General features: G+C 46.5%; 2 protein-coding genes and 2 long non-coding RNA genes across 15 annotated transcripts; 3 read left to right on the forward strand and 1 right to left on the reverse strand.

Moving 5' to 3' along the window:
• Nucleotides 1-17,747: 17,747 nt before the first annotated feature.
• On the forward strand, nucleotides 17,748-36,958 carry LOC117801891. 2 transcript variants are annotated; one of them, XR_004624682.1, is made up of 3 exons: nucleotides 17,748-17,868; nucleotides 31,946-31,995; nucleotides 35,434-36,958. It is a non-coding gene; the product is annotated as an uncharacterized LOC117801891 (long non-coding RNA). The 2 variants fall into 2 exon arrangements; XR_004624683.1 differs by lacking the exon at nucleotides 17,748-17,868 and adding an exon at nucleotides 29,909-29,972 and having other exon boundaries at nucleotides 31,311-31,995.
• On the reverse strand, nucleotides 17,863-67,095 carry KIF9 (kinesin family member 9). Of its 9 annotated transcripts, XM_002912769.4 has the most exons (22): nucleotides 66,503-67,095; nucleotides 65,730-65,970; nucleotides 61,751-61,848; nucleotides 59,938-60,103; nucleotides 57,859-57,965; nucleotides 55,851-56,075; nucleotides 49,446-49,529; nucleotides 49,244-49,336; nucleotides 48,041-48,188; nucleotides 46,935-46,999; nucleotides 44,637-44,714; nucleotides 38,634-38,702; nucleotides 37,783-37,887; nucleotides 36,383-36,438; nucleotides 35,531-35,621; nucleotides 34,908-35,041; nucleotides 33,392-33,583; nucleotides 31,386-31,600; nucleotides 27,778-27,954; nucleotides 27,365-27,480; nucleotides 26,930-27,034; nucleotides 17,863-19,039 (listed from the first exon to the last, which is right to left on the reverse strand). In XM_002912769.4, the coding sequence occupies exons 2-22, from the start codon at nucleotides 65,764-65,766 to the stop codon at nucleotides 18,989-18,991; spliced, it is 2,412 nt and encodes an 803-aa protein (XP_002912815.2). In that variant the 5' UTR covers nucleotides 65,767-65,970; nucleotides 66,503-67,095; the 3' UTR covers nucleotides 17,863-18,988. The 9 variants fall into 9 exon arrangements, with proteins under 9 accessions (XP_002912815.2, XP_034514105.1, XP_034514104.1 ...); XM_034658214.1 differs by lacking the exon at nucleotides 65,730-65,970 and having other exon boundaries at nucleotides 61,751-61,844; XM_034658213.1 differs by lacking the exon at nucleotides 65,730-65,970.
• On the forward strand, nucleotides 27,367-29,751 carry LOC117801892. The gene is made up of 3 exons (XR_004624684.1): nucleotides 27,367-27,506; nucleotides 27,595-27,971; nucleotides 29,708-29,751. It is a non-coding gene; the product is annotated as an uncharacterized LOC117801892 (long non-coding RNA).
• Nucleotides 67,096-67,351: 256 nt separating the features above from the next.
• Nucleotides 67,352-120,233, forward strand: KLHL18 (kelch like family member 18). Of its 3 annotated transcripts, XM_019797988.2 has the most exons (11): nucleotides 67,405-67,543; nucleotides 73,776-73,880; nucleotides 99,022-99,152; nucleotides 101,499-101,639; nucleotides 105,481-105,679; nucleotides 108,088-108,248; nucleotides 109,470-109,606; nucleotides 110,902-111,139; nucleotides 114,533-114,637; nucleotides 116,127-116,238; nucleotides 117,135-120,233. In XM_019797988.2, exons 3-11 carry the CDS (start codon nucleotides 99,088-99,090, stop codon nucleotides 117,519-117,521), a joined length of 1,545 nt encoding a protein of 514 aa, XP_019653547.1. In that variant the 5' UTR covers nucleotides 67,405-67,543; nucleotides 73,776-73,880; nucleotides 99,022-99,087; the 3' UTR covers nucleotides 117,522-120,233. The 3 variants fall into 3 exon arrangements, with proteins under 3 accessions (XP_002912817.1, XP_019653547.1, XP_011221291.1); XM_002912771.4 differs by lacking the exon at nucleotides 73,776-73,880 and having other exon boundaries at nucleotides 67,352-67,543; XM_011222989.3 differs by lacking the exon at nucleotides 73,776-73,880 and having other exon boundaries at nucleotides 67,415-67,543; nucleotides 110,917-111,139; nucleotides 117,135-117,521.
• The last annotated feature ends 13,773 nt before the right edge of the window (nucleotides 120,234-134,006 follow it).

Raw genomic sequence — 134,006 nt, forward strand, 5'->3', positions numbered from 1 at the left:
AAGATGAAAACTTAGAATATCAGGAAGATTTAAAGCACAATAGCAATAGTGAAAATGTTGGCAAATACCTTCCTTCTCTCAAGTTTTTAAAATTATGTTTGATAGTTGAAGCAAAAAATATAACATTGTCTGATGTGGTTCTCAGTGTATGTGTGAGAAACATTTAAGACAATTATAAATAGGGGAGGGTAAAAGGACTTAAAGGGAGGTAAGGTTTTTATACTAAACTTGAACTAGTAAAATATTAAAACCAGTAGACTGTGGTAAGTAATGTATGTATAATGTAATATCTAGAGCGACTACCAAAAAAATTTATACAAAGAGACACACTCGAAAACACTATAGTTAAATCAAAATGGAAATTTTTTTTAAGTAGGCTGCATGCCCAGCATGGAGCCCAATGCAGGGCTCAAACTCAGAACCCTGAGATCAAGTCCTGAGCTGAGATCAAGAGTTGAATGTTTTTTTAAAAAATTTTTAAAAGATGTTATTTATTCATTTGTCAAAAGACAGAGAGAGCACAAGTAAGGGGAGCAGCAGGTAGAGGGGAAGCAGGCTCCCTGCTGAGCAAGGAGCCCAAAGTGGGACTGGATCCCAGGACCCTGGGATCATGACCTGAGCCAAAGGCAGACCTTAACCGACTGAGCCACCACAGTGTCCCAAGAGTCAAATGCTTAACCAACTGAGCCACCCAGGTGCTCCACCAAAATGGAATTCTTAAAATCAATTAACTCACAGAAAGGCAAGAAAAAGAAAAAGAGAAATGGAAAAGAGGAGGAATAAACAAAAAAGAAAATGGCAGATTTAAGCGCCAACATATTGGTGATTACATTAAATATAAATTCTCTAAATATAGTAATTAAAAGACAGAGATTAGGAGAGTAAATTAATACTCAAAAGATCAATAACATAAATAATTCAACCAAGTGCCCCATACGGTAGAGACAATTTTGTGTCATTTTATCCCTCTGATACTCTAATTTCTGCCTCCCTAGACAGTACTCACAACTATTTGTATCTCAGAAAGAAAAATGATATGTATACTCTAAGGAAGTACAGTAATGTCTGATGCTTTTTTTAAATTGAGAAATTGATTTGTCTGATAAATGGTGCTCAGATCTTACTGAAAATGTCTAATTTTTATTGAGTTACACAAAGGTTACCTTTTTCTAAAATTATCTAACCCAAGCTATTTCGCCCTTACCATGAGAAACCCAAGCAAATTAAAATTAATCCCAAACTTGGAGCAATAAATTAGTAGATTTCTGCTTCTCTCTGTGAACATCTTTTATTTTTATTTTTTGGTTTCCCAGGTATAGTACCTGCTAGTAGAACTTTTCTAAAATAGTGTTCTCTCACAGCAATTTATTGAATGCTTTCTATATGCCAACTCCTGTGGGTAGAAATAGAGGATATGGAGATAAATGAGATCATCTCTGCCTTTGGGAAGCTCTCAGACTAACTGGGAAACACTTCTAAACAGTTAACATTTCCAGGCAGTGAACATTAGCCCCAGTGAGTTTGTGAATAACTTTAGACCATAGTTGAAGCCAAGAAGGTTGTTCTCGCATTTTCTACAGGGAACCAAAGCAATAGTCAGCTTTATATGCTGAGTTAGGAGCATCTGAATGTCTTAACATGGACTTTCAACAATGGAGCAGCCGGTAGCCCAGGCAGGGGCTGAGATGCAATATTGCCTAAAATCATTCTTAAACACATGCTCGTGTGAGCATGTCTGGCTTACCTGGCATATCTGGCCCCCTAGGGTTTGTACTATGATGTAATATTACAGCCATCAGGAAAGAGCCTCCCACTCCCTTGGAATACATTTTTCACGGCTTTTTCATTTAATTCTTTACAAATCCATGAAGAATGAGGACTCCAGTGGCAGTTTAGAGTTGAGCCCCTTATTGCAGTGAGGGCTGATTTTTTTCCTCAAAGGACACTTAACAACTCTTGGTCAGTGGATTATCACAGCTGAATCCTGGCAAAGTATAATTTTCAAAAAATTGAAAACATCGGGACACCTGGGTGGCTCAGTCAGTTAAGTGGCTGCCTTGGGCTCAGGTCATGATCTCAGGGTCCTGGGATCAAGCCCCGCTTTGGGCTCCCTGCTCAGTGGGGAGCCTTCTTCTCCCTCTGCCACTCCCCCTGCTTGTGTGCTCTCTCTCTCTCTCTCTCTCTCTCTGACAAATAAATAAATAAAAATCTTTTTAAAAAGTAAATATTAAAAAAAAATTGAAAACATGACTTGTACAAATATAAGGGAACTAACAAGATGTTAAATCTGGTTCAAAGAGCATGTTGAGGCACTGGGTATTCACAGACATTTATAAAGGAATATTGGGAGAGAAAAAAGGAATGTTAGAATTAAAATGTTGGATAAGATATAAAACTGGTTCATGCTGAGCAGAGCAATCAAACCATAAGCTTTGGGGTTATCTTTTCCACTGGATAATATTTAGCATATAACTTCAGAGTAATTGATAGTAAATAACAAAGGCACATTCCTTTAAGATAGGTAATTAAATAACTCTTGGGTGAAACCACCATCCCTCTTAATTCTCTAATTCCCAGTCTGACATTGAAAGTACATGTCAACTACCTTTGTGCCTTTTTTCCAAGTAATTTTTCTTAACATCTTCATATATCTTCAGCCAGGTATCCGAACCCTCTCTCAGCCACCCGTCCATCCCAGCATGCCTTTATAAGTCCATCTTCCCTCTACACCTTTCCCATACTCACCTTCATCAGAACTACTGCCCACCCTCCTACTAAAGACCCTGTGGTTCATTGTCAGAGGTCAAGGTACCATTTATCCTTCAAGGGCAATGCAGCTGGCACCACTCCCCACACCGCCTCAGAATCAGTGCAGGAATGAATTGACTCCTCCTTGACACTATTCTAAATTACTTAGTACCAATCTTTCTTGGCTGGTATAAAATAAAGAAAAAAGGTTTCATGGGATTTCACTATTTTATTTGTTTGGAACCTCTCTAGAGACAGCCTGATTAAAAAAAAAAACTAAGTCTTCAACTATTAGGCATTTGGTCCTATTAAATTGGCTTTGACAGCTTAGGCACACCTGCACAAAAGCTTTCAAATGAAATGTGCATTTTGTTGCATGAGCCTAATTTAGAGCTGACCCAAGGGGATATTTTGTACATTGGTGGGAAATTTATAATATCATGTTGAAAGTTAACATGACTAAATTTAGCTTTAACAAATTTGATGAAAAAAAAATCACACAAAAAAAATCACAAAACCTTGGAAACTGGACCACAAAAAAAAGGATATAGACTGTTAACTCTGGCAGTCGATAATGGGACAATCGCATATCCACATGCAACATAATGAATCTGGACTACCTCACAAAATCAACTCAAAAGAACAAAAACTGTAAAACTCTTAGAAGAAAACATAGGGGTAAATCTTCATGACTGTGGATGTGGCATTGGTTTCTTAGATATGATACCAAAAGCACAAGTAACAAAAGAAAAAGCAGGTGAATTGGACTTCATCCAAATCAAAAACTTTGGTGCTTTAAAGGACACCATGAAGAAAGGGAGCCCACATATGGGAGAAAATATTTGCAAATTATATATCTGACAAGGAACGTGTATCAGACTAAAGAACTCTTACAACTCAATAATAAAAAGTTAAATAAATGGACAAAGGATGAGGTAGCTATTTCTCCAAAGACATACAAATGGCCAATAAGCACATGAAAAGATGCTCAACGTCATTAGTCATTGAGATGCAAATCAAAACCGCAATGAGATAGCACTTCACACCCACTAGGATGGCTATAATAAAAAAGACAGATAATAACAAGTGTTTAACATGGAGAAATTGGAACCCTTAAACACTGCTGGGGGAAGATAAAATGGTATAGCCAACTTTGAAAAACAGTCTGGCAACTACTCAAAAGGTTAAACACAGAGCTACAATAAGACCCAGCAATTCCACTCCTAGGAATATACCCAAAAGAAATGAAAACATATGTCTACACAAAAACTTGTACTTGGTTCATAACAGCACTATTCTTAATAGCCCCCAAATGTAAACAGTCCAGATATCCATCAGCTGATGAGTGGATTAACAATTGTGGTGCATCCATACAATGGACTATAATTCAACTATAAGAAGAAATGAAATACTGGCACATGGTACAACATAGATTAACCTTGAAGACATAATGCTAAGTGAAAGAATCATATATTATGTGATTCCATTTATTTGAAATGTCCCAAACAGGTAAATCTATAGGCAGAATATAGATTGGTGGTTGTCTATGGCTGGGAAGGTGGCATGAAGAAATGAGGAGTGACTGCTAAAGGGTACAAGGTTTTTTAAGGGGTGACAGAGTGTTCTAAAATTAGATTGTGGGAATGATTGTACAACGCTTAATATACTAAAAATGGAGTTGATAGTTGTGACAGAGAGTTACAGTCCCCAAAGCCTAACATACTTACTGTCTAGCCCTTTACAGAAAAAAAAATCTCTCCCTTACAGTAAGTTTTAGATTGGAGAGCTTGGGTCCTCCAACTTTGTTCTTCTTTTTGCAGTTATTTTGGCTATCCTGAGTTCTTTGCATTTCCATTATAAATTTTAGGATCGGCTTGTCAATTTTTGCAAAAAAAAACAAAAGCAAAATCCTGCTGGATTTTTATAGTAGTTGTGTTAAATTTGCAGATCAAATTAGGAGATCATTTTTAAAAATTAATCTCAAGTTATCTCAGATTTAACTAGTGAGAGACTCTTTTACTGTCTTCTATGTCCTTTTGACAAAAACTATCATTCTTTGAGCACTTCCTTGTTGTCCAGCATAAATTATTTCAAGCTCATCTCATAATTTTTCTTGTCACAGCCAAGGAATTCTGGTTCTTTCGTGGAGGATGGTATTTAGAAGCCAATATCTTGGTACTTGGTATTAGATCTGGTACATTGCTGTTGGAGGTGTTACTGCTCCAAGACCCTCTCAGTGCCCAGACCTAGGGAATATTTGCATGTGAATACATACATACATACATACATACTATATTAGTCTATATTATGTAGATGTGTGTATGGTAGGATTGGATTTTCCACCACCTCCATGACTAGCAGAGCCAGCCTGTCTTCTTTCCTCATATACTCATTGGAAACCCAAGAGGTCAAGGAACACTCGCAAGATCACGCTATTTAGTGATGGACACAGGCCTGGCTGAACACAGACCTCTCTACCCTCTGACGGGTTTACTTGTTTCCTGTGATTCTGCAGCAAGCACAGGCCTGACTCCCAATAGGAGGATATCTTAGCTTGGGTTCCCTTGAAACAGACTCTGAGCTGCAGAGGATTTGTTCAGCAAACTTGTACAGCCAGTTAGTTAGAGAATGTACTCAGTAGACGTAACTGTAAGGGGATAAGGGAGGTAGACTTGAGCAAAGGGAGAAGCTGACCCCCAGTGAAGTTGTAGATGGGGTCTCGGATAATCCTGCAAGCAGATCTGGAGCTGGGGAAGTCTCTCAGAGTTGACTCAAATTGTGAGATGAGGGGTAGGCTTTTAAATTCTCCACATGCACCAGCCGTTGGCTATGAGCCTGGAAGGCGGCACAGACCACACGGGCAGGTCCCTATAGCTGAGGGTGGTTTCTGGTGAGGAGTGTAGCTATGAACCATCAGCCACTATTATTTCCAGCCGTGGAGGAGTGGGTACATCAGCTCTGAAGAGGGAATGGAATAGAACCACCCCCCCCACCCCAGAATCCACTAGAGAGACTGTGGCAGTGGGTCAGACAAGCACTCAGCATTGCACAGAGGATAGAGCTCAGAGCAGAACTGGAAGAGGCCAGAGCAGCTGGCATTTTACCTCTGGAGACAGACTGGGCACAAAGAGTCCCCACGGTGTGAGGAGGCTCTAAGCTAGAACTTTTACCTCTGGCCTGTGTGTTCAGGGACTGGATGGTCTAAGTAAAAAAAAAAAAAAAAAAAAAAAAATTCACAGGGTCTCTGAGTAGCTTCTTTCTAGTCCATCAACTGCAAGTGGCAGTTGTGATTTAGTATTCAGTGTTGCCTTTTCCCCTTTCATAATTGAACAGAAGACAATTCATACACTGGCCTCATAAAAAAAAAAGCATAAAAATCATCAGAAAAATTATGATTCTTACAATGCGAGTCTTAGTCTGAGACTGTTACGACCCTTGGATCCTACCAGCCATGTCATGATAGCCTAAAATTGTCCTGATGCTGCCCTGTGGTCAGCTCAGCCCACAGGGAAAGCCTAGGAGGAGGTACTTTTCTGCTCCAGTCCAGAGACTTTGATGTCTGGGCCTGTGGGATTTGTGCCTGTTCTCCCCATCCTACTGTTAGCCCCCCCCCGCCTGCAAAGCCCAGTCACCACCACGCTTCCAGCATGATTCCTGAGTGCTGCTCAGGCTTTCTAAATGGGTGCTCTAGAGAACCCAGGACTAGCTGCCCACTCTGGGATTTCTCACCCAAACCCAGAACTCTTGGGTCCTTAATGCACCTTGTCCTCTCAAGCTCAACCCTGAGAAAAGTGTAGAAGTAGAGTCTCACCTCAGACTTATTTTCTTCCTTTTCCTCTCTTCCAAAAACTCATAAGAAAGTAAAAGTCACCCATTACCCCACCCCACAGAAGTAGCTACTAATGATACTTGCATAATGTTTTTATTTGTATGTGCATGTCTATTTGAAATGGAACACATTATATATGTTTTTAATATTTTCATTCAATAGCATATTTGTTTATCTTATTTTTAATGGCTGTGCACTCGTCCACAGTATAAATGTACAACTCATTTAATCAATTCGCTCTTCATTTTGGGTGCTAACAATCGTTCACTCTTAAACAAAGGTACATATCTTTGCAGGTAAATCTCTGTTCATCGCCATGATGTTTTCCTTAGTAAATTCCTAGATTAGAATTTCTGAGTCAAGGGATAAATGAAAGTGATGCATGCTCATCATAAAAATCTAGACTAAACAGTACTTTATATTGCTAATAGGTGTATATCCTTCCAGGCCTTTTTCCCTGCATGTTCACTCACATTTGTGCACATACAGACACACATTTATAAAAGGTAAAATGGTTTCATACTATGCCTTTTATTCCACAGCTTGCTCTTTCAAAAAAACTACAACACATCGTGAACATCCTCTTAGTTGGTAACTGTAATTTTACCTCATTTTATGTAAGCTGCAAAGTATTCCAGAATAAAAGTGTACTATTTTTCATGAACCTTTCCCATATGGACAGGCACTTAGTTGTCCATAGTTTCTCTCTCATGGGAATCATGTGGCAGTAAATATTCTTGTCTGTATAAATTTGGACAGTTGTATGAGTCATTTGGTAGGATAAATTTCTAGAAGTGGATTGCTGGGTCAAAGGGTGTTAGGAATGTACTGAAGTTCAGTCTCAGCCTTGGCATTCTACCAAAATCTGATATTTGAGTTTGGCTTTACCCAAATAGCAAAATGCTTACCTCATAATCACTTCTGACCTCCCTGACCTTGTCACCAGTGAATACATGAAAGCCCTGGACATCAGCAAGTCCATCTAGTCAGCCAAGCTCCTTCTTCATGTGATAACTGTGGTAGGTAGAATAATGCTCCTCTCCCCAAAGATGTCCATGTCCTAAATCCTAATCCCTGGAACCTGTGAAGATGTTAGATTACATGGCAAAGGTGAATTAAGGTTGCAGATAGAACCAAGTTTGCTAATCAGTTGGTTTTAAAATAAAGAAATTATCCTAGATTATCCAGATAGGGACATTGTAATAAGAACATCCTTGAAAGTGGAAGAAGAAAAGGATAGTCAGAAAGAGACATGACTGTGGAAGAATTGTCAGAGAGATGGCTTTGGAGATGGAAGGAGGGGGAGCTGTGAAAATGAATGAAGTGTAAACTTCTTTTAGAATGGAGTCTGGAGGCCAGTAGGGGGAGCCTTCATGAGGAGTCACTGCTCAGTTGCAGACCCAACAGGAAGAGATGCACCTACTACTTTACTACCCCAGCAGGAGGAAGAAAGGCTTTCCTCCTCTCCTGGCAACAGCCCAGCCAATGAGAAGCCACTTTACTTTGGACTCCTAGTTTAGTCCAGTGGATTTTCTGTTTCTAACAGCTTTCCCAACTTTTCCCTTTCCTCTATCTATAAAAGAGGGTTCCCCTCCTTTGTTCTGCAGGGCTGGCCTAGGGTTTTGCCCGCTGCCTGCCTGTGCCAGATTGAAATTTTCTGCTCTTCTTAAACTCATTTTTACCGGTAAAATAACTGGCAGTTTTATTTTTAAGGTTAACAGGGCCATGAGCCAAGGAATGTAGGCTCCCTGTAGAATCTGGAAAAGGCAAGGAAATGGATTCTTCCCTACTATCACCTTGATTTTAGCCCCCTGTCAGACTTCAAATGTAAAATAATCAATTTGTATTGTTTCAAGCTACTAAATTTGTGGTAATTTATAACAGCAGCAATAGAAAACTAATACAGTCACAAGAGATTTCCGAGTCTAACAACAGAGTGAATCTGGCTAAGTAAGTATTTATGGGATGGACAATCATGGTAAAGACCATGAGTGTTTTTGGAGTCGTGCAGTGTTTTGTTCCCACCCTTTAGATATTTATTGACAGTCCCTTCAGTGCATCAGGCTGTTGACGGAATTACTGGTCAAAGGCAGAGAGTGGGCTGGTTTCACCGTTTTTTCTTCAGGCAAAGACATTACCCGACCTGTGAGAGATTTGGCAACTGCCTTGTCATGCTTATACAAGTTGCTCAAACAAGACGAAATGGTGGCCATTAGGTGCTAAGTACAACAAGAAGACTTGTCGCTATTTTTTAATAATAATACCAGCATAAGACTTATAGCAACCAATGGCTGCTTACAACAAAAGTAGTTTGCAGGAACCTGATAAAGAGAACTAAAACCAACTTAATTTCCTGTCTCTGGGTTAAAAAATACCAGGCATACTTTCCTGTCCTTGTATTAAATAATATTGGGGACAAGCAAAAATAGCTTAGCTCTTTGCTCCAAGAAATATTTAATCAGGAAACTAGGAGTAACAAAAAGAGCTTACTTACTGAAACTAGCATTTTACTCAGTAAGACTTACTGAAAGATTGTTGCCTCACCGGGTATTGTATGGAAGTGTTGAATCACTAAATTCTACACCTAAAACTTATATATTACACTGTATGTTAATTAACTGGAATTTAAATTTAAAAAAAAATAAGATTGTTGCCCCAACATGCCTACCAATGCAAAGTTGTTGTTATAAACTCTGCCTAATCCGCAATCAGTTTCCTGCTTTGCAAGACCCTCCTTAAAATCACCCAGTTTAGGCCCTAACACCCTATAAATATCCTCTTCTGAATTTCCCCTTCTGAGAAATTATTAGGACTTTCTCAAGCTGGCATCCTTAATGCAGCAAGTTTAATAAATTTAGCTCTACTTGATAAATAGCTTTTCAGGCAGTCTTTTGGAGAGTCTGCACTCAATAGAAGTTAACCTTGAGAGTGCTAGGATGTCTCCTGTGAAATCTGCTGTAGAGATTCTCCAAATTCCCACTCCAGAGAAGATGCTAAAATTGTTGTGTATGCAATGGAAGCTGAGTACACATGGATGCTCAAGGACAATTTTTTTACCTTAAAAACGACTTACACTGCTCCACAGCCACAGTTCAAGGTCCAAGGTCAAAGGATGGTATAATTAGAAATTAAAAAAACGTAAGTGGAAGTACCAGTGTTGCACCTAATACTCAGTACATGACCTCTCCAAGTAAAGCACAGCTCGGCAGTTGCGTGTTTGCTTCAAAGAAATTGGATCCTCACCCTAACCTCAAGTTCCAGGAATTATAGAGGAGATAAATCTTTATCCAAATACTACCAGAGAGGAGGAAACTTTGTTAACTTGAGGACATCACCATCAGCTGAACCCTTTACTGCAGAACCTATGGAAACAAATCTGGCTTTTCCACTCACCTTTGCTGAAAGCTGTGAAAAAAACAAAATTCGGCTGAGTAAATTTGAGTATCTCATTGGCTTTATTCATTGATTCATGAATCAGGCAGCAGCATTCAGCAAGTAGAAAGGAACTCCAAGGAGCTATGCAAAATGGAAGGCTTTTGTTGACAGAGGGGCTGGAAAAGAAGTTTATAACAAAGAGTGGATTGTCTCTGACAAGGTTTCTTTTGGTGGGGGGGCCGTCTCTCATGCAGATGACCTCACTGGTGCTGACCAGGTAATCCCAGATGGACTGGTTAAAGGTCGCATTCTGGGAGCGGCTGAAACTGCAATTCGGTCTGGGTTTGCTGTTGGAGGCCAGTGACTCCGTTTGGGTATCTGTTGTTCCTTTTTGAACAACGTGAATATCTTTTTAGTATCTTGGAAGTACACGTAGCAATTGAGCAGCCAAAGGTGCTTGGAAATTATGGTGCCCATAAGTATTAAAAATGTTAAATTTTTAAAACTTGGCTACTAAAATAAAAGTTATAATTATCATATATTATAATTAAAGTAATTATACAATTAAATTATATAATATATAATCACATGTCATGTATTATAATCATATCTTATATAGTATATGCATTATTATAATAAATATATGTAATTATAATAAATTATATAATTACTTTAAAATAAAATAATAATTGACATTTGTATTTGAGAAAAATGTGTTTGTACTATAACTCTGGTAGACACAATTAAGTTTTAAGTTTGTCAAATTTTTATCTAAAATGTAGGTACTAATGTATACATATATTGGTACATACTGTACCAATATGTATATTTTAAGGCTCTGGAGATACACTGCCTGATAGTCCTCCGGAAAACATGAGCCAATTGATTCTCCAACACTGATGAAGAATGCCCATTTATCTGTTGTTAGAGGAGAATTTTTCAAAGAAGTTGTAATCATGATTATCATACAGCTATAAAATGAACATGTGCCAAAGATTTTTTTAATTCATTAATTAATGAGGACACCACTCACATTACAGCTAGTTCAAAGGAGAATATAATCCATCCTCCTATCCAACCATTTGTCCATACTTCCATCTATCCACCCATCCTTCCATTCTACCCATCCATTAATCTACCCCAGTGGCTCTTAACCCAGGGTGATTCTTTCGCTAGAGAACAGGTGGAAATGTCTGCAGACACTTTTGACTGTATAACTGGGGGGATGCTTCTGGCGACTTGTGAGTAAAGGCCAGAGATGCTGCTAAACACCCTATGACACACAGGATCATTCCCAATAATAATCATCTGACCTGAAATGTCAGTAGTGCCGAGGTCGAGAATCCCTGATCTATCCCCCATCCACCCACCCACCCCTTCACACGCCTGTCCATTCAACCACACCCATCTGTTTAAATGTTTATGGAGCACCTGCAACGACGTCTCTCAGTCTTGACTGCAAATCAGAATCACCTGTGCAGCATATGAAACATACAAGTGCCAAGGCATTACCTTTGAGTATTCGGATTTTTATAATCGGAAACTATGGAAGTTTGTGAATTGAAAGTTAATCAGCAGAGAAGCTTCTGTGCTTGTTTCTAAGACAATATATGATATTAAATAATAGCTAATTAAGGTTAATCAACAATTTATCACCATATTAGGTAAACAAGAACGTACCAGAGGTGAAAAATAAAGGTCCAGGTCTCCTACCAGGGTGGTCTCAACTCAATCTACACATTAGAATCACTGGGGAGGTTTTAAAGAATACTGATGCCCCGATCCCAGAAGCTCTGATTTAATGGGTCTAGGATGCGGCCTAGGCCTCAGTATTTGATAGGAGCATCCTAGGTGATTATAATATGCAGCCAGGGATAAGAACAGTTGTGTCAGAACTCAAAAAAATGCACTTCTCTTTTTCTTTATTGGCTAATTTTTGTTTTTGCACGTACATAACACTTTTTTTTTTCTTTTTCAGTTTAGAGTCCAATCTTAAAATAATGTTTAAGGTAATAATCTGCATCTTTTTTGCCCTTGGATTCTTGGTTTGTTTTATTGGGGGGGGTTGACCTAGAATCACAGGCCCCCAGGATCACAGGATTGCCAACCATCAAGGGAAGGGCTCATAATCCATCTTCTGCCTATGGAGCTTTTCATGACAGTGGCACTGGCAGAAGACCAAGAGGCTTGTTACAGGAGCTAATTATACATCTTGACTAATATTAGCATATTCAAACAGATGGTAACAAAATTTAGAAGAAAAGACTTAAAGGAATGGAAACACCTAAATACCATTAGATGGTCCTCTCACTAACATCCAGTCATCCATCCATGCTTCACGAGATCCTGGGTTCTTGTCCGGTTTGAATAAACTCACGTTTCAGGTCCAAAAGCTTTCTTAGACTTGAACACTGCTGCCACCGCTGCCACCACCACCACCCCCACCCACGTTTTCCTATACCTCTGGGACTTCTTAATGCTCTTACTAGGTGTCAAAACTCCCACTCTTTTCTGAGGCTCTAACCCCAACAGAAGGGATTCTTACCTAATATAGCTTCCTGCCATTCTGAGGGAACAGGAATAACAACAGATATTAATGGAAGGCTTTAGACATTGTAACGTCTTCATAGACATCATCTCCTGTGATCCTTTTAGCATCCCTGAACCGGAGAGGGTAGTGATAGCTGCTGCGTCCATTTTACAGATGCGGAGATTGAGACTCAGAGAAGGAAGATCACCCAAGGTCCTGGACCCTGAGTTGCGGCATCTGGACTTAGGAGTTCTCAGATCCTGTGTTCCTTTCTCGTATACCTGGCCCCATATGTGGCTGTGTTCTCTATCCTTTCAGCCTCTCTGGGAGCCTTCCAGGTCCCTCCTTCAGCTTTCCCATCTTCTGCAGAAGACCAGGGCACAGCCCCGTAGCGAATCATCCCCAAGTTTAAGAATAGCACTTGTCTGCTCCACACACGCAAAACCCCAGCCTCATTAATGCCTTTTACAGCTTTTCAGGACAGAGAAGATTCTCCTTCAAGGGACTTGTAACAGGAAAATCCCACCTGCATTCAGAAATCCATTTCTTTCTTTCTTTTCTTTTTTTTTTTTTTTAGAAATCCATTTCTTAACAAGCCACTTGGTCATCAAATCACACAATCATGGCCAGCCTCCAGGTAAACCTGTTCCCTACATTTAAGACATGTATCCATTTGCGGATATATTCCTGCAAATGGAGTGACTTTCCCTTTATTGTTGTTAAAGCTGAGCTGCTCATTAGAAAAACTGTTTTTCTTATTAAAATATTTTCTAAATTTGATATTTTTGTTAATAAAAGCAATATTTAATAAATTAAAAATTCAAAAGGGGAAAAAAATCTAGTTTCATCCAGAAACAACCATTGACCTTTTGACATTTTAGTCTTTTTTATTCAAATATAAATGTGTCTATGTATATGATATGCTTTTCAATTGATACTTTAAATAACTTTCCACAGCTGCTTTTATAGAATCACAGAATTTAGATTTAGAAGGAACCTAGAGGCCTCCAAGTCCTCATTTCCTGGTTTGAGGATTTCTTTCACACGGACCTTGACTGGGGCTGCCCAGACACTGCCTGCATCCTCCAGGGACTGGGGGCCCAATTTGCACCAAGACCATCCATTCCAGGTTTAGAAAACTCGTCCTGTTTTTTTCCTCCTGAAAGGACAGAAAATCTGTCCCCCCCCTCTCCCCACTTTGGACTTCACTTTTCAGATTAAATGTCTCTAATTTCTGTGACTATTCCTTGCTTAACAGTTTTTTCAGCCTCTCGTGATGCTGGTCGCCCTCCCCTGGGGAGTCTGTCCAGCAAAAACGCTACCTCCAGCCCCCACCCTGAATTTCCAAAGCAGCCTGGCAGCTGTGGTCTACAGTGGGACTACTGCTTCCCTGACCCGAGACACTTGACCTCCAGTAACACCGTCCAGGATGACACTGGGTTTATTTTTAGCAGCTACTTCTCTGTACTTGAGCTTTTGGTCTTTAAAAGCCATCACAGTCAGGATTAATTAGAAAAAGATAATGCCAATCTGAGTGCTGCCTTTTCAAATTCAAAATCCATTTTGGGGAGTGGAAAGGGAGCCTAACATTGGGGTTGTATGTATGTTTACCATCTATCATATATAATGCTGGGCACTTTATTATTGTTAATGTCGTGGTAGTTTCAGTTGGTTGAGGCCCTGCTGTGCACTGGACATACACTGTCCCAGGGTTATTAATCATTGTTTTACACATGAAAAAAGGCTGGGAAATTGGACAACTTGCCCAAGGTCCCACGCCAGAACGATATGGAGTCCCAATTTAAACTCATATGTCTTGGCCCAAAGCCTGTGCTCTACCACTATAATGTATTGCCTCTGGAAAATGCAGCTGGCTAGCAAGAGTCAAGTCCAAAGTGAGACTTCCCAGGCCCAGCTGGGGGGGGGGGGCAGGTGGCAAGTGGATTGGAATCTCCATATGATGCCAGAGAAAACAGCAATGGAGGTATCTGAACCCTCCATATTAAAGATCACGGAGGACGGGGAGGACTACCCAGAGTTCTATTTTGAATCTCTAGACTTCAGAAAGAATGCTTGGGTGCTATATTGATCCCATCTTACCTTTTCATTATACTGTTATATATGATTAAAAGTTATATCATTAACTCCTTTAAATATTTTGTGATATTTCACTGATAATTCCACTAAATGTAGCAACCATCTTTTTTTCCCTTTGGTTCCATTCATCTGTGTGTGAATTTGTACTTTTATTGGGAAGTCCCAGGAAATAGTGGAGAACATGCCTCAGAGATGTTGCATCCAAGTGAGAGGTTAGGGTACTGTTCCACCAACTCATCGGTTGAGGGCTGCTCCTCAGTGTGTTAATCCCTGGCATTTGGGCCCCCTTTGCAGGAAATAGGTCCCACGGTTGAGAAAGCGTTTTTGTAGAAAGTCACAGATGCTTTTAGTAGGAACCCACTAGCAGGAATGGCAAGTGCAAGGGTCTAGGATGCAGGCATGACAGTATCTGCTACAGGTGACATTTAAGCAGACTTGAAGGAAGTCAGACTGAGCCGTGTGGACATCTCGGAGAAGATTTCAGGCAGAAGAAACAGCCGGTACGAGGGTCCTGAGGCAGGAGCTGCCTGGCATGTCTGAGGAACAGGGAGGAGGCCCACATGGCTGGGGCAGTGAGCAAGGGGGCAGAAGAGAAAAGAGAGTAAAGTCACAGGAGGCAAGATTATGAAGGGCCTTCGAGTTGTTTTAAGGAATTGGGTTTCACTCTGAGAGAAACAGGAACCATTTGAAGTCTGCAAAGATGTGTGATGTGGTCAAACTTATATTTCAAAAGGATCAACCAGGCACCTGTTTTGGAAATGGACTATAGAAGAGCAGGGGAGGAAGCGAGGACACAGGAAGTTGCTGCAATATCCAGGCAAGACAGGACAGTGGCTTAGATCAGAGTTGGGGCAATGGAAGTGGGGAGGAATGGTCAGATTTTTAATGCAGTAGGAAGGTAAAGTCCATTGAACTTCTTGACAGATTTGATGTGGGGTGAGAGAGGAAAAGAGGAGTTTAGTATAAAACTAAGGATTTAGCCTGAGTGATTGGGCTGAGATAAGGGAAATTGTGGGTGGGGCATATTTGGTGGACAATTAGGCATTTAGTTTTAAACATGCTGATTTGTAGATGTCTTTTTTTAAGATTTTATTTATTTGAGACACGAGACAGAGAATGAGAGAGAGCACAAGCAGGGAGGAGGGTCAGGGAGAGGGAGAAGCAGACTCCCGGATGAGCAGGAAGCCCAGTATGGGACTCAATCCCAGGACCTTGAGATCAAGACCAGAGCCAAAGGCAGACACTTAACCTACTGAGTTACCCAGGCACCCCTGATTTGTAGATGTCTTAATAGACATTCAAATGGAGATGCCAAGTTAGCTATGGCTATACAGGTTTGGAGTTCAGAAGAGCAATCTAGGCTACATGTGTAAGACTGAGAATTGGCATATGAATAGACGCTTAAAGCCAGGAGACTGGATGAGTGCACAAGACAGTGATCTCCCTGGGATCACCTGTGGATCTGTGATTACATGTATATTGGCGCTTCTCATTCTACCATGTCTCTTAGCCACACTTTCAATTTTCTCTCTCGCCATCCCTCTATGCTCTATTCCAGGCAGCTTCAGATCCAACATCCACGTCATGGATTCTCTCTTTTGCTGTTTCTAGTCTGTCATTTCAACTTTTAGAACATTTTTTCATTCCTAGAAGTTCTGCTTTTAAAAAAATCTCTGATCGGGGTGCCTGGGTGGCTCAGTCCGTTAAGCGTCTGCCTTCTGCTCAGGTCATGGGTCCTGGTACTGAGCCCTGCATCGGGCTCTCTGCTCAGCAGGGAGTCCACTTCTCCCTCTCCCTCTGTGATCTCCTTGTTCTTGCTCTCTTGAATAAAATCTTTTAAAAAAAATTCTTTTTGAAATCTGATTTATTTGGATAGCCTTTATCATATTGATTCCTAATTTCATCTTTATTTAAAACATAATCTTTATTCAATAATTTATCTGATCATGCTCTCATTGTGCCTCCACTATGATAGGGTGTTTCCACATGGGCACGCACATGCGTTTAATCTTTGGAGCTCATGTTTGCTGGGGTTTTGTGGGATGCTGTGTGGCTTGGTGAAGGGCAGGTGCAGATTTTTTTTTATTTGATTCTACTAGGTATTTCACCTAGGGCTAATTCCTCAGCCTAGTGGTTCCTGGACCACACAGTATAAATCTGAATCCCAAACCTGTGCCTGGTTGCAGATTCTCACAGGACGTGTTCCCCGTCATCCCTGGGAACTTTTTCCCCAAAAGTGGGATAACTTTTTTTAGCTTACCTCTTCCTCAAGGATGAAGCCTTCCAGGTGCCAGCTTTATGCTGAGGGTCCCACTTCCAACTTCCCACGGGGCATGGGCACAAGTCGTATTTCTCTGTGTGGACATTAACACCCATGTGCAACAATCCACTCACACACCTTCCCCAGCAGCCACAGCCAGTTCACATGCTGACCACTCTGGGTTTTCAGTTCTGCAGCGCCTGGCAGTTCCCTTTCCTGCAAATTTAGCTTTGTATTTAAAGAATTTCTAGGGGCGCCTGGGTGGCTCAGTCAGTGAAGTGGCTGCTTTCGGCTCAGGTCATGATTCCAGGATCCTGGGATCCAGCCCCACATCGGGCTTCTTGCTCAGCGGGGCACCTGGTCCTCCCTCTCCCTCTTCCTCTGCTGCTCCCTGTGCTTGTGCTGTGTCAAATAAATAAAATCTTTTAAAAATAATAAAACATAAAGGAACTTCTACTTGAGCCAGCATTTCTGATTGTAGCAGGAGTGTTGTCAGGTTATCTGTCACAGGATGGAATTGGAAGTCCCCTCAGGGGTGATTTTGGTGGTCAGATTAGCTCAGCAGGAACTATTCTCTAGAACAACAGACCCATTTGAGTGGACATGATGCCCCCTCGCTCCCTGTCACGTTGGAAGCATCTGCTCCTGTGAGGAGTTTGTGTGAGGGGTGATCTACCGAGCACCGTCCTGGTTTATTCCTGTGGCTCTGCCCACGCTGATGACTACTTGTTTCATGTTGCAGCAAAGAGGCCTACGTGGTAATGAAAGAGCTAAAGACGAATATGCCCAACTGCATGACAGAGGTCCAGCTCACCCTGGCCGGCAGGCCCCAAGACTGGCTGTCTAGGAATCCTATGCTGCGATGTCCAGCATAGTCATGCCATTCCGGCCTGTGGCAGGGAACGAAGGGAAGGGGATTGGTACTGCCACAAACAGTCGCTTCCTGTGGTCCCAACAAGATGCTGTAACCTGTGCTATGTCCTATTTCCTGAGATGCCCCAAAGACCTGGGAACCCCAAACAAGTCCTGGTAAGAGGAGATGCAGCCAAGAAAAAATCAGAACTCTCTGCTTAAGGCCTCCACTAGCTGGGAGGGTAGGTAGAGCCTGGGCAGACTTGTCTATTTGGCCAAATCAGAGGAAACGTGAGGACCGACCAAGAGGGCTGGGTGCACACCATTAGGGTTGGTCAGTGACAGTCCCCTTGTGTGTCATCCAGGGGGATGAAGTCGGGCACTTCAAAGCTGCTCTGCAAAGCCTTGGGGTAGTAGGAGTCTCTGAAAGCTCTTTTAGGATCGCTGTGTGTCCATTATGAAAGAGAAAGGGGTGAATAGGAAGAGGGCAGAGACCTCAAGGTTGCCTTTCTACTTTCTCTCTTCCACAAACCCCCATCCATCTGCTCACTGGTGGGCTGAAGTCAGAATCACGGGGTCTTTGGACCAATGCCATCCAGTTCAACCTTCTATCCGATGCATGTTCTGTAACCTTCTTGCCAGAGAGCCCCCTACTGTGGGGCCCTTGCTGCTACCTTCCCCCTAAGACTGCTCTCATTTTAAGCCTCTTATTGTGAGATAAAAATCTGCCCTTCAGCCATTTCCACCTAGACCCATTCTTCTTCTGGTTGCTGAGGAAGGAGGGCCTCCTGCCGTCACTGGCTCAGGAACACAGAGAGGATGCCCTGAGAGGACCTACAGCTTGAAGCAGCTGTGAGAATCAGGGCTGCTCAGGCCCAGTTCACCCCCAGGATGTCCATCCAGGGAAGGAAAGGGGCCGGCCAGTGGGACAAAGGCACACCACAAGGAGTGTGGCTGAGCTACTTTTTCACCTTCTTACTGGAGACTCAGTTCTGACCCCACCTGTACACAGGGAAGACATCCTCCTGGACGGGAAATAAAAAAGCAAGTTCTTGAGTGAGCATCAAAAGTCCAGACTAGAAGGTTATTTTATCCTGTCCCCGCACATAAGATAGTGAATTGAAACCAAAAGTGTTCTGGGAAGACGAGCGAAGGATGTTGCTGTCGTGAGTTCTCTGCGCTGGGCCCCAGCCTCGGAGCAGAGCGTTTGGAGCTCTGGGCAGGTGGTTTAGCGGCCCCACTAGAGCAGGCGGGAGTTCCTGGGAGTCTTGTCCTTTAAGGCACTGGCGATGAGTCCCTACTTCCTGTGTCCCTGCCGAAGGCCCATCATGGTTTTCAAGTAATTGTGCTGGACACAGAAAAGAGGAGAAAACAGGAATTGATTAGGAGGTACAGACTCAGAAGCGATGCCACTTGCATCCACCCCATCATTCTTCCTGCAAACATCACAGTTTGGGAGCAAGGATGCCCTCTGACCAGCCCCAATCCTATGAGAAATATTGTTCCATTCATCCCCTTTCATTCTTTTGTCCTAAAGAAAGTGTGTAAAACTGTTTTAAAATGGTGTGGCAAGCATGTGTTTTAAATTTTTTTAAAGATACTATTTGAGAGAGAGAGAGAAGAGAGAGAATGAGTGGGGGCGGGGGCAGGGGCAGAGGGAGAAGCAGGCTCCCCCCTGAGCAGGGAGCCTGACATGGGGCTCAATCCCTGGCATCATGACCTGATCCAAAGGCAGACGCTTAACCGACTGAGCCACTCAGGTGCCCCCCAAAATGGAGTGGCAGGCAGGTGTAAAGGAACATATATGTTTCAAGGGCCCACTAGAAAATTTCTGGCAAGAATTAGGTTCAAAAAGAAAAGAAGAGGTTTCTATCTCCAGAGGCGTGGGCACACATGTACTCTGGGGGGCCCTCCTTCCACAAACCAACTAAATGTTCACAAATGCTTCCCTATCAATGCACTGCTGGGCTCTCAGAAAGCAGGTGGGGAAAGCACGCAGAAATAGAAACACTGGGCAGTAAGTAAGCGAATGCAAAACCCAACCGGAAATGTGGGTATGAATCCAGCCCCTCCACGGTGTGGGGAACTGAATGTTTTTATTGTGGTAAAATACACACTACATAAAACTTACCATCCTAACTATTTTAAGTGTACAGCTCAGTGGTATTAAATACATTCCTAATATGCAACCGTCACCACCATCCATCTCCCTGACTCTTTTTATCTTGCAACGCTGAAATTCCATACCCATTAAGCACTAAGTCCCCATTCCCTCCCTCCCCAAGCCCTTGGAAACCACCATTCTCTTTCCTGTCTCTGATTTTGGCGACTCCAAGTACCTCACGTGAGTGGAATCCTACAGTGTTTGCCTTTTGGTGACTGGCGTGTTTCGCTTAATGGCTGTACCATTTTACATTCCCACCCATAGCACGCATACTAGGGCTCCAATGTCTCCACATCCTCACCAACACTTGTTATTCTCTGGCTTTTAGATAATAGTTGCCATCCTAATGGGTACGAGGTGGTTATCTTTTAGTTTTGATGTCCTTTCCCAATGATTTGTGACCTTGAGCATCTTTTCATGTGCGTACTGTCCACATGAAATATATACATACATTTTTTCGAGAAATGCCTATTCTTGGCCCATATTTGAGTTTTAAAAGTTCTCTATCTATTCTGGATATTAATCTTTTATCACGTTGTAATTTTTTTTTTAAGTAAACTCTACACCACACATGGGGCTCGAACTCACGACCCCAAGATCGAGAGTTGTGTGCTCTACCGACTGAGCCAGCCAGGCCCCACTCACATTGGAATTTTTGAAGGAGGTTAAAATGGTGCTGCGTTGGCAGTGCCCCATGGCTAACTGCAGAAGCAAGTGCAAACACTGTCAGGAGGAGAGAACGTACTGGTGCATTCGGGACTTCTACAGCTTCAGGTCAAATATGAACTTATGATTTAAACACACACACACACACACACACACACACGAATAAAAGCCACCATGAAAGAAAGTCAGCAAAATGGAAAACGTTTCGACCTTGAAAAATCTGATCCTATCTATTTAATGTGTAAAAATGTATGTGAAAGGTTTAAACAGATGAAAGATGGAATGACTCCAGTGCAACTTCTGCACATAGAGCATGGGCATGTCTTCAACAAAAGAAATGTCCAATGCAGAGAGTTCTCCTAGAGATTTGGGGAGGGTGGGAGAACATAACTGACTATAGAAATGCAGGATTCCTCTGTTGAACGATTTAGAATTTAAATGCTTATCTGAGACTTTGGAAGTAGTTAAAGAAAACACAAGGTTTGTCTGTAATATCAAGAGAGAAATTCATGGTGGCAACCACACAAATCGCTTTGGTTCACCTTTTCTGTGATCTTGAAATAATTATGCCAGTCGAAACAAGTTTACAACAATTCACAATAAGGAATACAATTCTGGAAGTTCTTTCTCCAAAGCCAAAGACCTTTTTGGTCCTCTTCTTCAACATACACAGTGACTTTAACCAACTGATCAAAAGTAACCTCGCCAATAATGGGACAAAGCAACATCTTGTGCCCCCTGTTACGGACTGAATGTTTATATTCCCTCAGAATACATTTGTTGGAGCTTTAATCCCCACTGTAATGGTATTAAGAAGTGGGAAACTTTGGGAGGTAATCAGATGTAGACTAAGTCATGAGGGTGGAGCTCCTCATGATGGTTTAGTGTCCTTATAAAAAGAGGAAGAGAGAGAGTGTGCTCTCTCCACAAACACATGCCCAGGAAAGCCATGTGAGCACACAGCAAAAAGATGGCTGTTGACAAGCCAGGAGGCCTTCACCAAGAAGCAAATCTGCCAGCACCTTGATCTTGGACTTCCCAGCCTCTAGAACCAAGAGAAAGAGATGTCTGTTGTTTAAGACCCTAGCCTATGGTGTTTTGTTGTAGCACCCCAAGCTGACTAAGGCACCTCCTGATATGATGTACCATGAAGAACATGACATCATTTCTGTGGCCTGGACTCTTCAAAAATATCAAAATCACTAAACAAAGGAAAGACAGCAATTGTTCTGGATTAAAGGAGACATGGCAACTAAATGTAATGTATGATCCTAGACTACATCCTGGACCAAGGTGGGAAGGGAGAATAATTATAAAGGACATCATTAGGACAACTGTCAAAAGCTGAATATGAACTTTGAATTAAATAATATTGTTGCATCATTGTTAATTTTCCTGATTTCAGTGACTACATCATGATTATGTAAGAGAATGTACTTGTTCTTTTTTTTTTTTTAAAGATGTATTTATTTATTTGACACAGAGAGAGAGACAGCCAGCGAGAGAGGGAACACAAGCAGGGGGAGTGGGAGAGGAAGAAGCAGGCTCCCAGGGGAGGATCCTGATATGGGGCTCGATCCCAGGACTCTGGGATCATGCCCTGAGCCAAAGGCAGACACTTAATGACTGAGCCACCCAGGTGCCCAGAATGTACTTGTTCTTAAAAAATAAACACTGAAATATTTAGGAGTAAAATAACAGAGAAAAAAGTGTTCTAAAATTCACTGTGGTTATGGTTGCATTTAACTGTGGATATATGAAAAACCACTGAGTTGTACACTCTAAATGGGTGAATTTTACGGTATATAAATTATATCTCAGTTATTTTTTTTAAAAGCATGAGATAAGAATTTATAAAAAATGACCAAGTAAATCTGAAGAAGAACCAAAGAGAATTTTTAGACATGGCTGATTAGACATAGCTGAAGAGGGCATTAATAAACTGAAACAGGAATGTAAAGAAATTACCCAAATTACAGTATAAAGACGAGGAGCTGGAAGAAATGACTGATTTTAGGAGATACAGAGGACATAGTGAGAAAGTCTAATATGCATCTAATCAGAACCCTAAAAAAGACAGCGTTCAAAAAGATAAGGCTCCAATATCCCTTCCTGATGAAAATACTAATGAACTAGGTACAGAAGAGAACTTTTTCACCCTGATAAAAGATTCTAAGAAGGAACTTCCATTTTTTAAAAGTTTTTTATTTAAGTAATCTCTACACCCGATATAGGGCTCAAACTCACAACCCTGAGATCAAGAGCTGCATGCTCTTTTGAGCCAGCCAGGCACTCCAAAACAATGAACTTCAAATTGTGCTACTTAAAGGATGTTCCCGGGACTAGCCACATAGGGATCAGCTGGGAGCTTATCAGAAATGCAGACTCAGGCTCCACCCCAGGACCGCTGCGTCAGACTCTGTATTCTCACAGTCTGGCGGTTCATGTGCACAGCACAGAGAAGTGCTGCTCTAAGGCTTTTTTTCCCAGGAAAACCCCACAGCTAATATCATACTTGAGAGTGAAAAAATGAATACCTTCCCCCTAAGGTCAGGAATAAGACAAAGATGGCGACTTTCACCTCTTATTTCAACCTTGTACTAGAGGTTTTAGCCAGGCAAATGAGGCAAGAAAAAGATATAAAAGGCATCAGATTGGAAAGGAAGAAGTACATCTATTTGTAGCTGTAGATGACATGATCTGGTATGTATAAAGTTCTAAGGAATCCACTACGAAACTATTAGAATTAATAAATGGGTTTAGCAAGGTGAAGGAATACCACATCATTATACAAAAATCAATTGTATTGTTAGACACATACAATGAACCATCCAAGAATGAAATTTAAAATACAATTCCATTCATAATAGCATCAAAAAGAATAAAATACTTAGGAATAAACTTTTTTTTTTAAGTACAAAACTTACACTCTGGAAAGTATAAAACTCCACTGAAAGAAATTAAAGACCCAAATAAATAGAAAGATAGCCTATGTTCATAAATTCGAGGACTTAATATTGTTAATATGGCAGTATTCCCCAAAGCAATCTACAGATTTACACAACCCCCATCCCAGCTGGCTTCTCTGCATAAACTGACAAGCTGGTCTGAAAATCTGTATGGAAATACAGGGAACCCAGAATAGTCAAAACAGTCTTGAAAAAGAAGAACAAAGATGGAGAATTCATACTTTGTAATTTCAAAACTAACTACAATGTCTACAGTAACCAAGACATTATAGTACTGGCATAAGGACAGACCTATAGATCAATGGAATAGAACTGAGAGTCCAAAAATTAAACCCTCACATTTATGGTTAATTGAATTTCCACAAGGGCAACAAGATAATTCAATGAAGAATTTTTTTCCACAATAATTGGTACTGGGAAAACTGGATATCTATCTGCAAAAGAATAAAGTTGGACCTGTACCTCATACCATGTGCCCCTTCCACTGAGCCCAGCAGGGGCAGGCCTCTTTGTAGCCAGAGAAGGAAGCCCCTACATGGTAGTCACAGTCAAATGATTTCTAAGGCTGGGCTATCTAGGCCTACTTGCCCCTACTCCATTCTTTCCCAGATGCTCTGGGAGAACCCTGTCTTCCCACAGAGAGATTTTCATGAACAACCCTGAGTAAGTTCTCTCGAGTCAGCCAGTAGGGTCCATGAGAGCAGCTGGGCCAGGGTCGCCTTCCCCAGACAAAGTGATTGGTTCCCAGCAAACCTTTCCAGAGAGACAGGGCCCTGTCCACTGATATGGGCCTCCCTCCAGCCTTAGGGGTTATTAAGGCTTGATGCTCACAGCATAAGGCTAAATGGCTGCCTGGTAAAGCCATCCTCTTCTCTGCTGAAGGAGTGGGGCCAGGCAGCTGGGGCGGGCAGGTGCCCCTACTCCACGCCACTGCTAACTGGACAAGGAATGTACACTTAACCCAAGAAGAGTCAACTAGGCTTTCCTTCCGGAGACACCCAGAGCAAGCAGTCAGGTGATACTGGGCATTGGAGCTGGAAAGTCTTGGAAAACAGGAGCATGCCAGGGCTAAGACTGGGGCAAGAGAATGAGAAGTGAGGTGGGTAGAACAGATAGGGGAAGGAATAGACCTCAGGGAGAAGCGAAGGCCAGGTCTGGAGAGAGAGAGGCCTGGAGGGAGAGGAGCTCTGCGGCCTGCTACTCAAAGCGTGGTCCTGGATGAACACTGTGAGCATCATCTGAGCCTAATCAGGAAGGCAGAATCTTGGAGCGCCTGGGTGGCTCAGCAGATTAAGTGTCCCAGTGGTGATTTCGACTCAGGTCAGGATCTCAGGGTCATGGGATCAAGCCCCGAGTCGGGCTCCCTGGTAGGTGTGGAGCCTGCTTAAGATTCCCTCTGTCCCTCTCCCTTGGTCCCTCTTGTGCGCACTCTCTCTCAAATAAAGTAATAAATAAGAAATGCAGAATTCCAGGCTCCACCCTAGACCTGCTACACCCGAATCTGCAATCTAACAAGAAAGTTACAAATTGAACAAGTCAGTAAAGATGTCAGCTTAACTATAAATGTACAAAGAATGAATTCAGTCAGAAGAAGGGCTTTCTAATTACGATACACAATCCAGAAGTCAAGAGAGAAAAGAGTAATACACTTGATTTCATAAAAATCAACAGAATGGGGCGCCTAGGTGGCTTAGTCAGTTAAGCGACTGCCTTCTGCTTGGGTCATGATCCCAGGGTCCTGGGATCGAGCCCCGTGTTGGGCTCCCAGCTTAGTGGGGAGTCTGCTTCTCCCTCTCTCTCTGCCCCTCCCCCTGCTCATGTGTGCACTCTCTCTCTCTCAAATAAAATCTTTTAAAAAACTAAACAGAATAACTACAAAAAACCAGAGGTAAACACAAAAGACAAATGACAAACAGGGAAAAATATTTGCAACTCATATCATAAAGAGCCAATCTTCCTAGTATATCAAGACTTCCTATAAATTAATAAGAATAAAGACCAAAAAACAATAGAAAAGTAGGCACAAATACAAATAGGCTATTTACAGGAAAAGAAATTAAAATGGCACGTAAACATATGAGAAGCTCAACTTCGTTCATAATAACAGAAATGCAAATTAAAGCTCCCTTGAGAGACCATTTTTCACCTTTCAGATTGGAAAAAAACAAAAAGCATGATAATACATCTCATGGCGAGGGCTGCAGCTGGTGGGATCCAGCTCTAAGAAGGCTATTTAGCACCGTCCATTAAAAGTACACATGACCTTGAGACCAAGAAATTCACTTCTACAAAACATAACTTTCACATATATTCACTCATGTGAATTTGCCATTTGTACAAAGTTAATTATCACAGTATTTGTATTGTAAACAAATGGAAGCGCCCAAATGTTCCTCAATATGAGATGGGTTAAATACATTTTGATATATCCTCGTGATGGAGTACTAGCACACAGGTTTAAGAAAAAAATGAAAGGAAAACAGAGGCAGCTATGGGTTGACATGGAATGATCTTCAGATACACTGTTTAGTGGGAAAGGCCAGATACAGCATAATACGCAATGGGAACACAAGAAAAAAGTGACAGGGGTTCCCTGTCAGAGAGGGTGGGGGACTGGATATTTGTATTTATATTTATATTTGTATTTTTTAAATGATGTGCCCTCTTGGGCAGTCTCCCTGAGTGCGCCTGCTACCTGCTGTATAAGAACGGCCTGTGGGGGGCGCCTGGGTGGCTCAGTTGGTTAAGCGTCAAGGCCTTAAGTTCTGGTCATGATCTCAGGGTCCTGGGATAGAAGGGCTCCCTGCTCAGCAGGGAGTCTGCTTCTCCCTCTCTCTCTGCTCCTTCCCCCACCCCCACCCATGCTCTCTCACACTCTCTCTCTCAAATAAATAAAACCTTAAAAAAAAAAAAAAAAAAGAACAGCCTATGGGCACAGATAAGTTCCCACCACAGGCCCTCTGTGTTCTGGCTCCAGACTGAGCCTCAGCAGAGCGAGCCTCTCTGCTCCAGCCCAACCTGCTCAGCGAGGAGAGCGCAGGCCCAGCCTGTGGCCAACACCCTGTCTAGCTTTGCCTCAGTGGCATGTGGTCCTCTGTCCCCTGCCTCCTGTTCATGGTCGCCCCCACTGGAGAGGTTGTCCCCAACAGGCAATGGTCTCAGGAGATTCCCAGACCCTGCCCTGGGCTGTGAACCACATGGGGACCGGCCAGTAACCATCTCCAAGCCCGGCCACGGTCTGTGGGGCCCTGTTGGACTAACCCAATCTAGGACTCGAGAGCAGGCAGCAGATACCCACTGATTCTGGGCGACACGGTATTTCCCTTGGCTGGCATATTCTTTCTTTCTCTCTCCAAAGTGGGAAGTGTGATCTTGGGTGTCCTAATAATGTGGTCCCTGAGGCTTGACCTTCCTGGAGACATGAACCCCCCCAAGTTACCTTCTGTTCTGTCTTGACTTTGGCATTGTAGAAGGAGATGGAGTCAGGGCCCTCAGGCAGCATCATCTGCTGTAGCTGGCTGAACTTGTCCTGGTCATCTTCTCCCTAGGGGTGGCTCAATTCAGCAGTCCCTTCAGCCTGCCATCGGTAGGATCTACCCTGACAGGGCTTGTGGGGGGCATCAGGTATTCGCCAGATACCCTGTAGCAGGATGAGCCACCCCAGAAACGTGGCAGCAGCAAGTGATGTTCTCTGTGTCCCCATCCTCCATAACTGGGGAGAGACCTGGACCCGTCCATTTGCCTGGGCCAGCTGTGGGAGAGGCTGGGAGCAGCCCATACACTGGCATGTTTGCGGAGAAAACAGAGGACAAAGGGTACTGCCCCCCACCCTGTTCTCATCCACTGTTCCCACTGTGGCCCTGGTGCCACTCACCAGAGACACGAGCCTGCTGACAGGCACCATGCCTGGCCGGATGCTGCTACCTGGCTTCAGTGACACCTGCATGTCCTCGGGGATGAAGAAGGACTCATTGTACCAGATATCGAATTCTGCGAGGAGGCAGGAAGACAGCATGGTGAGGTGTTGGGGAGGCCCTGAGGACGCGGGTAAAGCGTCTATGTGGGCCTGTCACAGGCTCACCCCCTGTTCGCTTCTTGCTCTAGGGTCTCACCCTTTCCCATCTCCCCCTCCGGCTCTCAGAGTCCTGGAAACGCTTTGGAAGCCCCTGTCCAGCCCCAGCCTCTGTCAGAGAGCAGCTCTGAAGCCGCTTCTAGAACCCAGGTGGTGGCCTTGCCCTCTGCCTCCCGGGACCTCAGGTGGTCAGCCAACCTTCCCAAATGGCACACCTGTGAGCAGGCGGTGACGACACTGATCCACCAGGTGCTGGCAGTACTGGATCTCGGCCTTGAGGTCACGCAGGTCCTGGTACTCAGCACGGTACTGCTTCTTGAGGTCTTTGAGCTTCAGAATCAGCAGGAATTCCTCCTCATCGATGATCATCAGCCCCTTGTTCTCATACTCACCTGCAGGGACACAGGAGGTCAGAGAATGAGGTGCTCGCTTGGGGCGTGGGGAGGAAGGCATTCTGGAAAGTGGGAACAAGGTGCTGGCAGAGCACGAAGACCAGAGACCAGAGGAAGGGCTGGGGTGTGGGGGCAGGGGTGGGCAAAGCACGAGGAGGGGCCAGGCCACCAGGACACGTCTCACCGGAAGGAGCTCAGCTCAGAGGGGGCCACACTGGCAACTTTACAGGACAGGTGGGCAGGGGAGAGGGTAAAGATGGCCGATGCTTCACACTTAACTTTGATCTTAAACCTCCCTGGCCAAAGATAGTTCGGTAGTCACCTCAATGAGATGGATGTTTACCTTTTTTGTGAGTTACATACATGAACTGCCACCACTGGCTAGTACCACAAGGCACTCAGGTGAGGTTCCTTATTAATAACAGCGTGTAAATCTGCATCATGTCAAGAGGCTGTCAGAGGCTCCAGGAGGAGAGGGGTCAGTTGTGCTATTTGTCATCTCACTTACAGTCTCTGCATGAGCTTTTAAGGTCTGTCAGATGAGGGTTGCTGAGTTAAGACAAAATCACACGGTCTGTGGAGCCATTCACTCATTGGGCTGCTGCCCACGGGACCTTGAAAGCTCAGCATAGGCATCATGTCAACTGCCCCAGGACTGTAGGGTTTCTACCCCCAGGAACCCTGGAGAGTGAGGTCTCCATGTGACTGAGGTGTGTGGCAGGGGTGCACGAGCCAGTCTCCAGGTGTCCTTCCACTGATATTTACTGGGAAAAATTTAGGGTACATTGTCACCATTGATGGAGAGGCAATTAGGAATCTCAAATTGGTCTCAATTCAGGAAGTCTAGAGTGGGGGGGTACAGAGTGGCCCCACCACCCCGGTCTTTCCCCTTCAGTGCAGAGCGGCAGGGTCTGTGTGCTATGGGCAGTCTCCACTGTGGTCACTGTGATAGACATAAGTCCTCTATAGAGTAAAGTCTTTACAGTATTCTGTTGACATGGGGAGGGACTGTGAACACTTTGTGTCCCACCGGGGGGGGGGGGTTCTCTGACCATCACCAAGGAAAAAACTTTAAGTGATTTTCATTTTTCTTTCACAAAACACTAATTAACATGCCAAATTTGTTGACCTTTCTGGGCCAGTAAGTGGCTATCGATCAAAATGAATCAAAAAACAAATTTACTTGATCTATTCCCTCAAGATAAAAGTATTTTATTTGATATTTTAACAACAAATGGAAAACAACTGATGTTGGGGGAAAGAGCAAAAATGTTTGTTTGGGGGCTCCTGGGAGGCTCAGTCGGTTAACCATCTGCCTTCAGCTCAGATCATGACCCTAGGGTCCTGGGATCGAGCCCCACATTGGGCTCTCTGCTCAGTAGGGAGCTGTTTCTCCCTCTCCCTCTGCCCCTCACTTGTGCTCTCTCTCAAATAAATATATAAAATCTTTAAAAAAGGTTGGTTTTTTTTTTAAAGATTTTATTTATTTATTCGACAGAAATAGAGACAGCCAGCGAGAGAGGGAACACAAGCGGGGGAGTGGGAGAGGAAGAAGCAAGCTCATAGCAGAAGAGCCTGATGTGGGGCTCGATCCCGTAACGCCGGGATCACGCCCTGAGCAGAAGGCAGACGCTTAACCGCTGTGCCACCCAGTCGCCCCTAAAAAAGGTTTTTTATACTCATAGATAAAATTTTAAATGTTTTATTCTATTTTAAGGTGTTTTTTTTTTAATTTTATTTATTTACTTGACAGAGAGACAGCCAGCTAGAGAGGGAACACAAGCAGGGGGAGCGGGAGAGGAAGAAGCAGGCTCCCAGCAGAGGAGCCTGATATGGGACTCGATCCCAGAACGCCAGGATCATGCCCTGGGCCGAAGGCAGATGCTTAACGACGGCGTTACCCAGGCGCCTCTATTCTATTTTAAGTTTTTATTTGAGTAATCTCTACACCCAAGGTGGGGCTTGAACTCACAACCCTGAGATCAAGAGTCACATGCGCTTCCAACGGAACCAGCCAGGTACCCCCAGATTTTAACTATTTTAAAATATTGTTTATTTAATCTTCATCTCATTCTTTAAAAATATCTGTTTTCAGGCATATTTGGGCATAAATGATATGTCAGCATAGCATGAATATTTATTATTTAAGATATGTAAATATGTAATAAGTTGCATATTCAAAGAAGGTATGGCAGAAGGGACAAAGAAGTCCTTGGTTCTGTAAGACCTTCACCCTGGAGGTTCTGGGTGGGGGCATGTCTGGAGCCACCATGACTAGCCCTTCCCCATACCCAGACCTGTGGAGGCCTAGCCCTCTGGAATACTGTATCATGGTTGGTCTGTAGGGTATGAGCAGAGTGGCCTCCAGAATTTGGAGTTGCCCTCTGAGAAGTAAATGAGTGAAGTGCACATCTCACTGCGAGATGGCCCACCTGGCCTGCAGAAATAAAACAAATGCTATCTAGAGATGCCCCAACAGCTCGCCGCCTGGGAAGCCCACCTGGAATAGGGCTGTGATTTAGCCAGGGAAAGCCCAGTAACCTCCAGTGTGCCCTGTCGGGAGAGGGACAATGGGACCAGGAATGTGAACAAGAATGTGGCTTCTGAACCTCTGGCCTCAAGAGTTGGGATGGTTACTCATTAAAATGAGTTCAGGGCAGGTTCTGGGCCTTGCTCCAGGTCTCCTGAGTTAGAACCAGTAGTCGGGGCCTGGGAGTCTGTGTTCGACCAGCCCTCCCCGATGAGTCCTCTGCACACTCAAGGTGTGAGAGCACCTCAGGGCAAGGGTGAGCACTGTCCACCACTGGGACAAGGGCACCAGGGTCAGGGCGACCAGGTGAGCGCCCTCCCCACACTGAGGTCCCTGCTCACCAAGCCTGAGGACCTCCCACACCACCTGCCTTAGGAGATGAGACTTTGTCAGGCCAGCATGGGTGTCAAGGGTGTGGCATGAGTAATGGTCTCAGAGACAATGACTCCCTAAGCCCTCTGGTACCCATATTCTCTTTCCCTCCTCAGTTTCTTGTGTCTTAACCAGCACCCCATGCCAATCAGACTACCCTGGGCAGTGAGGAGACCACACCAGGATGTAGGGCCCTTGTGGGGGTCACCAGCTGCCCATCTCCCTGGGGAAGCCTCTGTAAGGCCTGTTGCTCCGCTGAGAGGAGCACATGTCAGGGAGAAGGCCCAGCACCTAGGTCTGAGACAACAAAATAATGGGAGACCCACAGGCAAAGGCTGACTGACAGGGAAGGAGCCTGTGGCTCCCCAGGGCTGATTAAAGCCACATGATGACGCAGGCGTGAAGACCACACCCCCACATGCTCCGCCAGCCCCCTCCCATCTCTGTCCTCCAGGGCTCAAGACTGCCCCATTTAGAGCAGGATGGCTCAGCTGCCACAGCCCCCAGCCACCTTCCCACCGACATTCACCTTGCTTCTCCCGGAGTGACTTCTGAAAATTCAGCGCCTCCTTGGTCATGTCCATCTCCCGCTTGATGGCATTGATGCGCTGCGTGGTCTCGCTGGCTCTTTTCCTCCGCTCATTCAAGATGGATTTGTTCTCTTTGAAGATGCGGTTGATCTCACTGCCCCGCTCATTCTTAAAGTCCTCGAAGGCCACAGGTTTGGGGGGTGGGGTACTGGGCCTGAAGACAGAAGGGGAGGGGAAGGGAGGCCGGAGCCACCAGGCTCTTCGCCTCTCTTCGCGGGGGCGAGGGGGGGTGTTCTGTGGGCAGGAGGCCAGAACTCTCAGGCACCCTATGCAGGAACTGCTCCCCTGTCTCTGTCTCTCTGCACACAAGGGCATGTGACCATTGCAGAAAGTGAGGACGGCAAGGAAAAGTATAAAAAACAGAAAACAAAGCAAAAAACCACTCGCTACCTATTGGCAACCACGCTTTGGTCTATCTCCTTCAGGGATTTCTTTGATACATTTTTTAATGTTTGAGGTCACGCAGTAGATGTGATTTTACGTCTTATGTTTTTCACAGAGGCCTGCCTTCATGCGCTAAGGCACTCTGGGAACTCTGGTTAATGACAGGTAAGGTGAAGTGTTGGCTGCAACTTCTTTGAAACGCATCAAGGGGCACCTGGGTGGCTCAGTCAGTTGAATGGCTGGCTCTCGGTTTTGGTTCAGGTTGTAATCTCGGGGTCCTGGGATCGAGCTCCCTGCTCAGCGGGGAGTCGGCTTCAGAATTCTCTCTCTCTGCTCCTCCCCCTGATCGCTCACCCTGTCCCTCTAAAATCAATGAATCTTAAAAAAAAAAAAGTTAGGGGCCCCTGGGTGACTCAGCCGGTTAAGTATCTGCCTTCGGCTCAAGTCATGATCCCAGGGTCCTGGGATCGAGTCCCACGTCAGGCTCCTTGCTCCTCGGGGAGTCTGCTTCTCCCTCTCCCTCTGCCCCTCCCCCCTGCTTGTGTGTGCTCTCTCTCTCTCTCAAATAAATAAACAAAATCTTTAAAAAATAAAAATAATAAAAAAATTTTTAAAGAGTTAAAAAAGAAAAGAAATGCATCCAAAAAATAAGAGGGATAGAGAGAAAGATGGATGCGTGATGAAATAAGTAATGTGTTAAATGTAGAATCGAGAGGGTGTTTGCTGTACAGTACTTTCAACTTCTCTGAGTTCTTGACAATGTTCACCTGCTGGGGAAAAAAATTCTTCATGTACATCCTTGTACATCCCAAGGACACAGATGATAATTCACTTAGTACCTTTTCCATAATGTTAGCTGCTGAAGGTGTTTCCAAAAATTGTTTTTGGCTTTTTAAATTAATGATGCAATGAACATCTGTTTGCATAAATCACGGCCCACATCTCTAATTATTTCCTCAGGATACATTACTGAACACTCAATTACTGGCTCACCAGGGAGAGGAACTGGGTAGCTAGAGGAAGGGGTCTCATACCTTGAGAATCCGGGGTCTTTTGAACACATTAGTTACTTTTTAAAATGTAAATGTAATTAGGGACGCCTGGGTGGCTCAGTCGGTTAAGCGTCTGCCTTCAGCTCAGGTCATGATTCCAGGGTCCTGGGATCAAGTCCCGCATCGGGCTCCTTGCTCAGCAGGGAGACTGCTTCTCCCTCTGCCTGCCACTCCCCCTACTTAGGTGACTATGCTGTCACTGACAAATAAATCAATAAATCTTAAAAAATAAATAAAATTAAAAAATAAAATAAATGTAAATGTAATTATTTAAATAATTGCTATTTGAAGGGTCTACAATGATTCCATGTATAACTGTACCTTGGAGGACTCCTGAGACAGGAGCATTTCGCATGTGGATAAGCCATCACGTTCTTCTTTCTGCACTGTTCTCCTAGTCTTTGCCTATTATCCCTATTTTATTTCTCATCTATCTGCGGACGCTCTTGACATGCTGAGGATCACACTCTGGTTTTGAATGATCTGGAGCACACGCAGGAGGTGGTTACCTGGGTGGGCGTGACTCCTCCTTTGGGGAGTCCGAGGGAAGGGGCTCAGCGCTGGAGGTTTCCAGGTCCCGCAGAGGCAGGTCTTTGACATCCCCCTCCTTGGAGGATGGGGTCAGCTGGGTCTTGGAGGTGGAGACCTCAAAATCCTTGCCACTCACAGGGCTGCTGGCGCCCTCCTTTCTTGCGGAGGAGCTGGAAGGAGAAGGCAGGGAGGCCCCAGGGCTCCGTCATGGTACTTAGGGGAGTGACATTTCCAAACCTCAGACATCGGAAGCCCCATCCCATTCAGTCCTAGCTGGATCATACACCTAGGCCAAAGGGCAAAGAGTCCAACCCTAAGCCATGCACATGGGGAGGAAGAGGAGAGCACTCTTCTCCCTCTCATCAGACTGAGGAGCCCTCCGTCAGCAGTCTCAGGCAGTGTCCAGGTCTGAAAGCAGCTGGACCTGTGGGGTGGGCCACGGGCTCCCAGGAACATCTGGGCTGCGGAGGTCTTCATCATACAGGCATCCCGAGGAAGGAGTGGCACAGCTCCCACCCAGGGTAGGTCTGTCTACAGACCAAAGGTAAAGCAAGACATGTCTGCCCCGCTGCCCTGATCAGCCCACAACCCGCTCAACCGCCTCCACGAGTGTCCACACCCACTCCCGGGAAAGTAGCTGCCCTCCCTCTCCAAGTCATGGCACCCAGGGTCCTCTTTTTCAGAGAGGCACATCTGAGCAGGCCTGAGCCATCAGGAGGAGGCCAGTGGCCTCGGCAACCCCTGCTACCCAACTCCTGTCCTGCATGGAACAGTCTTCTACAATCGGCCCTGGCCCGTGTCCTTTAACAGATGATAATCACGGCAACACCACATTCGCACTGCGTACCTTCTAGGTACAGGGACTGCAGTCACCCATTTATCTTCCCAACAACTCTCCTGACTTTGAAGTTACTATTACGATTCCCAATTTAGGGAGAAGGAAATGGAAGCACAGAGAGGCTGTCATGCCTCACACAAGGTGACCCCTTCAGTGACAGGAGCCTCCTAGAGCCTGTGTTCATGTCCACCGCTAGCAACACCTTCCAGGGAGGGCGTGTCATTTAAGTGAGCCCTGATACCCTCTCACCTGGCACACAAATCATTCTTGTCTGGAAGGCAAACTAGGGTGTTTAGACAGCTGGGTCACAGAAGGACTCCAGTTAGGGGTGGTTTCTGCACGTAGTCCCGGGGCGGGGTGGTGCTAGCCTGACTTCTCTCTTCTACTCTACTACTCCTCAGTGCTGTGACCTTGGAAGTGACTTCCCCTCTCCGAGTCTCGGTTTCTACATCAGTAAAATGGAGGCATGAACTCCTACCTCCTGGGTGTGGAAAAGAGGTAACCAGCGCAGCCTGGGACCCACAGATGTTGCTAGTATTGGCAGCAACACGAACAACTGGGACCACCCAGTAGCAAAGACACTAGCTTGTGTCCTCTTTCACCAGCCGAGGAGGGCCAGGGGGCTGAGCAGGTAAAGCAACAGGAAGGTTCCTCACCTGAGCTGTTCTTTGAACGTCTTCTTGGACTTGGATTTCTTCCCAGGTTTGGTAGAGAAAGAGGTGACCCCGAGTCCAAAGCCTTGTCCATCAGGCTCACCCACTAGGTGGCCATCAACGTCCATAAGCCCTGCCTGGATAGAGGCCAGCCATAGGGCTGAGGGTTAGATTAAGGGTTTTGGCCTGTGGGGGACCCAAGTATACATGTGCTCAGGTGGGCATACTCAGCCCACATGCCAAGGTGGCAGGCCCAGGCTAATAGCCTCAGGCTGTCTCCAACAGCACTATCTCTGACCACCCTACCAATGTCCGTGTTCCACAACAACTCCACTTGATGGTCTGGTGTCTCATGCCACACCCTGAGGATCTTAGGGCCTGTTTCCAACCTAACTCCAGGAATTGGTCTTGTTTATCGTCATGTTTATGGTCATGTCTCCAATTTTGGAGATCATTTTGAATTCATATACGGTTTACTCGTGTATGGTCACACTCTTCCTGGTGTTTCCTTTATCTGTTGCAACCCTAGATCTGCTCTCATGCGGAACACCTGCTGCTTCTGGAAAGGCGTGGGAATGGAAAAAAATCTGAAGTGAATGCCATCAACAAGAAGCAACCATGCATACCTTCTGGACTGCAGAAATGGCGGTGAAGTCATTCTTGTCTATGAGGGTGTACTTCCTGCGCAAAGCGGACTCCACTTCCTGTTCCTGTTGGCTTGAAAAAGAGAATGAGAGAACACCTCGCACCTTGGCACCAGGCTGAAACTTTCAGAGCAAGAACCAAGAATGGGAATTAGAAGTCATTTGGGTGTGGCCCCTTGTGATGGAGCCACACCCTCATCATGAACCAGACCAAACAAGCCCATTCCACACCCAGATTCCTCAGTGCACACACCCACTGTCCAGCCCTAAAATCCACAGTGGCCACCCTTGTGCACCAGGCACTTCTGCTCCAAGAAAACTTTAACAAGGACTGTAAGCCTGCCTTGGGACCATGCTTTCCCACCTAGGTTCCATCCTTAAAAGGCCCTTGGCAATCACGTGACCCACACCTATGCCACCACCCAGCACGAGCTGCTCAGTCCACAGGTATGTCTGCACCTAAATAAACTGCAAATGCCTCCTGAGGTGGGGGTGGGGCACAGGGAGTATTCAGGATGCCCCGCTCTGGCCACACTCAGGGCTGGCACTCAAGGACCTCCCGTCTAATTAAGGAACTCAGGAAACACCCACCAGGGACTACTTCCTCTCTGAGTTGTCCTTGAATGGAGGGTTCTCCTTCCTGCTTCCCCCAGGGGAAGGGGAGGGCTGGAGGATCTGAGAGCTCAGGGGCCTGGGCACACCCCCAGGACTCTGAGCTGGCTTCTCACCCACGAGAGACAAGGCAGTGTGCTCTGAGGTCACACCCTGACCATGGGAAATGAAAATGGCAGCCTGATGTGGGAGTCAGGTGGGTGGGTGGGGAGAGTCCCTTACCTCAGCACCACCCGGAACTGGTTGAACACCTCCTGGATCTGTCTGAGGTTGATGATCTGGAGGGAAGACAGCAAGGCAGACATTGGGCCTCAGGCCACACAGGACGGAGGGTGTGTCTACGGTTAGTGAAGAAACCAGGACTCCTTGGCTAACTTTGATCATGTCTTGAGAATGAAACATCTGAAACCTCCTCAAGAACAGAGAAACAATTGATTCATGGTTTTCAAACTAAGTATTTACTGAGGCTGTAAAAATGACCTTTCCTAGGGCACCTGGGTGGCACAGTCAGTTAAGTGGCCGACTCACGTTTTCTTCGGCTCAGGTCGTGATGTCAGGGTCCTGAGATGGAGCCCTGCATTGGGCTCTGCGCTCAGTGGGGAGTCTGCTTGAGATTCTCTTCCTCCCTCTCCCTTTGCCCCGCCCCCTGCCATGCTTGCACGCTCACGCCCTCTCTGAAATAAATGAATCTTTAAAAACTACCTTTTCTAAGTGAAGGTATCTACAAAATTAAAATGACTCTAGTTCTTGAATATACTAAGAAAAAAATTTTAATAAAATTTACTGTCTTCAGCTCTCTCCTGTCTCTACAAGGTTCTGTTATGAACTTTCTGTGTGGCACATACACATCTGTGGCCAGTGGAAGGCCACTGGCTTCCCTCTTGGCCCTACAGACCACAAGCATTACCCTTGACGGAGGGTCAGTCAGGACTAAGCCTGCTCCAAGGCCAGAAGAGCCCACCCCTCAGTTGTCCCAGGCCTGCCGGTTATAGCTGCCACGGTAACAAGCTCCAGTTGGGGGGGGGGGTCTGCTATGTAGCTCCCTGATGAGGGGTTTGCTGGCCTGCACTGTAAAAACAGAATGCATCCTTCCCCCTGAGGCCCCTTCCCTGTGTGGCTGCTGTCTCTTCCTCCTTGGCCTACTCCAACACAGGCCCTGGTTGTCTGCCCTGCCAGCCCACATGACCACCATCCTTGAATGGCCTCACTCCGCCTGGCACAGCTGAGCACCTGTTAATTCCACTTTGGTTTCCCTCCTCACTCGACAGGTGTGGCCACCCAAGGACACGAGGTTGAGCATTTTGCTGACGTCACTCAGCAAAGAGACAACTGAGCTGGGATGTGATCCAGAGCAGCCTGGCTCCAGGGACCACACCTGTGCCCACAGTGATGGACCACCCACCGTGTGGTCAAGGCAGGTCAAGGCTACTGGCCACTCTGAGGGGCACACCCATCCTTGTAACCCTAAACATGGATGCTGAGGCCTCGGTAGGCTGTAGGGTCCAGCACCACCCACCCCATGCCCACTACACCCACTCGGTGTGAGGTTCCAAGGCCAGCACAGCACAAGTGGGGGGGTGCGCAGGATAGGGAGGGCGTGGTCCCGAGGAGAGGCTCCTTACGTCAATCTCGTCCAGCGTCCCCTCCAGGTACCTCCGCACCTGGGAGTTGATCTCAGCGATCTGGATTTCATCCATGGGATCGTAGTTCACGAGGGTGCGGTTGGCCTGGGAGGAGGATGAAGAACATGTCAACAAGCTCCAAACACCTGAGCCCAAAAGGGGCATCAGGGGTCATTCTGAGGACCAAGGTGGGGAGGTTGGACACAGGCCCTGGCCACCTAAGCCAGCTCCATTCCCTTGACCATTGGGTCTTGACCAGGTGCTCGGGTCACAGAGGGACAACTGGGTCTCAAGAGCTGTGTGACATGGGCTTGCCGCTCAAGCAAGGGGGCTCTGCTGGCTGAAACTCAGCAGACTGTGTAGCATGAGGGCCATGGGAGGCGGGTGGCTGCCTCTGCCTTGAGAGGAACCCTGGACCAAATGTAGGCCCAGGCAAGCCACCAGAGATCTTCCTGTTCCCACCCTCTGCCCTCAGGGCCCTCTGCTGCTGCCCCTCCCCCACTGCCCAATCTGCCCCACCTCCCCCGACCTTGACAATCATGCTGTCCGATCCTGCCCTACCTGCCTGGTACCTGGCCCCTGACTCTCATTCTCCTGTCAACTGTCTGCCTCCGCCTCCGCTCCCTGATATCTGACACCCCCGCCCACTTCCTCCTGCTCTTCCAGTATCCCTGCCCACCAGGCGTCCCTGCTCCCCAGCCCCTCTAACCCCCAAGTCTCCCTGCCTACTTGGCCCTCCTACCCATCTGGTCCCTGTCCACCCAGTCCTCTGCCCACCTGGTACCTTGACCCCAGTCCCTCTAGCAGTCCGGCCAGCCCCTCACCCCAGACCCCTGCCTCTAGTCCCTTACCAGGCTGTCATGGATGGCCAGCTCCTGCTTGAGCAGCGCCAGCTCCTTCTCCAGGTTCTTGACCATTCGCTGCCAGGAAACATAGTTTGGGATGGGGCAGGAAGGACGGTCAGAGAGGCCACCCTGCCTCTTCCACATCAAGCCCACAATTCCCCAACCTATGCCTGGACCCTACGGCCCCTCCTGGAAACCCATGGGGTGTGGGTCAGTATCTGGACATTCCCTCCCCCCTGGCGACTTTTCCCCAACTGGGGTGAGTTTAGGGTCTTCGGGGGTCTCAGCAGTCCCCTCGCCTCTGTCTCTTACAGCAGAGGAGACAGAACAGAGTGAGCACAGGAACCCACAGGGCAACCTCACACCCCAACTCCCAGGAGCTTCAGATCTCCAGTCTACCAGGGTGACGCCCTCTCAGTGCAGCCCACTGCCTCCAGGATGCTTTCCAAGCACATCCTTCCCGACCACTGCACAAACACATCACCGTTCCCTGCTGCTAACCACGTACGTCACCTCTAATATTTTTGTTGCTACAAACAACACTACTCAACGTTTTTGTCCTTTTTTTTATCTTTGTGTCTTTCCAGGTTTCTGTGCCCCATTACTTCTTCCCTGCTGTTCCCCCCCAGCTCATTCCAGTCCCACCAAATTGGCACACTCCCGCCTCTGCCTTGCCTGTCCCCTCTGCCTGGGGACACTCTTCCCCCAAGTATTGCCCTGGCTCACCCCCGCACCTCCTTCAAGTCTTTGTTCAAAAGCTTCTAAATTAGGCACACTTCAATCACCCCACGGAAAACTGCAATCCCCTCCCCACCTCCACACCACCACTCTTTTGCAAATCTTGCTCTAATTTTTTTCATAGCACCTATCACCAACATACCCTAGAGCAGTGCTGTCTAATAGAACTTTCCGTAATGACGGAAATGGTCTATATCTGTGCCGTGAGCTACATGTAGCTACTGGACACTTGAAATGTCACTAGTGTGACCAAGAAAGTGAACTTTTAATTTGATCTAACTAATTTAAACAGCCCCAAGCAAGTAGCAGTTACTGTACTGGACCGTGGAGCTCTAGAACTTACCTATTTTTTTTTAATGTCTAAAAAAATCTTTAAAGAGAAATTGTATGCAGGCATACCTCATCTCATTGCACTTTGCCTTACTGAACTTCCCAGATACTGCATTTTTTAGAAACTGAAGGTTTGTAGGCAACCCTATGTCAGGCAAGTCTATTTGGTACCACTTTTCCAAAAGCATTTGCTCACCTCATGTCTCTGTATCACATTTTGGTTTTGGTTTTTTTTAAAGATTTTATTTATTTATTTATTTGACAGAGATAGAGACAGCCAGCAAGAGAGGGAACACAAGCAGGGGGAGTGGGAGAGGAAGAAGCAGGCTCATAGCGGAGGAGCCTGATGTGGGGCTCGATCCCATAACGCCGGGATCACGCCCTGAGCCGAAGGCAGATGCTTAACCGCTGTGCCACCCAGGCGCCCCTCTGTATCACATTTTGGTGATTCTCACAATATTTCAAACCTTTTCATTATTATTATATTTGTTATGTGATCTGTGATTAATGATTATGACTCACTGAAAGCTCAGATGATGGTTAGCATTTTTAGCAATAAAGTATTTTTTAACAGTTTTTTACGTTTTTTTTTTTTTTTTTTTTTTTTTTTTTTTTTGGCGTAGCCTCCCCGCCCAGCATGGAGCCCAACGTGGGTCTTGAACTCATGACCCTGAGATCAAGACCGGAGCTGAAATCAAGAGTTGGATGCTCAACCAACTGGGTCATCCAAGTGTCCCAAAGATAAAGCATTTTTAAAGTATGTACAATTTTTTTTAGACACAATGCTACCGCACACTTAATAGACTACAGTACAGTGTAAACATAACTTTTATAGGCACCGGGAAACCACAAAATTCATCTGACTTATTTTATTGTGATAGTCACTGCATTATAGTGGTCTGGAACTTAACCCACAATCTCTCTAGGGGTATATTTAAGGTGCACAACATGATATACATATATACAGTGAAATGATTACTATAGTCAAGTTAATTAACATATCTATCTCCTCACCTAGTGACCGTTTTCCTGTGTGTCTTAAGAGCCTCTGAGATCTACTCTCTTGGCAAATTTCCGGTATACAATACGATATTATTAACTATGGCTGCCATTTTGGTACATTAGATCCCCAGAACTTATCCATTCCATAAATGAGAATTTGTGCCCTTTGACCAACATCTCCCCTTTCCTCAGCCCCTGCTCCCACTCTTCGTAACCATTGCTCTACTCCCTGCTTCTATTAATTTGACCTTCTAGGTTTCACATACAAGTGAGATCATGCAATATTTTTCTTTCTGTATCTGGTTTATTTCACTTGGTGTAATGTCCTCTGGGTCCAACCATGTTGTTGCAAATAGCAAGATCTAGACTCACTTCTTTTTTTCTTTATTGTTTATTTAAGTAATCTCTATACCCAACGTGGGGCTCAAACTCACAACCCCAAGATCCACATGCTCTCCCAACTGAGCCAGTCAGGCACCCCTAGACTCACTTATTTCTTATATTTATTATCTCTCTTTCTCTTCCACCCCCAGCAGACTGTCAGCTCTTTGAGGACAGAGATGTGTCCTCAAAGTTTATTTGTATACTAACACTCCAAGTGCTTCAAAAAGTGTCTGGCACATGGTTAAGTGCTCTGTAGAATTTAGGTGAATGAAGAAATGATATATTTTTAGAAACAATTGCTGAGTCATTTTACCGTTGATAGATACTGCCCTAGAGTCTTTCAGATAAGAGGCTCAAGGGATTTTAGGCTGAGAACTTCACTGTGAACAGGGCTTCCTTCAGTTGTCAAAAATGGCCACTTGAGGGAGCCCCTGACAACTGGATCCTGGGACTGGTGACCAAAGCTGTGACCAGTCTGCAGCAAGAGGTGACAGAACCCTAGCATCCTGGTGGCTCTGTGGCAATTCAGGGCACAAAGCCTGGGACTCAGAGCATATGACTGGGGTCCAAATCCTGGCTCTCCCCTCTGGGAAGCCCCAGGATGGTCCCTTTCAGGTAGTTTTCTTAAGAGGTCAACGGGAGAGGCTTGGTCGCCAACCCCTCCTCTCAGCTGAGGGATCTCCGCTCTGGAAAAGATATCATGCCCCAGCTACGGAAAGTCTGGCTGCACTGTTGAGGGCCCCCAGCAGGATGACTGTCCGGTATGGCACGGGGAGCCAGGTTTAGATCTCTGGGCCAGTCAGGTGAAGTGGGGAAATGGGCCACCTGCTCCCAGGGTAACCAGCCTCCACGTGACATCCCGAGAGCATAGGAGCTGCTTCTCCGAATGCCTGGCAGACTTAGTGGCCTTCGCCTTCCTCCCTGTACTGACTGGAGAAACTGCTCAGAAACACAGGGCTGAAGTAGCAGACCCCACAGAACAGGGCTGACCGGCTCTTTTTTTTTGTACCCCAAGTGGAACACAAAACCTGCCAACTCCTTTAAAGATCAGGGACATTTTCTGGATGGAATCAGCACAGGCTCACGTAAGTTTCCCGATGATCAGGGGTTTTCAGCATAAACATCATGAGGATAATTCAGAAAGTTCTGCTTAAGTAGCATACCATACTAGGCGCGGCGCTCGGCCCAGGAAGCTTCCCTCATTGACCCCGCACCCCCACCCCCACCCCTGGCGGCCTGCAAGTGCTCTCTTCTCTCAGCAGAACAGAACACCAAGTGTCTCTCTGCTGCCTGTTTATGCCCGAGGCTCGCAACATTTACACCCCCTCACAGAACCACAGACTCACAGAGTGGGAGGGTCACTGGAGTTCACCAGTCCAACCCCTAGTTCATAGGTGAAAACCCCGAGGCTCAGAGAAGACTGGTGGCAGAGGCGGACCAGGAACCCAGTGCCCCGCCTTACGGCCAGCCCCACCACCAAGGAAATTCCACGGAAGCTACCCCACCTGCCTTGAAAACAGGCATCTATGCTGAAGACGGTGCTAAAAATAATACAGGTAGTCTGGCTATAGTCCAGGCAACGGGGCAACCGAAGTCATTTCTCAGGTCTCTCTCAAGAACTCATGCTCATAAATTCTGATCATAAAGGTGATAAACACGGTCACGCTGGATGACACGGAGACTTGGTTGGCCAGGACCAACAATGCAGATTTCCAAGCAAAAATTACATGGAAGGGATGGAAGTGCTTGCTGTCCTGTGCAACGCCCACCCAGCCAGGTTCGCGCGTGGCGATGCGGGGCTGCTGAGCTCAGAGAACACCAGGTGAGAAAATTAATGAAAATAAATAAAACCTCCAAGCTACAGAAAAGCATAGCAAATAACGCCATGAAACCTGGGAAGACCACCCCAAAACCTGACTTTAGGAGCACGCTGCCCTGTTGGCTTCAGTTTTTTCGTTTTTTGTTTTAAGAAATAAAACACGGCAGGTATATGGGAAGCTCCTGTGAACGTCACTCCAAGTCCATGCCCCCTGACATCCCAGAGGGAACCCCCAGCCTCGCTTTGGTCTTTCAACCCCCATGTTCTTTTTCTTTTACTGCACTCGCATCTATCCATTAATGATACTCAGCTTTGCATGTTTTTAGACTCGGTGGAAATGACAGAAGCTAGCATTTGGCCCGCTGCAATCCCATGTGAGGTTATCGATGCTAGCAGCTCGAACCCCGGCTCCCTCCCTCCGTCACTCACTTAGCTACTCTCCTATTAATTAGCGGCTACTGATCAGGGCCCCAACTTCTCACTACACAATAAGCAGTGCGAGCTCCGTCTGTACGTATGCGAAGAATGCCTCTAGACTGTCCACCCAGAAAGGGACACTGCTTAAGGGGTTTCTCCCCGTTATCGTATTCTTCACAACATCTCTTTGAGAGTGGATTCTGCTCCTTCTCCGGTTTACAATCAAAGACACTGAGGCTTAGAATGGGTTAGCATCTCACTGAGGCTAGACAGCTGATGGAAGGAGAGCAGGTGGCTGCACCAGGACAGCCCAATGGGGCGGCCAGTGGTTCTCAAGCGTGGCCCCAGAACAGCAGCAGCAGCAGCACCAGCAGCACAGCAGGGAACTTACTAGAAATGTGAATCCTTAAGCCTCACCCCTCCACCAATGGAATCAGGAACTCAGTGAATGGGTCCAGTGACCTGCTGTTCCAGAAGCCCGCCTGGGATTCGGATACTGGCGCGTGTTTGAGAGCCACGGCTCTAACTCATTCCCCTCCTCAGCCTCTAAGCCATGAGTTAGCTCCACAGAGCCGCAGGGATTTAGAATCTGGAAGGTTTAATTAACTGCTTTGTCATGAGCTTAGGGCACGCATATGCCCGTCTCTGGTAACCATGATTCTACAAGCATCCTAAAGGAAAGCCAAATTATTGGTAAATGAGTTTTGCTTTGGCGAGATGTTGCCAAAATGCTCTCCCAAGCAGCTGTATGGAGGACACTCTGGCTAGAAACAGACATGCGCTCCTGTCTCTGCAGATGCTCACCATCGTTTTCCATCGTCAGAACAATTCTAGCTCTGGCTAGTCTGAGGGTGGAATTCCACTGAGCTTTCAACCTGCTTTTCCCTGGTTAATGCTGATGCTGAGCACGCCTTCTGGTTGGTCAGCTGTGCTTGCTTAGAGGGATCATACAGGCTGGGAGGAAAGAGGTTTCTTGTGACATAACCAAATGAGTCTGAGAGTTGGTCCACACTTACTTAACTCTGAAACAGTTTGCTCTAGGGAACTCTCATATAGAAGCCCCGGGTAGTCAGAGGCCCTGAAGCCTCACACATGAACTGGGTGGTAACCTGATCTAGCCCTTTCACCTGTGTGCTGGCCCCCTAGGCGGTCTCCAGGGACTCTGATGACTCTGGCCTGTCCCAGAGTGTACGGACCGACCCAGGATTGCATGCGTATCTTTAGTTGCGGCAGGAAGGGAAGCCAGGCTTGTGCGACCCAGGCAGCAAACCCACACACCTTCTCCACAGTGAGACACCTGCCCACAAGCCCCTTAGTACCTCAGCATCGTACTTTTCATTGATGGCAGGCTCCGTGGTGACCAGCTTCATCCTGCTGGCGAACCGCAGTGAAGACAGCTGAAAAACAGATCAGACAGATCTCTATGTCTTTGGCCAATTGCTTGTGGGTAGAGATATTTACAAAGCAGATCAAAGGAGCCCACCAGGGAATATGAATCTTTGCATATAGATATACTCCAAAGTGAAGTGTGGGGTCTCCTTGGGGGTTCCACCCGAGTCCCTCCAGAGGGGCGGCTAGGCAGGGGTAATTACGTCTGGAGGCCCATGAGGCAGCCGCATAAGTAGGCACTTGAGAAACAGCCCCGATGCTCCATTACACTGATGCTACATGAGAGGTAGAGGGCTGCTCCCTGGCAGTGGGGAACAGCCAGTGGTAGCACAAGGCGGCCCTGAGATCCCAGCCTCACACCATGTCGTGCTGACTCGCAGCCCTGAAACGGAAGCAGACTTGGGGGGGGTCACCCAGGAGTGACCCAGAAGAAGGCCTGGAAGGGCTCTTCCTCCAAGCAGTCTGGTCTAGTGGTTAAGAACTCTACCGCTGACCAACTGTGCAGCCTCAGACAGGTTTTGGAACTTCTCTGTAAAGTTGGGGAGAGCTGCCTCGCAGACCTGGGAGGCTCAGTGAAGCAGTATGCAACATGTTCTCTACAGAACTGGCCCACAGAGAGCCCTCAGGAGGGGGCCCCTGTCGCTGCAGCCGGAGCCGCTTCTGTGTGGGCTGGAATCAGGCTCTCCTGCTCCAAGCACAGCAGCAAGTGTGGCCAGGACTCCCTCGCTGTATCTACTCCCACATGTATTACAAGCAATGTCACTGAATAAAGCGACATGATCCTTGCCAGGAACCATGTAAAAGTTTTCAAGCATTTGAAAAAGAGAATCATTGGCTTCCACACCCCAGTATGCCCTTGTCCCAAACCCCTGAGGCCCCTCCAAGAGCAACTCTGGACTGTGGGCTCCATCCTGGGTCACAAAGCTCTGGGGATGACAGGTACCAGGAGAGCGGCTGCCTGCACAGGTGACTGTCTCAGGGGTGGGGATAAGGAGAGGGGGGCCTTCCACTGTCTTGGAGGGCATTTCTTAACAAGGCAGGCAGGGGGCCCAATTTTCACATGGCTCCTCTAGGGGTTCACCCGTGCTTTGTCATGCTATGAGACCGGGAGCCTTCCTCTGGGGATGCTGCCTGCACGTCAGCAGGAGCTCCCTCCTGGGATCCCAATTCCCAGGGCACACTCTCTGGACGCAGGGCTGGTCCCTAATGCAAGAACCTGGGAGGCCCTGCAGTGTGCCTGGAAAGGACCCATTTCACCTAAGTGGATTCTCCAGATGACCGAAGCTTGCCCTAAACATCCACACTTAACAAAACAAAAAATCTATGGAGAGCTTTCCAAATCTGCGTTATTTATGATGAGTGGCCCTTCAGAGGAAGAAGGGAGCCCCCGCTGGGGTGCCCAGCTGTGTGAGCTCACCTGTGTCACCACCCCAGCCATCAGGGCCCATGTGGGCCACCATGTAACCTCTGCCATTTTTCCTCCCCCTCTACTTCCCGAGCCCTCCCATGCAGTGGCCAGATGTTCCTGGGACGGCCCACACCTTTGGGCCCACAGTCCCCTCTGCCAGGAGCATCTCTGCTTTCTGTACCACACATCCTTTACCGCTAGTCGGCTCAGTGCCCACCTTCCGCACTCCAGTTTCAGGAAAAGTCCCTCTTCCTCTGAAGGGCACCTTCATCTGGGCCTCTCACGTTCCTGAGGGCCATGGCAAGGAACTCCGAGGTCTAATGCCACAGGTAACTCACCTCTACCAAGCTTCTCCTCCCAGAACCCCCCACCACCCTACACACAGTACATGCCTAACACCTGTCAGCTCACACCGGCCTTATAACCACAGCCTGGAACCTGTGGTGCTTCTAAGATTTTTAAATGTATAATTATGAAGAACAAGAAATCAGCTGTCCTAGATCCCAATTCACAGGAGCAGCACCCCAGGCAGCATGGTGGTCCTTACCCCCTGCGAAACGCTCCTCACGCAGGCCCCCACGCTGTGCCTGCTTCCTGCCTTGTCTCTTCCTCAGGACAGCCTCTGCCCCTTGGCACTTGGTATGTGGTTCCTGCCTGAGCCTCCTGCAGCAATTTTGGCTGATTCATCCCCTGGATCCCTTCCCTCTTGACAACGTCTATGGCTAAGTATGCCAGCTTAACCAGCCCAGAGCCAGCCTTACCCAGCCCTGGAACCCATGAGAAGGATTCCAAGTAGGCCGCATGGGCTGTCCTTACGTACCGTCTCTTCTAACTGGGCGGCTTCTCCATAGATGTTCGTCAAGAGGACCATATTGCAATTTCCCCCTGCAGAAACCAGGACACAGAAGGGCCATGAACCATGTGGGTTTTCTGCCAAGAGATTCCTTTAACCTGGGGGTGGGGGTCTGTTATGGATTGAGTGTTTGTGTCCTGTCAAAATTCCTATGTTGAAGTCCTATCCCCTAGTGTGATCGCATCTGGAGATGGGGCTTGCAGGAGGTAATGAGGTTTACATCCTGAGGGTAGAGCCCCCATAATGGGATTAGTGCCCCTATAAGAAAGAGAGACCAGAACTCTGTCTCTTTCTGGTCCCTCTCTTCTTTCTTTTTCTCTGCCATGTGAAGGCACGGCAAGAAAGCAGCCGTCTACAAGCCAGAAAGTCCTCACCAGGAACCATCCATGCCAAACCTTATCTGGGACTTCCCGTCTCCAGAGCCGTAAGAGATCAATGTTTGTTGTGTAAGCCCCCCAGTCTGCGCTGCTTTGTTATGGCCACCCGAGCTGACTCAGACAAGGTCACAGGGGACACATCCAAGCATGTATGAGGCTGGAGGAGGGAAGGGAAGGGGAGCGGGAGGAAGAGCAGAGGAAACATGGCATGAGGAGGGAGGGACAGGGGAGAGGGCTGTGGGCCAGGGCTTTGCTCCTGGTGGCACTCCATGAATAATCAGACAGCTGTGACTGTGCCATCAGGCCCAACATGAAAGCCTGGGGACACAGGATGAAAAGACACAGCCCCTGCTCCTCTGTCACGGAGGCCGTAGGGGAAGAGAAGGTGGCATGGGAGAGGCCCACCGCAGACTTGAAGGCCCTGAAGGATTCTGCCAGGTTTAGGGATGAGGGGAAATAAGAAGGTATTCCCAGAAGAGGCAAAAGCTTCAGCAAAGGTGCTGAGGAACAGCACTGCACACCGTGGGTGACAGAAGGGGGTACCACGCATGCTTCTGCCTTTTCAGCTGTGTCTGTGTCAGGGGTCACCGTGAAAAGGCCCCAGGGAAGTGCAGGCTGGCGGCAGGGAGCAATTCCATGATCACCAGTAGCTAGGCCAGCCTGTCCTTCCTCCCGGGGTACCGACCGCACCCTCACCTAACGAGTCCTTCAGGGCGTGGGTGAGCTTGCACTGCCGGAAGGGGATGTGGTCCCGCTTCTGGTCCCCCAGGGCAATGATGGCCTGCTCCAGGAATGACAGCGACTTGTTGATGTAGGTGGCTTCCTTCAGCACGCGGCCCTCAGACTACAAACCAAAGGTCAGGTCCACTTCACGCCAAATGGGGAGGCTGCCCCATGGAGAACGCTGCAGGTGGGTGGCAGCTTATGGGTGGAGGCTTATGATCCCAAATCCATCACGATGCTGAAACGGGGCTCGTTAGCAGGTGGGTGGCCAGGCCAGAGCCTCCTTCCCAGAGCCAGCTCTTCTCTCGTGGGACTGTATCCCATCTCGGGCTAACGCTCATACTCCCAGGAATGCTCATGCAAATCTTCATGGGAGCGTATGTTTGAGTATGAATATTTACGTGAATATTCATAGGAATACTCAGGAATCACACCAGTATGAATGCGCATAGAAATATTTGTGCAGATACTTGAGCAAATCATCCGGAGGCTACCATACACGCAAAAGCACTTAGACAAATGCACATAGGTGGGGCACCGGGGTGGCTCAGTCAGTTTAACTGTTGGACTCTTGATTTCGGCTCAGGTCATGATCTCAGCATCTTGGGATCAAGCCCTGTGTCGGCTTCTATGCTCAGCATGGACTTTGCTTGTCCCTCTCCCTCTGTTCCTCCCCCCTGCGCACACGATCTCTCTCTCTCCCCCTCCCTATCTCTAAAATAAATAAATCTTAAAAAAAACGCACATAGGAATGCTCCCTGCATACTCCGGTCAATACTTATGCTACTACTCACACTCCTATGAACATCTGAGACGGAACACTCACTGAAAGACTCGTGTGAACACTCACCCTCCTACACAGAGAAAAGCTAATACCAGCACAAAGTATCTATGGAGCCTTTACTGAGGGCCCAGCGCCTTGCTAAGAACTTAGGGGCCATCATCTCATTCCATGTTTACAAAAATCCCATTGGGTAGAACAGCCACTACGTGGCTGCTGTCTCACCTCTACTAATTCTGTCCCCCCAGCTCCACAAGGTCAAGCCCGCATGCTCTAGTGTGCCTAGCTGAGGACTGGGCTCACAAATGCCCCATGAGCGATGGCCCATGTGCACGGGCGCTACGCCAGAAACAGGTTGTGGCTTGTTGAGAAGGAGTTTCCTGCTACCCACTTACCCCAGACTTCCCCAGCCTTTCCGAGCCCGCTAGATCCACCAAGTTAATTTTGGAAGTGATGTACTTTTCGTCTGATAAAGTCCGTGAATGGGCCTACGAAACATCCAAACAGAGGTTAGACGTTACAGGGAGGAGCTTCTGCCACAGCAGGCCCTATGGGACAAGGCTACCCTTCTGGGCTATTCTAGGAGCTCGCGCTCACCTCCACATAGATGGTGAAAATGCAGTGTGACCTGGATGAGTTTTTGTTCATCGTGTGGGAGGCTATAATCCTGTTGGTCTCTCCCTGAAGAGGAGGGGGAACATAGACAACAGTTTGAAAAATTAAAATAATAAGGCGTTCGGGTCATTTTTCAACTATACCGACAGCACAAGTGATTTCATGTTACTGCAATCAAACCTTCCAGAGAAATCTCATTTATAAACTAGTAGAACGGGAGACCAACTGGAGTCCAGCCCTAGACCTTCACCCTCTGCTAGGGATGTGTGAATTTGTAGAGCTTTCTGAAAAGCAAAGTAACAATAAGAATTAAGAGTCTTAGAGGGATGCCTGGGTGGCTTAGTCAGTTAAGCATCTGCCTTCAACTCGGGTCATGATCCCAGGGCCCACATTGGGCTCCCTGCTCGGCGAGGAGTCTGCTTCTCCCACACCCTCTGCCCCTCCCCCCTGCTTGTGCCTTCTCTCTCTCTTTCTATAATAAATAAAATCTTTTAAAAAAATTAAGAGTCTTAGAAATGTTCACGAATACTGACTCACAATCAACCTACGTGTTCACTGATGAGGAAATGGTCCGTCTGTAGAATGGAATGTCCTACAGCCAGGAAAATGTTGACAAACATTTTTTTAATCATAGAGAAACGCAGAATCCAAAATCATAGCAAACTAACTTCAATGGCACATTAAAAGGATCATCTACCATGACGATGTGGGACTCATCCCTGGCACGCAAAGACGGTTCACCACATGCAAACCCATCGAGGTGGTGCACCACAGTAACAGAATGAAGGGTAAAATCATACAACTGGACAATCTAAAGAATGCAAAAGCACTCATACAAGAAAGTATACACAGATGCTTTCCAATAAGATGTTCAGAATGGTCACTTCTAGGTTGGGGTTTAGAGGTCATTTCTTTATTTTTTTCATTTTTTTAAAAGATTTTATTTTTAAGTCATCTGCACACCCAACATGGTCCTCGATCTCACAACCCCAAGATCAACAGCTGCATACTCCACCAACTGAGCCAGGCAGGTGTCCCCATGTATTCTGTTTATATAGGTTTGTGTTTTCATATTTTCATAGTGAACATGTTATTACTTTTTTTTTAAAAAGATTTTATTTATTTGAGAGATGAGACAGCACGCATGTGCACATGTGTACGTGGAGTTGGGGGGGGCGTGGCAGAGGGAGAAGCAGACTCTGCACTGAGCCGAGAGCCCAACATGGGGCTTGATTCCAGAGCCCTGGGATCATGACCCGAGTCAAAGGCAGATGCTTAACTGACTGCGCCACCCAGACACCCTAGTGAACATGTTATTATGAAAAATTTAAATTTAAATTTAAAATTTAAAAAAATTTTAAAATTATGAAAAATGAATAATTCATATTTTTAAACGGATAGCAGGCCCTTGCTTCTAATTCACAGGATTGGGCCCTATGACCAGAATACACTTAAAGATGTGGTGGAAACAGCTGTTCTTAGGAGAAAAAGGTCCTTGTGGGAGGGACTCCAGTCCCCTTAAAGGCCCCAGAGAAATGCTCTGAACAAGTCCCAAAGCAGTGATGACAGGGCCCCCTGGGGAGAGGAGGGGAAGCCCTGAGCTATGGAGCAGACCTGGCTGACCCCCTGGCTGACGCCCGTGTCCACGTCTCTACAGCTTCTCACTGTCACCTGACGTAGGACTTGCATCGTGGCTCGACAGCTGTCCAGCCTTACCCAGTTCCCTTCTTGCTTCCTTGACACAGGAACTTCCCCTCATAAGACCTTCACACATTTCATCCCATCTTGGCATCTGCTTCTCAGAGAACCCATACTAACATACTTTGAAAAGACTGTTGAATAGACTGACAGTTGACTTCTCACTACTAACGATGGAAACCATAACTTTGCAATGATGTCTTTGATATGGTAGAAGCGAACAAATGCCAAAACAGAATTTTACACACAGCAAAAATATCTCTCGAGATTGAGGATAAAATAAGGACATTTCAAAACACAAGAAACTCTTTGTCACCAGCATGCTCACTGTAAAGGATGTAGAACAGAAAGAAGGAAAACGTTCTCCAGTGGAGCACTATGGAGAAAAGAGAGGAAAAGCAATGAAAGTGGTAAATATGAGGGTAAATGTAAAAGAATGCAGACTATATAAAACATTAATAATGATGCCCCTGCAGAGTCAAAAAACAAAAATGTAAAAGACAAGGCGACAATCCTAAGGTTCTTACAGAATCCAGAAGAAGGAAAGGTTTATGAACTTTAGATTTTGCGAGGTTTTATTTTAAAATAATTATAACACAAATCAAATGGTAAAGTTATAGTAAAACATAATATTACAATAAAATGACATTTTATTTTGATCCACAGGAAGTTTCAAAGCAATATATAGGCCGGTCCTCTGTACCCTTCACTCACCCTCTCCCTGTGATAATATCTTGCAAAACTACAGCACAATATCAAAGCCAAGAAGCTGATACTGGTATAATCCACAGAGCTTATGCAGACTTCACAAGGTAGGTATGCTCATTTGGGTGTCTATGTATGTGTGTATTAGCTAAATGTGCAAGTTGTTATTTCTAGGATAAACTGAGAGAGCGGGAGAATATAAATATAAATATAAATATGAATGAACATATAACTTCTAAGTTAGTAGAGGGGGAAATAAGAACAATGAAAAATTAAATATCCAATTAAAAAGAGGGCAGCAGGGCCCGGGTGGCTCAGTCAGTTAAGCGTCTGCCTTTGGCTCAGGTCATGATCCCACGTGGGGCTCCCTGCTCAGTGGGGTGTCTGCTTCTCTCTCTCCCTCTGCCCCTCCCCCTCCATGCATGCTCTCTGTCTCAAATAAATAAAATCTTTACATAAATAAATAAATAAATAAATTTAAAAAAAGAGGGCAAAACAGGTAAGAAAAATAAATGTAGAACAAATGGAGCAAAGAGAAAGCGCACAATAACACGACAGATGTATAACCAACTATATGAGTAATTTACATTGAGTGCAAGCAGAATGAAATGCTTCAATTAAATGCTTCAATTAAAAGATAAATACTGTCAGACCACCAAGACTGAATTATGATGAAATAGAAAGTATGAATAGACCAACTACTAGTATGGAGATTGAATCAGTAATCAAAAACCTCCCAACAAGTAAAAGTCCAGGATCAGATGACTTCACTGGTGAATTCTACCCCTGGACTTTTTTTTAAAAGATTTTAAAAGATTTTATTTATTTACTTGAGAGAGAGAAAGTAAAAGAGAGAAAGAGAGCACATAAGTGTCCGGGACGAGCAGAGAGAGAGAGAGGGAGAAGCAGACTCCCTGCTGAGCAGGGAGCCTGATGCCGGGCTCAATCCCAGGACTCTGGGATCATGACCCAAGCCGAAGGCAGATGTTTTTTTGTTTTGTTTTCTTTTTTTAAAGATTTTATTTATTTGACAGAGGGAGAGACAGTGAGAGAGGGAACACAAGCAGGGGGAGTGGGAGAGGGAGAAGCAGGCTTCCCGCTGAGCAGGGAGCCCAATGCGGGGCTCGACCCCAGGACCCTGAAGGCAGACGCTTAATGACTGAGCCACCCAGGCGCCCCTCTACCCCTGGATTTTTAAAACAAAATCCTTTTATATGCTTTTTATATGAAAAGCCAAAACAAAGAATTCACATACAATTCAATTAACCTAAAATTAAGAATTTTTGTTCATCAAATAACACATAGAGAGGAAAAAAAGAAGCCGCAGAAAATATAAGATATTTGCAATACATATAATTGAAAAAGAATTAGTTTTCAGAGTATATACAAAATTCATGCAGATAAGTAAGAGAAAGAAAAAAGGACATCTGTTAAAAAAAAAAATTCCAAAATAGGAAAAGGGAAATTCAAATGGTCAATAAGCACATGAAAAGATCCTTAGTTTCATTAGTAATGAAAGATGAAAACAGAAGACCACAGTGGGAAACACCACACACCAGCCAGATGGGTCAAAATTTTAAGGTCAGAATACTTGGGATTCTGATAACCTGCTGTGCAAGTGTACCATTATGGAAAAGAGTTGGCATTGCCTAAGAAAACTTAAGACACACATACTCAATGACCCATAATCGCAGTCCAAAAATTCATGCTACGTGCACCAACAGATATACAAGAACGTTCCCAGTGGCATTGTTTGAAATATCCCCCGAATTAGGAAAACCCAAATGTCTATCAGAAGAGTGGATAGCTAACTTGTAGTATATTCAGTCAATGTAATACAATGATAATGACAATGAAAAATATACAGCAAGAACCCATATGAATTTCACATAAAAAGTAGATAAAAGGGAAAAGTAATCAGACAGAATTCACCCTACGTGATTCCTTTTATATAAAAAATTTCCAAAAAATTAAAGTATGCTGTTGGAGGAAACACGGGTGGTGTGCTAGAGGTGATAAAGGTATAAAGAAGACCAATGAGGGGCGCCTGGGTGGCACAGTTGGTTAAGTGTCTGCCTTCGGCTCGGGTCATGATCCCAGGGTCCTGGGATCAAGTCCCACATCAGGCTCCTTGCTCAGCAGAGAGCCTGCTTCTCCCGCTGCTTGCCACTCCCCCTGCCTGTGTGCTCTCTCTTTCTGACAAATAAATAAAATCTTAAAAAAAAAAAAAGACCAATGAAATGATCACAAGTCAGGAGAGTGGTTACGACTAAGGGTATGAATAAATACTTATTCATGATTAAAAACTCTTCCCAACCTTGGACCTTCTTTAACCTGAAGACACCAAAAACCTACAGCAAACATTTTTAGTCATGGTGAAATGTTGGGAGCAGCAAGAAGACAAGCATGCCCTCACTGCTGCCTCCTGAGATGCTCTCCTCCCCGTAGATGCAAGGGCTCCAGGTGTAAATCACCCATGACTACACCTCTGTGACTTTTTAAGAAAGTTTTATTGACACATAATTTAAATAGCATAAAATTCTCTGCTTTAAGTATATGATTCAGTGTTTTGTTTTGTTTTTTTTTTAGCAAATTTACAGAGTTGTGCAACCATCACCACGATCCTATTTTAGAAATGTTGTGTAACTTCAAAAAGTTTGCTGGGCCCATCTGCAACCATTTCCCACTCCTTCCCCCGGGGGACTGCTAATGTGCTATCTCTAAAGATGTGTCTATTGGGACATTTCAAAAGAATGTAATCATTCATACAGTGTGAATCTTTTGTGTTTCTTTTATTGAGCATTTTTTAAAAGACTTTATTTATTTATTTGACAGAGAGAGAGGCGGCAAGAGAGGGAACACAAGCAGAGGGAGAGGGAGAAGCAGGCTCCCAGCGGAGCAGGGAGCCTGATGCGGGGCTCGATCCCAGGACCCTGGGATCATGCCCTGAGCTGAAGTCAGACGCTTAACGACTGAGCCACCCAGGCGCCCCATACTGAGCATTTTTTTGAGATTTGTCCACATTGTAGCATATATCAGTACTCCATTTCTTTTTATTGCTGAATAGTTTTCCATCATACGGATGTACCACATTTTGTTTATCCATTCACCATTGATGAATATTTTGGTTATTTCCAGTCTTTGGCTATTATGAATAATGCTGTTATAATATTTGCCTACAAGTCTGTTTGAACACATGCTTTCACTTCTCTTGGGAAAATACCTAGGAATAGAATTGCTAGGTCCTATGATAAAATCAATGTTTAAATTTTTAGGAAACTGCCAAAATGGTTGCACATTTCAGCAACAATGTATAAGAGTTCCAACCTAGGGGCACCTGGGTGGCTCAGTCAGTTAAGTGTCTGCCTTCAGCTCAGGTCATGATCTCAGAGTCCTGGGATCGAGCCCCTGCACCCAGCTCCCTGCTCAGTGGGGGAGTCTGCTTCTCCCTCTCCCTCTGCCCCTCCCCCCCATACTCACTATCTCTCAAATAAATAAAATCTTTAAAAAAAAAAAAAGAGTTCCAACCTATATGACTTTTAAAAGAGTAGCATACACTGGGGAATTTATAGATTTGTAAGAGCTCTTATATACTTAAGGATGTTAATCCTTGTTTTTTTCTATACTACAAATACCCATGATTTCATGTTAACTGAAAAAAAGGACAATTTCGACTAAGTTAAGAAAAAAATTGCCTGGGAAAAAAAGACTGGAAGGAAATAAGTCAAATATACATTATTGTTGCTGTATGTAGGAAACAAGACGAGTGAATTCTTTTTTTGTTCATGTATTTTTTTCTTTACTATCTGAACTTCCTAAAAGAGCATATATTAATATTCATTCTGATTATCAACATAAGTAAAAAACTAAGAAGGAGGGAGGGAGGAAAAGAAAAAAGGGAAGAAAAGAAGGGAGGGAAGGAAGGAGGGAGGGAGGGTGGAAGGAGAGAAGGAAGGAAGGGGCCTTTAGACTTGGTCATCTCACCTCAAAAAGGAGGCTGAAGGCATCCTCCTCCTGACTTGTAAGGTGGACTGACAAGCCTTTAACGAAGACCCCTTGAGGGTTTTCCACAATGGTCATTGGTGTGACTGACGGTCCGACATAGGGCAGAGTGGACAGGAGATCAAATAGACTCTCGTTGTAGATTTCCAGGTAGGAAACACGCACAGTGATGGCATGTGTGGGGCGTTCTTCAATCATCCTAAAAACCTAGATGGGGGATTGGACAGTAGTCACCAAGAGCAAAACTCCAATGACCAGTGTCAGAAGGGTTCTGACCTCAGCAGGGAACATCAAGAAGTACAATAAAAAAATCTTTGTCCTAAAAGAATTTACAGTCTAGCTAGCATGATGGTCAACATCATCAACAATGACTACTATTAGTCTATTGAGTGATAATTATTATCGTGTAGTTTTTTGAGGCCTGACTTAACAGATTGAACAGCCCCATGACGATGAATGGAAAAGACTCTGGAGTGAAGATCCCTTATTTTATGGGGTCTCACCACACGGACACCTCTTTCACATCCATTACTTAATTCCATTCTCACAACTCCCCTGTGAATGAAGCAGGGCAGGGGCAATACCCATCTGTGGAAAGCTCCATGCAATGAAATTATTTGTCTATGATCACTCAGCTACTGAGAGAAGCCAAGCCCAAACTCAGCCTTCCCAGCTCCTAATACCCTCCCTGATACTTATAGGCAGGTGACTTTGGACTGGTCTTTTCCCCTCTCTGGACCTTAACTTTCTTAACAGTCAAATGGGCGGTGGGGGTTGGACTGGATGATCCCTGAGGCCCCCACCCTTCTCTAACAGTCTAGGTCTGTGCTGTCCAACATGGTAGACACCAGCCACAGGCGATTGCTAAACACCTGAAATGTGGCTGATGCAAATGAGGGACTGAATTTCACATTTTATTTAATAGTAATTAATTTGAATTTTTAATTGTAATTTAAATTTCAAAGGGGCTCCTAAATTCAGTTACTGGTAAACTTTTCAGTATGTTTGCAACAACTTGGGTTTATAAACCTACTTTTTCAACTATAAATTTTATGATATCTAAATACAGATCAAGTATTCCTGATGAGTATTTAGTGTCTAAATGGAAATGGGCCGTAAGTACAAAATACACACTGCAAAGACTTGGTGTAAGAAAAAGAATGTAAAGTATCTCAAGAATTTTCATACTGACTACATGGGGAGATTATATTTTGCATTTACTGACATAAAATATATTATTAATATCAACTTTGCCTGTTTTATTTTTTAAGCTGTGGTTGCTAGAAAACACTTGCACTATATTTCCAAGGGGCAATGCTCGGATCCACTACTGAAGTCGGAGATGCTGAGATCCCGAAGCTTTGACAGCGGGGCATGAAGGAGATTGCTTCACCAGTCAGAACATGGGTGGTTTATACACTAGAGGGTCCTCTCCGTTTCTTATAGGACAGGGCTATAAAACCTCCAGGTGCTTTTGGGGAAAAGCCCTTTGCCTCCTACCTCCCAACAGAGGGTACTCACAGAACCCCAAAGGAAGGCCCCTCTGTCCTGTCTTCGGTCAGAGTTCCCAGACCCCCCAGGGCTGACTCAGTCCTGAAAGCTCCTGTTGTGCCTGCTTCTTCCCTTTGCTCTTTCTGGGGCTGTGGCAGTAGAAGAAGCCAGAGCAGGTCAGTAAGGAAGCTCTGTAAGAGTCCGGATTCCCCTCATTAAAACGAAGAAGGAACATGATTAGGACCTCCAAATTCTCAATTACAGGATCGCAGACCAGGGCAGAAGCAAGAGGCCAGTTGGCACGGCCTCACAAATGAGGAAGCTGGCTCTGCATGGGCTTGGGTCGGACTCTGAAACCCGAACTCCTGGTTTCCTGAGGCCTCTGCACCCACACCCCCTCAATGTGTATCCTGTGTCCGGTAGCAGGTCTGGGGTTGGCAGCAGCGGCGGTAAGAGGGGGGAACAAGTGTGACACCCTGCCTGTGGGCCCACTCTCTACCTGCTGGAGGGCACGAGGAAGGATCCCCCGGTGCTTGTAATTCTCAGTTGCCCCTGTCATGGTGTATGTCTTGCCGGCTCCTGTCTGCCCATAACACATGATGGTACCTGCAAATATGTGGAAGCACGTCTTGGTGATGTCCAGGAAAATAGCTCCGAGGACAGCTCTCGTATCCCCCAGCATGCCCGGTGCCAGCCTGGACCCTGGCGTGAAGGGGGCCATCAGGAGCAGCCAGGGACATGAGGAATTCCTGCCATGGCAGGGGGTGGGGGGGCAGGAAGGGAAACAGGGACATAAATGGTCAAAACACAGCTGGCTGCTCTGAATCTGGCCCATGTGGTGCTCTGCTGTTCCCTGTACCAAGAGAAGATCCCACCCTCGGGCTTCTGAGAAGAGCAGGGAATATCAGGCAACAGAGAAACTGGGAATTTTCCTAGACAGGTCAGGAGGGAGACAGAAACATTGAACTCCAGCCGTTCTGTAGCAAAGCCATGAACTGCCAGAGTCTCAGGCGTAAGCCTCCCTGGAGCTGGCCAGGCAGGAGGCAAGAAGCACTTTCAAAATCCCCAGGAAGAAATGGGCGTGGGAAGGGCATTTCCTGTTACTGGTGAGAATTCTCTGTAGACTGCAAGTTCCCACAGGATCAAACAGGGCTGCTAGTTGGTCGCATGTCACTTTCAGAAAAGACCACCATGATAGGTCCTAATTGGTCCTACCGCCCTCTCCAGGAAGACTTCCGTTTGCACCTCTCACGTCTATGAGGTCTACCACGACCACCGGGCACTAGGGTTCCCGTTCCCATCCCCCCTTCCTCCTGGCTTGGCCAGCCTGAGCCAGACCCATCCCAAACACTGCTTTAGGGTAACACTGGGCCACAGAAATCCGTGTCTGCCTTCCCCACACCATGGCTCTAGTTCCTGGGATGGGCAGGTTCTACACAAGGGGCTCTAACTCAGCATGGGAGCCGAGGTCAGAAACCGTGTCTACTAACACAAGTGTGCAGGAAGGAGTCCCTGCAGCTGGGCCTTGAGCCCATTTGTGATTCCACAGCACCCAGGGCCCAAGACTCTTAACCTCCTGGGCTTCTTACTTCCTCATCTTCTATCTCCTCAGGGCCATATTCCCTCAGGGTCAACGAGGACCACAGCTATGTATCACAAGCGGGAAACATTACAATGTGTGGGCATCAACACTAAACGGACTTTTAAATAGAAGACCTAAAACTTGCAGACAGGGAGCATTCCAGTCACATGGGCGAAGTTTACATACGGTGATAGATTCTTTCTACAGATTTTCAAGCAATCTCAGACTGAACTAGTTTGTAAAACTTTCCCAAGAAAGCTGCTTTTAATTTGTTAAGATGATCAAACTCTAGGGGTGCCTGGGTGGCTCCGTTAAGCGTCTGTCTTCAGCTTAGGTCATGATCCCAGGGTCCTGGGATTGAGCCCCCGCATCGGGCTCCCTGCTCCGCTGGGAGCCTGCTTCTTCCTCTCCCACTTCCCCTGCTTGTGTTCCCTCTCTCGCTGGCTGCCTCTCTCTCTCTGTCAAATAAATAAATAAAATCTTAAAAAAAAAAAAAGTGTCTGTTTCTTAAAAAAAAAAAAAAAAGACGGTCAAACTCTACTCCATTTTTTCATGCTCTACGTAAATAACCCTATACTACACTAGGAAGAGTAGACTGATTTTGCTGGTAGAATGAACGGAAGTAGCTCCTAGCAGGTAGGCAAGAGAAAAGCATTTGGACTCAGCCACATTCATAAGGACATTATCTTCCAAGCTAATGTTTGAGAGATCTGAAACAGAATAAGAGTTCAATCCCCATGACCTATAGAGAACCACAGGCATTGAATCTTCCTATGAAGGTAGGATTCCAGAACTTTGGATCAAGTCATGCTCACAATATCACCAAGCAAATAACCAGTTTTCCATCCTAAGAATTTGGAGATAGACAAAAAAGCAAACAGAAGTTAGCATGTGAGATTATCTTGTCTTTCATTCACCATAAAATACTTGCATTGCTATCTCCAGGAAGGGTTCTGTGGGTTCGTATGTAAAACAACCGACAATTAATTAAATTACCATTGTATCCGTCGAGGGCCTGAGCAACCACATCCTTCGCGACTGTCTCGTAAACCAAGTCCTGGGAGGCATTGTGGAGAACTCCATCCAGCTTGAACGACCAGTCTGTCTGCTTGTTATTGACAACTCCTCTCTGAAGATCTTTTTTTAAGTGAATATCAATGCTCTAGGAGGAGGGGAAGAGAGAGAGTTAGTGCTTTAGGAAACCAGTATGAAAAACTGGCTGCCAGCTGAGGCCTGACCTGGAGAAAATAGAGGAAGTAAACTTGAGGAAGAACAGAGACTCCCACCAACCGGCTGATATTCCAATGAGTTCTTTGGGATGGGAGAAGGAAGCTCCTGCAGGAAGGCCACACAACCCTCGAGGAGGAAGGATCAGGAGACTGGCGCACTTAACTAGTTTCAGGACTTGTCACCCTAGGTTACAGGGTGCTGTTTGCCTTGGTTCAAGCACATTTATCATGTTTCTATTGAACAAGCTTTAGACACCCTCACTAAGCACAGGGAGGCCTTGGATTAGGCCAGAGAGAACAGCGGGCTTGGTGACAGAGGCCTGGGCTTGGGCCACATCTCTTACATGCTACGGGCCATTTTGAGTAATGATGAACTAATAGCCACAGAAAAGGCTCTTCATGGCTTCTCAGACATAGCTCCTCACTGGTATTACAGCAAATCCAAGGTGCCTACCCACTTGTAATCAGCATATTTTCAGGTGTACAGATTTCTAAAATATATATATTAGATTTTGAGATCCCTCCAAAGCAAGCCACCATGGCAGCAGATGGGTTAGGAACCCATTGCATTAGATCAATGGTAGACTCCAATCTTCACTATGGGGACTTCTGATATAAAGAGCCCCTTGTTGGAATTTTTTTTTTTAAAGATTTTATTGATTTATTTGACAGAGATAGAGACAGTCAGTGAGAGAGGGAACACAAGCAGGGGGAGTGGGAGAGGAAGAAGCAGGCTCTCAGCAGAGGAGCCTGACGTGGGGCTCGATCCCGGAACGCCGGGATCACGCCCTGAGCCGAAGGCAGACGCTTAACCGCTGTGCCACCCAGGCGCCCCCCTTGTTGGAATTTTATCCTGGATGCCCTAATCCAGGAGTCAAGACACAGCCACATGTAGAAAAAGTACGATCAAGAAAGAGAGGCTTGGTCCATTTACATGTTAAATGCTCTGTGCTTCTATGTTCGCTGAAACCATGCCCAGCGTGAGCTTTTTTCTGACTGCCAAGACTTGCAAAGCTTGGGGAGTTTGCTCTTGAATTCTTCCCTTGAAGAACGTCTCACTGCTGCCCATAGTGGATTCACAGCTGTTTGCTGGATGAAAACAGGACTCTCTCAACCTGTCCCAAGCCTGTCATGGGCTTCAGAAAGGTTGTCAAGAGAGTGGTAAAGGGATGGGGACAGATAAATCTTTCCAGTTCTCTCGATAAGAGTTTCTCCCACTGGTTTGGTAAGTTTAACAGTTATCAACTTAAGACATTCTACCTGGACTCCCAGGGAGATTATGTAACAGATCTGATCACCAGAAAGTTTTACGAGCGTGGACAAAAGTCAGCTTTTCTGTATCAGATACAAGGATGAAGGTAAACGTATTAACCGAAAATGTACTTTAAAATGGAAGTTTCAAGAGTTTCCTCATCAAAAGCGATTCAAGGGGAGTGGTTTGGACTTGCTGGACTCTGGAGTCCATCTGAACTTTCAACAATTCTGTCTTGGTCCTTAAAGGCTGTTTGGAAACAGGGTCACGCTGTAGTGAGGGGGGACAGAGAGGACCAGGCCGGTGAAGGCAAGCACGTTCCACTTACTTTGTTGTCATCTCCGTATTTGATCATGTCATGAGCGAAGTCGTCGGTGGGTTTGACACGGACGAATGCATGAACTTTTTTCCTAGTGCCCATTCTAGCTACAAAGAAGAAAATAGTGCAACTTTCAGCAGGCATCATCAAATGACAATTAGCAGGGAGGTGTCACTCATGAAGAAGATCAGAACAGAAGTGACATGCTGTGTCTTCCTATCCCACCGAGAACCAGTCTTTCTTTTTACCCCCTAGCATGTCAGGGTTCTACCCACAGGACACTGCTCTACAAGCACAGGCACACCTACTTTACTGGCTGACTCATCATTTTCCACCCATGGCCCCCTAAGAGACACATATACAAGGCAAAAAGAATGCTCCCTGGAGTGGCCTCATCTTAGACTTGTTTCCTAAAACTGTTCTGTAACTGAGTTCACTTACGCTTTGCTTCATTCATTCTATTTTCCTCTAAAATACTTACTTATGAAATGCGTTTAAGCTAATTTTTTCTTCACGAACATACATTACTTCAGACGCAACGTCTCCTCTACCTCCATCTGACTGACTTAGACCAGAACAATGATCCCCTAGAAATATATTTAACCTAGCGCATAATCAAATATTCTTTCTTCTCTGGCAGTCCATTGAGAGAAAAAATAGTCCTCTACCTCCTCTTCTCCTCTCAAACCTAACTATGTTTTCTTTCAGGAGACACACTTAAGTTTGTCTTTCTTTATTTATACCATCACAAATAATGACCATGTGTAACAAAATGTGAAAATAAATGCTTGGGGTAGCTTCATGGACTAGGATGTCAGCTTACAGGTGTAAGGGTTAGAGACGGAGATCCAGGTAAGTGACCTTCCTACAATGTAAAGCTGTCCTATAATGGAAAAAACTCAAGCAAAGTCAAGATGCCAGCTAGCAGAGACGCTACCAAAGGGACTGCTGCATTGCAGAGAGAGTTAATAAATCTCTTAGATCCCGTCTGACTGAAGTATTTTATTAAAATTTTTAAAAATCGAGGGTATCTGAGTGACTCAGCTGGTTAAGGGTCCAACTCTTGGTTTTGGCTCAGGTCATGATCTCAGGGTCATGAGATCGAGCCCCACAACTGCGAGGAGTTTGCTTGAAATTCTTTCCTCCTCCCTCTGCTCCTCCCCCCACTCACATGCTCTCTCACTCTCTCAAATAAATAAAATCTTTTTTAAAAATTTAAAAATTGAATGATACAACCAAATGATAACTAATAAAGCTCCTATTTCATTGGATATCAGTCTCATTGGTAAAATCACACGAGGCCATCTCCTGAGAGTGACTGTGTAAAAATATTTAATACTAATTAGACAGAAAATTTTGGTTCCAGCATTGACATAGAGTGGAGAAGCAAAGACGGTTATTAAGCAGAAGGAGTGACTGTGCTCTTTTTATTGCTTTGAGAGGAACTTAAAACTTAGCTCTTCAGGATTCTCTTATATACTGATGACAAAGGATTAAATATTGAGAGAAAATGTCAAGAGTTCTAAGGAAAGCTAAGGAAAAATCAATCTCTAATCATCATCAATTGCATTAAACCTAGTTAAGTAATACTAGAAAACAAGATGAAAGTCGATGAAAATATATTAAACTTCATCGTTCTAAACTATTGGGGAAATTAACATAATACAATTTTAAGTTGTTCAGAGAGGAAACATTTCTCATTTTACATATAAGTTTTCCTAATATTGACTTAATATTTTTTTTCTTTCCTTCTTTTTCAAACAATGGGAAAAATATGATCAAGTGGTCTATGGTCGTATAGTCCTAACACTGGGCTCTCACATTTTGATAACTTCACTTTTATGGAACTATGCATATAAGAAAGAATGTTAAAAACTCATTTAGTGAGGCGCCTGGGTGGCTCAGTCGGTTAAGCGTCTGCCTTTGGCTCAGGTCATGATCCCGGGGTTCTGGGATCGAGCCCCGCATCGGGCTCCCTGCTCCGCGGGAAGCCTGCTTCTCCCTCTCACACTCTGCTTGCTTGTGTTCCCTCTCTCACTGTCTCTGTCAAATAAATAAATAAAATCTTAAAAAAAAAAACAAACCTCATTTAAGAGTTCATGTTCCAAAAGTACAAAACACACTTGGAATAGAGACTAAGGCCCGAGGGTTCGGCTATGCGCTGCATGGTATGCTTCTCTTCTGCCCTCCCTCTCAGAGTTAAACCAGTTCGATAAGAGACGAGGTATTTGCCACTACAATAAGCTGTACCTTCATGAGGCAGGAAAGAGGAGTTGAGGGCAAAGAAATTTCCTGGATATTTTTGAAAAACAAAACAAACAAAACACATAAACAACCAGCAAAGGCATTTGTTGAATTTATGAAGAGTTAGGGAAACACGAGACACATAGGAAGCTGATGCAATTTTACATTCAAATTGGAAAATAGCAATATAATGGTGATTAGAAAAAATAGCTTGCTTGAGCCACTGTAAAGAACCCTAACAAATCAACTGATACAACGCTTAATATTTTTAAAAAACGAATTGTTAAGACCTTTACTGTAAAGAAAAAGTCATGCATGACAGGGATTTCTTCTCTGAATTACAGTTAATTATTTCACTTTTTTTTAAAAAAAAAGACTTTCATTTATTTATTTGAGAGACAGAGAGCACAGAGGGAGAGTGAGAGGGAGAAGCAGACTCCCCACGGAGTAGAGAGCCAATCCCAGGACCCTGAGATCATGCCCTGAACCAAAAGCAGACGCCCAACCGACTGAGTAACCCAGGTGCCCCTAATTATTTCACTTTTTTAAAAAAGCACATTCAATAAAGAATATTAACGTTTTACATGTATTATCTAAGAGAGGTTCATTGAATGTTACCTGATTAAAAAAAAGATTACAGATTTTTAAAATATTAATGTCCCTCCACATTTCTAAATACAACTTGCAATGACCACTAGATTTCCTATTACAATTATATTAACTGTCATCGATGGCATTAAGTATCTCCACAGAAGCAAATTAAATAACACAGGCCCTGCCCTTTGTTTACCGTTTCAATAATGTTGACAAATCAAACTCTAACCCGTTACAAGGCCTTCAGATATCAAATCAAATAAGCAAACATGTCATTTTCATATTTGCCTACTGTAGACCTGTGTCCACTTGCTACATTCCTCAAGTAATTATTTCATGGAAGTCTTTTCCCAGCCACTATGGGACCATTCAGACCTTTTAATTTTTAGAAAATGGATCTGAAAGGTATTCAGGTGATCAAGGGTAATAATGGCTTATCCAATTTCAGTCAGAATTTTTGTCTGGAAAATTGAGCTGAAGGAATAAAAAGCCACAAATGGCTCTAACATGGATCCCAAATTGAGAAAAGTGAAGAGAAAAATATCAACTCCAAGTTCACTTTGATCTAGGCTATTGGGAAGTTGACAGTGGAGGAAGGTGTGTTTTGACACAAGCAAACTTACCCTCAATCTCTAAAGCTCTGGGAACCATTGCTCACACCAGTCTGAGGGCCCAGCCTCCTGCCCTGGGTGCCCTCTGAATGGAACCAGCCCAGGTGGCAGGTGCCCAGACCTCCCTCCTGGAAACCCCCACCCACCCAGCACAAAAACAGCACAGGAAAGCCCAAGCATGCCCTCCCCTCAGAATGGGGCCTGCAACTTGCCAACATGCACAAGCACATGCAGTCCCCCTATCTTCCCAAGGCCCGCCCCCTACTCACATCCATGGCTCCACGTATGCCAGGAGCTATACCCACCTAAGGCAAGCCTTCTCTATTTTTTTAATCTAAGATTTTATTTTTTTAAGTAATCTCTACCTCCAAGGTTGGGCTTGAACTCCCAACCCCAAGATCAAGAGTCGCATGCTCTAAGGACTGAGCCAGGCGTGCCCCCCCCCCCCCCACAAGCCTTCTCCCTTCTCCTGTAAGGCTGCTAGTCAGCAGGCATTCAATACCCAGACATTTAGAGGCCCCATGCTATCTGGCACTTACTGAAATAATGCTTGTTACCATTCTTACGCCGCATCATTTGAATGGGTTTCCACTCCCAAATTGAATTACAAGTTGCTTGAGGGATAGAACTGTGCTTTATCTCTTTTGAATCCCCCCTCAATGTCCAGAACAGTGCCCAGCACAGAGCAGGAACTCAAGAAATGGTGGTTGGTAGTGATGGTCATGGCTGGAAGTCAGAGGACGGCTGAATCTCCACATGTGGGTCCATCTTCTGTCACTACTGAGAGAGTCCCAAGGGGTATATGTCACTCCCCTCCCACACCACCTACAATCCCTGAGCCCACAGCCCTTCCAGGAAGACACTTAAGTTTCCAGGCACCGATTGCAAGAAGCCATACTCAGCCCCTCACCATGTCTTCTCTTTTAGCCGTGTTTTTTCCACGGTCAGTACCTTGTGGGGAATGCTCCTCTCTCATGGGCACCACCTTTAGTTCTGGTGTAAATAAGTGAACTTCTGAGTGGTCACCAGGAGACCTCTCTGAAAGGCACGTCGTTTCCTTATTTGTTTTAAGGGTGGGAAAGAACAGAATTGCTACCAAGCACAGCTGAGGGGTGCATAAAAGGAGAGGGAGCGTCCGCTGGGACGAGTCCCTACCTTCCAGCGCTCCTGCCCAGACCAGGCGCTCTCATATGGAACCCTCATAGCTATCAGAACAGCGGCAGCATCTGAACCCCAAAACAACAGGGTCCAAACGCACCCGGCCTCGATTCCAGGCAGAACTGGCCTTCTCCCTTTTCCTCACCCAACATACCGGACCCCTGCGTGGACTGTGGGAGGCAGTTGGCCCTGGGACCATTCCTGTCCCTCTCTGGAGCGGTTTTCTCATCTGTACAGCGAGCGCATCGACCTGGCAATCCCGAAGCCCCCTCCAGTTCGAAAACTGACGAGTACAAAAGGGTCCAGAAGACCTCTGGTCCCCCACTTCGCGCCCTCTCAACCTCGGCAGCGACGCAGAGCCCTCGTGGGACCCGGGAACGTTAGATCCGAAGACCCTATCCCGCAGCCTGCCCGAAAGGGCCCCTCACGATGCCGCGCTCTCTCCTCCGCTCGGATTTCACAGATCAGCGAGCTAAGCCAGGGGACTCCCAGGTGGAGCAGTGTTCGGATCCCAGTCGCTGCCCGCCGCCTCGCCGTACACCCCCTCTCCAGTCTTGCTTCTCCCCACCCGGGCGGCGCGTGGCCCCTGTTCACCGCTCCGGAGGCAGTGGCCCTCCCGCCGCGCCACCGCTGCCTGTGCAGCGACCGCAAGCACTACTGGCCGCGGCAGAACTGTGTACATAGCCGCCATGGCAACGGGCCGTTTCCGCAGGTTCCGGAAGTATCGGGGTAGTGGCGGAAATGAAGTCCGCGGCCCTGGGCCGAGATACGAGTAAGGTCAGGGCCGAATTGGGAAGACGGGAAATGGGACCGGTTAATCTAGAAAGACTGCGGCAGCTGCAGCCGCGAAAGCACGGTCGGGAAAACGAAGGAACGAAGGCTGCCCTTGCACCAGGAAGCGGGGCAGAGGGGCTTCCGCGCAGAGCAGCCGGAGACTACGGCGGCCGCGCAGGCCCGTCTGCTTCCAACCCTGAGCTCCGGGCGGCAGTCCGCGCGCGCCCTCGCCCCGCCCCGTTTAATATCGAGCCGGCCGGCCAGGCCTGCGCAGTCGCGGTGGCCGGGGAAGATGGTGGAGGACGGCGCGGAGGAGCTGGAGGACCTGGTGCACTTCTCCGTGTCCGAGTTGCCTAGTCGCGGCTACGGCGTCATGGAGGAGATCCGGAGGCAAGGCAAGCTGTGCGACGTGACGCTCAAGGTACCGAGGGCTGGGCAGCGTGGGGCTGAGGGATAAGGAACCGAGTGGAGAGGAAAGAGGGGCGGGGGGTAGGGGAAGAGAGGTCTAGCGGACAGAGCGGTGGGGCAAGAAGGTTGGAGGGAGACCGAGTAGGGGAGCGAGAGGTGTGGAGTGGGAGGGGGGATTGGGGCTGAGTGGGGAGACGGACAGGGACAGCCTCTCAGCCCTTAGAAGGACAGGCTGAGAGGTGCGCGGCTGAGGCCCTCGGGGTGGGAGACATGGGGTGCCCGCCTCCCTTTTCTGTCACACAGACGGGAGAAAATGGACTTGCGACCCCTCTGGAGAGGAGGGCGCGGTGGCCGCCTCTACGTTCTGTTGGGCACTAGTGAAGCACCTTCTCTTGTCACCCTAGACATTTCTTTGTGCCCCCTGAAGTTAGCTGTGCCGTTGTAAGGCGCAGGCTTCTCCTTAGGAATCATTGCTTGCCCTTGATTGTTAGATTACTGCCTTGTCTCTTAAGAGCTTTTAAAATAGGATCTGGATATCTTTTGAGGTGGACATCTACTCAGCCCCCCACTGGAAGGTGCACCACTACCTCCACAAAGGTCTCGGAGGATGGACTGGGTCTGCATGGGGAGAGGGATCCCTTAACCACCTGTTCCTACTGGCATCCTGGGCCCAAGAGCCAGGCTTCCTCCTGTGCTTTGCATCCATTCCTGCTGGAGAGGCATGCTGTGCAGCTCCTTGGCCTAACTCCTGAGCCCTCTGGAGCCCTCCACGTGGGAAGGTGCTGCTGTGAACTGTGTTCCCTGTTGGGCTTTGGCTGGAAGGCTCTCAGCATCAGTGGAGGACCACATGAAATATATATACACATACAGAGATCTTTTCGCCCTGCTTATTTTCTACAGAATTAAGGAAACTTTTCTTCCCGTATTTTGAGTCAGACCTCTGGAGACAGGAGAATAGAATGGTTAAGAGTGTGGAGATAGAAGGATTTGGATTAAAATCCTAGTGGTAACCTTGGGCGAGTTACTTAATCTCTCTAAGCTTCAGTTTTCCAAATGTAAAAACCAGGATGATTTCTAATTCTCAGTATTAGTGTGAGGATTCAATGAGAAAATTTGTAGTATTCTTTGCATGGTGCCCGGCTTAAGTTTTTCATCCTCCGAAAAAGGTTGGTTTTCTCGGAGAGGAGTTAAGTGGTCTGAGAGGGAAAAGGATCTTTAGTGGGAACCAAGGGGTTTGAGAAAAATGAGCCTGGGCTAAAGGAGGCAGAGGAAGTAAATATAAATGAGAGATTTTTGTCCGTGGTGATTCCATGGTAGAAGATGTCGAGGCTACTAGAGGTTTATAAGTAGAAGAATGGTCTGGTTGTGGCAGTAAACGCTTGGGGTGAGTAGAGACTGGTGAAAAACAGTAATAGGGGAGGATTTGGGGCTTAAGATTTAGGCTGTAAGGTTGAGCCAGGGAAAGCTTGTGAGACACAGAGAAGCAAAAAGGTTATGCTAGAAGGGGATGGTTACAGATATTGCTACATAAATTGAAGTACTGTGTTTTGCCTCTGCATTTAATGCAAATACAGAATATAACAATCCTTTAGCGTAACAATGCTTGTATGATTTTTGTTCCATTACAGTGCTTTTTGTTCATTCAAAGGGACGAGAAAATTATCAGAAGTAGTTCCAACCAAGAGTGTCGGTCTAAATTGCTATGTTTTAAGCATCTGGGACATAAGGACTAGTGTAAAGGAACAGGGTAGAGCTGGACAGGACCTAGAGAGTGTTTGCTTCATTGGTTTTCTAATTCTTTTGTACAGCCTGAGGAGTAGCTCACGGCAGTGTGATGGTGGGGGCCGGGGAGAGGCCAAACAAACCAGGCTCTCCCTCATTTCACTCCCCTTCACTAGAGCTGCTCTGTGAAATCTGTTTTGGTTTCTCTCTCTCTCTCTCTCACTTTCTCTCAGGATAGAGTCTTTCCTGAACCTTCTGTTGTTTCCGGACTGTCTTCCAAATAAATAGGTACTGAAGAGTCAGTTGGAAGCTTTTTGGTGTGGGATGGATTTATTGACTAGTGGGCCTCCTTGTACGGCAGTGCTTCTCAATCTTTAGCAAGTATTAGAATCACCTGGTGGCCTGTTTGCACACTGGTTGTTGGACCTCACCCCAGAATTTTGTATTCAGTACGTCTGGCATGGGCCTGAGAATTTACATTTCTGACAAGTTCCCCAGTGATGCTACTCCTAGCCTGGGGCCACATTCTGAGAGGCAAAACTATAGGGTGATGGGCCTGCCCTTTTCAATGCGATATGTTCAGAGTCCATGGGCCTTCATTCAGGCTTCTGCCTGAGTGGAATAAGCTTGGCTGTTATCATTCTAGGAATCTTATGGTGGGAGGGCACTGGGGGCTCCTGCTTCTGTACTCACTTTCACTTAATCCCCTGAACGGTGCCAATTCCTTCTCTTCAGTGGTTAGTTCCCTGGTTGCCCAAGTCTGGAGTCTCTAGTTCATCCTGTCCAGATGATAAACCTCCAGTCTTCTGCTGGCTGGTGACCAGTACTGCCTGATTTCAGCCTCCCTTATGCTCACACCTTCAGAGGAGACCTGAGTCTCCAACAGTTGAGGTTCGGAAGGGACTCCACAGTGGCCTACCGTGTGTAGCACTCAGCGCTCTCCATCGAAGTCAGTCACTACTCATCTTCCAAAGTTTGGTGATATTTTTGATCTGCTCTCTCTCTCTTTCAGCTTCTTTTTCCTTGGGAGCTTTGCTGTTCCTTGGCTGTCAGTCTGGGAGGTGGTATAGCACAGACTCAAGCCAAACTGCCTGGGTTGGAATCCTGGCTCTGACACATATCAGCTGCGGAAACTTGGGCAAGTTCCTTACATGCTGGGGACCCAGTTTCTTCATCTGTAAAATGGGCGTCATCACCTACCTAATAAGAGTGTTAGGGATTCCATTAGTTAATGCACTTAAAACAATCATGTAGTAAATGCTCAGTACGCAGCAGGTATTTATGAATAATGACGTAATTACGAATAATAACGATGGGGTTTCTAGAGAGGGGAAGTAAATGGGGATGCTCAGCCTACCATTTTGAATTTGTTTTAGCTTCTGATGAATTCTGGGTGATTTTATCTAAACATAATGTTCATTGTCTTAAAAGAGTTTGCAGACCCCTGCCCTGCTTCGGTAGCCTGCATGTTACAGATGAGGACCCAAGCCCAGAGGAAGGGACTTGTTCAAAGTCACAGATTGAGTTGGGCGGAGCTAGGACTAGGGACTGGACTCCCGTTCTCTGTTCTCCGACTCAGATGTACTTTCGTGCTCTCCTGTTGCCTCTTCTATCACCGGCAGTGACAGAACTAATTCCAGCCACTACCATGTGAATTAACCTACTTCAGGTAGATTAACAACAGGTCATCTTTTCTATCTTCCCGAGCTCTGGGGAGTGTGTGAAAGTTAGTGTTAGCAGGTATGATGCTTTCTCAAAATTCACTGCCAACTCTCAAACCTCACTTAATTTTGTTTTTGGAAATATTTGAAATTTAAATTCCTTGGACACCTGTTGGATAATTAAGAAGAGGCAGAACAGAAAGGGTAATAATACTGGATTTTAAAAATCATATTCTATGTCTATGTTGACTTGAACCTTTTCTTAAAAACTGAAATGATGAACCCCCTCCCTAGAAAAATGCACATACTTAACATACATGCAGAAGTTTGTGTTCAGTCTTAAGAGTAATTCCCCTGAGGCCTGTCTCTGGCTCTTGGGTTATGAATCCAGCTGAGTATTGTTCTCCTATCAGAAAAAGCCCATGGTCCGTCTGCTTGACAAATCATTTAATCTTAAAGGTTAGGAGAATAGCAATGCAAGACTTCTTGGCAACCTGTAGCATCAGGCTTGGTCTGGTAGAGAGGTTTGCATCTGTCAGGGCTCCCATCCCCTCTTCCCATCAGCCAGTTTCCTCTCCTTTCCTCTGGGTTGCCAGTTGCCCAGTGCTCAGGGCACATCTGTCAGGTTCACTGGGGTCCAGTGAGTTAGGCAGTCTCCCCAGATTCGATGAGTGTTCACCACAGTTTGTTATTGATAAGATCTAGACCCACCATTTAACATCCTCTCACCTCACATACTCCTTTTTCTTTATTTGGGAGAGCAGAAGGGGGTCACCAAACCTGCATATTATTCACAGACCCGTAAGTTTAGGAGAGGAGCTTCCTACTCTCTCTCTCCCTCCCTCTCTTTTTCTCTCTTTCAGTTTTACAACCACTAATAAGCTTCATTCATTTGCTGGCATTGGTCTTCTAGCATTTTCCCAAGGCCCTTGAACCCAGATCTGAGAATTTATCCTCCAGGAAGAAATGTCTTTTCCATGGGTAAAAGGCACAGTATTAGAATATTTCGACCTGCAAAATCTAGGTACACAATTCTCATTGAAACTGGCTTCAGGAGCCACACGTTTGAGTCTGGAATCTCACACTGATTTGGTGACAAAAGTGTGTGGAAAAGGATATCAGGAAGTGAAGTCAGGACTTGTTGATGCATGCCGTTTTTATGTTCTGTGTGGTGTGGTGAGTTACACAGGTATAATTATAGAGCTGGGAGAATCCTATAGAAAAGGAGCCATACAAGTCCTCTATCAAAGCCATTCATTTTAAAGATTAAAAAACCCTGAGGCTTAGAGATATTAAGGGATTGCCCAAGGCACAGAGCTGTATTATCTGGGATCCAGCATAGCTGTTTGTTGGTGGAAGGAATGCTTTTTCATTCTCTGTCCGATTACTCACTTGCTCTGCTGATGTTCGGAAACAGAGCAGGGAACGCACACCATCTGCAGTGTCATTTTCGAGCATGGAGGACAACGATGTGTATGTCCAGATGCAACACCATTGGTCTGTTTCAGGAGAGAAGAAAGATGCAGGCTTTATCGGCTAGTCTTTTGCACATGTGAATTCTGGTCTCTCTTGATTTTGAAATGGCACCGCATTGGAAAACTTGTGTTTCTGAATAGTGTTCATTCCCTGGTGTTTTCTACTGACTTTTCCCAGGCACTTGTGTTCATTTCCAGCCTTGCCTGTTTTTAGTGAACAATTAGAACCGAGAGGAAGAATGTGCTCCTTGAGAGCACATGTGCACTTAAGATATGAATTCATATTCATCGAAAAGTCAGTGTTGCTCTTTCTTCCTCAAGTTATGTTGTGGGTCATGCTGTTACATTTGGACACCAATCAGAGGATGAGAGATCTTGCCGCTGCCTGATATGTGGGTAGGGAAAGGGAGTTGGAGGCATCCTGGAAAATCAGTTCAAGCAGCATTCATGGGGTTCACCCTGAGGCTTCTGCATGAATTTAAGAAGCCTGTGCTCGGGGCTGCTTCTCACGGCAGGCCATTCCTTTATTGTTTTGTATGTGAGACTCCCTTGTTTGCCCCTTGGCCACACCTGGTTCGGCTTAGAGGCTGGTCGATGGAAAATGAGATCACATTTTTCTAAAGGTGTGTTCCTAGCCTCTTCTAAATTACAAGCCTGGCATCTCCTGTCCTACTTTTGTTTTGTTGAGTGTTGGCATTCCTATTACCTCTTTGGTGTAGAGCCAACCACTTTCCCCACAGTTTAGAAAGGCCTCTTCCACACAAACAGCTGACCACATCGGCACTCGTTTCCAGCTGGGGAGAAGAGAATGAACCAAGATGTGTGAACCAGGAGTTGGCAAGCATTTTCTATGAAGAGCCAGATAGTAGATATTTTAGGATTTGTGGGTCATACAGTTTCAGTTACAACTGCTCCACTCCGATGTGAATGTGCTCTGTGGCCGTGCATAACACATACATGAGTGGGTATGGCTTTGTCCCATTAAAACTTGATTGACAAAAACAGGTGTAGGCCAAACCCGTTGGCTGTGGCTGGCGGACCCCTGTTGTATGGTGTTATGGCCTCTGTAAAGTTTAAGGCTTTTGAAGTAAGTTACACTTGCTTTGTGGCCCTAGGATACACTTCTGTCGTTCCAACACAGTATCTAGCCGTTGGAAGCATCTCTTGTTAGAGAGTACAGATGAACCAAAGTGAAGAACTGTCCTTTTCCAGCTCACTGCAGGTGATCATGGGACTCTCCTGATTGGTGACTGTGAATAACTGACAGAGGAGAAGTTACAGTTAAATCTTGCATCTCATCTTTAAAAGTCTTATAGCTCTGCTGGAGCTTGAAGCAGACTATTTCCAAAGCATTAACTAAAGACACCATGCTCCCTTTCTGTCTCAGTTGAAGCTGAGGATGCTTAGCTGCTTGCAGAATGGCAGGCCAGAGGAGGCCGTGTTGGCTCCTGTGTTCCAGTGGACCTGACCGGCTGTGTTCAGGGCCGTGAAGGTAAGGGCCAGAGTTGGGGCTTCTGGCACACAAAGTAAATAGTTCACATATGGCCCAGTATGTCTGGGCAGAGTATGCTGCATATCTGATCAGAACACAAAAGTGCTTTTCAAAAAACGAGCTCAAGAATAGATATTTGTGTATGTTCATAGCAGAATTACTCACAATAGAAAAGATGGGAGTAACCCAAGTTGTACCGACGGTTGACTGGATAAACAAAACGTACTCCATTTTGTTGAAATGCACACAGTGGAATACTATGCAGCCTTAAAAATGAAAGAAATTCGGGGCACCTGACTGGCTCGGTCGATAGAGGGGCACTGGCCTTAATCTCAGGATCATGAGTTCGAACCGCACATTGGGTGTGGAAGCTACTTGATTGAAAAACAATGAAATTCTGACACCTGCTACAACATGGATGAACCTTAAAGACTTTATGCTGAGTGAAATAAGCCAGTCATAAAGGGACAGACACTCAATGATTCCACTTAAAGGAAGTAACCAGAGTACACGAAGAAAGTAGAATGGTGGTTGCTCAGGGACTGGGAGGAGGAGGGAATGGAAAGTTAGTGTTTAATGGGGACAGAATTTTAGTTTGAGAAGATGAAAAGTTCTGGAGACAGTTGGGAGGAATGGTTGCACAACAATGTGAAGATACTCAATGCCACTGAACTATATGCTGAAAAATAGTTAAAATGGTAACTTTTATGTTATGTATATGTTACCACAATTTTTTAAAAGCTAAAAAGCTCAAGATGGGCAAGCGAGATTGCTTATAGTGCTGTGATTGCTGAGACCCAAAAAAGAGAAGCTGGCTTTGTGTCCAAACCCATTGATGAGAAACATGGGATACTAAGGAGTAATCTTCCCTGTTCTTTCGCTTTTGTAGCGTGCTGCCTCAGCTCTTGAGAGCCAGATTTTATCAGCTCAGCCCTGTGGCCACACTTCCAATGGTCACTTAAAAGGAATCGATTTCTAAGAGAGACATATTTAAGTGATGCCCACATGTCGTAAGCTTATTTTTCCTGTGCTGATTTGTTAAGTCTAAGTGTCCTGTAACCTTGACTGAGCTATCCTGAGGACCAGCAAAAACACACCATGCTGACATGTCTTCCAAGTAAAGGTTTGTTGTCATAGTCTATAAATTATAAATGGCTTTCAAATCTTTGTTTTGCTTATTTTGCTCCTAAATACTAGACCTGTATTTCATTTGTCCTGTTGACCCTCATGCTAATGAATATCTCAAGTGGAGGCTCTTTCCCTCCTAAACCATCACTGCTTTTGTTCACGTGGTGTATGGATGGCACAGCATCCATGCAATCAGGATTGAAACTCTGGAATCGGCTTTGGCTCATCCTGTCTCTTCTCTGGGTATTTTGTGACGTTTTTCACAATGACAAGGACATAATTATTTACTGTATCATAACACCATAAGAGCAGGGACTGTGACTGAATTATTCATTGATATGTCTGTGTAACAGGCCCTTCGTAAACCACTGTCCTAATTCAGATCCTCTTCATCTTTTCCCTAACCCGGGATTTCTTGAGTAGCATATTGAGAGAATTCTTCCAGACATTTCAGGGGATGGTCCTTGTGCAGCTACTGGACTGTTTTTCCCCAGGCTCAGGCCGATCCTGTAGTTCCCTGGCTCCGAATGAATGACTTCCCATTTCATTCTCATTCCCCATTGTACTCAGCAGGTAGGCCAGCACCTTCCACGTGCCAAGCACTGTTCCACGTGCTGGGCACACGCCTGTGAGCAGGGTAGGCAACGCCTCTAAGTGTGAGCCTCCATTCTGGTGGGGGGCAGAGTGGCAGATAATAACCAAAGATGGAAAATGTCCAGTGATGGTAAGTGCCGTGAAGGAAAATAAAGCAGGATAAGGAGACTGAGAGTGTTATTTTTGTTAGAGGGACCAGAACCAGCCTCTCTAAGTAGAAATGAAATGAGAGAATGACCCATGAGCACATCTGAGGGAAAGTGTTGGGGGTGGAAGGAGTAGTGAGCACAGAACCCTGAGGCAGGAGCATACTTGGTATTTGGGGAAGCATCAGGAAGCTGATGTGATAGGAGCAGAGTGACCTGGGAGAAAAGCGGAAGGACATGAGGCTGGAGAGGTACACCCCAGGCCCGGCACAGTTCCTCGCATGGCTCAGTGAATACTTGTTGAATGAACGAGTGAATGAATGAATGAAGCTAGACAGTCATTACTCGTGTGTGTGTTTATGACTGGAAAATCAGAGCGGCGTGCTCGGGGCATACATAAGAAATGTAGGTTGCATTTTCCAGAGTTCGTGAAGAGAACACAGGATTTCACAGGAGACATGGTGCTAATAGCCAGAGCTAGAGAGACCAGTTCTGGCTTGTTTGTGAAGTTCACTTCTATTTGTCTGCACCACAGAGAAAATCAGACGTGAGAGACTTGCCAGGGGAGCAGGAAGTAGACCAGGGCTGCTCAACTCTTGGTGGTTTAAAAGGTGCTCCTACTCATGTTCAGGGTAGCTTGTCTTGTTTCCCCTTTCCATAGGCTATCCCTTTAAGTGGGCAGGACATCTGGGGAGAGCCACCGGGTGGCAGGGGTGGCAGGAGTGCCGGAGCAGTAGGTAGGAGCTGGTTTTCGGAAGGATTAAAGGAAAGGCTGCTGATTGAACTGCATCTCTGATTATTCTAAGCTGCTCACAGAAATCCATCACTGCGTCTGTGGGATGTAAGAGAGAGAAGCTTAAGCGTGTCCTGTTGGTGCTGACCGCCACTCCTGGCTGACTTTTCTAGGACCGCTGGCCTCGGGACTTTTCTAGGACCACTGGCCTCGTTCTTGATATTCAGGATCCTCCCGACGGGGCCCCTCTCTGTTCTCCCTCAGTTGCCTACAGGCTCCTCCTGCTGGCTGTGTCTTCAGGACCTGTGGTCTCCAACTTCTGAGCCTGGCTCTAGCATTCCTCTGGCTCGGAGTCGCGCTCACCTCTGCCAGCAGTCTTACCCGTGCTCCAAGGCTCCTTTCATGTCTATTTTTTTCCTCAGGGAAAGAAGTGGCCAGACACTCCTTCCTCTGCCCTCCGGAGGCACTTTGCATTGTGTCTGTTCACGTCGTCTTGTCGTCACGCTGCACGCCTCTTTCCAAGAAGCCCAGACCCGAGCCATCCTCTTTCCTTCACGCGGCCCTGTGACGGTGGGGGGTGGTGTGCAATCCCATCTCTCGGGAATCTTCTCACATCCTTCCAGGTGCACTCAATCTTTCCCTCTTCCTTTGGACCTTCACCCCTCATTACTTAGAGTATCGTCCTTTCATCATGTTGCCTGAGAGCCCGTTTGGAATGCAGACTCTCTGGCCCCACGTCAGAGCTACCGAACCAGAGTCTGGTGCCTCTTCCACCCTGTGCACGTGAAGCTTTGAGAAGCATTGCCTTCACACTTCGCACTTCCTCCCCTTACTGTATGGAACACGGTGTAGATGCGCTTGCGTGTTCACCCTTCCGTCCAGGTGTCGAGCTCCTGTTGCCTGTGAAGCATCCATTACCCAGCACAGTTCTTGGCATGTTTCGGGTTCTCAGAAGTGTTTGCTGTATTACCCGAGGGCCCCTGGCCTTGTGTTTCAGATTCTCCTTCAGTCAGCCTGTTGACGAAGTGTACAACTGCGTGGAGCTTTGCTAGGTGCATCGGCCCCTATCGTTAGCATTGAAAGATCGATGGGTGGGGGAGATGGATGCACATATTTAACTATGAGACAGGCAGGGTGTGATACATTCTGTAACTGCACAGCTATTACCAGAGGCCTAAGGGAACACCAAAGGAATGGCGGTTATTTCCAGTTCACAGGATTTGTGATGGTTTCATGGAGAGGATGGTGTCTGATTGGTGCCTTGAAGGGTGAATAGGACTTTGACAAACAGACGCTGTGGGAGGAGGCATTCCAGGCTGGGGAGAGCCTGTGCAAGGGCCCAGGCATGAAAGCACACAGACAGGATGTTTCTTGAACGAGAAAGAGATTGAGGTGGAAGGTGTGATTGGGGAGGTGGGTAAGTGTAGACTGAATTTGAATTCTCATGGTGTGGAGTCGGGACTGGTAAGGAACATCTGTAAATCACATGCTGCTGGTACAGTTAGCTGTTCAGTGGTTTCTGTGGACTCTGCCCTCCTGTCTCCCTCTCTCCTCGCATTCTATCTTGCTGGATTTGGGTTGGAGGCAGGGGAAGGGTTTGTGAGGGGTGGGATAGGCCTGCATGTTTTAGCTGGCTCTTCCCTGGCTCTGTATGAGACCATGGCCCACATCTTTTTTTAGTCCTAGCTGGTCAGCCACTTCCTCCCTCACCCCCTTCCGGAGTCACTTACCCCGTGGGGCCCCCTAAAGCAGAAAGATCTAAAGCTCCATCAATAGAGGGTTTCACACCGCATGCTTTAAAATGCCATCAAAACTCCAGACTGAGCCCAGTATGTTTTATTATACTTGCTGTCTGCTTCTCAACCCCATGGGTTTGTGAGACTAATCATTTCTGCTTTTGGTGGAATGGACTAGCTTCCCTCTGCCCATGTTGTGGGCTGTGGGCATCCAGCATTCAAGATGAAAGGATGCTGTACTTTCCTTATATGCCACCTTGATGGAAATGCACCTAAACAAGGGAACCGTAATGTGGCTTGTTTATTTCTTCTGCTGTTGGGAATGCACTGTCAGTCCAGATGCCAAGTCCTCCTCAAGTCGTCCCTAAGCCTTACCGTCTTTTTCTTGAGCCTCTTACATCAGCTAACTGAATTTCCAGATGAGGTTAGATAGTAACCATCTTGAAGCTTCAGTGTCTTCCTCCCACCAGCTCTATCAGTCCAGAGCCAGAAGATTAAGGTTAAAAGGAAGAGATGAAACTCTTCGAAGTTTTGTTGTGTGTTTGGATCTCAGATGAAAGACTGAGAGCTATCTCTTAGAAGAAATGGGCTCTAGGATTCATTAAGTACCCTTGGCAATGAGGCGCTGTGCTAAGTGCTAGGGCATAGCCTTTCCTTACTGTGGGAAAAACATACATTCTGGAGAGGGAGACATTCATTAGGGACAATATAATGTATGCTACAATGTATGCTGGAGGCCTGTACCGCGTGCTGCAGGACGGAGAGCATACTGCCTAGGAGTCTGGGAAGCCCCTCAGAAAAGGGAGGATTTGAGCTGGATCGTCATGGATGAGCAGAAAAATAAGGGATAAGGATCCAAGTAGAGGAAATAGGATGATTTAGGAGAATTGCCAACAACCACAAAGAAAGACGTGGTAGGGAATAAAATTGGTTGGGGTAGATGGAAGCCAGTCTAGGATTTGGATCTGACTTATAAGCAGTGGGGAGCCCAACAAAATGGGGACTGACGTGACAGACTCAATTATATTTTGGGTTGATTCATTCAGAAATTTGATTCATTCAACAAATACTGTGTGTTCACTGCTAGACTATTCCAGGAAACATACAAAGATCACTCCCTTGGTGGAACTCATGTTTTAGGAAGATAGGTAAGTTAGTTTCATCAGGCCACCACTTGTCAAGGTTACCTGTGACCTCCACATCTAGAATGACCTCTGCAACATCGAACTATTCCATAACCATGAAGATTTCCCTGGTGCTGCCCCTTTATAGTCACAGCCATCCCCCTCCCACCCTCCATCCCTCGTCTCTGGCAGCCACTGATTTGTTCTCCATCTCTCATTTCAAGAATGCTATATAAATGGAATCATAAAGTATGTGACCTTTCGAGATTGGCTTTCTCTACTCAGCATAATGCCTTTGAGAGCCATCCAAGTTGTTAAATGTATTGATAGCTTTTTCCTTAATATTTCCAACTAGTGTGCTGGGGTATGGATGTACCACATTTTGTTTAACCATTTACTCATTGAAAGACATTTAGGTTCTTTCCAGTCTGGGGCTACAACTAAGACTGCTATGAACATTCATTTACTAGATTTTGCATGAAGATTTAGGTTTTCATTTCTCTGGGATAAATGCCCAAGAGCGCAATTGCTGGGTCATCCGGTAGAGCCTGACACGGGGCTCAATCACATGACCGTGAGATCATGACCTGAGCCAAAACCAAGAGTTGGAGACTTAACCGACTGCGCCATCCAGGCGCCCCTGATTTTTAGTTTTAGAGACATTGCCAAACTGGTTTCCAGAGTGGCTGTACCATTGTACATTCCTACCAGCTTGTATGAATACAGTGGTGAATTTTTTTTTTTTTAAAGATTTTATTTATTTATTCAACAGAGATAGAGACAGCCAGCGAGAGAGGGAACACAAGCAGGGGGAGTGGGAGAGGAAGAAGCAGGCTCATAGCAGAGGAGCCTGATGTGGGGCTCGATCCCATAACGCCGGGATCACGCCCTGAGCCGAAGGCAGACACTTAACCGCTGTGCCACCCAGGTGCCCCTACAGTGGTGAATTTTATGGATCAAGTTGACTAGGCAGTGGTGCCCAGTTGTTTGGTCAAACAGGAGTCTAGATGTTGCTTTTGAAGGTACTTTTTAGATGTGGCTAACGTTTAAATTAGTATACTTTGAGTAAAGTAGATTACCTTCCATAATGTGGGCGGGCTTCATGTAATTTTTGAAGGCCTCACTGCAAAAATTGAGGTTTCCTGAAGAAGAAACAGTTCTTTGAGATTGTTACATAGACACCATGTCTGATTTTCCCACCTGGGGGGCCTGCCCTGCAGATTTCAGACTCTAGAATACAATATCAGATCTTATCTGAATCTCCATCCTGTCAGCCCCCGTAATTGTGTGAGCCTATTCCTTAAACTTCATCTCCCTTCCTCTCCCTCCTTTCTCTTGCTCCCTCCCCATATATGCGCGCACACACACACACACACACACCACTTCTGTTTCTCTGGAGAACCCTGACTGATACAGTGTTCTGCATCCTCACCAGCAATTGCTATTACCACTGGTTTTTTTTTTTTTTGTAGCCATTTTGTTAAATGTATAGTGATATCTAATTATGATTTAAGTTGCATTTCCCTGATGGGTGGTGTTGTTGAACATCCCATGGGTTTATTTTGCCATCTGTATATCCTTTTTAATGAAATGTCTCTTCATGTCTTTTGCCCATTTTCTCATTGGATTGTTTTTGTTTGTTTGCTCTTGAATTTTTAGAGTTCTTTATATATTATAGATAGGAGTCCTTTGTCAGATGGACTCATATTTGGCAAGTATGTCGAAACTATAGTACTAAATAGTATCAAGTCCTATTATTAAATAGTATTATTTGCAAGTCCTATTACAAATTTACAAGTATAATTTGCAAATAATAATACTTTTGTTTTTATTTCATCGCACACCTCTCAGAGTGTGTAATGGGAGGATTTCTATGCTAGCCTGGTCTACCATCGTGATGAATCTGGAAATCTGCCGCTTATTCAGTTCTGGGGAAGCCTGTTCCTACCAGTACAGAAAACATACTCTTTGCTGATCCCCTGTCCTTAGATTCCTGCAGAGAAAGGACAAGATCCAAGAGCTGAGCTCTTGAGATCCTGCTGAGTGTCTTTTGAATTTAAAGGACCTTTTCATTTCTTTTCTGTCACTTAATCTTGAAAAAAAGATTTTCTCTTTTTTGTTTTTGAAAAAAAGATTTTCTTAAGGTCAGTATAATTCTCCCAGTTTCACAGCAAAGTTGAAGCCTAAGGAAACCAGGCCTGTATTTAATTGAAAATAAAATTTATTTATATTGCAAGTTTGCAAATATTTCTCCCAGTCTGTGGATTGTCTTTTAATTCCCTTAACAGGGTCTTTCACTGAGCAAAAGTTTTAAATGTGATTTAGTCTAATTGATCAGATCTTTTCTTTATGAATTGTAGTTTTGGTCTCATATCTGAGAAATCTTTACCAAGCCCTGGGTCTTGAAGATTTTCTCCTTTGTTTTCTCTGAAAGTTCTGTGTATTTTTTTTCAAGATTTATTTATTATGAGAGAAAGAAAGAGAGTGCACACACATGGGCCGGGGGAGGGGCAGAGGGAGAGAATCCTCCAGTGGACTCCACACTGAGCAGGGAGCCTGAGGCAGGGCCTGATTCTACAAACCTGAGATCATGACTTGAGGCAAAACCAGGAGTTGGATGCTTAACCTACTGAACCATGCAGGTGCCCCTAAAAACTCTATATTTTTAAGTTTTACATTTAAAAATCTATGATACATATTGAGTTTATTTTTATGTAAACTGAAATGCAAGTTGAAGTTCTTCTGTTTTGCCTGTGGATATGCAGTTGCTCCAGTCCTATTTGCTGAAAAGACTTCCCTTTCCTCCATTTGAGGTACAGATGCTTTTGTACCTTTGTCAAAAATCAGTTGACCATACTTGTGTGGGGTTACTTCTGGGTTCTTGGTTCTGTTCCTCTGGTCAAGGTCCCTATCCCTGCACCAGTACCATGCAGTTTTGCTTATTCTGGCTATATAGTAAATCTTAAAATGGGGAGCGTGATTCCTCCCACTTCATTCTTCCATTACGCTATTTATTATTATTATTATTGGGGCGCCTGGGTGGCTCAGTCATTAAGCGTCTGCCTTCAGCTCAGGGCGTGATCCCGGAGTCCTGGGATCGAGCCCCATGTCAGGCTCCTCTGCTGGGAGCGTGCTTCTTCCTCTCCCACTCCCCCTGCTTGTGTTCCCTCTCTCACTGGCTGTCTCTCTCTCTCTCTCTCTGTCAAATAAATAAAAAATATATTTAAAAAAAGAAAAAGAAATAAATTATTATTATTATTTTACCTTTTAAACCATTTTTAAGCATATAATTCAGTTGTCATTATGATGCCAGCAAGCTGGGTCCAGGGACCCAGAGGATGGGTGGAAATCAAACGCAGGCCAACAGGGGGTAAAAGTGGAATTTACTGGGGCGCCTGGTGGCACAGCGGTTAAGCGCCTGCCTTCAGCTCAGGGCGTGATCCCGGCGTTATGGGATCGAGCCCCACATCAGGCTCCTCCGCTATGAGCCTGCTTCTTCCTGTCCCACTCCCTCTGCTTGTGTTCCCTCTCTCGCTGGCTGTCTCTATCTCTGTCAAATAAATAAATAAAATCTTTTTTAAAAAAAAGTGGAATTTACTGCAGGTATAGAGTGAGTGCATGTAGAGATAGAGTGTCTGGGAGACTTGTCTTTGGGGTCTGGGAGTTTTTATTGAAGGTGGTGTGGTGTATGTGTCCCCTCAGGCATCCAGGAACTGGTTGGAACAAGGACAGGGTCCAAGTGCTCTTCCTTGGAGCCGTAAGGCCTGGGCATCTAGATATCCAGAGCCAAGGTGGTCTGAAATGCGCATATGATGGCTTCAGGTCACTCTTACCTGCTCCTTCCTTAAATGTTATCTGTTCTAAAGAAATCGTTGATTCCTTGTCCCTTACTTACGTGGAGGACATACACAATTTGCATTATGAGGCATGTGTAAAGTGGGGTGGGGGTGCAGGTACTAGCAAGAGTAGAAGCAGGAAAAGGAGCAAAAAGCAGATTTTTATGGAGTGCTTTAGTCTCCCTGGCTGAATTGAATGCATTTACAACGTTGTGTAACCATCACCCACAAAGTCTATTACAAAACATTTTTATCACCCAAAGCAGAACCCTATAAACCATTGAGCAATTACTCTCTATTGCCTCTTCCCCTGACCCCTTGTAGCATCTTTTCTTTCTCTGATTTTTCTTATTCTAGACCCTTCCTATAAGTAGAATCATCCAATATTGGTCTTTTGTGTCTGGTTGATTTCACTCAGTATAATGTTTTCAGGGTTCATCCACATTGTAGTATGTATTAGAATTTCATTCCTTTAAAAAAAAAAAAAAGGCTTAGGGTGCCTGGCTGGCTCAGTTGGTAGAGCATGTGACTCTTGATCTTGGAGTCGTGAGTTCAAGCCCCACGTTGGGGGTAGAGTTTACTGATATTTAAAAAAGCGTTCATTTTTTAGAGTAGTTTCAGGTTCACAGTAAAATTGAGCAGAAGATGCAGAGATTTCCCATAAACCCCCTAACCCCACAGCACACACAGCACCCTTCCCCCAACTCTCAGTTCCTGCACCAGAGTGGTACGTTTGTTATAATCAAACTCACATGAACGCATCATTATCACCCAAAGCTTACAGTTTACACTAGGGTTCACTCTTAGTGTCATATGTTCTGTGGTTTTTGACATGTATAATGACATGTAAGCACCATTATTGAATCATACAGAGTAGTTTCACTGCCTTAAAACTCATCTGAGCTCCACCTGTTCGTCCCTCCCTCCCCACAACCCTGGCAGCCACTGATCCTTTTGTGGTCTCGGTAGCTTGCCTTTTCCCAAATGTTGGAATCATGCAGTATGTAGCCTTTTCAGATTGGCTTCTTTCACTTGGTGATGATACACATTTAAGGTTCCTCCATGTATTTTCATGGCTTGATAGCTCATTTCTTTTTGTGCTGAATGATATTCCATTGTCTGAATGGACTACCGCTTATTTACCCATTCAGCTCCTGAGGGACATCTTGGTTGCTTTTAATTTTTGGCAGTTATGGACGTAGCTGCTATAAACACTCATGTGCAGGATTTTTATGTGCACATAGGTTTTTAACTGCTTTGGGAAGATCTCAGAGATTGTGATTGCTAGGTTGTATGATAAGAATATGTTTAGTTTTGTAAGAAAATGCCCAGCTGTCTTCCAAAGTGGCTGTACCATTTTACATTCCCACCAGCAATCAGTGAGAATTCCCGATGCTCCACATCTTTGTCAGCATTTGGTGTTGTCAGTGTTTTGGATTTTGGCCATTCTAATAGATATCTTGTTTTAATTTGCATTTCCCCATGACATGGTATGGACATCTTTTCATATGCTTATTTGCCATTTTTGTATCTTCTTTGCTGAGATATCTGTTAGTCTTTTGCTCATTTTTTAAATTCACTTGTCCTCTTATTGTTAGGTTTTAAGAGTTCTTTGTATGTTTTGAGTAATAGCCCTTTATCAGATATGTCTTTTGCAAATATTTCCTCCCTGTCTGTGGCTTATCTTCTCATTCTCTTGATTTCATTCCTTTTTAAGGCTACATAATATTCTATTGTATGTATATACCACATTTTGTATATCCATTCATCTGTTGAAGGGCACCTGGGTTGTTTCTGCCTTTTAGCTATTATGAATAATGCTGCTATAAATATGTGAACGCACAAATATCTCTTCAAGACTCTGCTTTCAGTTCTTTTGGGTATATACCTAGGAACAGAATTGCTGTGTCATATCATTATTCTGTTTAATTTTTTGAGAAACATCCAAACTTTTCTGCAGTGGCTGCACCCTTTTGTATTCCCACCAGCAGTGCAGGCAGTACACAAGGCTTCTAGTTTCTCCACATCTTCACCAACACTTGCTATTTTCTGTGTTTTTGTTGTTGGTTTGGTTTGGTTGGTTTGGTTTTTTTGCTAACAGCTAGCTATGGTCTATGTAAAGTAGTATCTTACTACAGTTTTGATTTGCATTTCCTTGATGACTAATGATGTTAAACATCTTTTCATGTGCTTATTGGCCATTTGCACTTTCTTACTCAAAATTGTTTCAGCTATTTTAGTTCCTTTGCCCAAAGAATCTTGTCTATATCTATGAACATAATCTAGCTGTGGTTTTGATAGGCGTTGCATCAAATCTGCGCATCAGTTTGGGGAGAAATGACGACTTCACTGTGTCGAGTGTTATAATCCTTTAAGACCCGACTGGTGAGCAAAATGGGGGCCTTGAGGCACCACAAGGGCCCATTCAGAGCTAAAGCCGCCTTTAAATGTAGCCCATCGGGGCGCCTGGGTGGCACAGCGGTTAAGCGTCTGCCTTCGGCTCAGGGCGTGATCCCGGTGTTCTGGGATCGAGTCCCACATCAGGCTCCTCCACTATGAGCCTGCTTCTTCCTCTCCCACTCCCCCTGCTTGTGTTCCCTCTCTCGCTGGCTGTCTCTATCTCTGTCGAATAAATAAATAAAAAAATCTTTAAAAAAAACAAACAAACAAACAAAAAAAACAAAAATAAATGTAGCCCATCTACTAAAGCCAGGTAGGAATGTCCCCCTTTTCTGATTTCCCCCAGAGCTTTCTCTGGACCATGGTGCTCAGAACTCTGGCCCTTAATTGCAGAACTACCCTCAGCAAGACCAGCCATTTACTGGTTCATGTAATCAAACTGGAGAAAAGACAGTGTTGATATTGGGCCAGGGACTAAAATGCTGCCGAGACACTTTCCCTCCATCGTCAACACCCTCCTCCCACTGCAGACTGGTTTTTCTTACATGGAGGTGGTGGAGTGTCTGATGGCTCCTTGCTGTCCTGGGGGGAATGTCCTTCTTTCTCATTTGAAAAGTCATGAGGAGGGGCGCTTAGGAGGCTCAGTCGTTAAGCGTCTGCCTTCGGCTCAGGGTATGATCCCGGTGTTCTGGGATCGAGCCCCGCATCAGGCTCCTCCGCTGGGAGCCTGCTTCTTCCTCTCCCACTCCCCCTGCTTGTGTTCCCTCTCTCGCTGGCTGTCTCTGTGTCAAATAAATAAATAAAATCTTTAAAAAAAAAAAAGAAAAAGAAAGAAAAGTCATGAGGAAGGGTCTCATTGGTAGGCTTAGATCATGTGTAATGCAGTGTGGTTGGAGTGAAGATAGAAGATCCCAGAAGAAGGTAATGAATGCTAGACAGAGCTGACATGAGCTGGAGTCTATAGCTAGTCATGTTTTTGGAAGGTTTTTAGTGGCATGTGTTGAACCACAGGTGTTTTCTGTTAACCTTCGAGTAACCTAAAATAGTTCAGTAATGGGTCATCGTCATTATATTATAGATCATTGGTGCTTAATGTACTATACATTGTTAATATATAGTTAATAACTTTATATTATATAACAATTCAGAGAGTTACATCTAGTTAATGGTAAGTGATAGTAATAGATTGTCATGGTAGTAGCCCTCAAGTGTTAGGGTTATTTGAAGATTTACTGTACCTATTTATATATGTAAGAAAAATTTGAAGGACATGGGTAGAAAATCATAAGTCCCCGTGCTTAATCTTTGATAATGCTTTTCTAAATTTAACCAAGAGAACCTGTGGTCCATTTTGACTATAACCTTCAGTGAAACTGCCATCTCTTCTCCAGGGTTAATTTATTTTCACAGGTAATTGTTGACTTTCTGGGCTGCTATTGAGGATGGAGTTGGTATTTTAATTTCAGTGACTATTTACTGAGCTATATAAGGGATGTATAAGACCCTTATTCCCCTCAGGGAGGCTGAAGTCCACTGGAGTGGGTAAGAACAGAAAAATACAGTGCTTGTGACTGGGGCTTGACACCTCCAACATGGAATAGCCCTACTCGTCTAACATCTGAATAATATTTTGTTTGGGGGGTGGAGTGCTGGCTTGAGCTGGCTTTGTGCTTGGCGCTTGCTGAATAAGGTGGGTGGTTGACACCTGAGGTAGGAAAGCAGATGCTTCGAGCCATCTCCATGCGGCCCACCTCTTACATTTCTAATGGACAAGGCTGCTTTATTGCTGAGCCTAATTAGCATTGAAACTCCGTGGGGGTAGGAGTGGGGAGCAGGAAGAGAGAATAATTGTGTAACTATGGTTAAGAAACTGAAGTTAAAAAAAAAGACACATTGGTGGTGGGCAGGCCCATACAGGCCATTAATGGCTCCAGTGTGAATGCCTCTATTTCAGGCTTAGCTCATTCCCTTTTTAAAAGGAGCATTTTGTATCAGACACTGTTAATCTCGGTGGTAGACTCCACGAAATGCCCACAGTTCATACTAGTTCAGCAGGAGGAGCCATGAGTACCAGCAGATCAGGAGTGATGTGGGGCGAGGGGGTCTTAAATAAGTGATCCGCATCTTCTTTCTAGAGAATGTATTCACATCCCTCTTCATGATATGTGTTCCCTGTGACTCTAGAGCAGAGGTCAGCAAACTTTTTCTATAAAGAGGCAGGTGGTAAATATTTTTGGCTTTGTATGTAGGCCTTTGATGACTGTCACAGCTACTCAGATTTGCCACGATATGCACATGCCTGTGCTCCAATAAGATTTTATATGTGGATGCCGAAATTTGGAATTCATATGATTTTTACATGTCATGGAGTATTAGTCATCTTTTGACTTTTTTTCCCCAAAAAAATACATATAAAAATGTGAAAACTACACTTCCCTCATGGGCCACACAAAAACAAGAGGCAGGCCCGATTTGGGCCCGTAGACTGTAGTTTGCTGACTCCTTCTCTAAAGGTCTTAAAAAGTAACATAAAGTTTTAAATTTGAGGGCATTTTATTTATTTAACAAGCAATTATATCACACTTAATATGTGCTATGCACTGTTTTAAATGCCTTACAGATGTTAGCTAACTTAATCCTCACAATAACCCCATGAGAGAGGTCCATTTTGCAGATGTGTGAATTGAGGCACAGAGAGGTTGAATAACTGACCCATAGTCACACAGCTAGCAAACAGCAGATTCTAGATTTGAACCCAGGTCATCTAGCTCCAGAGTACTTGTTCTTTTTTTTTTTTTTTTAAGATTTAATTTATTTATTTGACAGAGAGAGAGAGAACACAAGCAGGGGGAGTGGTAGGCAGAGGGAGAAGCAGGCTCCCTACTCAGCAGGGAGCCCAATGCTGGACTCAGTCCCAGGACCCTGGGAGACCCTAAGGCAGATGCTTAACCTACTGAGCCACCCAGGTGCCCCCGGCATACTTGTTCTTATCTACAATGATTTGCTGCCTGTCTTAAAAGATTTATAATTATTGATTTTCTAGGCTAAAGGAATTTTAGAGATTAATCTATCCCTACCACATCTCCATTTCATAGACACATTCTCACACACACCAGCTTCATAGCCTTTATGATTCAAATTTGTGCCTCAGTAAAATTATGGATTACCATTATGCACTCTCAGCATCTCTTGTGACTGCCTGAAAGCTTAGTCTTAAATCCCACTTATCCCAAGGGTAATCTGTCTGTACAGGCTGGGCACTTAACTGTCCACTTAGTGTTTTATTTATGTCCACTGTAAGATGCTTGAAGGTAGAAGCAATAGTATCAAAATGTTTTCCCTCAAAGAGAAATCTATTCTGGGCGTATCTTTTGCTTTCTTTGGGAACACCTGTCTCAGGTTACTCCCAACTCAGATTTTGCCCTGCTGCTTTTCCTGCTTGAATAAGCAGCTGGTTGAATCTTGAGCTCCACCTGCCTGTTGATAGGGAACAGAATTTATGTTGTCAAGCTACACTATCCTTTTGATCTAAAGATACCACCAAAGCAGGGCTGTGAATGGAAAATTTGCCAGTCTTTCCAAGAAGAGTGTGGAAGCTAGGTGTGCGCGTACATGTATGTTAAGGCAAGTCAAAACTTAGGTGGGTGGTGAGGTGCTTAGGATTTCTGGTTCCTTTTGCTTATAGTCTAGACTCTACTAACCAGGAGAGACCTTGGAAAACCTCTGGTACAGAGGTTTCTGTGCCCCGGGGCTTCTGCAGAGTTATTACTGGGGGCCCTCGTATCCACACGTGCTCCAATCTGTGGGCCAGAGAAATGACGCTTTTAGGATGTGTGTATAATTACTTTCCATATGTATATAGATGCCATCATGATCAAAAAGAAAAGCTTTACCAAATTCGTGTTCAACTACTGTTACTAATACAACGACTACCTGTTGAGAAACCTGGTCCAGTTAGAGCCCCTTATTTACAGAGGAAGAAGCTGAGACTCAGAGGTGGAGGGAAGAGATTTGCCTGGATCATTACAGAAAGAACAGCTGGCCTGGAAGCTAGTGCAATATGTATGTAGCACATGGCTTGTGCTTTCTGTCTCCCCTGGGATGAGCAGATAAAAGAGATGGGCGCATATTTTGACCTTTAACGCTGTGCTTTCTAATATTATCTGATAGCGTGGTTCATCACAGTAACATTTATCCGTATTTATCGTGCTTCTCTTGAGAATCTTAAATTTTTTTTTACTATATTGCTTGCTATACCACCATAAGTAATAATCCTACCTGGAAATCCATTCAACCTGGAAACAAAGCATAGTAAAATTGGGAGCTCCCTTTTTTTTTTTTTTTTTAAAGATTTTATTTATTTATTCGACAGAGATAGAGACAGAGCGAGAGAGGGAACACAAGCAGGGGGAGTGGGAGAGGAAGAAGCAGGCTCATAGCGGAGGAGCTTGATGTGGGGCTCAATCCCATAACGCCAGGATCACACCCTGAGCTGAAGGCAGACGCTTAACCGCTGTGCCACCCAGGCTCCCCGGGAGCTCCCTTTTATCTGTAGTAGAGCTGGTAAACTCAAGAGTGTTAATCTCTGTGAATCTGACTGAACTCGTGAGGATTTTGGTTATTTATATCTTAGTCTTCTATGGCTGTGGCTCTCAGCTGGGTGCAAAACAATAACTTTTGTTCAATCTCTGCTAGGTGTCTGACACTATGCTAGTGTATTTTCATATGTATCATATATCACTTAATTTAATAAGCCCAACGTTGCAATTAGGAGGCCTCGCTCAGAAAAGCTAACTAGCTTCAGTCTGCTCCACAGCCCATCCATGTGGTTATTTTTTTCATCTGTGTACCATTGTGGATACCTCCATCAGGTTTATAAATGTGCCCTTGAGTCCTATCCCATTGGTGGCCAAGCTGGGACAAATCAACACAGATCCATCCCTCCAAACAAGACCCAGGATTGGCCTCAACATCAGCGTGGTCTGCATAGGACTACATTTTTTCCCCATTGGAACTTCAGGAATTTGGGGTGACTGTGGTGATTTGGTCAGATAACATTCATATCAACCATTTTCATACCCCTTTATATTTGACCTTCTCAAAAACTCTTGAGAAGTCAGAGGAATAGGAATGTTCTCAGAAGTTGGGAAGCCAAGGACAGAGGAGGCCTGTATGAGGTGACCTTGCCGGTGCAGGCCTTCTAGCTCCCGTGTCTGGTGGTGGTGTGGACCACCAGGGCTCCCATGCCCTTCTCTTCCTGCAGGCATCTCCTTGCTTCTTTTGTCATTTTCTCTTCCTTTCTGTTCTTTCCTTCTGTTGCCTTGCAGAGGCATCTTCTAGATGAGCTTTAAATGTTAGAGTTCCTCAAGGCTGTCTCACACCCTCTTCGGGCTCTGAGCTCTCTCCCTCAGTGACCTCTTCTTGTCTCTACCCTGACAACTCCCAAAAGTGTCATTTGAGCCTGGACTCCATCTCTCTGTGTTCCGGACGTACCCATCTACTTCCTACACGGTGTCTTTGTTTGGTTGCCTCCCAGGCACTCGGCATCTTGTCCAAAATTTGATTCGATCTCCTACCTCCAGCAGCCCCTCTCTGTCATTTCTGATCTAAGTCAATGGCAACTCCCAGTTCATTCTCTCCCTGCAGAGTGACCCCGTCGCTTTAGAGACCCTTCCTTAGTACTCTTGCCTGGTTTCCTAATACTCTTAAAGCAAAATACAGAATTCCTGAGTGCCGTATCTACTTTTCCAGCCTCACGTCACATCACTTTCCTTTTCATATCTGTCCTTGCATCATGGAGGCCACTTTGATTTTTTTTTTTTTTTAAGATTTTGTTTATTTATTTGACAGAGAGAGAGACAGCCAGCGAGAGAGGGAACACAAGCAGGGGGAGTGGGAGAGGAAGAAGCAGGCTCATAGCGGAGCAGGGAGCCCAACGCAGGGCTCGATCCCAGGACCTCGGGATCGCGCCCTGAGCCAAAGGCAGACGGCTTAACAACTGAGCCACCCAGGCACCCCGGCCACTTTGATTTTTCACATGTATCAAAGGAATAGTGTGTTCTGTGATTTTTAAAACCAAGTATAGAGGAGTTGTAGCAATGTGGATTTAAGCTACCCAGTGACTTTTAAACCTTATCTTCCTCCCCTTCATATAACTCCATTAGCTCTTAATTTTCCAAACAAAGCTGTTAAGAGGCATTAAAGCTACAGGGGCTTCAAAATTTAAAAACTCTGTGGAGGAACCCTACAGGTGAGCAGGAATGCTTCAGTCCCCTCTTCGGATCGTACTGTGCAGAGCCCCTGCTTAGACAGAGGTTCTGCATCCACTCCTCGTAGAAGCCACGTGCCATGAGTGCTGAGTCTTTGCTGCAGTTTTAGTGGAGTCTTTTGGGCTCTCAGTTGGAATTGATTTGTTTTTTCTTAGAAGCAAATTTGGAGGTGTTTATGTACCCAGGAAGTCCTGAGATTGCCCCTAATTTGCTTTGTAGATGCACATCATTGCATATCATCCCACAGTGGTGAAATGGCTGGTGCTGATACACACACTTATTAAGTGGTGGTGTGAGCACGGGCACGAGGCGTGTGATGTGTGCACAGAGAGCTGATATCCCCCTGATCCAGCCCAGGCAGCTTCCATGGGTGGTCATGAACTCTTTCAGCTCATAGTGTTTCATTATACCACAGATTCACTTCTTTCCTTCTACCCTGGCTTGGACTTGGAACCTGACTCTTTCTAATACTTTTAAACTTACAGTCTGATTCCATTCTGTTGGTAATACTTTTATAACAAGTACTGTCTGAGAGTGGGCTTAGGAAAATGTGATGAAAGTTAGGGATGTATGCCAAATAGTATTGCCCTTTCTGACCAACCAATTATATGTTGCTCATTGATAATTTTTTTGTAAATTCTGTTGCACCATTTCACATTCCTTTGCCACCTTAGGAATGGAGAAGTGGGAAGATTTGAGATAACAGTATATTTGCAGATCATTGGAGAAAGTGGCCTTTGCATGGGCCTGTGTAATTCAACATGTTAAAGTAGGGAACACACTAGTCCTCCTATGTAGGCCATAATTTACAATATTAGACTTCCCAGTAAGAAAAGAATGTTTTTACCTTCCATTTGTTTTGTCCCTTTTTAAATTTATTTTTAATTTATTTATGTTTTTTAAAGATTTATTTATTCTTTTTTTTTTTTTAAGATTTTATTTGTTTATTCGACAGAGATAGAGACAGCCAGCGAGACAGGGAACACAAGCAGGGGGAGTGGGAGAGGGAAGAAGCAGGCTCATAGCGGAAGAGCCTGATGTGGCTCGATCCCATAACGCCGGGATCACGCCCTGAGCCGAAGGCAGACGCTTAATGACTGAGCCACCCAGGCGCCCCAAGATTTATTTATTCTTTTTAGAGAGAGAGCACACAAGTGGGAGGGGCAGAAGGAGAGAGAGAGGGAATCTCAAGCACACTGTGCACTGATTGCGGGGTTTAATCTCACGACCCTGAAATCACTACCTGGGCCAAAACCAAGATTGGACGCTCAACCAACTGTGCGACCCAGGGGCCCCTGTCCCTTTTTTTAAATGAACTTTCTATTTTGAGATAATTATAGATTCTCATGTAGTTATTTGAAATAATAGCAGTGAGATCCTGTGTACCCTTTGCCCAGTTTCCCCCATGGTAATAGCTTATAAAACTGTAGTACAACATCATAACTAGGATATTGATATTGATTTAATCTGTCATTCTTACTCAGATTTCCCCAGCTTTACTTTTATTCACTGATGTGTTTGTGTGTGTTCAATTCTATATAATTTTTATCATACGTAGGTTTTTTTTTTTTTCAAAAATTTCCTAATTGGCTGAGAACTTGAGCTGGGAGGAGGTGTGTTATTTACTGAGTCCACTAGTAAACAATTCAAGCATAATTCCTTCTCTTTTACATAAAAGGCAAGTTACATAACTTCTGAATCTTGGTTTCCTCTTCTACAAAATGAAATTTGCAGCAGCATTTTGTTCAATCAATTAAACTCCTACCTTTAGCTCAGGTCATGATGTAGTAGGATGCCACGAGGACTAAAATGAGAAAAGAATGCATAAGGGGTACTTAGCAAAAAGGAATTCATGATCATCTCTTTTTTTAAGTGACTTTTTAAACTGAGATTATAAATGAGAGTATTTGGGTTTTTTAAAGCTTTTCACAAAAATGTGGTATCCTAGGATTATAGAATTTTAAGTTCCTGTAATAGTTTTGGAACTGGTGAAGGACTCCCCTAAACATTCTTAGGTGATAGGCTCTTATTCGTTATAATAAACTAAAGTCTGCCCCCCCATCACTTCTAGATCTGCCCTCATCCATGTGATGGCCCTTCTAGGGTTTGAGGACAGCTACTGTCCCCCCCTCCCAAATTATGTTTTACAAATGAACTATCTTTAACCATTCCTCTTAAGATGTAGCTTCCAGACCTTTCCCCATCTTGGTCTCCCTCTTGTAGATAAAACCAAATTTGTTCTTCCCTTGAACAGAACACAGAATTCAGTTGTAATCTGGCTAGCATATCCCAAGATAGGCCTGCCTTCTCTTTAGCTGAGCTTTTTGTGGAAACCAGGGCACTTAGTTTATGCATATACAGTTCTTTTGTCTTCTGTTTACTTTCCAGATGAAAAATAAATGTATGGCAATTTAACACAACTAATTGAACACATATTTTAACCCCTGTGACTGGCTGTAATACCATTAAAATGGTAGTAAGAGGGAGAAGAAATACCAGCAAATGAGAGATGGATGGAATGTTGAAGCCAGAAGTATGAAGTGTGATGAACTTAGAGGGCCGAGGAACTGAAAGTGCCTGCTGGGGGAGAAATAAAGAAGAAAGAGGATTTGTAATGCAGAACCCTGGAATAGCTCCAAAATTGGAGAAGCAAAATACTGAAAACAGGAAGATTAGTTGAAAGTCTGTGTGAAAAGCAGTTAGTTGCCTATAACTCCTCCCCCACTTTCCCAGGAGACAGGAGTTTTAGTCTTCCATATTGAGCCAGGAGCATACCAAGCATAGAAGAGGGGATGGAATATGGAGCAAAACTGAAAATAAGGGCTTTAAGGCAAAGGTCTAAATAGTGAATGGTAGGACCATCCCCCTCTCTCACCCAGTTTCCAGAATACCTGCAGGCAGGCACTCCCATGCAAGAGATTGGAAGATCTGTCTCTGATAAAGTTTGCCCCAGAGAAAAAGTCCTAAAGATACTACTTTTAGCAGTCCTCAATAAAATGGCAGGTTCTTACTTGATCACCCTGATGTGAAGTCCACAAGTTGATGAGCCTAGCCACCCCCACACAAAACTTTCAAACAGCTTCTAAAAATATGAGCAGATAGCCAAGTGTCACAAGGCATTTAAAGCAAGCCTCTAGCATGAAAGACAGAGACCAAAACAAATGGAGGAAAAAAGAACTCAGAAGAAACAGTAAAAGCAGGGAGGAGGAGGAAGAAAAAAAGAAAAAATTTAACTATATTATCTTGAGAGAGGTTAGAGAAAATACAGCACTCATGAAAGATAAATAAGATTCTTTCAATAAAGTGGGGTGGGGGACCTTCAGAAAACAAGAAAGACCTCTTGGAAATTAAAAATACCATAGCCTTATAAAAAGCTACAACACAAATATTGAAAGATAAAGTTGAAGAAGATTCCCAGGAGATTAAATGAAAGAGGTGGGAAATGGGGAGCAGGTGAAAAAATGCAAGATCATTCCAAAGAAATAGGATGGAAAGGTACTCCCAGTACTAAAAGTCTGTAGATTGAGACAGCATGATGAATGAAAGACACCAACACCAAGGTATAACCCTGTGAGAGTTCAGCACTCTGAGAATAAAGAGAAAGCACTAAAAGCTTCTAGAGAGAACAGTCACATACTAAGGGTTAGTGTTCAGAAGGGCATTAAATTTCTTAAAAGCAACAAAGTAGAAGACAATGGAGCAATACCTTCAGAATTCTGATAGAAAAAAAATATTCCCAACTTAGAATTTTATAGCCAGCTAAACTGTCACCCAAGTTGAAGGCTAAGAAAGACATTTTCAGACATTTTGTTCAATCAATTAAACTCCCACCTTTAGCTCAGGTCATGATTCCAGGGTGGTGGGATCCAGGCCCACCTCTGGCTCCCTGCTCAGTGGGGAGCCTGCTTCTGCCTCTGCCCCCCCCCTTGTGCTCTCTCTTCCTCTCAAATAAATAAATAAAAGCTAAAAAAAAAAAAACCAAAAAAACAGTTCTTTAAAAAAAATATATGTATTTGGTCTTTTCCCCTGATTCCTGGCACAGAGCTTCTAAAACCCTTGGAATTTCCTGAGTGGTAGAGTTCCTGACATAAGAGCTTCTAAAACCCTTGGAATTTCCTGAGTGAGAGGAGTGTCCTTTGTTATTCATAACAAACCTCTTTCAACCGCACCTGAGTTTGTGCTAATAAGGTGACTGTCTGTGGACCCCTGGATCACTTCAGGATGGTGCTGGTTGCCAGAGGGAGCAACCATGTGATTAGAGGGTTGGAACTTTCAGTCCCACCCTTTGACCTTTGGGCATCTTCCAGGTTGGTGAACATAACCACGTGTGGGGAGGGTGGCACACCCCAGTTCCACAGGGACAGAAGCTCCTATGCTCAGCACCCTTTTAGACCTCACCGTTCTTTTGTATCCGTTGTGATAAACCAGTAGCAATAAGTAAACTGTTTTCTGTGAGTACAGTTAGCCATTTTAGCAAATGATCACACCTGAGGAGGGGGTTGTGGGGAACACTCCCACCCCCACCCGGACTTTATAGCCAATTGCTCAGAAGTACAAGTGGCCCAGACTTGCGTTTGACATCTCAAGCAGCGGCAGTCTTGTTGGGACTGAGCCCTTAACCTGCACTAACCCCAGGTAGCTCGTGCCATATTTGAATTATAGGATACCAGGTGGTGTCTGGAGAGTTGGAAAATCGTTTTGTGCGAGGGGGAAAAACCCACACATTTGGTGTCAGAGTGCTGTGTGTAAAAACAATTTATAAGATACCCTTTCTTAGGCAACTCTGCTAGAAGATGCTTTTCATCAGAACAAAGGAATAAATCAGGAAGAGGATGAAATGGGCCTTGGGAAACGGGTTCCGATGTAGGTGAAGTGAAAGGGATTCCTACAAGGACGAAATTCCAGTAGGGTCGCCTCCAGAACAAGCAGGAACATACTGCTAGGGACCTGACTTAACTTATTAAAGGAGTTTTACACTTTATTTTCATCTCCAGGGGGAAAAATTATACAAGAAAGGAAATGTAATCATAGCATACATCATGGCTTGGCTACAAATAATATTCACATAGACCTAATAATGCAGCTCAAAATGTTAATTTAACCAAAAGTGGACATAATTATATTAGAAAGACGGAGAGAGTACGTGGAGTTGTATGTGAAGAGAATGTCAGAACAAAATCCTGATCTTCATCACAGGAATTAAGTAGATAATATAGTAGTTATCTTTTGCTGTCTAACAAATTATTCCATAACTTAGTGACTTAACATAATAAATATTTATTATCTCACAGCTTCAGAATTCAGAAGTAGCTTAGAGATCTCTCATGAGGTTGCAGTCCAGGTGCCACCGTGGGCTGCGTTCATCTGAAGGCTTGACTGGAGCTGGAAGGGCCTCTTCCAGGCTCACAGACAGCAGTAGGAAGAAGCCTCAGTTCCTTTTCATATGCCTCTCCTCAGGATATGTTGTTATCTGGCTTCCTCAAGAGCAAGGGATCCGGGAGAGACAGTAAAAGGAAAGTGCAGTGCCTTTTATGACCCAGCCACAAATGTGACGTACATTCAAGTGACACCATCGCTTCTCTTGTATTTTGTCAGTCATGCAGACTAACCCTGAGTCATCGTGGGAGGGGACCGCACAAGGATGTGAATGCCAGGAGGCAGGGATCATCGGGGGCTGTTTGGAGACTTGCTACCACAAGTAATAACTAGAAATGAAAATTCAGGAACTACTATTATAGGCACGTTACTTAGAAAGGTCATGAGATCAAGCCCCGCATCCTCAGGCTCCATGCTCAGCTGGGAGTCTGTTTGAGGATTCTCTCCCTCTCCCTCTGCCTTTTCGCCTTCCTCTCCGCTCCCCACCCCCACGCATGCTCACTGTCTCAGATGTCTAAAATAAATAAATAAATCTTTAAAGAAAGGGAGGGAGGGAGGGAGGAAGATGGAGATAATACCAGAAGAAAGAGGTGGCCCCTGAGAGCAGGAATCAGGGAACCAGAAACTGCTGGTTTTAAAAACTTTGTAGAACACCTTTAAGAAATAGTTCGTGTTTTACTGTGATTTTTTTTTCTAATTATAAAAAACCTCCAAAGCACACAGCTAGTTAACGCCCCCAACACCAGAAGAGCCACACGTGGATTATGTGAGGGACTCAGAGAATCTGAGTCTATCCACATTGATCCTTTGGTATTTGGAAGATTGTATGATCTTGAAGGACAGCTTACAGATAATAAATCTAAAGTGTTGTGAAAAAGAGGCCTTAGCAACAGAACCTGAACTAGAATCCTTGAGTCAGTGTGACCGAGAAGAGCATCAGGTTGTGAGGTGATCTGGCATTTCACTAATGTGGAACCTGGGGGGTGGGGGGAGACTGTTTTGTTCTTTCTGAAGACTAGAAAGTTCTTAAGTGGAAATGTTTATGTGGCTAGAAGCTATAAATATGGCAAAGCTTGTTAAAAGGACTGTCCTTTTGACAGATAGTTGGAAAGCACATTATTGGACTCCCCAGGCTAAGGATGCGTCTGTCGGGAGGGTTCGATACAAGTTGGAGAGAGTCTGCCTCCATCCCCGTGTGGCCTGAGCCCTGTGGGCCATGCAGAGCACCGGCAATACATGCTGCCGGGGTCATTTTCCTAAGAGGAACTCTACCACAGCCCCGTCGTTGCCCCCAGACCCCCCAGCACGTGTGCCCACCATGCCTGCTCTGTCCTTCCTCCCCACGTGTTCCCCTGTTCAAGTCTGGTCTGGTTTCTCCTTAGCTCTTCCTGTCACTGTGTATTGACTCTTCTTGAGGAGCCTACTGGCAGGAGCTCCAGGGTTCTTGGACAGTTTGTCTCCTCCATCTGCCTTTGCTAAAACTGGGTTTGGGATAACAGTCAGGTCTCTGAGTTGGCGGGGAGTCGGGAGCAGGGCTGTGAGACTGCCACATAAGTAAAAACCACCACCGGAAGCATTCGGGCTTCCACTTTTTTTTAACCATTTTAATGCCTCACGAAAATGTGGTGTTTACGTTTTTCCACTGCACGTGAGTATGTGGAATTGAAACTCTCGGGGTCTCCACGATAAGCTCAGCTGTCGTATATGGGATGCCTCCGGGCTTAAGCCGGGGAAGGGGCCAGTTGGGTTTTGTATTTGCATTCCTCAGTATCTCTCTTTGTATTTCACTTTGCCCACAGATTGGGGACCACAAATTCAGCGCCCATCGGATCGTCTTAGCAGCCTCAATCCCGTACTTCCACGCTATGTTTACAAATGACATGATGGAGTGCAAGCAGGATGAGATTGTAATGCAAGGAATGGACCCCAGGTACTCAATTTCTCCCCTGGGTCTCTCAGTCTGCGGGTTTCCAGGCGCAGCTTTCAGCCTCGTGCATGGTGCTGTTGGGCCCGTGGCGGGACACGGCACTGTTAGAGTAACACTTTGAATAGGTACTAGCGTCCAAGATATTTTTTTTTTAATGAGGACTGGGTACAAAGGTGGTGAAATGTTATCCTCTGCACTTTTCTCTGCTAACCTTTATAGCTGGCAAAATCGTTTTCCAAGTAAGTGTCTTCATTCCGTACTCTCCCCGTCAGTCTAGAACAGTGTTGTCCCTTAGAACTTCCTGCACGGATGGGAGTGCCATATTTGTACTCTCCAGAATGGTAGCCACTAGCCATAGGTAGCTACTGAGCACTTGAATTTTAACTAGTGCGATTAAGGAACTAAATTCTGCGTTTTACTTAATGAATTTTGAGATAATTTTAAATAGCCATGTGTGGCTGGTAGCTGCTATATGGGACAACACAGATTCAGAAGATGGCAAAATCATGGTTATTGGATGGTTGGAATATTGAAGCCCAAAGAGGGCAAGCCCAAAAGGCATCTAAATGCCTTTCAGTGTCCGAGGCAGCCCTCCCTAGCAGACAGTTATAGGCCCCAAATGTCAGTCCTGTCAAGCTGAGAAATTCTGCCCTAGAGGAATTTTAGGGGCAGGAGGCAGTACCATACCTGCTGAAATCGTGTCATGCAGGCACTTACTTAACGCTGTCCTGACACATAAAGTCACTTATTACTGGACCTTCTTCATGGAAATACCTTCCTGATTACTGTATAAAGACTTTATATAAACATATTCCATAGTATGCCTTTTTGGGCCTTGAAAGGGAGAAGGATGTTTATGTGACTGAGTCTATGTTTGATTTTGCTGCAAGTCTGTGAACTGAGGCTGTATGTTTATAACCTAGGCTGTATCCAAGGGTCCACTGTGTACCTACTATGTGCGTGGCACTGTTCTGAGGTCTGGGAATGCAGTAGCAAACGAGACACACAGGGTGACTCAAGGCAGGAGGAGGAGCAATAAACAAAGCAGTGATGACATCAGCCAGTAACCTGTCATTCGTTGCCCACCTTCTTCATCTCACAGTGGTGGAAACTAGGGGTAAAGGAGCCAGGAAACTGTAGTAACCTCTGGATGATTGAAAGTGATCTGCCCCAGCACGTGGAGAGGATTTATATACCCAGTGCACAGCAGAAAACTCAGGCCAGCTACTTATAAGGAAAGACACAGAAGTGGGTCTGCAAGGGCGCTCATACACTCTCTTCTCTGAGGTCTGTATCTGAAGGAGCTGTGCTCATCGCCATCCAGCGGCCAAGTGCTTCATTTAACAGAGGTAGACTGAGCACCTGTCAGGTGTGCTGCTGTGGGCCCTGAGCTATAGCACTGAGAAAACAGCACCTCTCATCGTGCCAACTCTCTGGTCGTGGGGATCTGGCCATAACCATACCCACACGTGCATGGAAGGCTGGCAAGTAAAAGCGAGGCGAGAAAAGTAAAATGAATGATGGTGGGGGTCTGTGCTATTCCAGGGTGATCAGGGAAGGCCTCTGTGATGAGGTGACATTTGAGCCAAGACCTTAATTGAAGTGAGGGAGTGAGCCATCTGGTGACAGAGCCCTCCAAACAGAGCAGACAGTACAAAGGCCCTGCGGTGAGAGTGTGTTCAGCATGTTGGAATAGAGCGAGGGCTAAGGCTGGAACGTGATGAGGTCAGAGAGCCGGAGAGGGCCAGACCACATACAGCCCTGAGACAGAACTTGGAGTTCTTCCCCAGTGGGAATTGAAAGGCAGAAAAGTTTGTCGGCATCTCACTCTGAAAATGTATCCCAAAGAAATAATAAAAATGCTATTTATGATGGCAGTAAGATGTTATTAGCTGTTAGGCCTTCCAATAAAGGAAATAAATTACAGTGTGTTTACATGTTGAAATACTAGGTAGCAGCCACTAAAAATGATAAACATAAGACAGTGTAGCAACATGGGAAAGGATTCAATAAGTATTATGTGATTATATCCCTATCATTTATGCATGCAGGCAAATAGGGACTGAAAATGAACCCAAAAAAGTAACCACTGTTGACTCATTCAGTAGTGAGATTGTGGGTACTTGCTTTTTCTTTTTAGAATTTTCGTAATAAGATTATTTGGGCAATAAAGACAGCTTAAGAAGTAAAATGAGGCTTCAGCTCTGGTGAAGTCATTATTCCTGTCAGATAGATTCTCGAAGGGCATGGGCTAAGTGGGTTTTAGAGCGGGGCCCACAATTCCCCGGTAGGCATATCAGCTCAGTGAGGGCCAGAGTTTCTGAAGCAGATCTTTCCTCCTTTCTCTAGCGCCCTGGAGGCCCTGATCAACTTTGCCTACAACGGCCACCTTGCCATTGACCAGCAGAACGTGCAGTCGTTGCTGATGGGGGCGAGCTTCCTGCAGCTGCAGAGCATCAAGGACGCCTGCTGTACGTTCCTCCGAGAACGGTGAGGCACGGACCCAGCCCGTGGCGGGGAACACGCCCAGGTCATTCCTGGAACCCCCTGCCAATTTGCTCAGTCTGGGTGTACAGAGTTTTATGAAGGGAGTGAGCCGGGACCTGACTCTTCAAATCGCGGTTGAGCAGTGCCCAGTTCTTTGGGGTGACCCTTTGAGGAACTTATTTACAGACTCCCTCCTGTGCTCTCTCCCGGCCTGACATGTACGTCTTCTGGTCCTCCAGTCTGACCAGCTGCTAACTTAGCTGACTTGTCACCAAACCAATGGATTTTGTGCTGCTTCACTGTTCCATAGCCCGTCTCCATCTCTGTGTACATCCTTCCCCCTCCTTGAAGGTCTTAACTTCTTTTTCCTTCAGCTCTTTAGGGGCCTACCCAAATTTCACCTCCTGGAACTCTGTGTCCTCCTCAGTCCCCTGGAAGCAACCACTGTATGTTCTCTTAGGGTAAGGACCATGGAGTTTATCCCTACCTAGGTCCAGCATTCGGCAATGACCTTTGGATAACTGAGCTGATAAGAAGGCTCTTTCTCCCCCTCAAGAGGGAGAGCTCTTAGCCATAAGGTCAAAGCTGCCTCTTAAGCACTGGAGACTTGGGGGTGCAGGTTAGTGCTGGGCTCTACACGGTCTGTGTCTGTGGTGCTCTCCGAGGCCTGGCCTCCACCTGAGCTACTCTGATCACAAGGCCCGTGGCCTGAAGACCAGCATTCTTCCCATCTCAGATCTGCCCTCCTGAACTTCATTTGCTCTTACAGCTGACCTCTCCCTCTCCCATTTCCGCTCCACCAGTCCAGCTCACTCAGTAGCTCTGTGGACCCACCTGCTGTCCCCGTCCTGCCCCTGCGGTGCTCATGGACATCACTGAGCACTGCTGTGTGTGCAGCCAGCTTTACTAACCGTGGTAATGATGCTTAGCACGCAGGGCACTCTCTGCTGGGTGCAGGGTGAGTGGTTTCATTGTGAGATAAATGGTCCTGTTTCCGGTTTTATAGATGAGACTACAGAAGGACCGTGTAGCCCCAGAGCCTGGCTTGACCCTGCGCTGGGATGCCTTTTGGGTCAGCTGGAGGGATGCATGTGGGGGGTGTGAGGCACACTGGCTTTCCTACTCACTTGTGAGCTGCTTAAGGACACAGATCAGACTTGATTTATCTCTGTGTCCCCACAGAACTCAGAATGATTTAAGTAGGCATTCTGGAAAGGATTAAGTTGGCCACTCTTACAAGGGGACAACAGCTCCACCTAGGGGCTTTTGAGGTCATCACTGTCAATACTGGACCCAGCCTCTGTTACAAGGCAGTATCACCCAAAAGATGCTTAGAAAAGTGATTTTTAGACCAGTGGAGTTTTTACTGCCTCAGTGACATTTTAGGAAGACGCACTTAAGCACAAAGCCTGACATTATGAGTCTGTCCTTGACATTTTCCTATTCTGCCCTGCAAGATCCCTTCTGAAGGCTCTCTTCACACCTTATTCCTGTCGTTATTCCTTCCCGCAGGCCCCAGAGGCTTGACATGCTTTCTTTTTTCTTTCCAGTAGTTACTATCACTGCCTCTGTTCCTTGGGGTGGTTCTCCCTGAGCCTGGCTGCAGAGCATGTTAAGGTGTCCCACCTGCCCCTTTCCCATGTGCCCGTATTTGAAGACAAGAATGTGGGCCCTTCATTGTCAAGCTGTGATTACTAATGACTTGAGAGAAACCATTCTGAGCAGTAGTGGAAAAAACAGGATTTCCCAGAGCACAGAGAAGCTATAAAGCTGTCAAGAGTTTTCCAGGAGGTTGGGGTTGATTTTTTTTCTTGCGGCCCCCCTTCCAAGCCTTCGGACATATGGGCCTCCTTGTTTTTAGGTGAGCCTGGAGCTGTGTATTTTCCAAAACTCTTCTCTCAGAATTGAGTCAGAACAGCAGATGCATCAGTGAACCACACCAGTATCTTATTTAATTCAGGGCACTGCTTCCTGCCTCTGATAAAGCATTACGTCTTATTGAGGCCTCCTTGCTGACGAATCAGGCTGTGCCAGCAAGCAAGGTGGTTGCTGGTTGTGAGGTGGCTAATGAAAGATGTGGGTCTGTCTCTGCCCTTTGGGCTCATTTTCCTTCTTGTCTTCCTTCTGCTCCTGAGTGGGGCCCTGTCCTGCGTGGCAGCTCTCCCTCCTCCTTCCCCACCAGCTGCCTCATGAGCAGGCTTCCCACATCCCATCCTCTTCGACGAGAAAGCCCAGTTCAGTTGGAGGTGTGTTTTGCTTTCCTTATTATGCCAAGCCAGTCAAAGACAGCCAAAGGTGAGGTACAGGAGTCCTAACTTGAGAGGGAGTGGATGGAAATGTTCGCCAGGCAGCTGTATTGACCATCCTTTCCCACGTCTTTGGACTCTATCCGGTTCCCAGTCCGTGGCACTGAGTCCTCCTCTTGAGTTGATGTCCCAGCGGTCGGGATCAGTGAAACACATGGTGTAGCGGCCGAGGGAAGGTTGAGCCTCATATCTGCCATATGTGTGTAAAGGCCTTTAAACCAGTCTCATTTAGTCAGTGTAAGTGCTCCAGGAGAAAGGCGGTATTTGATGACTGAGCTGACATTCTGACCTTGAGCCCTGTGTTCCTCACTGGCCATGTGGCCTTGCCTAAGCGTTAGTTAGTGCTCATGCTTCCCTGGCCTTTGTGGAAATGCACGTAGGTTTCCAAAGCAATGGACAGAGCCAGTTCAGGCGGGAAGGGAAGCAGCAGCTTGTGGAATCTAGATTATCCCAAAGACAGGCTCCTGAGAGACTCTGCCCTTGGAGTTTGCTGCTGGGGGACAGTGGCGATTGTTGGCTAGTGAGTATAGCTCTGCCTGTAACTTTAAACAACGTGGCAGGGAAGAAAAGCAAGCAGTCTAATAAAGAAAACCTGGCCAATTTCCATCTGATAAGCACCCTCTCCCTCCACGGATTATCAGTCACAAAGTCAAAATAAGAAAAGCCCCATCCCCAGGATCTCCTGCTGTCACCAAGATTTCAGAACACCGTTGGGCGCATTTGAGATTTTGTCAGATGCAGTAGTAGGAAGAAAAGGGACCGTGATAAAAATTAAGACAGCAGCTGACTTCACTCAAGGCATCATGCTGAGTGCTTTTGCCACATTCTTGCTTAATCGTGGCCACAGCTGTAGGAGCTGGCTAGCTGTTGTCCTCCCCTTTTTCCAGGTGAGGTTGTTACAGACCCTTGAGGAGACGCCCACGTTATGTGGTGTGACACAGGGGCCTGGATTTATCCAGGGAGGGCAGGTCTGCCTCCGGGTGATGGGAACGCACACAGAGTTCCCTCTCGGCACCACCGCTTTCTTGCAGCAGGCTGAGAGCACGTGTCTTAGTTTCTCTAAGCCTCAGTTTTCCCCCTAAAAGTGGAAGTAATGACTGCTCTGCAGCGCTGTTGAAAAGGTTGTGGCTGCAGAGTGCAGGTCGTACTGATGGTGCTAAGCAAGTGGTTGCCGCTGCTGTCATTCCCGGGCATCCGAACAGTTAGACCCGCGGAGCTTCTTGCTGTTTACAGAAGATGAAGTGTTAAGCGTCCCGATGTCAGAGAGGTCATCTGTCTGCATGGTTTAAACTCTCATTCTACAACTGCAGTGCCCTCCTGGGGAACAGGTAGATGTTCGACCAAGAATGTCAGAGGCTGAAGGAAAGCAAACAGTACGTGTTCAGTACGTGACCTGGGATCATGCAGGGAGTTTGCAGCCAAGCTGAGAGCAGAGCTGGGTTTTCTCCATTCTCTAGCTCTCCCCAGAACCAACCTGAGAGTGATCGAAGATACCATTCTTCCTCTAAATTTTTTTTCATCTTTTCTTATGCCAAAAGTCTGCACCCCAAAAATTGCCTGGGTGTCCGCCAGTTTGCCGAGACCATGATGTGCGCTGTGCTGTACGACGCAGCCAACAGCTTCATCCACCAGCACTTCGTGGAGGTGTCCATGTCGGAAGAATTCCTGGCCCTGCCCTTGGAAGACGTGCTCGAGCTGGTGTCTCGGGATGAGCTGAACGTAAAGTCCGAAGAGCAGGTCTGCAGGGGACACGGGGGCTGCTGCTCTTTCTAATCTTTGTTTTCTTTTTCTTTTTTTTTTTTTTACATGAAGACCATGATGTGTGTGCGGCTTGTTTATTATGGGTTTGTTTCATTATACTGTGCATTTTTCATGAGAACTTTGTCCATTTCAGTGTCTTACATTCAGTGGATTTTATCAGCCTCACACCCTTTATTCTTACATGTTTGGGTGATTTCCAGTATTTACTATTAGAAGTAATGCTGCTGCTAACTGGAAATTAGCATAGGTAACACTTTGAAAGAGTTTTATTCTAAAGCAGAGCAGAGCACTGGGGCAATCACTGGGGAGGAGCATGAAGTTGGAAGGGGTTGGTTGGTTGGTTTTTTAAGGTGAGAGAAATGGCAGTACATTTGACTACTGGTGGGAATTTTCAGAAGAGAGGGAAGAGTCAGTGATGCAGGAGGAAAGGGAGAACGGCTGCTGGCATGATGTCCTGGAGGAAGCGAGAGGAGGCCGAGTTGAGGGCATGGGGTGTCCCTGCTGGGAGCACCCGCCACTCCCGTCCACCCCTGCAGGAGGGAGAACCTCCACAGTCAGGGGCTTGGGGAGCGCAGAGTGGGAAGGGAGAAGCTGGCAAATTCTTTTGATGTTCTCTTCTGGTGTGCATCTATTTTCTTAGCTGAGAGTGTGGATCAGGAGGAGGTGAGAAATGTGAGGAGAGATGAAAAGGCATGAGCCAGCCCTCTGGGCGCGGGAGAGGAAATAAGCGATGCCAGGGAAAGGAAGAGGGGCTTGGTGGGAAGCAGGGCCTGATGAAATTTGCAGCCACAGAGTTAGATTGGACCCGCCAGGGGCGCCTGGCTGGCTCAGTCGGAGGAGTATGTGACTCTTGATCTCAGGGTTGTGGGTCTGAGCCCCATGTTGGGTGTAGAGAGTACTAAAAAGAATAGATAAACTTTAAAAAAGAAAAGAAAAGAAAGGTCCAGCCAGTTCTGTCAGCTGCATATGCTGGTGCAGTTGCGGGTGGGGGTGAACTTACAGGCTGGACCTCACCAGGGTTGAGACTTTTCCAGGTGGGTGTGATTAAGGGAGGTAGGCGCATAGCATGGGCGCTGGGGGCGCCCACCTCAGAACCCGCAGAGCCCATGCTGGGTGAGACGGCGGGGAGGAACCAGGCCAGAGGGGCCCTGAGCAGGAGGTTGGGAGAAAGAGAGCAGCATCAAAGTCTCGTTAGCATCAATTACTGAGCGGAAAGGATCAGAGGCGGTGGTCAACACCAGCCGACTGAAACTGATGGAAGAGGGGAAGCCTTTGAATGACTAGGGTCCTTGAAGGACAAAGAAGAGCTTTTCCTGGGGGTGGTCAAGAAGAGTGTGAATGAACGGGAGCACGAGGTGTTAGCAGTCAGAGAGGAGCAAAGGGCGATCCCTTTGGTCAGCAGAGGTGTGGTGCAGACATCTGCAGAGGACCGTGAATTAATGTTACTTGGAGCAGAGGGTGGCCAGGGCTGGACAGCAAAGGGCTGCAGTGCAGGGGTGAGACGCTCGGACCTGGCCCTGCAGACGTCGGGAGCTCCTCTGCGGCAAGGCCTCCACCAGTTCGGTGGCTGGGAAACCTGACCAAGGCCCCAGGCAGAGCAGCTTGGGGTGTGTGCAGTGTGGACCTGGCCTGCCATGAGGCCCTGCTTCACCTGGAGGAGCCCCAGGTGCCAGAAGGCAAGCTGTTGGGAGCTTAGTCCCAACTCAGCTCATTTCCCTAATGTCTGAAGAGCAGTAGAAAAGGGGGCCTGAGTGTGGCCGTGTAGGCGCTGTGAGGCGCAGGGAAGAGCCCGGTCCCAAGAGCGAGCCATGTCCCGAGCTCTTCCACTAATGAATATGACCTGGACAGCTCGCTTATCGGTGATACACTGGTTCCAGGGTTTTAGAGGGACGTACCCTTGTGGCTGGAGCCCTTAGGGAAAGCTCCAGAGAACATGGATCTAGAACCAGGCCTTAAAAAGGAGGGCGGGTTTAGATGAAGAGGAGGATATGAGGGGCTTCCGAGGTGAAGGGGACAGTGTGAACAAAGAACCGGCCAGCCTGGGAGAGCAGAGGGTGGAGGGGGTCGAGGAGGGAAGACGAGCAGGCAGTGTGGTGAGATGCAGAAAGGAGTACGGAACCACTGGCAGCTTTTCATTAGGAGGACGTAATGAAAGCCGGGAAGCTGTTACGGCCACTGAGGCTTGCCTTTCAAGAGGCTGGGCCAAATGGGGCAGACTGGGGAAGCAGAAAGCAGTGACCTCAGGAGACAAGTAGGAGGAAAGCTGGATGGGCCCAAGGGACTGCCTCAGTGTAGGGAGTGGAGGGATTGAGACTGGGGGGCCCGGGGATGTGGCACCTGGGAGCAAGGAGTGACTACACAGCTTGCACTCTGTGCCATGGCAGGTCTTTGAAGCTGCGTTGGCCTGGGTCAAATATGACCGGGAGCAGAGGGGGCCCTGCCTGCCTGAGCTGCTGTCCCACATCCGCCTGCCCCTCTGCCGGCCCCAGTTCCTATCAGACCGCGTGCAGCAGGATGACCTGGTGCGTTGCTGCCACAAATGCAGGTGAGCAAGGGCCGGCCTGCTCAAGGCGCTGCCGGGCGGGGGTAGGGTCCAGGCAGAGAAGAGAACTTGGCCACCTAGGCTGTTTGTGTTCTAGCTCGGGGGACGAAGGATTCAGAGTGCTCAGTCCTAATTCACGGCACACAGATTGATCTGTTTTGTGTCTAGGCCTGGAAGAGCCCCAGTCTGACCCCTTGGGCAAACAAATGTGCCATGAGGGAACATCGAGGCAGAAGGGGCTTCCTCCCCTACCCTCACTGAGAATTTCCTAGCATTTCCAGAAGTGGACTTAGTGGTGACTCCCTGGGGCTCCTCGTCCTCTGCAGTAAACCTGAGTCAGTGCACTGGCCTCAGGAGGATTTGGGCCCGTCTACAGTGATGGGCACGGGGGGCATGTTTACCAGCATGGGAAACTTTTGCCCTGGGGAAATCAGTGGTGATGGGGCACAGCAGAGCTCCCAAAACAGCCAGGAAGGCAGTAGCCGCATGGGGGGATCGTTATAAAAGTAGAACAGTGAAGGGAAATGTTCACCGCCCCCCCAGTTGGCTCGTCCCAGTCACAGTGAGTTCAGAGGAAGTCAGTGGCTGTGCGAGCCGCATGAAGGTGTGCGGCGGGGGGTGGAGGCGTGGCTGCAGGTAGGGGGGACCCCATGTCAAGCAGTCTCAAGGGGGCTGTTGAATTCGAACTTCATTCTGTGGGCAAGGGGTAGCTATCGAAGGTTCTTCGACAGCTTCGGGCTATAGCGTGGAGGGTGGAATGGAGAGGCAGGACTGGAGGCAGGGTAATCGTCAGCAGCCGCAGGCTTCTGCTGCCGCACTCTGGGTGAGAAATGGCGCATTGCAGGGTGCGAGCCGTAGGGATGGGAAGGAAGAGCTGGGTCTCAGTGGGGACAGGATGCAGGCTGCTTGCTGGACCTCCACAGCACCAGATGTTACAGCCACTACCCTGTTCTCCTGCCAGGTGTGTGCCTGTTAGACGATCCTCATTCTGATTACTCTAGCTGAGGTGGACTCTGCTCATCTTGCCTCTCCGATTTTGAGCGTGTTTCAGTAGCTGTGTGTGGTTCCACCTGGACTCACCTGGGTTGAAGACCAAACCTTCCAGAAGGCTCCTTGTCCCATGTTTCCCCTCCAGTTGGGGGTGGGGCAACCAGACTCGGAAATACAAATGCAGACCTCATGGGGAGAATACCTCCTGTCGTAACATGCTGTACCTTATTCCAGGGACCTGGTAGATGAAGCAAAGGACTACCACCTCATGCCGGAGCGCCGGCCCCACCTGCCGGCTTTCAGAACTCGGCCTCGCTGCTGCACCTCCATCACGGGCCTTATCTATGCCGTGGGGGGCCTCAACTCAGCAGGTATCTTGCAGCTCCCCTTTGCGGGGCCCTGTCTTGGACTTTGTGGATGAAAAAGCACCAAACAACCTAGCCTGGTCCTCTGGTTCCCCTCCTTTGTGTTCCACCACCCTGGTCCCTCTTGATTTGATGCAGCTGCTATGCTATGCAGTGAAAGCATGTCAGGTATGAATACCATTGAATCAAAATATCAGAGCTAACTACTAGTCCTGGAGAGAATGCAGTCAGAGACCCAGCTCTGTTACCAGGCTAATCACATTTGGTCATATGGATCTCTGGGGTTAAGCTGTATGTCTGTCACCGTGAGAAGGAAAATTCTCCAAATACTCAGGGTCTGCCACTACCCATAGTACTGCTTTCTCTCCATCTGCTGCCTCCCGTGCCGGGCAGACATGCTTTCGAGTCGGCATGTTCTTGGCAGCTCTTATCCAGCCCAGTTTTCAGGCAAGCTCGTGAGGCCCCCTGCCCTCCAGCCCACCCAGGCACAGGGAGGGCAGTGTGGGTTCCTGAATCTTTGCGGCACAGTGGCAAAGGGCGGTGTCACCTCCCATGTGAAGGCCAGGCCTTTTCTCAGGGTCATTCCAGGCCTTTGGAGGGGGGCAGGTGGAGGACAGTCCTGGGCAGTTCCATCTTTAATTGAAGGTTAATGAGAGGTGGGTGCCTCTCTGTGTACCATATGCTTATTAACTGTGTGTCCTGGAAAAGGGAGGTCCTCAGCTAGTAAACCCTGGAGTGTGGTAGGTGTGAAGTGCCCCCACAGTGGAATAAAACAGGGAGGGGGATTATTTTATTTGATCCAAAAAAAAAAAAAAACACCTTGTAAATGGTAGGGTTGGAATCATCATTCCTGGCTACTATAACTACTATTTATTGAGCACTTAGCATGTTGTAGAATTATGCTACGTGCTTTTCCTATTCTGCCATTTAATCCTGATGACAGCTTTGCCGTAGAGATTATCTCTATGGCATGTGTGAGAATAGAAGATGGAGATACAAAACAACTTGCCCCTGCACTGGGGAAAGAGTGTGTCCATTTCCCTTCAGCTTTGGCCTTAAGCAGGTGGGCTACCTCATTGCAGTTTAAAACTGTCCTCTCTAAAAAGTAAATGTCTCCTGTCTGATTCTGATTTTCCTTGAAGAATTAGGTTTGAGGTTAGCACAGCTGAAGCATCTTAGTGGGCCCATCTGGCTTGAGTATTTCTGTGGGAAGAACCGAGAGTCAAGTCAAACATTCCGTATAATCAATGCCCAACAGCTGTGATCTAAACACGTGGTCTCATTTGTTTTAATTTGAGTAGCAAATTTTTATGCAGGTGATTCCCTGAATGTGGTGGAAGTGTTTGACCCCATCGCTAATCGCTGGGAGAAGTGCCATCCCATGACAACAGCCCGCAGCCGCGTCGGTGTGGCCGTGGTGAACGGGCTTCTCTATGCCATCGGGGGGTATGACGGCCAGCTACGGCTGAGCACTGTGGAGGTCTACAACCCAGAGACGGACACGTGGACCAGAGTGCGGAGCATGAATAGCAAGAGAAGGTATTCTGGAAGCCACTTGTGCAGCCTGAGCGTACACACTGAGCATCTGGGCAGCGCCATGCTACACGAGCTGGGGCGCACGATAATACAAAACACAAGCTGGCCTGGGAATTTCCTGTGGCCAGGCCAGCCACTGCCAGCACCTCCCGGGAGCTCGCCCCATCTGCTCAAAAGTAAAATCCCTGACTTGTCCTTTGAGGAGCCTGGGGAGATGAGACATGGACATGTGGAAGTTGTATTGTTATTTAAGTGTCAGATAAGGACGGAAAACATATGTTATGGAAGATTCCAGAAGGGAAAGAAACTGGATGGAAACGTCTGGAAGATTTCAGGGAAGAGGTGGGATTAAAGTTGAAACTTGAAGAATAAGGAGGATTTAACTTTATTAGTGATGAAAGGTCGTGAGAGGTGTCTTTCCCATGCCCCACCCCCACTGCCCGGATCTCTGCCACACACATGCTTCTCCCACCTTGGGAGTCTATGAGCCATAGCAACATACTTTGCTTCAGTGTCATCCCCCCCTCGCCCCCGCCAGGTGCGAGCATATAGGTGGACCAAGTTTATGTCTCATAACACACTCCAGATACTTGTCTCCTCCATCACTTACCTGCTCAGACTTCATGAAGAAGAGTTAGAGGGCATCCGAATGGCGCGTCCATTCAGCCGCCTTAGTGCTGAAGGGGCAGGCAGTCTCTTTCCTTCCATCAGGCGTGTGTGGAACATGTGCATGGCCGGGCTCTGGAGCGGGAGGGATCACTGGACAAGGTCTTCTCTTCAGAAGATCAGCGGTGGCGCTCAGCTTTCTCTTCCGGGGCTGACAAGAGAGGAAGTAGTCCCTACCCCTATCACCAGAACAGTTCTGCATTTCTTTTTTTTTTAATTTTTTTTTTTTTTAAGATTTTATTTATTTATTCAACAGAGATAGAGACAGCCAGCGAGAGAGGGAACACAAGCAGGGGGAGTGGGAGAGGAAGAAGCAGGCCCACAGCAGAGGAGCCTGATGTGGGGCTCGATCCCATAACGCCGGGATCATGCCCTGAGCCGAAGGCTGATGCTCAACCGCTGTGCCACCCAGGCGCCCCTAGTTCTGCATTTCTCTCTCATGAATTGAGCTTCCTTGACAGATGCCCAACCTTAGGGGGAAAGTTACATGAATTGTTTTTGAAAAGTGCAGTTTGAAAACCACTGGGGCATTGAGGGCCTTTCTGCTTTGTAAGTTTTGTGGCCTAAGCATTTGCCTGATGGGCCCCTTTGTCTGGCCCTGCTCTGGGTTTTCTGTGTGTAAGATCAAGCAGCTGCCTGTGTGATGAGGAAGAAGTGGGGTCAGGCCAGGAGGCACACATACCACGTTCTGTGGTGTTAGCGTGTGGCCTCGAGCTGGAAGGAGCCTGCCTTTGTACCAATAAGACCAGATTCACAGAGGGTCACACTAGGTTCATTTGGAAAGAAAAAACTTTGTACATGATCTGCTCCTCCTGAGGCCCTGAGCTAACACTCTTGTGATTCCTTCCTCCCCCTCTCCCTACCTCAGTGCTTCTCTTTTCTGCTCCTTGGGTGCCTTACAGAACTTCTGTGGCCTCAGATGACTCATTGCTCCATTTCCCCAGCCATGAGTGCCCTTTTTGCTTTTACTACAACCCGTTGTTCTTCCTTGGGTGTCTGCTCTGGGCAACTTCCTTGCTTTGATGTCACAGAGTTTGGAGTGTTGTCTGGGAGGAAAGTCCTCCAGGCATCCCCTTCCCTCACTGTGGTTAATGCCCTGTTATTAGTAGCATGGACCCAGCTCCATTTCATCCCTTTGAAATTACAGGCTGCCGAAAAATGTTCTGAGTCACTTCTGTCCTGCCGTCCCACGCGGCTCTCTGTCCTGCCAGTGGTGACGAGCTCCTTCCTGCCATCATCCTTCCCCTCAGCCTGCAGTGTCCAGGCCGTGCCTCCTCTGGTGGACCATGCCAGTCCCCTTCCCTCTTCACACTGGCCTTTACTGCTTAGTTGATAGTTAACCTCACTCAGTTTTGTGGCACCTCTTCTCTCTCATACTGTTGTTGAACTCCTGTGTTGTTACTTCTCTCCACTTCTGGAAGGATAGTGACCATGTCTAGTGAATTTGTGGTCTTCCCACAATCCTTGCCTGAGGCAAAAGTCCTTTTCCTCTTCTGGGCCAGTTCAGGGGGTCTGTTACACTGTCCTCGAAGGGACATTGCGTGGATCATTTTGGTTTGCTGTGTTCATTTGAAAGGTGGCAGTAAGCCTGGTATATTCTGTTTTCCTGTTTGTCAGCCACCCAGATTCATTTTGAATCTTCTCCAGCATCAGATTTGAAAACAGTGATTTGAGCAGCTTGGTACGCATGTTTAATTTCTCATGAGGTGTTGGGGAGAACAGAAGATTGTCTGATTACGCCAGACCGCTGGGTCTTTGATCTGAGGAGAGGGGGGCAAGGTGGACAGCATGAGAGTGGGCTCGTCTCATTTAAATCCAAGGCCTGCCTTTCATCAGGCAGCCTGAGGAAGGACCCAACCTCCCCAGCCATGGCTACTCATCTGTGCCATGAAGATGGTGCTGCTTCTTTGGCAGGTGTGCTGAGGGAGCAAATGGCAAGCGTAGAGGACCTCCCACATGTCATTAGTGCACAACGGGAGCATGTCACCCACTGAGGTGAAATAGGGGTCATCAGGGCCACATCTGTCATGAAAAGACAACTGTCAAACTTCACAGTGAATTAAATAGGAAAATCAGGCCAACACAAGAAATCCATGTTGAAGGCCTGTCCCGTACAAAGCACCACACGAAGCACGGTCAGTCACACAGAGGAAGACCCCTGTCTTCCGGGAGGTCCCCACTTGTTAAGAGGTGACAGGTGGCTTCCTAGCATCCCAGGTGCCAGAACGAGCTCCCGTGGGCAGGAGCTTCGGCTCACTCGGCACTGTGAATCTAGGCCCGGGACGGCACGTCTCCTGAGTGCCTCATGGGATCTGAAGGGTGAATGAGTGACCACAACGATGACAAGTGCTGTAAGAAAGAAGCTGTTCCGGGAGCGTGGGGCCAGAAGGGACTGATGCTTGGTGAGGGGTCCAGGAGAGCTTTTTGAGCGGGAAAGAGAGGACTTTGACCTGGCCCTTAAACATAATGAGACCTTGAGCACAGCAAACTGGAAGATGAGCATTTGAGGCACATCCAGGGCGGAGAGGGGCCCCCAGGGGCCCCGAGGGAACCCTGGCAGAGGGCACTGCGGGGCAGCTGCTTTCACTTAGTTTTATACTTCGTCTCACACGTGCGACCTGGCTCTGCTCTAGAAAGAGGCAGTGGTGGTTAGGTGGATCTCCCAGGGAGCGTGAAAGGCTGGCCCAGGAGGTCTGAGGCCCGTCTGCATGACAGCTCTGTCTTTTTCAGTGCCATGGGGACGGTCGTGCTGGATGGGCAGATCTACGTCTGTGGGGGCTATGATGGCAACTCTTCTCTCAGCTCTGTGGAGACCTACTCACCCGAGACAGACAAGTAAGGACTCCAGCTCCCCTGGGAAAACTGGAACTAGTGAAACAGTATGAGAATGATAACGGTAGTGTTTTATTTAAGCTTCTCAAGGATGGAGAGTATCTTACTCGCCGTCTCAGCCCCTGTAGTACCTTGCATGTAATAAGTATTTAATAACTTTTGGTTCAATGAATGAAGGATTGCATAAATTTTAAAAACAAATAGTGTAGATAGTTGGAGATGTTTATTTAATGCTCTCTACCTCTTTGTTAAATCAGCCCTTTTTAATGGAAATGCAGGTGGAAGGGGATGAGAAATAAATGAACAGCACTTTCCAAAGTAGGATAGGTATGAATTGGGTAGGATTTGATTTAGGGGGACAAGAAATGTTACATGGTCGGATAAGCTTGGAAGACATTGGTGTCTGTACCACCAGAGTTCTTAATTTCCATAAAACATAGTAATGTCAGGAAGACTGAAAAATTCTGCGGTAAAGAAATCTGTTGCGTCTCATCTTATATAATGCCTATCACCATCTTATTTTGTGGAATATGGAATACTCTTTGGAAAACAGCTGGCAAAGTTAGCCCGAGTTTTTCATTTCAGTATTTGAATCTTCTCATAAGCCAGTTTGTTGAATGGATTCACCAGAATGCTTTTCAGCCAACATTCCATTCACTGATCCAACTTTACTGGGTATCAAGCTGGGCGTCCAAGATCCTTAAGTAGCAGCTGGTCTGCTGGGGCCACGGATACATCGTGGTCAGCCTGTCTTGGGGGCCTCTGGTCTAGAGCTCTTGGGTGCAGAGTAGGGAGCACTTTCATCTTTACCACGGCAGGCAGGGAGAGGCAGGTGGCAGGGATGACTTCTGAGAGGAGACCCATTGCGGATAGTGGGAGATGTGCATTGTAAGCAGGGAGACAGCAAGAGGAGAGGCCCAGAGGAAGGAAAGTGCTCAGTGTGGATGAGGAGCCGGCGTGGGTGGCACATGGCAGGAGATGAAAGTGGAAATAGATGAGGCCTGAGAAATAACCACATGGGGAACTCGGACTGCCTTGGAGGAAACGGTGAGGAGTCACCCGAGGGGTGTGCTGCACAGGGTTGGGATGAGCAGGGTCTGAAAACCAGGCCGCCTGTACGGAGGCTGCGGCAGATTGTCCTGGGGGAGGCCCGAGTTAGAGCAGCGGTAATGGGGATGGAAACAAGCAATGACTAGAAGGCAGGCCAGGGGGACTTGATGACCACAGGAATGTTGAAGATGAGGGAGAAGAGAGGCCATGAAAACACTGAATCTGAGTAGGACAACTAGGTGGCCCGTCCACGGGACCGGGCAGGAGCACATCTGTAAGAGAGGGGCCTTGTGTGGGATGTGCTAGTTTTGAGTGCTTGCAGAGGTGGGGAGATTGTCCAGGATGAGAAGGAACACTGCACAGTGGGCCCCACCCCTTCTGAGCTGTCCTGGGCAGATGACCGCACTGCATCTCATGGCTCCCCTCTGGCTCTTTCCTGCAGGTGGACAGTGGTGACCCCAATGAGCTCAAGTCGCAGTGCTGCTGGAGTGACAGTGTTTGAGGGCAGGATCTATGTGTCGGGTGGCCACGATGGTCTGCAGATCTTCAGCAGTGTGAGTCTGGGCTCCCCCGGGGCTCAGGGTACTCACTCCTTCCATCTTTGAAGAATAATTTTGTTTTTCAAGATTGATTTATTTTAGAGAGAGAGAGAGCACGAGTGGGTGAGGGGCAGAGGGAGAGGGAGGAGAGAGGCCGACTCCCTGCTGAGTGTCGAGCCCAATGCAAGTCTCGATCTCACAACCCAAGATGATGACCTAAGCCGAAATCAAGAGCCGGACACTTAACTCACTGAGCCACCCAGGTGCCCCCCCACCTTTGAGTATAATTTTGAAAGGCGGTTCTTCGGAAGAAACTTCAGCCTTGCCATAACTGGGCAAAGTGTCATCTAGTGAGGTTTCAGGCCATCTGCCACGTGCTCTGGGAGTCTTCCAAGAATGGAGCCAGTGTGCACCTAGGAGGGGTAGAGTATAGACACGCCACCCCCACCCCACCCTGCTCAGTTCTCCGCTGAGCACTGCATGGCAAAATCCCTGCCCAGAGCAAGCTCAACTATAGACAGTGCGAGTTTGCAGATAGTTGTATTCTGGATAATTTGTTTGAAATTGCATTTATTCTTTAAAAAAAGCCCTCAGCCGCCATCTAGTGGTAGATCCATGGCATCAGTCAGTGTGGCCCTCTGGACAGATTTCGGGAGACCCAGCTCTCCTCCCACCTCTGTCACCGCACAGCAGTGCATCCTCGGGCAACGCCTTTGTTTCCTGAGACATAAAACAGAAGGGGTCCGAGTCGGCGATCTCTCTCGATGAGCCCGAGAGCAGGTGCGCCGCGGCGGAAAGTGGGCATCAGAGCCAGCGCACACGCAGGCTGCTCGCTGGAATCTGACTCTGTGTGGGCCGCCGTGCGCCGCAGGCCCCCGGTGGACCGAGCTCTGGCTCTCTCCCTGCTGCAGGTGGAGCACTACAACCACCACACGGCCAGCTGGCACCCAGCCGCCGGCATGCTCAACAAGCGCTGTCGCCACGGAGCCGCCTCCCTGGGAAGCAAGATGTTCGTCTGTGGGGGCTACGACGGCTCGGGCTTCCTCAGCATCGCGGAGATGTACAGCTCCGTGGCAGACCAGTGGTGCCTGATCGTCCCCATGCACACACGCCGGAGCCGGGTCTCCCTGGTGGCCAGCTGCGGGCGCCTCTACGCCGTGGGCGGGTATGACGGACAGTCGAACCTCAGCTCGGTGGAGATGTATGACCCAGAGACAGACCGCTGGACATTTATGGCCCCCATGGCATGTCACGAGGGAGGGGTCGGTGTGGGCTGCATCCCTCTCCTCACCATCTAAGGCAGAGGGGGGGATGTGGTGGGGTAGGGATCTGGTACAAACACTGGCACTCCCTTCCAGGGACAGGCCCTCTTGGGAGAAGTGGTAGACCAGAAGATGGGGTGCGTGTGAGCTCGCTGGAGGTACAGCTTTTCCAGGTGCTTACATCCTCCCTCACCGCGCTGCCCTTGGTACCTTCAAGCCTAGGGCACCAAGGTGCACCACGTGGGCAAGAGCCCCTCTGGGTTCCACAGTTGGTGACATGGGACTGCTTTGCTGGTCCACACGTACGCAGGCTCCATCCAAGCCCAGCTCCCGCCTGCCACTTGCAGAAGGCCTGCCGTCTGATGCTCCTCCTCGCCTGCTGCTCTCCAGCCCTGTTGTGGCCAGTTTGCAATGGGGTGGCTGCGTGGCCCAGCCTCTTGGAAGCTGGGGTGCGGCTGGGGGAGGAAGGACGCACTCGGGGTCTCCTCGTTGCCTGTGGTGGTGCCGCCACAGCACTGTGCTGCTTGCACACAAGCACCTCCCTCTTCCATCCGAGGGCACAGAGGGCCCAGTCCTCGTTGCTGGGTAACCAGGGAGAACAGAAGCTCTTCCTATGTCAAGTTTTGGGATTTCAGTGAGGTCTTTTCATCTTGTTGAGGAGTAAAGAAGAAGAAGAAGAAAAAAGATACTTAAAAGAAACCGAAGGAAATTAAAACAAAGAAACTGGAAAGAAAAGTTTTTTTTTTAAGTGAACATTCTTTGGGAGAAGAAAACGTTAAAAGACACTAAAGGCGAATACGTGTTTCAATGGAAAACCGCCCACCACGAGAAAGGCGGCGTCCGCTCCCACGTTCGGGTCCCAGGGTCCTGAGGCCTCGCACGGCACTCGGGGTCGCCTCTGAGCCCTCGTGTGTCCAGGATCAGTGCACTCTCAACTGGTCCTCTAGCAAGGTGCTCACGGGGTTTGTATTCACACCCACCATCAGAGGATTTTTTTAACCGTAGGCTTAGTGAGTGGGCAGAATTATGGCCGGCCGCTCTTCTAGGCGGGAGTTACCAGCCAGTCGCTGGAGGCTCTGGGTGCCCCTGTGGCTGCCTCCCACGGCCACCGTAGCGCTCACTCAGATTCCCCACTTTCATTCCTCATGTGACCAGCAAGGAAACAGCAGGCCCGGCCAGATTCTCGCCTGTCCATCATTCTTGGATCGTTTTCGTCATTGTGATGCTTCTAGGGTACATTGACCATTGGTACCTCTAGAACCTAACCAGGGATTGGTCCTTCCACCAGCCATGGCTGGCTTGGTCCAGTAACCTCGTCTACCCTGCCAGTCCACTGCTTCTCCATCCCCTCGCCAATTCCAGGGGCCTGGCCTCCCTCCAGCCCCCGGCAGAATGACCAGCAAGGTGGGCCTTTACATTCAAGCAAAGCTGACTTTATGGCAGAGAACTAAAGGCCGAAAGAATCTCTTGCTGCTGCAAAGAACAGATTTTATATTTCTTCCTCTGATCTTAGCAAATGACCTCTTGAAGAGACTCTATGCTCCTTCCTCCTCCTCCCTGGACGGGACCTTGATGTCGCACAGCGGGATCCGAATAGGAGGACACTTCCGTCACCAGTGCACTGGGCAGTGGGGCTGTCCTTCAACTGCTGCTGCCAAAATCTGGTTTTCTAAATGCTTCCAATACAGACTAAAAGAGGATACAGTTCCTTTCATGCAACACTGGGTCTTAGGGCCCCGTTCTCCACCTGGCTGGTCTCCTGTCCCTTGCTGCCTGCTTGGGGTGACCTGGAAGCGTGTTCAGAAGGGCACAGTGTGGAGCCTGAGACATCTTTCCCACCCCAGCACCACGAAGTTTACGAGTGTGCAATCGCCATGTATCCAGAGAGAAGTACCTTTGTTACCTGCCACTTAGGAGCTGGGCCTCTGCTACAAGCACTTGAAAATCATGTTTTTATTTTAAAAGACTCAACAATATGACATAGTTATAGCCTGGGCTCATGGTGGAGCCCCAGCATTCCTCACTCCCTCTCAGTTTGCCTACAGAGGTAGACTCAGAAGGTGGTGGGTCTGTGTTTCCTGTTAGAAGTGTGTCAGTGCCCGTCTTGTCATAAGTCCTTCTGTGAACTCGAAGCAATCCTGGCCAGCCCAGATCGTGGAGGGGTTAAAGATCAGTCAGTGGGCTAACGAGTGGGCCTCCCAGGTCTTCAGGATGGTGGCACAGGTTTTGCCACTGAAGCTGATGGATCATTTCCCTCATGATCTGCTACTCTCATAGTAACCTTCCCAAGTCCACTCCCACCTCCTGGTGTGGAAATTACACTGCTGCGCCTGAGGTCGGTGTTTTGATCTGGGTGGGCTCTGAGCACAAACGAGCCAACACCAACATTTTCACACTCTTCAGCAGTCGGCTCCTCAGTCTGAGGGGGATGTTTGCAAATGGCTGGGCTGGCTCTTTGCTGTTGGAGCCTTTCCAGGAGCCCCGTGAAGAGAAGAGTCCTTTCCCAAGGATACTGTGAAAAGGGTGTAACCAGCGGGTGGGAGAGATGTCGTGCTCAGTGGACCAGCTCTGAGCACAGGACTGTGGCCCTCGCTGTCCTTGGGCCCTCCCCCTTCCCAGATAACACACAGAGCTCTTTCCACCCCCCCAATTTATTGTCCCCCAGCAAATCTTACTTCCTTTTATTTATAGAACGCATGTCTTTTGTGTTAAGAAACCAAAGAGAAATAAAGAGTACACTCCTAATAATCTTCCTGTCCTTTTTTATTTTTTAAATATTAGAAGTAAATCATCTTTTTATTACCTTTCAGTGAAAAAATACATTGGACAGAGTAAAAATATTCCTGTGAAAATAAGAGAGGAGCCAGATGTATAGCAAAAGCAGTCTTTGGAGAGGTGTGTGTGTGTATTTTCTAAGAACAGGTTCGGGTGAAAGATACACGTGTTGCATACTTGCCACTGTCCAATCAGCACTCCTCTCGGATTTCCCCTCTTCATCTGTGCTGGAGAGCATAAGTTCCCTGATGGAATGCGGCTGGCCTGCTGACCGTCTAGAACCAAGATGTCCAGCTCCTTTCCAAAACCCTGGGCCAGAGGTGCTTAACTTTGGTGTACATAAAAGTCGCTAGAAAATTCTTAAACCACACATTCATTCATAGAGCCCTCCTCGGGGACCCACGGCTGGGGTGCAGCTCGGGCACTCTGGTGCAGGCGAATTCCCGCGGTGGTTTGTCTGCTCCTCAAAATGTGAGAGAACCGGACTCCTGTGTTTAGTTTCTACTTCTCCAAATACAGCCACATTCCAGGGCTGCCTTCCTGAGATTACACCCTGGTTACTGTGGTTGTGGATGTCAGGAAACTCTTCATTCACACTTTTCCAAAAGTCAGCTCCAGTCAGTCTTATCCACTGGGTGATGATTATTACCTGAAAGGCAACTTTATTTTTCAAGTCTTTGGAAGGGTTTTTCTCTCCCACATAACATCCCACCAGCACATATTTCAACAAAAACACTATTGATTCTCACCAGGGCCTCTCAGGAATCCCCACCGGGTAGTTAGCCTGGCTCATTTTAGTATAAGGAACCAGCCTCAAAAGGGCCAGCTGACTGATTCATCAGCTAACCGGTAGTGTTGTCAAGAATTGGGACCAGATTTCCGTACTTCAGTCCAGAGGATGGGAGCAGCATCTGGTCCATCCAGCCTCATGCCGGTGTGTGTGGGGCCTCCGCCCAGCACTGTGACAGGCCTCGCGTTATAGAAGCAAGCACCTTTGTGCTGAAGCAGAGGAAGCCAGATTATCTGTGGGCTCTGTGCTGTGGGAGAAAGGTCATTTGCCTCTAAGGTGGGAACAGCTCTTTCCATGTAACCTACACCCTCCTGCTCAGAATCAAAGAGCCCACGCGTGAAGAGTGGACTGTGAGCTTTACTCAGCTAGACTCCTCTGCTTGACTTCCCATGTCCTTCTGTTGTGGTTCCATGGATTCCTCTCCGTTCACAACCAACAGCAGAGCCCTCTCCTCTTCACCCCAAAGGGGAGCACTACTGTTTTCTACTCCTGCTCGTGATGACATAACATTGTACAACTGAAAACTGACAAGGGGATCTCTCCGTTCTTACAGTGATTAGCCCAGACTTGCTGTTCCCAGTTTCATCGCTAGCGGTACACAGATATTTTTCTAACAGAGCTGAGCTCCCGTTCCCTATTCTCTTTTCCTAGCTTTGCAGTTCAGGATAAAAACCCAAACTCCATAGCATGGCATAGAAAGCCACTGTGACATGGTACTTGTCCCCACTCGGCCTCCTTGAAATAGTCTTTCAAGGTGTCAGTTTAGATGTCACTCCTGCAGGAAAGCATCTCTGGTCAGCCTGGTGCCCCATCTCTATGCTTGTCCCCACTGTGTCCCACCAGGGAACGGCCTATTTGCCTGTCTCACCCGGGAGATAGTGTCTTGTCGCGTACCCAGCACCAGGCACGTAGAGGAGGCGTAACAACTATGTTACTTGAACTTGAGGATGCTCGGGTATATCAGATGCGAAGGTTGCCTACTCGTACTTCTCTGCTCTTCCTCCATTTCGCATCACTGATTTTTTAATAGTTTCACTGAGGCATAATTTGCATTATGCACCTTAACGGTCAGCCATTTTAAGTGCTCAAAGATTTTTGGTAAATAGAATTCTGCAACCATGACCAGTGTCCCATCTTAGACTATTTTCATCATTTTCAGAAGTTCCCTCATGCCGGTGTGCAGTTAATCCCCACTCCTACCCTCATCCTCGGGCAACCGCTTCCTGTCTCTATAGATTTGCCTATACTGGACATTTCCTATAAATGGAATCATACAAAATGTGGTCTTTTGTGTCTGGCTGCTCTAGACTGTTCTTGAGGTTTATCTAGGCTGCAGCATGGATCAGCTCATGTCTTTATTGTTCCCGGATAATGTTCCACTGCATGGATATGCCACGTTCTGTTTATCCATTTTGTTTTCACTAATTGATGAATATTTAAGTTGTATCCAGTTTGCAGCTGTTACAAATAATCCTGCTGCGATGTGCAAGTCTTTGTGGACATACATCTTCATTCCTCTGGAGTGATTCCTGGATGGTGGCGGTCACATTGTAAGTGTTTGTTCAGCTTTCTACAGAACGGATGAGCTTCTCCAGTAGCCGTACCATTCTGCTACGTTCCCGTCAGCAGCGTGTGAGCATTCGGTTGCTGCACAGCCTTGCCAACTCTTACAGTTGTCTCTCTTCGATGAGAGCCGTTCTAAGGGATGTGAAGTGGCATCTCCCTGGAGGTTTGCTTTGCATTTTCCTGACCACTAAAGATTTGGAGCATCTTTTCATGTCCTTGTTGGCTATCTCTTTGGTGAAACGACGATTCAAATCTGGCCCATTTTTAAATGGGGTCATGTGTCTTATGAATGAACTGTGAGAATTCTTCACGTTTTCTGGATAGCAGTCCTTTATCAGACACAGGACTTGTAAATATTTTCTCCCAGTATACGGTGTGTCTTTTCATTTTGTCAGTGGTGTGCGTCTTTTGAATTGTACAAGTTTTTAACTTTGACGAAGTTTGGCTTATCAATTATTTGTTTTATGGATTATGTTTTTGGAATCATGTCTTAAGAACTTTTTGCATAAGCAAAGATCACGAGGAAATTCTTGAAGTTTTATGGTTTAGCTCTTATGTAGGTGTATGATCCATCTGAGTTAACTTTTAAAGATTTTATTTATTTATTTATTTATTTATTTATTTATTTATTTATTTGACAGAGCGTGAGAGAGCACAAGCAAGGGGAGCAGCAGAGGGAGAGGGAGAAGCAGGCTCCCTGCTGAGATCATGACCCAACCCAAAGGCAGACACTTAACCGACTGAGCCCCCAGGCACCCCCCAAAAATGAATTTTTAAAAACTAATTCAAGGGGTGCCTGTGTGGCTCCGTCAGTTGAGCATCCGACTCTTGATTTCAGCTCAAGTCCTGATCTCAGCATCCTGAGATCAAACTCATTGTTGGGCTCTGCGCTTAGCTGGGGGTCTGCTTGAGATTCTCTCTCTCCCTCTGCCCCTCTTCCTGCTTGTTCTCTCTCTCTTTCTTTCTCTCTAAAATAAATAAATAAATCTCTTTTTAAAATCCCCTTTTTGTGTGTGCGTGGATGTCCATCCGTCTCCGTACATTTGTTGTAAAGACTGTTCCTCCGTTGAATTGCTTTGGCATCTTTGTTGGAATCAGTTGACTATAAATAGAAAGATTTATTTCTAGCTCCTCTGTTCTGTTCCATTGATCTTCTATGCTTGTCCATGAGCAATACCCCACTGATTGTATGGTATTGATCTCTTCAGCTGTAAAGTAAGCCTTAAAATTGGATAATGTAAGCCCTGAACCTTGTTCCTTTCAAAATTCTTTTGACTATTTTAGGTACTTTGCATTCTCATACCTTTTCTGATCAACTCATCAATTTCTACAGAAAAGGCTTTTGGGGTTTTACTAGATGAATTTGAGGAGAATAGCCATCCTGACAATATAAAGTCTTCTAATCCATGAACACGGCATGTTTGTCATTTGTTTAGATCTTCCTTGATTTCTCTCAGCAATATTTTGTCGTTTTCAGTGTATAATCTTGTATTTCTTTTGTTAAAATGTCCCTACATATTTTTATCTTTTATTCTATTGTCAGTGGAATTGCTTTCTTTATTTTCAGGGTTTTTTTGGTGTTAGTTACTTAGAGATTATTTTTTTATATTGATCTTATATCCTGAAACCTTGCTAAACTGATTAGTTTTTACCTTTAAAAAATGTATATTCTTGGGCCGCCTGGGTAGCTCAGTCGTTAAGCATCTGCTTTTGGCTCAGGTCATGATCCCAGGGTCCTGGGATCGAGCCCCGCATTGGGCTCCCTGCTGGGAGCCTGCTTCTCCCTCTCCCACTCCCCCTGCTTGTGTTCCCTCTCTCACTGCGTCTCTCTCTCTGTCAAATAAGTAAAATCTTTAAAAAAAAATGTATAGTCTTTGGGAATATATGTGTATCATTTGTTAATAAAGGTAGTTTACTTCTTCCTTTCCAGTCTGGATGCCTTTAACTTTTTCCTGCTTATTGCCCTAGCTAGAACCTCCAATACAGTGTTGTGTTCAAGTGGCAAAAATGAACATCCTTGCCTTGTTCTCAGTCTTAGGGAGGAAAACATTCAGTCCTTTACCATTAAATATGTTAAGGTGTGGATTTTTTTAATTAAGATTTTATTTATTTATTTACTTATTTACTAATTAGAGCGCACATGGGGGGGGCAGGTGCAGAGGGAGAGAGAAGCAAGATTCCCCGCTGAACAGGGAGCCTGAGGCGGGGCTCAATCCCAGGACCCTTAGGTCATGATCTGAGCTGAGGTCATATGCTTAACCAACTGAGCCACTCAGGCCCCCCAAATCTGTGGTATTTTCACCAGTGACTTTTTTGCTTTCCTTTTTTTTTTTTTTTTTAAGATTTTATTTACTTATTTGACACAGAGAGAGCGAGAAACTACAAGCAGGGGGAGCAGCAGAGGGAGAGGGAGAAGCAGGCTCCCCTCTGAGCAGGGAGTCCGAGGTGGGTCTCAATCCCAGGACCCTGGGATCATGACCTGAGCTACCCAGGTGCCCCTTTCAGTGGCTATTTTTCAAGCAAAGGAAGTTTTATTCTATTCTTAGTTTGTTGAAAGTTTTTGTCATGAATGGGCATTAGATTCCATCAGATGATTTTCCTGCATCTATCACAATGATCATGTGGTTTTTGTCCTTTAACCCGTTAATATGGCATATAATACTGATTTTCAAGATGTTGATCAAACACTACATTCCTGGGGTAAATCGCACTCAACCATGGTTTTATAATCCTATGCTGTTGGATGTGGCTTGCTAATATTTTGTGAAGTATTTTTGTGTCTATGTTCACTAGAGATGTTTTCTGCAGTTTTCTTTTCTCATGATATCTTTGGCTGGTAATACTGCCTTCATAGGAGTGAAGTATTTCTTACAGCTCTGTTTCTGAAAGAGTTTGTGAAGGATTGGTATTACTTCTAAAATATTTGATAGAACTGGAGTGCCTGGTTGGCTCAGTTCCCTAAGCATCTGACTCTTGGTTTTGGCTCAGGTCACAACCTCAGGGTCGTGAGATCGAGCCTCATTTCGGGCTCTGCACTCTACTTGGACTCTGCTGAGAGTCTTTCTTCCTCTCTTTCTGCCTCTCCTGCTCGTGCTCTCTCTCCGTAAAATAAATAAAATCTTAAAAATACATATTTGATAGAACTCACCAGGAAAGCCATCTGGGCCTTTTATTTGAGAGAGGACTTGAAATTTTTAATTCGACTTCTTCACTTGCCTGGGGACCCCCTGAGGTGGGTATCTGCTTCTCTTAAGGGGTTGGACCCCTGTGGTTAGGGGAATTCTTGCCCCTTCAGCAGGGATTGAGACCCTCTCTCCCTTCTCTGCTGATGCTCCCACCTCTTTGTCTCAAAGATCCTCACTGTCCTCTACTCTTGTACTGCCCACCTCTGCCTCTTTCTAACTTCCAAATGTGAGAGGCCTCAGAGCTCTGTCCTGGGCCCTGATTCCATCCCACACACTCTCCCCGGCTGATAGTGCCCTTTCCCACGTGTGAGGAAGGCACCTGGAGTCATCTCTGGACTGGTGCAGATTCCCATATGCCCTTGGCTGTGTCCCAGTATGACCATGTCCACTTCGGAGCCTCATCTAGTCACCCACTCGTTTTCCCCCTCCTCATAGTGCATCTCTCGTCTTCCCAGTTCCTCACTCAGGAACCTCGTAGTGGGTTTTTGACTGGGGAAAGGATGAGTCTCGTTCATCTTTTTCTTCTCTATCAGCCAAGCCGTGACCTAGTTCTGTTGACTCTCCCTCCAGAGTCCAGGTCTGTCCTCCGCCTCCACAACAGTCCACACCATCCGCAAGCACATCCTTAGAACCGTGGATTGCTATGATGGCTTCCTGACTGGTCGCCCTGCTTCCACCTTGAGCTCCCTGCTGTCTACGGGCAGCACAGCTGCCAGAGTGAAATCATAAAGCTGTAAATCACATCTTGTCACTACTCAGCTCAGACCCCTCCAGGGGTTCCCCAGGGCCTCAGGCCCTGCTCTGTTGACATGGTTTAGGGGGCCGTTCAGACACAGCTCCTCTAACAGATAAGATGTGTGGCCCCTGGGGATGGAGGGTCAAGGACACTTAGCTCTTCCAGCCCAAGCCGAGCTCTCCTTGTTTCTTTATAGAGTATTTGTCTGACAAGTCTCGCTGGATCCTCCCAAAGAGACAGCAGGAATATCCCCATTTTATAGATGAGCAAACTCAGGGTGAGAGAGGGGGAGGAGACCTCCCCAAGATCACTCAGTAATAAGTGGCAAACAAAAAAGTCAACAGGTAGACAGATAAATTGTGACCCATCCATACTTGGCAAGGAAAGGACTGAACTGTTGATACAACATGAATCAATCTCAACATCTTAATGCTTAGTGAGAGAAGCCAGACGTGAGAAGAATGTAGGCCGTGTGATTCTGTCTTAGTCCTTTCGGGCTGCTGTCACAAAATGCAGTCAACTGGGTAGCTTATAAACAACATAAATTCATTTTGCACGGTTGCGGAGGCTGGGAAGTCCAACATTGAGGGACCGGCGGATTCAGTGTTAAGTGACGTCCTGCTTCCTGGGTCGCAGACGGCTAACCTCTTGCTGTGTGTGCCCTCACGCGGCGGGGGAGCTCTCCATCTCTTATAAAGGCACGAATGCCATTGATGAGGATGCCACCCTCATGACCTAATCACCTCCCAAAGGCTCCACCTGCACATACCATCGGTATAGGGGTTAGGGTTGCAACAGACACATTTTGAGGGGACACAAACACCCCATCTAGAGGAGCTTCCATTTCTCTAAAACCCTGGAAATTGCAAACAAATCTATAGAACAGCAGGATGGGGAGGAGGAGGTTAGGGACGAGGCGGGGGTTCTAAGAGGGTGTGAGGAGGCTGTGGGGGATGGTGGATGTGTGTACTGTTTTGGTGTTGGTGATGGTTTGCAGGGTGTATACTATGTCAAATGTACCTAAATGTACACTTTGAAATCATACGTGCAAGTTATTGTATGTCTGTTATAGCTCAATAAAGCTGTTTTGTTTTTCAGGATTTATTTTATTTATTTTAGAGAGAGTGTGAGTGTGGGGAGGGGCAGAGGGAGAGACTCTTCAAGCAGACTCCTCTCTCAAGTGGAGCCGGACTTGGGATGGGGCTCAGTCTCACAACCTTGAGATCATGACCTGATCCAAAACCAAGAGTCAGATGCTTAAGCGACTGAGCCACGCAGGTGCCCCTGTTTTGTTTTTCTTTAAGGTAACAGAACACTGATTCTCAAAAAAACAAACAAAACACAACAGAAAACACTGATTCTCACTACAGCTTCTGAGTCCCCTAAGGTCGGCTGTCTCCTCTGGGGCTCCGGAACCATGGGGTGGGCTTCAGGCCGGCACGGTAAGGGGGCCCATGGGCTCTCAGGGCATTGTGGTCTCCATCACATGGGGACGAGCCCAGCTCGGCAGCTCCCGGGCTGGGGCCGGCTGTGTCCTCCCGTGTAAGTAAACTTTGGGGTCCTGCTTTTGCCCTTTGACACAACCACTTTCCTCAATGTTACGTGGTTCTCAAGATTGTTGCTGTTTTGAAGTGTTCGATTTCTTTATGCCTCTGATCACCTCATACGTCCCCCTTCCTGATTCACACAAAGGAGAAGCATGCCTCAGAGTTAGACTTTGCTCCAGTGAAGCTCCCAGTCTTTTCCTTTTCTGCTTGACTCCCCCTCATTCTCCTACCACTTACATCAGCAGCTCCCCCTACAAAGACCCATGCTAACACCCGTGGATTTTCTTCTCTGTTTTTCTCCATATTCGTAGAAACCATCTGTGCTCATCTGCGGGTCCATATTTGGGAGTTTTTGTCTGTTTTACAGAAAATGGACTCTACTATACATAATTTTTTTAATGATTTTTTATTATATTATGTTAGTCACCATACAGTACATCCCCGGATTCCGATGTAAAGTTCGATGCTCCATTAGTTGCGTATAACACCCAGTGCACCATGCAATACGTGCCCTTACTATACATAATTTTTGAATCTTCTTTTCCCCACACCTTCTGCCAAAGCTCTAATCTACCCTGTGTACTTGTCCCACTATTTATTCAGTTGTTCCCCTTGCCTTTCCTGGTGTCCTCTTCGTTCCCACATTTTGGCCACTTGGTTTTCTCAAAAGATGTTGTATTTTTTTACACCTATGTCTTTAATCCAGCTGGAATTATTAATAGATGTTACATGTTTTCCTCCAGTTAGGCCAGCCTCGTTTGAAAACTGTCCTTTTCTGGGGTGCCTGGGTGGCTCAGTTGGTTAAGCGTCTGCCTTCGGCTCAGGTCATGATCCCAGAGTCCCAGGATTGAGCCCCACATCAGGCTCCCTTCTCAGCGGGGAGCCAGCTTCTCCCTCTGCCCTTCACCCTGCCTGTGCTCTCTCTTGCTCTCGCTCTCTCTCTCTTAAATAAATAAATAAAATCTTTTTAAAAGAGAAAACTATCCTTTTCCCACTGACGTGCGCTGCCGTCATCATCACCCAGCCCTCATACGTACAGCAACCTGCTTCCAGGTTCCCTCCTGCCCTTCTTCCCCGTTCCTGGACACAGTCACTTTGTCCCAACTCATTGTTCCTTTTCACAATTGTCTTAGCTATTCTGGGACGTTGATTGTCACAAGTGAATTTTAAGATTGTTCCCTTCAAAAACACACAAACCCTGTTAGGATCCTAATGAATTCTAATATATTATGTATTTTGAGAAAACGGAATTATTCATGATATTAAATCTTTTGATTTGTTCAGGACTTACTTTTAATTAACAAGCACTGAATTTTAGTTATGGAAATAAAGCAGCAAACAAACTGATCAGACACTCCTTTTGGAGCTTAAATTAGAAGGCTTCTCTTTCCATTTTTTTCAGATCTTATAGATTGGGCTCTAATTTGGTTGGATTTAACCCGCAAAAATGTAGAGGAAGCCTAAACTGGGCATTTTAGGATCAGAAAGGATTTGGCTTTGTGTCTGCCCGTATAACAGCCTGGGTGAAGGACACTGGATTTCAGATCCCAGGGAAGGCAGGAAAACAGACTCTATTACCAACATTACTGTTAACATTAGTTGCCAATAGTCTCTGGAGAATTGCTGCATAAGTGATTTTTTATACTACCTTTAGGTTTAGTTTGAAGTGTATTCTGAGACTAATAAAATGAATTGAGGAGCTTTCCATTTTTTCCCTTGATTTTGAATTAAATAACTGTGATAGATAGATGTGATTTGTGTATATTTTACATAACCTGCAGATCTTCCTTGACTTCGCACGGGATCATGTCCTGAGAAGCCCATCACAAGCTGAAAATACTGTAAGTTGAAAATGCATTTCATATACCACCTAACCTATGCATCACAGCCTAGCCTGGCCCAGCTTGGACGTGCTCAGAACACTTAACAGTAGCCTACAGTTAGGCAGAATCATCCAACACCAAGTGTATTTTATAACAAAGCGTCAAACAGCTCATGTAATTTACTGAACACTGTACTGAAAGTGAAAATCAGCCTGGTTCTATGGTGCGGAATGGTTGTAAGTGTGTGAGTTGTTCACCCCCGTATCACACGGCTGCTACCACCGCCCCGCATCCGGAGAGAGGGTCACACTGCAGGTCACTAGCCCAGGGGAAAATGCAAATGCAAAATTCCAAGTATGGCTTCTACTAACGCCTCTTGCTTTTGCACCATTGTCAGGAAAATCGGAAGTTGAACCATCGTTGAGTCAGAGAACGTCCATATTAACAAAGTTTAAATAACTTCAGAATAATGTCCTTCAAAGCCTTGCCGCTCCAAGTGCAGCCCAGCGGCATCAGCATCACCTGAGCACTAGCTGCAGAAGCAGATCCCCGGGGCTCACCCAGCCTCCCGGACGGGAATCTGTATTTTAAGGGGACTCCTCTGGGGACTCTTGTGGGCACTGAGCAGCCCCCTCTCCAGCCCAGGTCAGTCTCAGCTGTGGGTCATCTGGTCCTGGAACTCTAATCACCTTTCCAGGCTCTTGTGAGAAAACTGGCCTTTTCACATCCCCCGCCCCCCCCCCGCCCCCGTCCCAGGTCAATGTTGATCATTCATATTTAGCTAGGAAATCGTTCACTTCCTCCAACTTTTCATTCTCTGCGGTAGAGTTGCAAATACTCAAACTTTTTTTTTTTATTCTAACACAAGCATTTTCCTTGATGTAACATTGTCTTCAAATTTATTTTAAAAACTGCACAATATTCCATCCCCTGGTTCTATAACATAAGTTATAGAACTTAAAAAGTAAAACTCACGTGTGTGTGTGTCTGCATGTAGGAGGAGTAGAACTGGATTCCCACAGCCATTTAAATGTTGCCCTAGAGGCTGTTCACCCATTGCGCTCCCACTCCCAAACCCAGTAAACTCTTCCTTCTTTTTTTTTTTTTTAGATTTTATTTTATTTATTTGACAGAGAGAGAGAGACAGCCAGCGAGAGAGGGAACACAAGCAGGGGGAGTGGGAGAGGAAGAAGCAGGCTCCCAGCAGAGGAGCCCGATGTGGGGCTCGATCCCAGGACTCTGGGATCACACCCTGAGCTGAAGGCAGAGCTTAACTGAGCCACCCAGACGCCCCTGAACTCTTCCTTCTTAATCTTGCTTCTGTGGGCCTGGAAACTCTCCGAAGCTGCCAGGCCAAGAAAGCCATTTGGAGCCTCGGAGTTGCCTCGGGGGCTGTGCGCATGCAGCTGTGTGGCCCCCAGCAGGACCTGCAACTGATCCTCTAGCCTCCACCCCCCCATCCCCCTTGCAGGGGACAGCGTGACAGGCCCGTTTTCCCAGGCCTTGTGTGATAATGCTGTTGGCCGCCACGGACAGGCCGGAGCTTCCCGGGAGAAGTTGCTCAGCCCAGTCCCAGAGAGTCCAGGGCCCAAGGGGGAAGACCTGGATGAGGCCTGGGAGTACTCTCTTTCAGGATCAGGGTTCAGGCAAGGACGTGGCGTGGGGGTGTGAATGAGATGCCGGTGTATTCTGTGGGCCTGCAAGGGTTAGAAGTCACCTCCAGCTGAACATCATTTCCCTACCGTGGGGAGAGGGGCTGAGGGTCTAATTTATCCCGCTTGGCCCTAACCTACCCATTTCCCAACCCCACCCAAGGCTCACTCCCTGCAGCATCCCTCCCCTCCTTTCCCCCTCCAGTGGGTGCTACCCAGGATTTAGGTGGCAAGGGGGATGGAGTGTGGGCAGCCAGGAAGTCAACCAATTTCCTTGAGACTTGGCTCACCGAAAGTTGTAGAGGGTTTGTGCAGCTCGCAAGGCAGTTCAAAGAAAACCGTATGGGAAGTGGCATTCATAAACAGTGGACAGTATTATCATTAATGGAGAGGAGTCCTTGGCCTCTCCATTTCCCCAAGGGGCTGTACCCCATAGCCCCTCAGATGAGAGAGTTTCCCTTGGATATTTCTGTAGCAAAGACTCTCGAAGAAGCAGGCTAGTGAGAAGGAGGAAGCGTATGTCCCGTCAACAAGCATTTACGGAGCATTTATCCCGGTGTCCCAGGCACTGTTCTCAGGCTAGGTGCATCCATGACCAGGGCCGGGAGGTTGCTGGTGGGCCAGGTGCGGGTTGAGAGAGCGGAGAGCCAAGGATGACACTCGGGTTTCTGGATGGATGAAGTTGCCATCAGCTGGACTGGGGTGGGCTGTAGGAAAGGCAGGTTTGGAGGAAAGATACTGAGCATGTGATATCCTTTGGACATCCATGGGAAGGTGTCCAGGAGGCAGTCTGCTACACAACTCGGGTTCAGGGGGAGAGAGGGGCGGAGGCATAAAGGTAGCATAAGGGAAGTAAAGGCAGTCGAGGAGGCTGGGGCAGGTTACTCTGCCTTCTTGAGCCTCCAGGGCAGCCCTCAGATGGCCCCCCTCTCCCCTCACCCTGTTTCTCTCCACCGTCCCGCCCTGACCTCAAGGAGTCTGGGTTCCTATGATGCATAGTGGAATGGTCCCCAGGGCTGCCTCACTGGTCTCCTCCCCACAAGTCCAGCCTGTCTCTAACACTTTATTCATTTACTCATTCACTGAATCTTATATTTCAGAAACATTTGATAGAGCTCTCTCCTGTGGTTCTCACCAGGGGGTGGACTGACCCGCCTAGGAGGAGCCTGGATATGTGAAGGGACATTTAGTTGCCACAGTGACTGGGAAGGGAGCAGGGGTGCTCAGGGTCCTGCACAAAGGGAATTGCCCTCCTGCGATTCCAGGGGCACCTCGTTAAAAACCCATTCCCCAGCCACCTGCACCTGGCTCAGGAGGGCCCGCCCAGCTGTGAGTAGACACTGTGATCTGGCTGGGGGCATGGCAGGTAATTCCAGCATGGCTTGAGGATCGTGAATGCACAGGTGAGGGAAGGATACTTCCGGCTGGGGAAGAGCAGGGAGGCTTCCTAGAGGAGGTGACTTTGGAGCTGTGTCTTAAAGGATGAGTAGGATTTACAGATGGGATGGGACAGGAATTCCAGGCAGAGAAAGTAGGTGTGCAAAGGCAGAGGAATGTGGGCTTGGACTGTGCAGAAAAGGGGTGCCGAGGGCAGCAGAGAGAAGTGGAGGGGTAAGAAGAGGTCGAGGTGGGGCTGCAGGGCCTCCCTGACTTCTCCAGCCCCAGAAATTCTGCAAGACGTTGGCCATGACGTCATACTTGGCTCTCTATTACCTGTAGCACAGGTGGCAGCGTGGAGCTCTCAGCTCCTGGGGAGGCCACCTCAGAGGACCCAGCGGAATGCCCGGAGAGGTGATGCTGGAGAGTCGCTCCCATCACCCTCACTGACCCCCTTTCCTGTCCTGCCTGTGGCCCATCTCTCCTAAGGCAGTGAGGGGAAACTGAGGCACAGGCAGCAAGGTTGGTAGTAGGACTGGACGTCCCCCCCAGAGGCCCCAGCCAGGTCTGGACTGTGAGACTCATTTCCTCGAGGGCTGTTCCACTCGCTTGGCAGGAGGCCCCACCTCTGGCTTCTGTTTTCCCAAATGTGGGTCAGGAAGGAGGGTCAGTTTCCAAGGAGTCTCCAGGGCCCAGAGCTCAGGACCAGAGTAGAGGCATTGTCCTGAGAAACGGGGCCAGGACCACCAGCCTCTCCTCCTCTCTCCACCTCCCAACCCTTTAGCAGTCATCTCCCTCCCCTTCTGGACAATTCGCCTTGAAAGGAGCTTGATGGGCCCATTTTCCACATGAGGACACTGAGGCCCCTTGCGCTGAAGTCGGTGGGAGAGTGACCTGGCAGCGAGCCATCAGCAAGGGGAATGGGGAGGAGATGGAGGGGGGAGGGGGGAGTGGGAGGCATTGGGGTGGAAAGAGTAGAGGGGGGCACAGGGGATGGGGGTGTGGAGGGGGACAGGGGCTGGGNGTTTCTATATTCTCACCTCAAGAAACTGGAACAGCAACAGAGGGAC

This window comes from Ailuropoda melanoleuca, chromosome 4 (assembly GCF_002007445.2).
Source record: "Ailuropoda melanoleuca isolate Jingjing chromosome 4, ASM200744v2, whole genome shotgun sequence".
Taxonomy (NCBI): Eukaryota; Metazoa; Chordata; class Mammalia; order Carnivora; family Ursidae; genus Ailuropoda; species Ailuropoda melanoleuca.

Bases quoted from the DNA above. Each gene is read 5' to 3' on its own strand.
- KIF9 (XM_002912769.4), bottom strand. From the start codon at position 65,766: ATGATGCGGCGTAAGAATGGTAACAAGCATTATTTCA. The intron at 49,337-49,445 runs GTGAGCGCGAGC...GATGTTTCGTAG, and splicing joins TTTTCACCATCTATGTGGAG to GCCCATTCACGGACTTTATC. The intron at 44,715-46,934 runs GTACGTAAGGAC...TCTGTTTTTCAG, and splicing joins CCGCCCAGTTAGAAGAGACG to CTGTCTTCACTGCGGTTCGC.
- KLHL18 (XM_002912771.4), top strand. From the start codon at position 67,415: ATGGTGGAGGACGGCGCGGAGGAGCTGGAGGACCTGGTGCACTTCTCC. The intron at 99,153-101,498 runs GTACTCAATTTC...TCCTTTCTCTAG, and splicing joins ATGCAAGGAATGGACCCCAG to CGCCCTGGAGGCCCTGATCA. The intron at 111,140-114,532 runs GTATTCTGGAAG...TGTCTTTTTCAG, and splicing joins AGCATGAATAGCAAGAGAAG to TGCCATGGGGACGGTCGTGC.